The 144179-nt window shown below is 41.6% G+C and overlaps 1 non-coding gene across 1 annotated transcript; it reads right to left on the bottom strand.

Annotated features, from left to right (window-relative positions):
- Positions 1-95217: 95217 nt before the first annotated feature.
- TRNAW-CCA (transfer RNA tryptophan (anticodon CCA)) lies at positions 95218-95289 on the bottom strand. The gene has a single exon. It is a non-coding gene; the product is annotated as a tRNA-Trp (tRNA).
- Positions 95290-144179: the final 48890 nt, after the last annotated feature.

Raw genomic sequence — 144179 nt, 5'->3', positions numbered from 1 at the left:
TAGTCGCCTCCGGCACACTGAATGCTATACATGCGGATATTGGAGCAACAATGTTCGCACATCTTTGCCCAACCAAACTGGTTCAAAGAAGGATTTTCTTCTATTCTCACTCTTATATTGTGCCTACTTCTACACAAGAGTTTGGAATGATTGAACCCATCGAAGTAACTTCCTTATTAAGTATGGAGTGGCCAGTGCCAGATTTGTGGTCGGTAGCATCTTTCAAGAAAAAGATGATAATAGACGTCCAAAACTCTTTGAAATACTCTAAAGCTTCTAGGTTTGCGGGGTTGAGTTGGTGTTTTCCTATTCGCTATTTTGTGCACATTTTTAAAGAGTTTGGATTTGTGGAAACTACCACAATGCTTGCATGTAAAGATGTGCATTATGAGAAATTAGGAAGGCTTTTAGAAGAGGAATGGGGTTTTATGGAGGGCATGCACAATGGGGACCGGTACCATTGTAAGGTTGGAGCTTCAGGTATTGGAATGCACTATTTGAGATCGCGCACCTCCTTGTACATACAATTCCTGTATGATCGTTGAATGTGCAAGCTTGGAGTGTGTACTCCCTTGGAGAGTGTAGACGGTGCTATTGCAAGCTTTGACATTGCAGTGAAGATGCCCAACGATGCTTTGGAGGCGGTCCAAGTGAACAAGCATTGGACTCTCAGTAAAGTGAAAGAAAATTTGGTTATTATGGGTTTTGAGGCCCTTCAACAAGCACAATTTCATTTACAAGGTCACAAAGTGAGAATCCTTCCACCACATTTTCAATACATCATAGTTTGCCGATCATTGGATGCTTATTGTAATGAATGTGTGCAGATTGGGAAGAGAATGGAAGACAAATTGAAGGTCGAGGAGGACTCGGGGATGGATGGAACTATGCTATCGCTCTTATAACTTTGTAGATCTTGAAATCTTGAAAACAATCCCCGATGTAATCAACATGATTTGCTTCGGCAAATCATGTCTTTGAATATAATTTTTCACATTGAGATAAAAAATCATTTTTTGGTGAAAGTGCCTCTTTTTGTTATTTTAATGTCTTTAAAAAAGGGGGACCACATAACTCATTCACTTTTTTTACTTTTGCAACTCTTGAGCTCCTCCACTCTCTATCTACACCCCAGGCTAGACATGGACGCTTCCACAGCCTCTGCATCTACACCCACATCCACCCCTTTCTCATGCTTCATTCTCTTCCTTGAGGACACCAAATACAAAGGGAAGTTGGACCTCTACACCTTCTTTACTTGTCTCCCTCACCTTGATGCCACAATTGCCCTTCACATGGATGCATTTGCCAAGATTTTTGCATTCATGGATGAGCACATCATAAAATATTCTGTATCTATCTCCCCACATGCTGGGATCTGGGTGCCTTGCGATCTTTTGTGCTACATACACAAAGGTAATCATCCATTCTCCAAGAGGTTGCAAAGATTCAAAGACATCGCCACTGACGTAGGCCATTTCTTGGACGAGCAAACCCCAGGGGTTTCAAGCGCTCAAGAAGAGCAAGTTGGGGGTGGAATGCCTTTCTTGGCTAGAAGGAACGTGATTTGGAGGAGCTCTGCTTACCACACCTTCAAGTTGGGTCCTTTATCAAGGACACCAAGGAGAAGGAGGTTATCCCCATGAACCTTACAGCAGAAGGAAAGACACTTTGGCTCGAGTACCCCAGGGGGCTCGAGGAAGTGTTGAGAAATCTGTCGTTGTGGCTGGCCCTAGTGACACTCTAGTGCCACTACCATTGACGGATGTGGCTTTTCCAGACGTAGAAATCAGTCGCTTCTTGTCAGTGGTAGTGGATGTGGAGGAGTATGTGTTTATGCATGATTTGGAGAAAGAATTTTGCCTGCACATGGATGAATTCTTGAGCGTGCTATGCAACAACACCAAATGTCCCTTAGACAATATGCCAAATTCCCTATAAAGCAAGCTCTTGCCACTTGGGGACTCTATTGCTGACACTATTGCAGTTGTATGTGTGGAGGTCCTGGCAGTAGAGTAGTTGTATGTGACAGAGGAATAATTCCAAGCCACGCAAGCCAAGGCTGAGGCCACTAGGATGCCTATGCCACTACACAACCCCCCATCTAATGATCCAAAGCTCGTAGCTGTGGTGCATGGGAGCATTGACTTGGATGGAAAGGTCAACAGGGAGGAGGATGACATGGAGCAGGAGGTAGACTCTATCCCAGTTTTCATGTTATTTTTGTATCCTTCATTGTCTTTTTTCTCAACCTTCATTGGTTTATGACAGGACATTGTGGAGGTTGATTATTTTGCTACAAGGACGGGTGGCAAGCAGACAAGCTTTGGACCTCAGTCTTCCCTTGCACATTACCTAGGACAACTCCCCCCTGGTGATGTGGACATTGTCCATAATGAATTTACTCCCCAAGTCCATTTTATGACTTGGTCGTTGAAAGCTTTGAGCAAGGTTTTGTGTTTGAGCACCATTGCTCAAACTACGCATCTTGTGTTCCTAGTGCGTAGATCCCTTGTATGCACAACATTTGGCACTGGCTTCCGTGGTAAAGTGCTTGCCCAAATAGGGATACATGCTTCCATTGGCTCAACTGACCCAAAGGCCATAGCACAGTCCCTCTTGACTGGGGAGTTGCGTTACACGCAAGAGAGGCGCCAGGAAATGGTCAACAAAATTATGAACTCCTCAGATACATGATGTAAAATCAACTTTTTGGAAGTAATAAAAAATATTTTGAATTGTTTCTCTATCTTATACATTCTTCTAAATGTGATCTGTCAATATTGGAAATTGTTGTAATTGGTGATATGTTTCAATAAGCTGTCTTTTTTGCTTGAAGTAACAACATAGAGGAAGTTGGATGCACATGATACTTCTTTCAGCTTACCTTAATCCTGGGGAAAGTATAAAACACATCTGAGTGAAAAGAAAAAAGGGTGGCCACAAGGGCGCGCAAATGGCCCATCCATCAATTATGGATGGCCAATTTGTACGCCCTTGTGGCCACCCTTTTTTTGGCATATGGAGCATATGTTTGCACTCAAGGACACTAGAAAAGGTGAGATCAACTCTATATTTAGGTTTTCAAGCACACTATCACCTGCTTCAGCTCTACCTAATTCATCCCTGCACCAAAAGGCCCAATTACATTGGACATTTGAAAAATCTAATTTACTGTTGCATAGACACTTGGTTTCACAATATGTTACCTTTTTTGATATCCTATGGGGTAAACAAAGCTTGAAATTGAAAAAAAAAAGGGTGGCCACAAGGGCATGCAAATTGGCCATCCAAAATTGATGGATGGGCCATTTGTGCGCCCTTGTGGCCACCCTTTCTTTTGCACCTGCTAGGCTTCTCTACCACATAGGATACCCAGAAAGTTAATGTTTGATTTATATTTAATTGTTCATGTTCAAAAACAATAAATTCAAAACACATGGATAATAGACATAATAGACACAACTGTTAATCATATTGTCATTGCAAAGTCATCTCATTACAAAGATAAGGGTGTGCAATAAAAAAAGTGGGGTAACTTCGGCTAATGCTCAAAGTCTCATTGCAATCAACATGCAAGCTGCATATCTTTTGGCTATATTGTCACTCGCTTTGCATGAATGGCGCATAGGTTGGTATCTTCCAACACCAAAATGATGTGGCCCTTTGCAGCTTCTTGAATAGCCTCTAGCGCTATTGCTTGCTTTCTATACTAATTTCCATAGCTTTGAAGCACCTCCTTCACTGTGCGAGAAAAGGGGGCACGTCAAATTAAAAGATCTCTAGTCTTCTTGTAGTGGTCGATTTGTGTGAATGCCCTTGCTATTTTTCAACGCCGTTGCGGTTGTCTTGGGGGCACTTGCACATTTGCTGGCTAGCGGCATTTAGGCTTCTTGAAAAACTTTGACTTGCACCTATTTACATGCTTAGGGGCTGGATTTACAGTCTCTTCTGATTCATCCTATTCCCTTGGCTCCCCATCTTGTGTTGTGGGGAGAGCTCCATCGCCTCGAGGCAGTGTCTTCCCCCCAATGGGCACCCGGTGTGTGCACAGTATATCAGCTTGCAGCCATGGTGGCTTTGTCTTTGATTCAGTGTCTGTATGGACCACCCAAGTCTTTGATGGTCCTGCTTGTGATTCGTGGCTCGGCGACTCCTCCGTATTGGACTATGGTGTTTACTGGGCCTCTTCTTCTCTCCAACGTTGGGCGCGTTGCTTCATTCTTCTTCTAGGTGTTTGTTCTTGTGGACATGAAGATACTATAGCCCTCGATGACTCTGGTGCCCTAATACCATGCCCATTGCTAAAAGAGTTCCTGGAACGGCTAGGTGTTCGTGGCCGCTCTCTTGTGCCTTTAAGCCATGCAGGCTTCACATATCCTTGGAGGGTGTTTTTGTTGGTAGGTGGATGCACTTTTGTGGTTTGTTTGGTGCACGCCATTTTGTATAGTAAGAGCTCACATGTTCTTAAGAAATGAGTGGTTTATGAGAGCATGCAATATTTATAAGCACCCATTTAAAAAGGGCCTCGTTCACACTAATTTTGGAAAAAACTACTATTTTTTAAACGAACATGTCGGTAAGAGTTGGACCCTGCGTTCACATGTAGTGACTTGCATAGAATCCACTTTGACCCTTGTCGCACTCTGCATTGCCTCCATGCTTGGCAGGACCTTGCGACATTTTCCACTTGTTGCTATGCTCTTGACGACTCCATTTCCGCACTTCAATAGCAATCTTGGATTATCGTGCACGTTCCATTATGAGCTTATGAGCAAATGTTGAGCGAAAAAACCAGTTGAACATCTCCTCCACATAATTGGATTGCACCATTCCAACACCATGTCGAGTATTTTGTAAGTACACCCCCCTTGCTCGATAATAGGACTTCTCCATGCCTTGAGTGCTAAAAATTTCAAGCAATCCATACTTGTGCATAAAAAATTCAGCATGCGCAAACAAGATATGTTGTTCACATGAGTTAACAATCCACATTATTTAATGAAAACAATCCCTTGTAATAAATTCGCGACGTAACATGTCTTAGCATGTAGTGTGTGATGTTATTTTCATCCCAAGAAAGTGTGAAGACCTTGGTAAAATCCACCAAGGCTTCTTGAAATGATTGGCGTTGTTCTTATGTTGTGTTGTGGCCCATAAGCTTGACCATTTTATCAAAATGTGCATAAACTTGCTTGCGCTTGTTTGCAAGCTCACCATTTGAATCATTCTTAGTAGTAGCTTTGCATAACTCCTTCCAAAGCTCCCAAAGGTTACTTGCCTGCTGGTTGGAGCTGTTTTGAGCATCATATCGACCTTGCTTTCCTTGGAAAACTTTCTTCAAAAAGTGTCTGGCGTTTTGTCCACTCATTGACACTTGTTGAGCAATATAATGGGCCTTCCTTGTGTTCTTTGCAGCAACCATAGACACATTTCCACCGTGACAGCCAATGGAATTCAAGAGTACCTCCACTCTTTCGATCTCTTCCTAGGACTTTTCCAATGGTTTCATTGTGAAAGCATAGTCGATATGGAGCTCAATAGCCTATCAAAAATGCACATGAATGCGTGTAATGTACAAAAATATACATTCAATAGAGAAAATAAAAATATTGGATTCCAAGTATGGTCCTTTTGATCACAGTCTAGGGCATTGAGCATGGGACATCTCAGAATAGACGCTTCCCATTCTCTACCTTCATCTCCGACATCAAGACAATCCAACCCTTGTTCTCCATGCCCTTGCCATGGAAGCATGAAATTGATCTTTGCAGTGCTCTTGTGTAATTTTTTGTCCGTTATTGTTTGCAGCCAAGCAAACGATTTATGGTCTTCAAGTCCCCACCTAAGTGCCACTCCACATCATAGCTACCAGAACCCTCAACCTCCAACTTCTGACCTGCAATTTGGGAGTGTATTACTTATGTGATCCATGGAGTTCTCTCAAAAATCCATGAAAGTACTCCATTGGTCTCTTTGGGCACCTCAATAGCACCCAACCACAACATGTCTTTCTCTGATTTCACACTAAAATACGGGGTGGGAGATGGTCCCTTCGCTTGGTTTGAAAAAGGGCCTCATTCATTAGAGTGACACTTAGCCTCTCTAACATTCTACCTTTCACTGTTTGACACTTATCGAGTTTCAACACAAAAGAACCCTTTGTGCCAAGCACTACAAAATAAATAGTGCCAAGACCTTATACTTCAAATTCTATGAGAATAACAAAACCAAAAGAAAAAAGTATAGTGTGTCACCTTCTTCAGGTAGGTAACTCGTAAAATCTAAGCATGGCTTGTTGAAGTCTTCTAAGGTCCACAAAAATATTGTTCCACATTGTGTAAGGGAAGCCCTTCTTTGAAGGTCTTATGGATTTTTTCTTACCTTTTCCCCTTGTATTTGTTGTGCACGAAGCATAAAGGGAAGTTCGGATTGTGTCCTCAATGTGTAGGTATGTCCCAATGCGGGAGAACATATCTTCGTTTGTGGCCTTCTTTGTGAAGTTGACCTTGTGAGAAACAGGAAATAGGTTTTCCACAATGCCATGCTCTTTGACGACATCCTTTAGGAGTTGGAAAATCGCCTAATAGGCTTTGGTGCTGATTCCAACTTCATCACAAGCTTGTTGCATGTCATCATCACTAACCACATTTCTCCATTTACGCATAAGGTCCTTGGTGACTACATCCTTAATGTGCTTACCTCTAGGTGATTGTAAGAGAGAAATCACATCTTGGGTATTGAGACAACTAGTGAGAAGGTTGACTCAATCATCTTGGCTTGTTCCACCGCATGCCTCCTGTATGAAGTTTCTAGCAACCAATAAAAATAAATGTTAAAAAATAGTGTGAAGTAAGAATGCATCATGCAAGTAAAGACCAAATCACCTTGCGGCTACTGTCACTCATCCTTTGCGTGCTCCTCCTGAATGTGCAAGAGTTTCAATGGATGAATATTTACGTTTGCATTCTGTTGCACCAAGGGGTGTTTCTTTCAAGTATGTGATGGTGTTGGAAAGCTTCATAATGTGGGATTCCTTTTCTTGCATTTTTTGTTGAAGAGTTTCAACCACCTCTCTGAAGAGGCAACACTCTCTTGTAATGCCGCCATCTTGAGGTGAAGAGCTTGAAATTTGTGCATCCACATATGCAAATAAGCACCTGCACCCATACACAACCGCTTGCAATAGCCTAACAAGCCTGCTTCTCCCCTCCCAAGAAATTGAAGAAATGTCAAAAGGCTATTAAAGGATGGATGAAAGCGGGTTATAAGATTGTAAGGGTACAAATGGATGTCCACCCAAATGTCAACATTGGTCTCACGAGTGGCGTGATGTTCCTATGATGACCTTTGATCACCCTCACATGCGACCTTCGGTGCAAATGCCGTGGGTAAGCGAATATGTATGCTTTTGGTGTACGGAGTACGTGGTGGTGGAAGCAAACCATTTGTGATGTCCGTGAGTACCATGGAAGCTGTTGCGTGAGAAAGCAAAGAATGAAAAGATAGAGGGGGAGGGGTAGGGAGATTGAGAAAGATGGGAGGAGAAAAGGAGGGAGGGGGGGAAGGGAGAGATTGGGGAGGAGGAGGAAGGTAGGGGCAGGGAGGGAGAGGAGAGGGAGAGAGGAGGGAGGAGGGAGGAGGAGGAGAGAACAAAGTGTTTTTTACTTTTTGGGGGAAAATATTTTTGGAAAATAGACTTCGTAAGCTTCGTAAGCTCCTACATTTGTCTAAAAAAAGGCTAGAAAAGCCTACTCAAAACTACCTTCTTCAATGCCCTTGCCCCCTTAACCCCACACAACATTAGCCTTAATCCCTAAAAATTAGGATTTCTTACAAGGCCCATGAAAGGTCCATATTTCTCCTAATGTGAAATTGTTGCATGTAGCATTTTATGTGACATGTCATGGGTTGTATTAGCTCACTTTTTGTATGACAGGTGTGGGTAGAATTTTGCAAATGAAGTTGTAGATTCTAATGCCATTTTAGATGCAAAACTTTGGCATGCACATTTTGGAAATTTGAATTTTGTTAGTTTGCTGCATTTGCAAAAAACTGATATGGTTGCTTCTTTGCCGCCTCTTGAAGCACCCATCAAACATGTTTGTGAAGGTTTTATTTTGGGTAAGATGCAAAGCTCAAAGTTTTCAAAGGATGGTTCAGTTAGGGCCACATGCAGGTTGCAGCTTGTGCATAGTGATATTTGTGGGCCCTGGAAAATTCCATCCTTGGGAAATTACCTGTACTTCTTGACTTTCATTGATGGTTACTCCAGCCATGCATATGTATATCCGCTTAAGGCTAAGTCTAAAGTGTTTTGGTTCTTCAAGAAATTTTTGGCTATGGCTAAAAATGTCTCAAAATGTACTATGGGCAAACCATCCGCAAACAAAGCGTATCTTGGTCTCATGAGATGTTGTGTTTGCAGAAGATTCTGTTCAACCCTTGCTATCATGTACTAGAGACAATAATGTAAGTTCACAGGACATTTATGACACTTTCTTGTCTCTTTTCAGTGGTGGAAGTTTGAATGTAAATTCCAATGAGACAATGTACTGCCTATGGAGGTTTCTAAACATGTTACATATCACCCTATTATTAATGCAGTTGTACATGATTTACTTGATGAGGAAAGGGTTGAGAATGAGTAGGCTAGAGGTATTCCTACATGGCTGGTGCATACTTTTGTTGATAGTAAATTGGATGCACCTTTGTCTAGTCGTACTTGTTCAGGTTCTCAACATGCATCTTATGCATCAGATTGTTATGCTCTGACTGTGTCTAGCTTACATGATATTGAGGAACCTCTATCTTTTGATGAAGCACATAATTCAAAAAATTGGATGTCTGCCATGCAATCTGAATATGATGCACGTATAGAAAATGACACATGGAATTTATGTGATTTGCCTCCTGGCAAAAAGTCCATTGGTACAAAGTGGGTTTACAAGTTGAAACGCAAGTCGGATGGTGAGATTGATCACTATAAGGCTCAACTTGTTGCAAAAGGTTATGCACAACAAAAGCCATAGATTATGAAGATACTTTTTCTCCCACTTGTCATATAACTACTGTGCATTTTATATGTGCATTGATAGATCGATTTGGTTGGAATGTACATCGGTCAGACATTGTTATTACTTTCTTGACATTGTTATTACTTTCTTGAATGGTGACATATTTGAGAAAGTTTATGTAACTCAAGCTCTCAATTTTGTCAAGAAAGGACAAGAGAATAAAGTGTGCAAATGCATTAGGAGAAATATGGACTTTGCATGGGTCTTGTAAGGAATCTTAATTTCTAGGGATTAAGGCTAATGTTGTGTAGGGTTAAGGGGACAAGTCCATTGAAGAAGGTAGTTTTGAGTAGGCTTTTCTAGCCCTTTTTAAGACAAATGTAGGATGTGGACCTAAGAGGTTACTTTCTCTCTCTAGCTTTTTGAAAGTAAAGTTTTAGGGGTGTGGCCACAACAGCCAAAACGTGGGTCACTAAGAGCCAAAATTTGACTTTTCTCCAAAAAGATCATTTACTTATTTTTGACTTAAAATAACTCCCTCCCAACATATACACATATTCAAAAATCATTTTTTGACCCTTTTTTTTTACCTACAAGCTTTGAAAGTCCATTTTTTCAAAATCTTTTCCCCCAAAAAGTAAAAAACACTTTGTTATCTCCTCCTCCTCCCTCCTCTCTCCCTCTCCTTTCCCTCCTTGCCTCTACCTTCCTCCTCCTCCCCAATCTCTCTGTCTCCCCCCCCCCCCCTCTCCCTCTCTCTCCTCCAGTCTTCCTCCCTCTTCCTCCCCCTCCCCCTCTATCTTTTCATCCTTTGCTTCCTCACGCAACAGCTACCATGGTGCTTACAAACATCACAAATGGTTTTTTTCCACCACCATATACTTTGCACACCAAAAGCGTGCATATTCACTTGCCCACAACGTTTGCACCGAAGGCCGCATGTGAGGGTGATCAAAGGTTATCACAAGAACGTCGCGCCACCGGTGCGACAAATATTGACATTTGGGTGGACTGCCATTTGTACCCTTACGATCCTATAAGCCGCCTCCATCCATCCTTTAATAGCCTTTTGACATTTCTTCAATATCTTGGGAGGGGAGAAGCATGCTTGTTAGGCTATTGCAACTGGATGTGTATGGGTGCAGGTGCTTCTTTGCATATGTGGATACACGAATGTCAAGCTCTTCAGCTCAAGATGGAGCCATTACAAGATAGTATTGCCACTTCGGAGAGGGAGGTTGAAAATCTTCAACAACAACTGTAGGAAAAGGATTCCCACATTATCAAGCTTGCCAACACCATCACATATTTGAAAGAAACACCCCTTGGTGCATGGGAATACAAGCACACATATTCATCCATTGAAACCATTGCACATTCAGGTGGAGCACACAAACGATGAGTGATAGCCACAAGGTGATTTGGTCTTTACTTGAATGATACATTATTACTTCACACTATTTTCTAACATTTATCTGACTGGTTGCTAGAAAACTCATCCAGGAGGCATGCCGTGGAGCAAGCCAAGATGATCGACTCAACCTTCTCACTAGTTGTCTCAATATCCATGATGTGATTTCAATCTTACAATCACCTGGAGGTAAGCACATTAAGGATGCAGTCGCCAAGGACATTATGCACAAATTGAGAAATGTGGTTAGTGAAGATAACGTGAGCAACAAGCTTGTGAGGAGGAAGGGATCAGCACCAAAGCCTATCAGGCTATTTCTCAACTCCTGAAGGATGTTCTCAAAGAGCATGGCATTGTGAAAAACCTAATTTTTGTTCCGCACAAGGTCAACCTTGCAAAGAAGGCCACAAACGAAGATCTGTTCTCCTGCATTGGGGCATATCTACACATTGAGGACACAATGTCAACTTCGCTTTATGCTTTGTGCACAACAAAGGCAAGGGGAAAAGGTAAGAAACATGCCATAAAGCCTTTGGAGAGGGCTTCCCTTACACAATGTGGAATAATAGGACCTTAGAAGGCTTCAACAAGCCATGCTTAGATTTTATGAGTTACCTAAAGAAGGTGACAAACTAAACTTGTTTCTTTTGGTTGTGTTCTTATCATAGACTTTGAAGTATAAAGTCTTGCCACTATTTATTTTGTAGTGCTTGGCACAAAGGTCTCTTTTGTGCTAAAACTTGATGAGTGTCAAATAGAGAGGCTAAGTGTCACTCTAATGAATGAGACCCTTTTGCAAACCAAGCGAAGGGATTCAATCGACCGATCTCTCACCCTGTCTTTTAGTATGCAATCAAAGAAAGACACTTGGTGGCTGGGTGCTATCGAGGTGCCCAAAGAGACCAATGAAGTACTTTCATGGATTTTTGAGAGAACTCCATGGATCATAGAAGTAATATGTACACTCCCAAATTGCAAGTGATAAGTTGGAGGTTGAGGGTTTTGGTAGCTATGATGTGGAGTGGCACTCAGGTGGGGACTTCAAGACCATAAAGTGTTTGCTTGGCTGCAAACAAGAGGCTTCTTCTCTCATGCCTTGTCCATTTTGCACTCCAGGGTACAAATATAGCGGAAAAAAATCACACAAGAGCTCTGCAAAGTTCAGTTCAATGATTCCATGGCAAGGGGATGGAGAACAATGTTTGGATTGTCATGATGTCGTAGATGAGGATAGGGAATGGGAAGCATCTATTTTGAGATGTCCCATGCTCAATGCCCCAGACCGTGCACAAAAGGACGAGGCTTGGAATCCAATCTTTCCATTTTCTCTATTGAATGTACATTTTTGTACATTACACACATTCATGCGCATTTTTGATAGGCTATTGAAGCTCCACATTGACTATGATTTCACAATGAAGCCATTGAGAAAGGCCCAGGAAGCGATCAAAAGGGTGCAGATACTCTTGAATTCCATTAGCTGTCACGGTGGAAATGTGTCTATCGTTGTTGTAAAGAACACAGGGGGGGCCATGAAATTGCCCAACAAGTGTCAATGAGTGGACAAAAATCTAGACACTTTTTGAAGAAAGTAGCCCAAGGAAATCCAGGTCAATATGATGCTCAAAACAACTCCAACTAGCAGGCAAGTAACCTTTGGGAACTTTCGAAGGAGTTATACAAAGCTACTATTGACAATGATTCCAATGACGAGCTTGCAAACAAGCGCAAGAAAGTTTGGGCACATTTTGATAAAATGGTCAAGCTTATGGGCCTTAACAACACAACAAAAGAACAATGCCAATCATTTCAAGAAGCTTTGGTGGATTTTACCAAGGTCTTTACCCTTTCTTGGGGTGAAAATAACATCACACATTACATGGTAAGCCATGTTACGTTGTCGTGCTATGGCACGTATATAGTGGGAACGGGCATTAAACGATTTATCTTGTGACTTTTTGACGCATAAGTATACTTCATATAATACTCATATGCATAAATAAAATCTTTCTACCATACCTTAGTATTTACCTTTGAAGTAATATAAATGTACATTACTATTAGAAATTACTACAAGAGAAGTATCAATGATTGTGCCTCTTTTTGTATGGGGGAAAAGCATTTGTATATTTCTTCTAATATCTCAGCTATACCCTATCATATATAAATTATTTTCTTCTTTTCACATTTAATAATATAACCCTTCAATAATGCATACCTTCTGGGATACATACAAGAGGGAAGGGCCTACTAGAAGACTTTATGAAAAGGAAGATCCAAAGCTTCTTGGACCATCCCAATTTGAAAATCCCAACCTAAGGGCACAAAGGTTGCTTTTATGCACTAATAGTGAAAGGCTGCAGGTTAGAGAGGCCAAGTGTCACCACTTTTCCTCTAAAACAGTCTTCTTTGCTACATCTTGCAGGTAGGTGCTTCAAATCCATGCTTATTAGGGGTGGTAATCTCATCCTAATGTATATTTTTGTATTGTTTATTCCCAGTTAGATAGAAATACTTGCAAATTTGTACAACATATACTTAACAAGTGTCTTCATTATATAGCTTGCAAATGTTGAATTCATACATGTTTTTGTTACAAGGTGACCTCTTGCTATGCTAGTTGAGTGGTGTTGTTTGCAAGAATGGCTCAAGGAACTGGCATAACATGAAGCTTTTACGGTGGCACAAAGCTCTCCTCAGCGGCAATGTGGCTCCCACTACACCAAAAATCATTATGCTAACATGGAGAGATCCCTAGTAGGACAATGCAAAAACTTTTCATCAGCAATAACACACCCTTTCCTAACATCAGGGCACTCCTACCAAAGATATTTTTATGTGATAGGTCACCCCAGGAGCATACCATGTCTTGGAATGGATGTAAGAACTGTGACCGCAGTACTCCTTGGAAGTTGTTCACAGATGTATGTTTATCAAAGTTAATGAGAAGAAATTTGGACTTTTTTATTTGTTGATGTGTAAGAGCACTCTAGGTCTACCATATTTTAAATTTTTTGATAAGTTAAATAAAATTTGTAGTCATTTAAAGTGTAAGTTTGTTTTTGTTTGGTAAGATTGTACATGAGAAGACATAATAAAGTATAAGAGATCTTGACGGAATAAGCCTCGATTAGATTCCTACCATGCACTTGTGACACCAGACCTCTCCTTGAACCCTTTGATTTCTATCATTGAGGAAAGTCCAAGGGTGGTCTATTTTCAAATTTTTAGCAATAACTTTTTTTAAAAGGAAATTTTGGTTATTTTAAAGTTTGTACACAGTCTAGGAGCTCATTCTGATTGTTTTCCTTCGGTTTCAATTTTTGACCGAGGGCACTCCTTGGAAGCCACTTTTGAAGGTGTTAGGGTGAGATTTTGAGAAAGTTTTGTATGTAGGAAATGCAGTCCTTAACACAATAAAAAACATTGGTTCTCTGAGTATTTTCAGATTCCATGGTTTTAATGCCCGTTCGAGCCCGTAGGTTAAGGAAAAAGTAAGAAATGTCTGTTTTACGTCATTTTTTAAGAAATTGCCAACTTGCACGTTGATTTTTGGTAAATCCGAGTAGGATATGATTTTTTTGCATCACATGATGGTCAAAGAGCGTGACGAGATGAACAAATTTGTGTGAGACAAGCCCAGACAGATTCGGAGCCAATTGAACACTAGAAGCTCTTGAAAACAGCCTAAAAGTTCAAAAAAAAAAACACTGACCACTTGAATTATGGCCATGCATTAAAAAAAATCTTGTACTTGTCATTTTAGGGCCCAGGGACCCTCAACATGATGGGCCACAAGGGTGCGCAAATTGGCCATCCAAAAATGTTGGATGGCCAATTTGCGCGCCCTTGTGGCCCCTCTTGTTGAGGGTCCCTGGGGCCCTAAAATGACAAGTACAGGCTTTTTTTTATTTTCAATGGCCAGTTTGCGCGCCCTTGTGGCCCCTCTTGTTGAGGGTCCCTGGGGCCCTAAAATGACAAGTACAAGCTTTTTGTTAATGCATGGCCATGAGATAGAACTGGGCAGTTTAATGTGTTCATAGCAACCCCCACCCCCCCCAAATGGCACATACCTAAACCTTGTATCGTGCTTATCAACCATTTATTACTTCCTTGTGTCCATCCCCTGTTCTTGGAAATATCTTGGTCCCTATTTGTGCCTGGATGGGCATTCTATGCGTCGTTGTGGTCCCTCTTGTTGAGGGTCCTTGGGGCTTCAAAATGACAAATAGGGTCTTTGTTTTATTATATGGCCATGAGATAGAGTTGTAGTGTTTGATGTCCGGAGTATTCACTATGTGCGTTCACCACAATGGATTGAAAGTAGCCCTTATAGGCCTTACCTACACATGTTTCTGCAACTTTACAAGAATATAAATTCCCTTCTGTTGAACATATGTGCTATGTTACATATACTTTAGTGAACTCCCAAGGTCAAAGGCCTCAAAAATTTTGTGCACTCAGAACATTTAGCACTAGCAATCAACCAAACAAGGAGCCAATTTTAACTTCCTTGTGTTCACTGGTATTTAAAACCACATGTGACCCCTATTGTTATAGTATCCAACCAAAGGTTTCTTGATTAGCAGTTATATAGGTTCGAGTGGTACATATCTTCTATGTTAACAATGCATGTATCTATAATTTATATTTACACTTTCTCTATCCAAATGAGCTACATAGTAAAAATCAAATCCGCAATTCAACAATTAAGTTCACAAGGTGATAGCTATTGGTATGATCTTTAGCAATACCAAATAAATAGCTACCAATAGCGAATGAATAGGGATATTTAAGAAGGTTTGATACCAAAAACTTCTCAACACTACTCAAAAAGGTGGAAACTCAAAGGCTTTATAATATATATGATGAAACAAGAATCAATAATAAGTCACCCCTATATATCTACACCTCCATCTCAAGTTGTCATTTCTCTAAGTCAAGCTTCACATAGGCATAGTATGGAAGCAATAACATTTTGGAAAGCAAGAATTTATCTTTCTCAACTTTTGAAATGTTGCTATTGATATATATTCAACATCCCCAAATGAGGACATCTTGGCAACAAAGGTTATGATCCACTTAATAAGAAAAACCATTAGTGATTAAACTGAAATCAAAATATTGCATGAATTTCTTCATGATGGAATGATTAAGACTTGAAACTTCAAACATCTTACAGGAAAATCAGAATATCCATAAAAATCAACAATATTTCTCAAATCTGTATGAACCTCCAGTAGTCTAAATTAAATACTCTCACTCAGTGCGACACCATTTAACAAAAAGAAATATTTATATTGCATTCATAGAGGAATCCAGCCTCATAAAAATAATTACAAATGGAGACAATGTTGTTGCTGTTAGGCTTCTCTTATGAGTATTTGTCTTTCTCATCTAGAGATTCATATACACGAGTATTTGTGTGTCTATGACACTAGGGAAGATAGTAGTACTATAGGGATGGCTTTTCTAAGAGCTCCTAGAGAGTACCTATTGGTTCAAAATTCTACAAAAATCCTACTATTCTTATCAAAATCTTTTAACACGGTAGTGAAAGGTTCCTCACGGAACAAAAATAGGGTGATTTCCATCTCTGCACATGGTTGCTTGCTCATGTCCTCTCAAAACAAGTTGACTCTGTAAGTAAACAACAGATTATGTGAGCACAAAGTTATAAAGTACAAAATGATATCATTCTAATAATCTAATGACAACTATACAAAGAATAAATTATAAAAAAAATATTTGATGACTCTCTATAGATAACACAACTTACTTACATTGTGAAACTCAATCACATGCTACAAAACTATAGATGGCGCACCAAAGCCATCAACAAAATAGCACCACCCAATGTTATGAGGTGTGAAGCCTAAACATTGAAAGCCATAAAGAGGTTAATTCCCTCCAGCATGATAAACTTAAAGATGGAGATGATCTTACGCTCTGAATGTAAGCTACAAGGGTAGTTTTCTCACCATTCTATCTTTATGTTGGAGATGAATCCTTGCAATGCCCATGCACTATTCGCACCTCATGTTCTTGTGGTATGCAAGTCATGTGAGTTGATGCTTTTTCCACCTTCGGGAGTAGAGGTTTCCATGTAGTGCGAGTGAATGAAAGTAGAAGGAGGAGAATCTTGTTTCATGCTGTAATGGAGGTGAGAGAAGGGAGAAGAGCTAGCTTGGTGTGGAACTATGTGGTGGGCAAGGGGAAGAGATGGGGGAGAAGCTTGCTTGGTGATACAATGGAGATGGGAGAAAGCTAGTAGAGAGATAATGTTGGACTATAGGGGGTGCATGTGGTTGTTGCAGCCATGGAGAGCTTGGAAAAGGGTTTGTAGAGAGAGAAAATCACTTTTTAGCTATAGAATAGGTTTGGAAAGACTTTGGAGGGTGGAAAATGATGTTTTCAAGTTTTTTGAAAAATTTTAATTTTTTGGAATTTTTTAGTGCACGTTTTTGACTTTTGGAGGTCAAAAATACTTTTTTGACCATGAAATAGGTTAGGGGACCTTTTAAGGAGGGAAAACTTGAAATTTGAAATTTTTTGAAATTTTGAAATTTTTAGTGTATTTTTAAATCCGGGCCAAAAAGTGGGGGGAAAAAGGTCAAAGTGGTCCCCCCCCGCCCCCCCCCCCCCCTCCCTTTCCCCTAGCCACCTCCCTTACCTTCTCATTAGGTAAGAGGCCATTAAGAGGTGTAAGGCTACTTTGTCCCCCTACTTTTTTGAGGGTATAGAGTGTGTCCACCACCCTCTTCCTATTGGCTGACCTCTAATTAACCTTAATCCCAAAGGGTCCCTAGAGGGTTCATATTTTTTCTAATGCTTATCATCAAAGCCTTGGCCAAGGCTTGCGAAGGAAGAGTAGGTGAGTGGCCAAAACTGTTACCATATGCTTTATGGGTTGATCGTACAACACATAGCTCAGTAACTGGCTACATGCCTGCGGAGCTAATGTATTCTCAAAAGAAAGTAATGCCAATTGAAGATACAATTCCCACATGGCATGTACTACCTTGGCAAGAGGGGCTTAGCATGGAAGATCTCCTTGCACTTTATATAAGGCAACTAGAGAGAAGACCTCGAGACATTGAAGCTGCAAAAGAACGACTCAAAAATGCAAGGTTGAAAAACAAGGACTACTTTAATAAGCGACATCGACTCAGGAGAAAAGCAATTGACAAAGGTGACTGGGTTTTAGTGTATAATAGTAGTCTTGATAACCAGCACATAGTCATGCGTAAGTTCTCAAAAAGATGGTTTGGACCATATGTTGTAAAGCATGTGCATGAAAATGCTACTTATAGCTTGTCTGAACTAGATGGTACAGAAGTAAAGATTCCCATTGCGGAAAAAAGGATCAAAATGTATAAGAGAAGAGGAGACAATGATCTAGAAGATGTTGATGAGGAAGAAGAGAAAAACACAGGTGAAGATCAAAGTGAACATGAATCTCTGGAATCATCCACTGAAGAAGAAAGCAAGGAAGATGTACAAGAGGGCTGATCGTACAAAGAGACAATGTGGCACATATCAGAGGATGTGCAGGTTTAGAGGGGGTGGATATCGTGCTGTGGCATGTATATAGTGGGAATGGGCATTGAACGATTTATCTTATGACTTTTTGACGCATAAGTATACTTCATATAATACTCATATGCATAAATAAAAGCTTTCTACCGTAACTTAGTATTTACCTTTGAAGTAATATAAATGTACATTACTGTTAGAAAGTACTGCAAGAAAAGTATCAGTGATTATGCCTCTTTTTGTCTGGGGGAAAATCATTTGTATATTTCTTCTAGCATCTCAGCTATACCCTACCATATATAAATTATTTTCTTCTTTTCACGTTTATTTAATAATATAACCCTTCAATAATACATACCTTCTTGGATACATACAAGAGGGAAGGGCCCACTAGAAGACTTTATGAAAAGGAAGATCCAAAGCTTCTTGGACCATCCCAATTTGAAAATCCCAACCTAAGGGCATGGAGAAAAGGCCAAAACCAAGTCAATCTCTTTTAGTAGGCCAATTTTTCTTTTTGAAGCATGTCAATCCAAGTTACAAGTCAAAAGTTACAGGGAAAACAGTGAAAAATCCTCTCACAACTACACTGCAAGAAGAGATGGTAAACACGTGAATCAAGTGAAAACAGGTAACTTGGTCTTTTTCCATAAAATAAGATATTTGGAGAATAAAAGACATAAGCATGTGAATGTGACACCTCAAAGATGCCTTGAAGGACAAGACACACAAGTTGGGACCCCCTGCTGGAGCCACACAGAAGATGCCTAGGTGGGGCCCACATACATCATGCACCCACATGGAGCCTCAACGACCAAAAATGCTGAATTTCATGATATTTTGAGTCCTAATATTTCCCATTTTAAGAAATATCCAAAGAACATTTGATTTGGGCTAATTCTTTAGCCTAATCAAGTGATTATGTAAAACATGGCTCCCTCACCTATAAAAAGGGTAACCTTCTTCCATAAAATAGGATATTTGGAGGATAAAAGACACAAGCATGTGAATGTGACACCTCAAAGATGCCTTGAAGGACAAGACACACAAGTTGGGACCCCCTGCTAGAGCCACACAAAAGATGCCTAGGTGGGGTCCACATACATCATGCACCCACATGGAGCCTCAACGACCAAAAATGCTGAATTTCATGATATTTTGAGTCCTAATATTTCTCATTTTAAGAAATATCCAAAGAACATTTGATTTGGGCTAATTCTTTAGCCTAATCAAGTGATTATGTAAAACATGGCTCCCTCACCTATAAAAAGGGCAACCTTCTCTTCATTGGGGGCAATTTATGAGTGAGTGAGAATAGCTCAATTCGATAGTGACACACTTATCTTAGTGCCATACTTTCCCTTGAAGAAAGGTTGAAGTCTTGCCTCATCTTCTCTCTCCATTAAGGTGGTGACGATTGCTGATATATGTTGCTAGTTTTTCTTTCATTTGCATATCTAGTCCAATACTTGTCTCTAACTCTATCTCTATCTCTCATTAATACCACCACCACACTTAGATCTATCTCTAATTCTATCTTTACTCCTCCTTCGATCTCTCTTGTTGTGTCCTGATATTCAAGCCGCAATCTTGTCAATGTAACAGGCACAACCTTCTTGCGGGAAACAATTATGTGCACGAGGTTAGTAACCATATCTTCATCTTTCAGAAGCATATCTCTCTCTTAAGGTTCTCATTCTCTTCCACAAACTTTAGAATCTCCTTGCTACAGGTACTTCTCTCCCCGCAGTATCCTTATTGCCTAAAGGCGACAATAGGGCTTGGGAGAGAAACTCTCTTCTTCTTCTCCTTTCACTTGTTTCACACCTTTATCTTTGAACATAGTAAGTATATCATTGATGAATAACCATAATCCACATAGAGGCAATTTCTTTCATTTCCATTCTGTGCAATCTATTAGGGTCAACATTTGGATTAGTCAAAAGATTCACTTTCAGCAACGCATAGTGTTTCTATTTGGTCCTGAAAGGCTCAACGAAATACTTCTCTAACCAGATCCCATCATACTACCTATTATTGACTATAACTTCTCTTTTGATGTGAATGTGGTTTTATTATTATGAATTAAGAGGATTTGTACTCACAACTAATCCCAATCGCTAGACCAAACATATACATTATAGTAAGCACAAAGCTACAGTTCCAAAGAGCAATCCGTAGCTTATTTGGACAACAAAGATTAAATATCATTAACTCATTTATTAACCCTTTTATCCTACCCATGATACGATATGATTGTAATCTCGATGTTTTCATTTTTGTTTTGTTTTGACTATCTTTCATGAGTTCTCTCCATCACGTGTGTGTTTGTAAGGGAAAGTGAGCGGCTTCTTTGGCTACATTTCTTCTTTAGCTCTAGAGGCTATGTTATCTACATCTTAGCTCCTTCTCATAACCCTTGAGCTTCCTCACAAAATCTCACAACAAGAGGCCCGGTGTTTTCCCGGCAAGACCGCCAACTTCTTGACAATGTGGTGAACTTATTACAAGAGATTGTTTCCATTAAATAATGTGTATCGTTTACTCATGTGAAAGCATATCTTGTTTGAACATGGTGCATTTTTTATGCACAAATATGGTTCACTTGAGATTTTAGCACTCAAGGCATGGAGAAGTCTCATTATCAAGCAAGGGGGGTGTACTTAAAAAATACTCGACATGGTGGTGGAATGGTGTAATCCAATTATTTAGAGGAGATCTTCAACTGGTTTTTTTGCACAACATTTGCTCGTAAGCTCACAATGGAGCGTGTGCAACAATCCAAGATTGCTAGGGAAGTGCGAAAATGGAGTCATCAAGAGTATAGCAACAAGTGGCAAATGTTGCAAGGCCCCGCCAAGCATGTTGCATGGTGCCAATGCAGAGTATGACAAGGGTCTAAATAGATTCTAGGAAAGTGACTACACATGAACACAGGGTCCAACTCTTGACATCTTTTATAAAAACAATTTGGCAAATCCATTAAAAAAATAATAGTATTTTTTTAAAATTAGCGTGAACAGGGCCCTTCTATAATGGGCCCTTATAAATATTGCATGCTCTCATAAATCACTCATTTCCAGGCACTCTTATAGCAATGGGCATAGTAGTCGAGCCCAGGAGACATCGAGGGCAGAAGAGAATTCACCTGCTCAACAACAACAAACTCCTCAATGTAGAGTGAAGCAACACGCCAAACGTTGGCGAGAACAGCAGGCCCAACAAGCACCAGAGTCGGATGAGGATTCGTCATGCCACAATTTGCAAGCAGGACCATCCAGAGCTTGGGTGGTCCATACAGACACAGAATCAGAGATAGAGCCACCATGGCAGCGAGCTGATATACCGCGCACACACCGGGTGCCCGTTGGGGGGAAGACATCGCCTCGTGGGCCAAGGAGCTCTCCCTACAACACAAGATCGGGAGGCAAGGGAAGAGGATGAATCTAAAGAGGCTGCAAATCCAGCCCCAAAGCATGTAAACAGGCACAAATCAAATATTTTCAAGAAGCCTAAACACCGCCAACTAGCTAATGTGCAAGTGCCCCCAAGACAACCTCAGCGGCATCTGAAAATAGCAAGGGCATTTATAGAAATCCGGTGCTAGGAATTTTTGGAAGAAGTGATTATACATATGTACATACACATGCATGGTGCATCAAATAAAGAATTGCCCATTTTCTAGAGCCTGGTGGTTACGTGGGGCCCACATGTGTACATGTAGGACAACGTGTACATAGTACATTGGTTTTCATCGTCATTAGTATCAATGTGGTTTCTATAATAATGAGGAGTTGGTGAAGTGTAAAACTTCTCGAGGAAGCTATCAGTGGGCCGATGCCATGAGGTAAGCAACTGTGTCAGATGGCATCTAGTGGCGTCAAGAGGTCGAATGAGGTCAATACTTGCACGTGGTACGCGAGGACACAACGGAGTGTTTTCTTGTGATGAATTATGCAAAAAGGTCATCATGAGAACTATATTTGGGGGCCACTTCATATGATTGTGGGATGCATTATTGGGAAAAGTTGAAATCCAGGTCTGCGGATGGATGTAGAATGGTGACAAAAATGCACTGTGTGGCCATTTTTTGGCCTCCGTTTGAGTTCAATCAAAAGGCCAAAGGTGCCCAAGGGATAAAGTGAAGTGTGGACACTAAACAACCTAAGAAAAAAACCAGCAAAGTGAGGAGAGAAGAGGAGGAACAGCGGAAACTGAGTTTTTGCTGTTTTTGGAGCCTGTTTTGGCCATAAACTGCTCATTCGAGGCCGAATTTGAGCACTTTGATAATGTTTCGGGCCATTCCGGATGCAATTGTGTTGTCCATTTTGCCAAATACCTCACTATTTTTCTGCTATTTTGGTTGTGTAAGTTTCTCCTTTGAGCAAAGCCTCTACTCCAATTTGTGATTATATCTAGCATATTTCATCCATATTGTGTGAGCTATTTGCCGCATTGGTGTTGGCCCAAGCTCAATTATATCTAAACATCAGAAATCTTCCTCTTTTGAGCTAAGTTTTTTGGGTGTTTGTGTGTATGTATACGTGTCTCTATGTTGAGTGGGCAAATGGATAGTCTCTCTTCTCTCACTCCATCGGCGTGTTCTTTATCTCGACCATGTGAGTTTTGTAAGCCGAGTGGTGTCCCATAGTGTGTGTATGTGTCATCCCAAGAGTGTGTTGAGTGATTATAGAGGCGTTGTGTGTGTTTCCATCTCGCTCACGTTCTTTTGGTGCCCCCACTGAGGATCTTCTTTGAGTACCTTCAGCTTCAAGATTGCAGATTACAGATCACAGTCTACATGTTACAGGTTACAGATACAGGTACAGGTGATTCACACAAGTACAGGTAGCTGGAGTAGAGTGACGTAGTAGTAATGGAGACACTTGCAGTCGTCGTGGGTATGCATCATTTGGTGCCTGCTTAAGCGCATTGTCTTGTATTGTACGTTACTTGTGGATACTGCCATTGTACGCCTTTGTGGAGCAATACTTAGTTTTATTTGGCAGTCCCAGCCATTTCTGAGACTTGGTCTGGAAGATAGTCATTTCTGAGACTTGACTATACGAGATTTACATAAGATTTTGTGAGAGGGTCAATAATGTGAGGTTTTATTGAGCTAGGGGATTCTCAAGTGTGAGATCCTTTCGGTGATATAGGTGGCTGGAGCACCCTTTTAGTGACCTCTTCATAGGCTATGTACTAGTGATTCCTACTTGATGCTTGGGTTCCTATTGTTGGCAGGTTATGCATACATGTACAGTCTATATTTTGGGTTCTTACTGCTCTACTTTTAGGAAAACTCTGCCAAAATTTTTCCAAGTTGTGATGGCTAGTTTTTTGGTCTTTTGAGCCATTTATGTTGTTATGCTATTGAAATTCTGGCAAACCCAGAGGGTAATTAGTCAAGTGTGCTTTCTTGGGAGCTACATGGACGGATTTTAATGGATAATCACGACGGACCAGAGTTCACTCCTTTTCATTTCGCACAAAGAATCCAGATAGATGTTCACGTGGACAAGAAGATTTTTTACCAACATCACACAATCTTTATGTTTGGGCCAAGAAGATTAAGAGAGATACTCGAATCCCCTTTGCCTGTTGTAATTCCAATGATTAACTTTGAAAACTCATTTGATGTGCATGTGTTTGTCCTTATCTAAAGATGATCTCCATTGAAGTTTCTGGAGATTGAGCTAGTAAAAAGTTTTGGGTTCTTGCACCTGTGTTAGAAGGGGTTCTCAAAGCATCAAAACTTGGGTAGCCATGGATTTCTCTTATCCGGAATTTCATGGAAGAAGTGATGAAGATGTGAAAGACTTTTTGGAAAAGATGGAGGTTGCTTGCATTTGCAATCAAATTCATGATCCTACACATATGTTACATCTTCTCCATATTTGTTTGAAGAGTGATGCACGAGTTTGGTCCAAAGCATTTGAAGAGGAGTTGCATGCGGTTGATCCACCTGTGAGGTTAAGTTGAGACAATCTAAGGCATGGATCAGAAGTGGAGTTTGTGAGGTTAAGTTGAGACAATCTAAGGCATGGATCAGAAGTGGAGTTTGTGAAGACAGAAGATCTTGACAAAGTGTGGCAAGAAGTATAGGGTTTGGTGCAAAGGAAGGTGAGCTAGTAGATGCGTACATACGTAAGTTTTCAATGGCATGGGAGTGGATGTGTAAGGCCTTAGCACCACAAGTACCCCACTTTCCATGATGAAGAAGGACAGTTTCTTGGTTGGTATTTGGAAGAATATACGTTGGAGAGTGGAGCTAAAGAAGCCTAGGATATATGAAGATGCACTAGATGTAGCGAGGAACAAAGAGTGGAAGATGAGAAGAATGAGTCATCTATGAGTAAAGTCTTTTCCCAAGAGGTCTGAATTTCAGCCTATGGATTCTTTGCAAGGCTGCATGCCAGGGGTTCATCATGAACCAGTGGTTTCTATTACTCCTCAGGTTATGCCAGCAGTGGTCACTACAGTAGTGCAACATGATGGGCTAAGGCAAGACATGAGGAAAGTGGTAGATCTAATGAAGAATCTTGGCCTAAACATGCTAGGTAATGTGGGAAATAATCGATGTCGAAGGAGGTTTGCAAATCAGTCAAGAGGTGAAGAAAGACCCAGGAAAGGTGTTGGACAAAGCAATGGTAGAGTCTAGAGGTAGACGCCCACTTGTTATAATTGCAGAGAGTTGGGCCACATCAACCCGCAATGTGATAATCCACCAAGGATGGGGGATACATGTTTCCATTGCCAAGACAGGTGCTAACTAGGTCAAATGATTATGGCATTGAAATAAAGGGAGAAGAAGGAACCAATGGATTAATCCAAGAGGAAAAGGGAAAGACAAAAGTGATAAGTGTGGTCACCTTGGAGAAGGCGGCAAAGCTGGAGGATACATTAGTGATGCCTATTAGGAAGAGTACCACAGAGGATAAGGAAGGAAGAAGTGCCCCAGGCCCTAGCAAGAAGAAGGGAAAGAGCCATGAAGATGAGGATGTCAAGGCCAAGAGGAAAAGAAGGGCTCGTCGCAAGTTTCATGTTTCAGATTTTCCACTAGGGGATGGGCAATCAAGCTATAACTTGAAGGAGGATCTGACAAGCAGGAAAGCAGATGTTACTTTTGGGCAGCTTATAGAGATGGTGCCTAAGCTAAAGCGACATTGGAAGAGGATGGTTAACCCAATGGAGAAAGAACTAGAGAGAGGTTCAATGAAGGTATTGGTAATGGATGAGATACCAGAAATTTGTCCATTAGTAGATGTGTGGCACAAACGAAAAAATGTGGGACAAGGTTATGTTGATGGTGGAGCCCAATTATGTGTCATAACACACTCATGCATTGAGAAGATGGGTCTTACAGTGAGGCTTTCGGATCAGATTGGCAAACCATCAAAAAGTAAAATGTTTGGGTGTTGTAAAGAGCTTAGAAGTGGAGTCATATGATGCAAAGGTGGTGGTTTATTTTCATGTGGTACCAACGGGGCTGGTAGCATATCCTATCATACTGAGAAGACCATGGTTATGTGTAGTGGGAGCTGTTCAAGATTGGAGATGTGGTACGATTAGCCTCTATGGAAAGACAGGTGCCAAGAAGCTATATAATATGGACACAACAAAACAATTGGAGGAACTTTATGAAGCTGAGGATGAGTCTAGTGATGAAGACTATTCCACAGTGTCTGGCAATGACAGTGATAGTACTACTAGCAGTGAGGAGGATGTTGATGTTGCATTTTTTTTATGGACAAAGAAATCCATGAGTCTGGTTTAGTTGCATTTACAAATGGGATTGAAGATGAAAGTGAAGGGCCTTATGAAGTGATTGAAGGGCTGATGCAAACCAAGGTTTAATTTTCAAAGAAGCAGAAATTGATGACACAAATGATCAGTGGAGAAGGAGATATATTTGCACATGCTGGCTAGTTTTCTTGATTTGTTCATTACTTCATATGAAGAGATTAGAGGGTTCAAAGGAGAAGAGATTCATATAGAGCTGAAAAAAGGTGCTAAGCCAGTGTGAAAAAGTCTAAGAAGGATGGGTCAAGAGAAAATGGAAGCCTTGCAGGAAGAGGTGGACAAGTTATTGAAGGCAGGGTTCATAGTCCCAATGGTGGAGACCACAGAATGGGTGAGTCCAGGGTTCATAGTCCCAATGGTGGAGACCACAGAATGGGTGAGTCCAGTAGTAGGTAGCCCAAATAAGAATGGAAAATGGAGGATTTTTGTACATTTTAAACCCTTAAATGCAGCCACTAAGAAGAACCCATACCCTCTTCCATTCATCAATCAGATCTTGGATCCAATGTGGCAGGTTATGAGAGGTACAGTGTGTGTGATGGTTTTTCAGGCTCTTTTCAATTGAATTGCTCTTAAAGGCCGAACAAAGACAACTTTCATTATGCCATGGGTTGTTATTGCTACACGGTATTTCCATTTAAGTTGTCATATGGACCATCCTTCTATCAAGAGAGAGAAAATTGGGTATTGGCACCATTCATTGGTAGTTGTGTTAAAGCTTTTCTGGACGATTTCTATGTCTACAGCAGTAGGGTTGAACATGATGAGAAGCTGCAGATGGCATTGGCTCGATATGATGAATGTGGAGGACAATTAAATCCAAATAAATTTCATCTAGCACAGCCAAGGGTGAAGTTATTGGGCCACATGGTGTCAGAAAATGGCATTGAGGCTGATCCAGACAAGGTTAAGTCTATTAGTCTTCTTCCATCACCTATGAGTACAAAGCAATTGGCAACCTTTATACACAAAGTAAAGTACATGGCACACTTTATTCCATTGTCTTCACAACTCCTTTATCCATTACAACCAGTGGCAAAGCATGACCCATTGCAATGGGATGACAAGTGTTAAGAAGTGTTTCAATAGGTGAAAGAGGTGTTAGGGGGGCTATCAGCCATGCAGGCTCCTAACTGGGAGCAAGTGTTTTTTGTAAATCCATTAGTAGGGGATGATGCCATTGGAGCCATGCTATTGCAAAAGGGGAAGGGCAGCCATTATATGAGGCCAGTGTATTGTGCAAGCCGAGTGAAGTTGGTAGGCAGAAAAAAAATTCTCTAAAGTAGAGCTAGTGATGGCCAGTGTAATATTTGCTTGTCAACGATTTCTTCATTACTTGCTACCACGACCTTTTTTTCCTTGATGAGTTTTTTTCCACAGTTAATTATGGCACTAACATGTCAAATGTGGTCAAGAAATTGGTAATTGAGTTGCAAGAGTTTGAGTTCTCTTTTTTAGTGGAATACAGTACAAGAGCTACCCTAGCTGATTTGTTGACTTACAAGGAGAATCACCTTCTTGTTAAGGAAGAGGTGGTGAGAAGGGTAGTTGAAGAAGTGCCACAGATCAGCAATGCACATGTGTTGTTCTTTGATGGCTCATACAAGAAGATCCAGGATGCGGCTTCAGGGGGTATAGCACTTTATGATCCAGAGGGGAAGCTAGTATGCAAGAGAGGGTTCAAATTGGATGTGCATAGTAACAATGAGGCTGAATATACTACGTTGGAATCCGGATTACACATTTGTTTGAAGCATGGAATTAGAAGGTTGAGCATAAAAGGTGATGCCTTGTTAGTTTTGAAGCAAGTGTTGGGTGTGTAAAAGAGCAAGAACACCTCATTGAAGGAAATGTGTTTCAGAATTAAAGGCCTATTAAAAAAGTTTGAAGCATGGAGCATCAAACACATTGAACATCATCTAAATGGAGAAGCACATGAAGCAGATCAAAGCATGATTGGGGAGCTATTTGTGTTAAGGACCAATTTACCTCTTTATCATGGCTGGGAAGTTTTGCTCAAGAAGAGGAGTTTTTGCTAACAGGAATCATTCCGAAGGACATTCAGAAGTCTAAGAAGTATGGTTTTGTGCGTAGAGCATCCAAGTAAAAATTGATTGGTGATGTCTTGTACATGAAAGGGGATGATCTCGTGTTGAGACGTGTACCTTGGCAAGAGAATCTTTATAGAGTGTTGAAAGAGAATCATGAAGGTGCATGTGGCGGACATGTTGCTCTAAAGATCACCTTGCATAAGATCTTGCAAGAGGGGTATGTATGGCCTAGTTTGCACAAGGATGTTCACCATTGGTGTAGGTCTTGCAATAGGTGTCAAGCATTTGGGAAGAGAGTGTTGAAGCTAGAGCTACGAAAAACCATTATGGCGTTTGATGTGTTTGAAAAGTGGGGGATTGATGCAATAGGCACGTTTCCTATCACAAGCAGGGGCAAAATCTATATTTTGACTACAGTGGACTATCTTTCTAGATGGGCAGAGGCTATAGAAGTAAAACAAATCACTGCAAAGGATGTCGCAAAATTTGTGTACGATAAAATGTGTTGCAAGTTTGGGGTGCCACTGGAGCTACTTTCAGATAAGAGGCCAAGAATTACCCAGGGGGTTCACCTTACATAGTATCTAACCTATCACGTGAGTTCAACAGAAGGGTATTTAAATCCCTTAAACTTACATAAATAAATTTACATAAGGATATGTTTTTTACAAATCTCAAAAAAATTTACAGAATTTAAAAGAAAAGGGTTCATTATATTTTCTTCAAAATTCATAGAATAGGGATTTTAGAAAAAGAGCCTGAACGCACGTGATATAGTGGTCTTAAATATAGTGAACCCCCCGGGAGGAATTAGAGCTAGCCTATTAAACTTTTTATGCGCAAAGATGAAGATTAGGCACCAGCATACCACTCCTTATTATCCACAATGTAATGGCTTAAATGAAAGATTCAATGCTAAGTTGGTACAAATTCTCTCAAAAGTGACAGAGCACCAAGAAAAGAATTGGGATTTGGAATTGCCTAGTGCATTACGGGCTTACCGTACTTCGGTGAAGACAGGTACATGGTTTACTTCATTTCATTTTGTATATGGAAAGGAAGCACTATTGTCTTTGGAAGTAGAGTTGCCTGTGGTCAAGATGTTAGAGAAGTTGCTTGGGCAGTCCAGTGATGCACTCAAAGAGAGGCTCTTACAATTACAAGAGGTTCAACTGGATAGAATGAGCGCATTGGAACATTATGGAAAGATGCAAGATAAGGCTTTAACAAAGATAAATGAAACCGTCAAAAGAAAGGGTATCAAGAGACATGACTTGGTTTTTGTGCGCTCCTTGCCGCACTGTCGAAGCAAAGGACTTGTCGATACACCGTGTGCGAGCCACAAATGGCTCCTAGCACACAACAAGCCTAAACTAGCAAGCTCAAGAGAGCAAAGGGTGTGTCACTCACCGCTCTACGCTCGCCTTCGTGGTGGATTCCTCACCGCGATGAAGAAGAAGCTGCAGTCGTGCCGCGCTCAACCGCTTCGCCGCCGTCGTGCCTTCGTAATGCTCGATCGCACACACACTCTCCCTCTCTCTCTCTCTCTCTCTCTCTCTCTCTCTCTCTCTCTCTCTCTCACACACACACACACAAGGAGGTGAAGAAGAAGAAGATGGAGATGGAGATGGAGCAAGAGCACTCTTCTATTGCACAAATGAGAGAATGAGTAAAAATTAGGTTTAGTTGGCTTTTATATGAGCTCACCCCATTCACACTTGGGCACCCACGCTTAGCCAACTAATCCCTTGAATGTCCCAATTAGAGTGCGCCTCTCATCGGCGATCACTCTTACCCTTTTCCTATTGGTCCGACAAGCCCGGTACCTGACTCTACCAAATACATAATACACGTCCGTCGTAGGTGATGGGGTGTCCGTGAGCCATGAGGGTTAACATGCCCCCCTTCTTGATGTAGATTCCGTCCTCGGAAGCTATCCAGTTGAAGCTCGTTCGTCGAGATGGGAGAGCAGTGGACATGGATGTGCGTAGTCTTCTTCAATCACTGCAAAATCAAACAACATTGCCACAGTAATTGCATTCTCATATACAATTAAAAATCATATGCAATAGACAGACAAAGTGATTGGTAACAGAGTTTTAGACAATTTGTCAGCAATAAACATTGAATTGCAATATAATCAAATGCATAAACAGATGTAAAGGTAAAAAATTAAACAAGTTCGGGGTCGCTAATTTGACGGTCGAAAGGCACTAGAGATCCAATATTAATACCATGGATAAGCTTCTTAATTATCTGTGGTCAATTAAGTTGTTTAATCGCGAGAGCCAAGTATTCATGTTCGAGGGTTGACTAGAGGCTATACCTAGAAGACCTTGTAGTTAAGCTACCATAAAAGGAATTTCTCATGAAATCATCGCCTGACTGATTACCTTTTCGTTGACCCCCCAAAGTCTTTTCACATTGATTCAATTATGATGTGTGTGCTTATTTGGTATGCCTTGGGTTTTTTTCTTTTCAAGGAAAAGCGCCCACATTGGGAACCTCTAGGGCTCTAGTACCATAGGCGATACATGTGAGTGAAGTACCAATTTAAGCAGGGATTTCTCTTCCAACTTAAAATTTTACATTGTGGCACTTTGATTTTTTGTTTGTTCATTTTCAGCATTTGAATTTTGTAACTTTGGGGGGTCATATAACACTGTTACCCTCCCCAGGCTCATCACATTAGTAAACTCCCTTTATAATACTTAAGCTAAAGGTCAATAGGGTTAAGCCCACTAGAAAGCCCTAGTACATTTCATACAATGCTGCCTAAATCGGATTAAGAACCTAAGTAACCATTGCTTATTAGGAAGGCATTCCCCATGTTATTAAGAGAAGATTTCTAATACCTAGCTTGGTCAAACTAGCTTAGTCGGACTGCTTGAGTTTTAAACCTAGACAACTGATTATGAAAAAACATTACATTGAATTAAATGTTTGATACTAAGCAAATGCGCTGAATATTATGGTACCAATCACAATCAAGGCAGACAAACATGGATGCAAAAAGATAAGGGCAATGCTAATGGACAAGAAACACCTGTTTGTGTCGATGGTCGCGCTTAATTTGAAGTGTGAACGAGAGAAAGGTTCCATGAAGGTCCAAATCCTATCAATAGCAACACGCTCCTGTACACACTAGGAAACAAAAGGAATACCTCCAAGAGGCACATTAGTGGGAAAAGAGAGCTTCGCTAATCTCTCAACTCTAAAACAGAAACACTCCTATCGTACTAATCTTACCTACCCTCCATCACTCAAGTGATGAGGATCAAAGGTGTTTTATGGCATAGGTTTCTGTTTCACTGTACCAGATGTGACATGTGTAGGTCTGAGTCAATGTTTTGACTTTTAATGTGCATACTCGTTTGCTAATTTCTCTTGCTCTTTATTTATTTATTTTTATTTTTTGTTTGTGAGTATAAAGCTTTATATGTACATTCCCTAAGATTGGTGATTGAGAGGTCAGGGAAAAAGGTTGAGAGGGAAACAAGTGAATGATGGATGTCCACAAACACTCCCCCCTTTCTTGGGTAGATCATACCATTTGAAATGATCTTGTCACCCTTTGAAACCAATTGTTCCAGTTGGTAATAGGTGAGGATTTTTGCCAGTAGTTTTCTATTACCCTAGGTGCCTCGTCAAGTTGCAAGGGTGGTAAGGTACTCTCCCAGGATCGAACTTGAAGTGGTTCATCAGGTGATTCTTGAACACTGGGAGGTGTGGATTCTTTTGTAGCTTCATGGAGGTCCACTACTATAGATGGAGGCTGTGTAGAAGCTTTTACCTCTATGGATGTATTACATGAGGAGCTAGAAGCTTCATGGGACTCCACCCTTCCTGAGCTAGGTGGAACAAATCGTTCTTTCTTTGGTACCCAAACTAGCTCGGGAGCGGGTGTGTAGCATTCTGTGATTTTTTTCTTTCCACGATCATTGATTCGTTTTGGAGCTACGGGATTGGGCTCACTTGGGTCAGGTGATAGGTAAGAGCACAATCTACATTTTGGCACCCAGATTTGATCATTTCCTTGATAGTAGCCTTGGGCTTCCAATAGCCGTTTAGGGATCCATCGCAACATTTTCTTACTTTTCTTGGAGCGAGTGGTACGTTTCTTACAAGGCTTCTGTATTTTAGCACTAGCTATGGTCACTAAAGAAGCTTTAGGGACCCACTTGTATGTTTTCTTCGTTACAGTAGGATGAGTCTTGTCGAAAGCGATATGCATTGCTTGCAGCATATTTAAGGGTACAGGCATTTCATCCCCCTCAGGTGTTACCCAGGTCGTCCCCCTATTTCCCCAAGTGTCTATGGTTGTTGCTAGGTGGACCCAATCCACATTGTCCGACTCAGTCATCCCAGGTAGGATATCCATATAAGGAGAATCTTGGCGAATGTCTGTATCCTTATTACAAGTGTAACAATATTGTAGTGGGGCCGAGTGAACTGTGGTGTCACAGCGATGATCAATAATGGTTTTACTCCCTAAGGAGTGTACCTTACCAGTCACCAAATCCACTCTAAGGACAGAGTCTTGGAATTGCAAATAGACATGATTTTTAGACCAATCATGAACCATTTGTGCTTCCCTCATGAATGGTCGTCCTAAAATCATTTCATATGACATAAGGTGTTTAGAGAAATCCATTACAATGAACGTATGTCGTACCTTGTGTCCTAGAACTTTGATCTTAAGATCCTTGAGCATCCCCATAGGTTTGGCTATGGTACCATTTGCCATCTTTACCACAATGTTAGTAACACTGAGGCGGGGTTTTCCCATGGATTCCCAACAATCTTTTGTAACGATGCTAACTCCCGCACCACCATCAAGAATTCCCTTTATAGTTAATCCCTTGGTAGTGATGGGTAGGGTCGCATTAGACTCGTCGCCTTCAAAATACTGCCCTAATTCATTAATGGGTACCTCGATCACAGACTCGTGTCCATCTAAGTCAAGTGATTGCACATGATTTTCCTCATCAATCATAATCGAGTCAGGCCTATTTGGTTGCGCAAACTGCGGTAATCCCGTTCATAGCTCTCCGTTAAGGAATGCTCGAAGTGCAAGGAATAACTCAGGATCTCCATACAGCTTTGCTATGATCGTGGTTTGGACCTCAGAAGACATGAAGTCCACTAGTTTGGCAACATTCATTGGCATTTTGCAGGGTGTAGGTCCTTGACTAGGAACTGGTGAGGATGGAATCTCATATTCCTCAATGGGATCAGGTATTCCTTCGTTAAACATCCTTTCCAACAAGAAAGGTGTATGCTCACTTTCTGATGTCCCGTCCTCACTCCCTTCTTGGATGATACTAGATATGGCTAACGGTCTATGGTTCATGTGGGGTGGATGAACTTGCGTGGGAAACACTGTGTCATGAATTTTGACATGCATGGGTTTTGGTTCTAGTTCCCCTTGAGTCTCCTCCACTAAACCTCTTAGATGTTTCACCTGCTCAATCTCGTCTACTGGGTTTGGGTACGTCCCAATCTTCTTTTTACGATTCTTCCCTTTTTGCCCCTGCGGTTTATTTTGGGGGTCTTGGATTGGATTTGGAAACACTTGTGGTGTTTTCAGAGGCTCTTTATGGTTTTCTCTTATTCGGTTTTCATTTGGTTCCATGTTACGTTTTTCTTTGTCGGTCTTTCCCTTTGTGGTATTGGTTCTAGTCTCCATTGTCTCGATTGAATCTGAATCATCCTCGAGGTCATTCATATACACGGGGTCATCTCCTGTTCCTATGTTTGTTTTGGAACTTGGCTTTGAATTTCCCGTATTCTGCGACCTCTTCCTTCGTGTCTTCTTTTTCTTTGCTTGGATAACTGACGCAGTATCTCTCTCTTCGAGGATATGGCCTGGCCCTTGAAGCATGGACCGTGTAATCGCATAAGCAGGTGCGGCGGGTGGTATTGGCGATGCTACACTAGCAATTTCGACCAAATTTAGGGGTGTGATTTTAGGTGCATTTGGGTTATAAGGGCATTGGGCAATCAAGTGATCTATGCCACAACGATTACATGTGATTTTTGGCATTGCAGAAGTGCTCCCTTGATTCATTTGCATCTATGCAGCATTTTTTTGCAGCCTAATAGGGCACTCCGCTGCCCGATGTGGTCCACCACACTCGTAGCATTGAAGAGGTGGCCTCCTAGCCTGGGTGTTGATATTTTGACCTCTGGATGCGAGAGCAGCAGCTTGATAAACCGGCTTGACTTGCCCCCAGCAATCTTCCATGTAGTATATAGGACACTCTTCCAATGTATCAAGTCCGTAGGCAATACTAGTGTCTATTTCCTCCTCACAGCCATCTACATAAGCATTTGATGGCTCGCAACCCACTTGGTTCATAGGGGTGACTCTTGGATGCGGGGGCTGCGGTCCTAGCACAAGAGGTGGTAGCGGTGTAGCTTGTACAAGATTTTGAGATCTAGGGACCATGTGTTGTGGTAGTTGCTCAACAGGTGGAGCAGGCATCAATACAGGAGCTCGAGGCGCATCCGTCCAGGCTACAGGTGGTCTATTTGCCATCATACGTTTGATCATTAAACAATCCGTAGCTTGGTGACCATACCTACCACATGCGTTGCAAGTTCCATTAAATTTTACTCTAAACGTAGGGCACTCACTAGTGCTATGTGGACCTAAGCAAATGGAACACCATTGTTGCTCCCTTCTTGGATACATGTGACCATTTTGAGGGGGTTGATTATCCTTAAGAGACTCTTGGATTGCCTTGGTGAGGTCTGTCAAGAATGTCTCAAATACCTTTGGCTCATTGGCAATGGGCTTTGCAGTCATGGGTTCATACTCAATGGCTTGTGAGCTAGTGGATCTCGTGTCAGTAGACACCCTCATGCCTGCTATCATCAAGTTGTCCTCTAATTGGATTGCATTGATAGTGACATCTTCCCAGGTTGTGACACCTCTAATCACTAGTCCATTATAGATTCCTTCATTCCTCAATTCTCGAATGAATCGATCAAGCAGTTGGTTATTGTTGAAGCGCTCATTTACAGGGCAGCGAGAGTTTAAGTGCTTTAGACGACTAATGAAGTCCCTTACTGACTCTCCTTCCTTACGTTCGGCCTTCTGTAGCTGAGATGCTACACCCCAAAGCACACCTTCTCGTATGTACTCCTTTAGAAACAACCTTCGAAGGGTAGGGTAGATTGTTTTCTCGTCCACCCTTAGGGTTCTATACCAATCTCCAGCCTTCCCACTTAATGTCAAGCTTAAGGCATTGCACTTATGTAGTTCGTTGCGTTCCCCTAAGGAATCACATACTTGTTCAAACACTTCAATGTGTTTTCTAGCATCTTAGTCCCCATTGAATTTTTGCGTGAGTTTGGCAATTTGTACTGCCTTACTTCTAGGCTCTCTATCAGATGCATGACGCATATTTTCCGCGATAGATCGACCTATGGTTTGAGCAAAAACTGCCAAGTCACCTATGTGAGGAGGCAGGGCCGGTGGAGGTACTCTTGGAATCATATGTGGGAGAGGGACGGGTACCGGTCTTGGCATATGTGTGGATGATGCAGGATATGGAACATAACCGGGCATAGGTCCACTCGGATAAGGGCTAGGGAGCGGCACTCAAGGAGCATAAGCAAGTGGTACAATTGGAGGTGTGGGGTCCATGTGTGCATAAGGGGCTAGAGGCACATACGGTCGAGGCCCCATATTAGGTACTACGACACTAGGTAGTGGCACTGCGCTAACCGTAGATGTCATCGGTACATTCTCTGTCAGGCTTATCCCTGGAGTGAGCACTGTGTTTTCCTTAATAGAGGGTTGAGCCAAGTTAGGGAAGCTAAAGTTGTCGCTCGGAGGCTCAGATTGCATAGAGACCCCAGGTGAAATGACGTAAGATGGGTCCATGGGGCTCATTAGAGGAGTCTCCATTTGTGATAGAGTAGGCTGTTGAGCCTTTCTCGTATCCAGAAATCTCATGGGGCCAGTTGAGAGTATATTTACCCCTCGGTTTTGCCTTTCTGATTGAATAATGCCATGGATAACATTACAGATCATTTTCTGTTGATCGTCGATGCTCGTGGCACTAGAGGTGGATTGTACAATCTCTATCCATCCTACATGGTAGGTGTGGCCAGAGTGTAGATCCGTCAACACCTCAGTGTGGAGGTCGTATGTCCAATGATCATTAATGAACAATCCTTCTAGAGTCGACATGTTAACGGTTTCTTGTGAGGTAGAAGCAATGTTTCTCCCCGTGGTTTTACTTGTCACCAACAGTACTCTAGAGGGAACTTCTGAAGGAGGTAGCTCAACAGGGCCTTCTTGGTAAGAAGTTGGCAGGATATCCACATGGACACTCTTTGGGGGTGTGGGGTCCACGTGCGATGTGAAAGGAGAGTCCACTTCCCCACCCCCTTCGTGTGCTTCAATTGCATCAAGTTCCGAGCGAGTAGCTCTACCTAATGTTTCCATGAAACGGCTAAACATACTAGTACTAGGCTGTGGAGCTTCGGGAGGTGCATGGCCTTCTCTCTTAGTGTTTTGGGTAGGGTATGCTTCCATGATTTCTGAGTCGGAGGAGGAATCACTAGCGGCTATTTTAGGGTCTTGGGTGGTGCTACCTTGTGTCCCCGCTGAGGGTCTAGAGCCTATCGTGGATGGGTAATGGGTGTCCGTATGAATAGAGGCACCCTCAATATGCTCGTGTTCTAGCACCCGCCCAGAGCGTAAGTGCATGTGCTTTTGATACCCTCAGGTGTCAAAAAGCTGCTCTAGGAGGCCTTGTGACTAGTTTTTTGCGTGTTTTTTGTTTGTTTTTTTGCTAGATTTTTTAGAGCGTGTCGTGGAATGGGCCTTGTGATAGCTTGAAATGAGCGTATCGCTAGGGGGGACGCGTTGTGCTTTACAGCCCACCGTTTGGTTCTATTTTTTTCCAGAAAAGCCCGAAACAGTCTTTTCCTAGCTGGGGAACTAGGCTCCAAGTAGCAAGTCTAAGGGTGCAAGTGGGAAGAGAGTGGAGGACTTGTCCCACATGCTCTCATTCCCTCTTGAGGAGGTCGGGTATATATATAAGAGTGAGTCTAGTATATATCATAAGACTGACGACTGAGGCCTGGGCTTGGGCTTGGGCTTGGGCTTGGGCTTGGGCTTGGGGAAATGATCCCGGTGTATATTTTATACAAACCAACCCGTCCGTTTTAAAATTAACGTTTTTTATTTTCGAAAAATCTAACCTCCCCCTCACTCGCGTTTTTTTTTTTTTTTGGTACGCGTTGACCTCACCTACCTACTTGCTGTCTCGCCTAATTACTAGCCTACTTAATTAACTAACTGTGCACAAACCAGAAAACACAGAAAATGCAGAAAATTGAAACTTGACAGAACTGTGCAGTGCAAACCAGAAAATGCAGAAAACGCAGAAATGCAGAAAACGCAGAAAATGCAGAAAATTGAAACTTGACAGAATTGTGCAGTGCAAACCAGAAAACGCAGAAAACGCAAAAAACAGAAATCTCCGCACAACTACACACACTCATTCCCTGCCTTTCCTATGATAGAAATTGCACCACAAGAAAGCGTAAAGTGCTTAACTGAGCTTAGTGTAGGGCCTGGGCTTGGGCTTGGGCTTGGGCTTGGGGAAATGATCCCGATCCCGATCTATATTTTATACAAACCAACCCGTCCGTTTTAAAACTCACGTTTTTTATTTTCGAAAAATCTAACCTCCCCCTCACTCGCGTTTTTTTTTTTTTTTGGTACGCGTTGACCTCACCTACCTACTTTCTGTCTTGCCTAATTACTAGCCTACTTAATTAACTAACTGTGCGTCTAACTGTGCACAAACCAGAAAACACAGAAAATGCAGAAAATTGAAACTTGAAAGAACTGTGCAGTGCAAACCAGAAAATGCAGAAACGCAGAAAATGCAGAAAACGCAAAAAATGCAGAAAATTGAAACTTGACAGAACTGTGCAGTGCAAACCAGAAAACGCAGAAAACGCAAAAAACAGAAATCTCCGCACAACTACACACACTCATTCCTTGCCTTTCCTATGATAGAAATTGCACCACAAGAAAGCATAAAGTGCTTAACTGAGCTTAGTGTAGGGCATTTCCTCGGCAACGGCGCCAAAAATGTGCGCTCCTTGCCGCACTTTCGAAGCAACGGACTTGCCGATATACCGTGTGTGAGCCACAAATGGCTCCCAGCACACAACAAGCCTAAACTAGCAAGATCAAGAGAGCAAAGGGTGTGTCACTCACCGCTCTACGCTCGCCTTCGTGGTGGATTCCTCGCCGCGATGAAGAAGAAGCTGCAGTCGTGCCGCGCTCAACCGCTTCGCCGCCATCGTGCCTTCGTAATGCTCGATCGCACACACACTCTCCCTCTCTCTCTCTCTCTCTCTCTCTCTCTCTCTCTCTCTCACACACACACACACACACACACACACACACACACACACACACACACACACACACACACACAAGGAGGTGAAGAAGAAGAAGATGGAGATGGAGATGGAGCAAGAGCACTCTTCTATTGCACAAATGAGAGAATGAGTAAAAATTAGGTTTAGCTGGCTTTTATATGAGCTCACCCCATTCACACTTGGGCGCCCATGCTTAGCCAACTAATCCCTTGAATGTCCCAGTTAGAGTGCGCCTCTCATCGGCGATCACTCTTACCCTTTTCCTATTGGTCCGACAAGCCTGGTACCTGACTCTACCAAATACATAATACACGTCCGTCCTAGGTGATGGGGTGTCCGTGAGCCGTGAGGGTTAACAATTTTGTGCTATAAAAGTAAGCTAGACAAGACATTCCACCAAAAGAAGTTTCAAATAACGTGGGAAGGCCCTTTCAAGGCAATGGAGTGTTTTTTGAATGGTACATATCAGCTGGCTAACCTGGATGGGATTCTACAAAAGTCAAGGGTAAATGGATTGCGTCTTAAATTATATCATACTAGATTAATGATGGTGGAGCAAGATGAGTTGTCTGCAAAGAACAAGTAATGTTTGTGAGGGATGCGGAGACCTGTGACGCGGCGAGTCTCATATCTCTTTTGGTTGCTGCTAATCATGAATGATCTAGCAGGCTAGGGGATGGGCAAATTATGTTAGGAGTTTTTTGGAAGAAGTGATTGTGCATATGTACATACACATGCATGGTGCATCAAATAAAGAATTGCCGATTTTCCAGAGCCTGGTGGTTACATGGGGCCCACATGTGTACAGGTAGGAGAGCGTGTATATAGTACATCGATTTTCATCGTCATCAGTATCAGTGTGTTTTTCTATAATAATGAGGAGTTGGTGGAGCGTAAAACGTCTCAAGGAAGCTATCAACAGGCCATGGCATAAGGTAAGTTGGTGCATCAGATGGCATCCAATGGCCTCAAGAGGTCGAATGGGGTCAATACTTGCACGTGGTATGCGAGGTCACAACAAGAGTGTTTTCTTGTGATGAATTATGCAAAAAATGTCATCTTGAGAAATATATTTGGGTTCCACTTCACATGATTACGAGATGCATTATTGGGAAACCTTGAGTGCCAAGTGTGCGGATGGATGTAGAAGGGTGACAAAAATGCACTACGTGGCCATTTTTTGGCCTGTTCGGGGTCCGTTTGAGGTCAATCAAAAGGCCAAAGGTTCCCAAGAGATAAAGTGAAGTGTAGACACTGAAAAACCTGTGGAAAAAACCAGCAAAGTGTGGAGAGAAGAGGAGGAACAACCGCAGCTGAGTTTTTGCTGTTTTTGGAGCCTGTTTTGGCAATAAACTGCTCATCCAAGGTCGGATTTGAGCTATTTGATATTGTAGACTGGGGTTTTGGGCCGTTCCAAATACAATGGTGCTATCAATTTTGCCAAATTCCTTACTATTTTTCTCCTATTTTGGTTGTGCAAGTTTCTCCTTTGAGTGAAGCCTCTGCTCCAATTTTTGTGATTATATCTGGTATATTTCATCCATATTGTGTGAGCTATTTTCCCCATTGGTGTTGAACCAAGCTCAATTTTATCTAAACATCAAGAATATTTCTCTTTTGAGCTAAGTTTTTTGGAGGGGTGTGTGTGTATGTGTGTCTCTGTGTTGAGTGGGCAAATGGATAGTCTCTCTCCTCTCACTCCATCGGTGTGTTCATTGTCTCGTCCAGGTGGGTTGTGAAAGCCGAGTGGTGCCCCATAGTGTGTGTGTGTGTGTGTGTGTGTGTGTGTGTGTGTGTGTGTGTGTGTGTGTGTGTGTGTGTGTGTGTGTGGTGTTGGGTGATTATAGAGGCATTGTGTGTGTTTCCATCCCGCTCACACCGGCACTACCAGAAGACTACAAAGCTTTTAATTCGATGCACCCCCTTTGCTCGCACGTTCAAGGAGGTGCTTCAAAGCTATGGAGATTAGTATAGGATGCAAGAAATGGCAATAGAGGCTATTCAAGAAGCTAGAGAGTCCCACATCATATCGTGTTGTAAGATGCCAACCTATGTGCCATACATGCAAAGAGAGTGATAATACAACCAAAGTATATGCAGCTTTCACGCCGATTGCGACGAGACTTCGAGCATTAGCCAAAGTTACACGTCCTTATTTTTGTTGAGCAACCCTTCTCTTTGTAATTACTGATTTTGCAATGACAAAATGATTATGAGTTGTCTACTGCCTTTGTCCTACTGTCTCCATAGTCATTTGGCTTTTTGGACTATCCATCTATTTTAAGTTAAGTGTTTTAGGCCATGAAGAGGTAAATTTAAATCAAATGTCAACAGTTTTGGTAACCTAAGGGGAAAACAAGGCTAGAAAATGCATAAAAAAGGGTGGCCACAAGGGCGCGCAGGTGAGCGATCCAATAGTTTTGGATGGCTCACCTACACACCCTTGTGGCCACCCTTTCTTTTGCATTTCCTAGGTTTTTTTGCCACTTAGGTTACCAAGTATGTTGATATATAGTGAAACCAGTTGTTTATGCAACATTATGCTAGATTTCTATTATGTCCAATGTGATTTGGTCTTTTGGTGCAGGGAACTAGAAAGTTGAGTTGAAGGAAGGCATAATGTGCTTGAAAAATTCAATCTCATGTGTATCTCACCTTTTCCAGGTTCTTGGGGGCAGACAAGGCCAAAAAATGCAAAAAAAAAGGGTGGTCACCAGGACGCGCAAGACAGCCATCCAAAAATGTTGATTGAGCCATCTGCGTGCCCTTGTGGCCACCCTTTTTTTTTCATTTTTTGGCCTTGTCTACCCCCTAGGATACCAAAAAAATTTTAGATTAAGTGAAAGCAAACCTTAATGCAACATGACAGTACAAATTCCACGTACTTCTTTTGACTCAGATGTGTTTTGTATTGTCCCCAGAATTAAGGTAAGTTGAAAGTAGATACCATGTGCATCCCACTTCTGCTGTGTTTCTACTTTAAGCAAATAAGACACAACTTATTGAAACACATCACCAATTGCAGTAACTTACAATATTGAGAGATCACATTGAAAAGAATGTAGAAGGTAGAGAAACCGTTCAAAGTATATTTTATTAATTCTTGATTTTACATCATACATCTGAGGAGCTCATACTTTTCTTGACCATTTCTTGGCGCCTCTCTTGTGCGTTAGGCAATTCCCTATTCATGAGGGACTACACTATTTCCTTAGGGTCAGTTGAGCCAACAGAAGCGTGTATCCCTATCTTGGCAAGCACTTTACCATGGAAGCTAGTGCCAAATGTTGTGCATACAAGGGATCTACGCACTAGGAACACAAGATGGGAAGTCTGAGTAATGGTACACAAACACAAAACCTTGCTCAGAGCTTTCAATGGCCACGTCATAAAATGGCCTTGGGGAGTGAATTCCTTATGTACAATGGCAACATCCCCAGGGGGGAGTTGTCCTAGGTAATGCACAAGGGAAGACTGAGGTCCAAATCCCATCACCTGTCCTTTATGCAAATTCATCAACCTCGATGACGTCCTATTATAAACCAATCAAGGTTAAGAAAAAAGACAATGAAGGGTTATGCAGTGGAGTAGGCATCCTAGCGGCCTCAACCTTGGCTTTCGTGGCTTGGAATTCTTCCTCATCCACATGCAACTACTCTGCTTCCAGGAACTCCACACAAACAAGTGCAATAGTTTTGGTAACAAAGTCCGCAAGTGGCAAGAGCTTTCTTTCAAGGGCATCTGGCACATTGTCTAAGGGAATTAGGTTCCTCAGTTACAAAGAAGATGAATGTTGCTAGTGGAGAGAGGTATTCCACCCCCAACTTTCACTTCTTGAGCGCTAACACCCCTGGGGATTGCTTGTCCAAAGAAATGGCCTGCATCATCGATGGCACTTCCTTGGAACCATCTCAACCGCTTGGAGAATGGGTGATCACCTTTGCGTATGTAGCGCAAAAGATTGCAAGGCACCCAGATCCCTGCATGTGGGAGATAGATAATGAATTTTTATGATGTGCTCCTCCATGAACGCTAAAATCTCGGTGAATGCATCCATGTGAAGGGCAATTGTGGCATCAAGGTCGGAACTACCAAGCATGAAACAAAAACCACTTGTGTACAGTTGAGTGTCAAAACAACCAGCCCAACATGAGTATGAAAAAGCATGTAAGTCTAGCGGCAATGATCCCCCCTTGGGATAAAACAAGCCAAGATGCAAAGTGCCACTCAAGTAGCAAAAACTTGTCTTCATTGCCTGCCAATGCTTAGACCCTGGGCTATGCATAAATGTGCTGACCTGTGAGACCTCAAATTGAATATCCGGCCTTGTGTTTCCATGGGAGTAGCAATAGGTTTGCAATCCTCAAGTCCAAACTTACATAGCAATGTCTCTATGTAACTTTTTTGACACAAGGCAATACCACCATCACCCTGCTTAAACTGTATGCCCAAGTAATGATGCAACAACCCCAAATCATTCATCTTGAAAGTAGCATTCAAATCAGCCTTAAATTCATCAATATGTGGGACTAGTGATCAACAAATCATCCACATAAAGAACAACAATGAGAAGTACATCACCCTCATGCTTTACATACAATGTGCTTTTGGTTGGATTGTTACAAAATCCTCGTTTGACCAAATGAGTGTGAGCTTTCTCATACCAAGCACGAGGAGATTGCTTCAACCCATATAAAGCCTTCTTACATTTGCACACTTTGTCCTCTTGTCCTTTCTTGACAAAACTGCGAGGTTGCGTTACATAAACTTCCTCGAATATGTCACCATTCAAGAAAGCAGTAACAACGTCTGACTGATGTACATCCTAACCAAAATGAGCTGCAAATGCACATAGAAAATGAACTGTAGTCATATGACAAGTGGGAGCAAAAGTTTCTTTAATCTATGTCTTTTTGTTGTTCATAGCCTTTTGCAACAATTTGATCCTTATGGTGATCAACCTCACCATTCAACTTGCGTTTCAACTTGTAAACCCACTTTGTACCAATGGCCTTATTGCCAGGAGGCAAATCATATAAAGTCCATGTGTCATTTTCTATAAGTGCATCATATTCCGATTGCATGGTAGCCATCCAATTTTTTTTAGGGTAGGTGCATCAAAGATCCACCACTTGGCCATTCTAAGCAAGTCTTTGAAAGGTGGGTACAATTGTTGGTGTATCTTAGATCCATCAAATTGCATCTTCAAATAAAGTATGTAGGATAGGTAGATCCTAAATTCACTATCTGGCCATTCTAGCCAATTCTTGGAAGGTGGGTGCATCTAAGATCCACCACTTGGCCATTCTAATTAGGTCTTCTAAGGTAGATACAATGGCTGGTTTCTCTTTCATCCACCAACTTCTCATTTTAAACAAAGTGCGTGCAATATGTACACCTTAGATCCACCACCTGACCATTCTAACTAAGTCTTGAAGGTGGATGCAATACAGATCCACCACTTGTCCATTCTAAGCACGTTTGTGCACCCAGTTTGTGTCGACACAGGGAGTAGCCAGTAGCAGGTGCACGGAATTAGGCAGGATAGTGATATTGGACTTTGGCAGGACTTATATTCATATTGGAGCAGGTATGGTGGAGATATGTATATCAAATGCGGAAATTTTAGGTTGATGATGGGTTTTGGAGCTCTACTAGTCGAGATGCTTACAAATGCCTAAAGCTCGGTGATTGCTATCCTTTTTTGTAGCCTCCGCTGTGCTCTTCAGCTCTGGTTTTTTGGCTTGTCATTCAGAGTTATTGGGAGGAAGTTGTGCCAGGATGAAGGTCGAGCTCAATCTCTTGGAGTAGATTGAATGTCGCATTGAGCTCAAAGTCAAAAGCGATCATGGTGATCGTCACCTTGCCCGGCGAAGATCTCGGCATCAGAGGATCGACTTTGTGGAATGTTTTATGCGGCCATGATGGCCTTGGCACAAGAGCCTAGATCCCTATGCTAAGGTATGCGGAGCTTGCGACAGTCAAATTCTCTCGTGGGAAGGTGGCCCAACATGAGAGGAATTTAGAACAAAAAAAAAGACTTTTTTGGTAATCTGGTCGCCATGCAAAAAACGGGCATGAGAATGTAGCAACCAAGGAGGCCGAGCATGGAAAAGGCTGCCATCTGCCATGCATCCAAGAGGCAAGGTGCCATCTCTAGGAGCCGAGGGCTACGGGCTCTACGGCGGCTATAGAGCAGTTACAAGGTGGCGGGCTAGGGAACGTCAGAGAGGGGCAAGTGGAGGCCGCCATCTGTTGGTTAGTCAAGAACTGAGGTAGAGTAAGGAGGGGTCGAGTGTTGTCTGTGCAGTGCCGCCAGGGCATGAAAAGCAGGAGACTCCAGTGTTTGGAAAATCTTAACACGGGGAAGGTTGCCATCTACTGGGTGGTGAGAGCCATGAGCTGGGGAGCAAGTGAGCATGGCGGGCAGGAGTTGAAGGGTTGCGTCCTCTGCAGGTCCGAGGGGTGCACGTGAGCAGTGAAAGACATGAGCGAGTTAGAGCAAGAGGAGGATGGGCGCTATCTGCTGGGAGAGGAGGGCATAGGTTGCCAAGGGCCGCCTTCAACAAGATGGGCGAAAACTTTGAAGTAGCACAAGAGGGATTTTGTCGCCGCCAAGGGGTGACAATTGGAGAAGTAGCTGGGCAGCGAGATCCAAGGGCTGCCATATTGCATAAAAACTGGCCAAGGAGACCTTGAATTGGGGAACAGTCAAGGCTGAGAGGGAGGAGTTGGCTATCATGAGGGCCGTGAGCAAGAGAGGGCCGCCGTGAGAAGGAGGTGATTGAGGTGTGCAAAATCTTGAGGGATAAGACGAGCCTACAAGGTGTGGTTCCATTGATGTGCTGCAAATGCCAAAGGCGACATGGAAAGAGTTTTGTCCATGGTGTTTTTTCTGAGGATGATATTTGAAGAGGAAGTGTAGCCAAAACCACAGGAAAGAAGCCGATCAAAACCATCACTGTAAATTAATCTCATACTGTTGAATTGAGTTGAAGTGGGTCATAACTTGAAAGTTTTCATTTTTCATCATCTTCTCTATCTCGGCTCGATGGTATCTTGGTCCTTTTCTTGGCTATGTGCATGTGGTGTTGCCCCCAAGTCGTGTGTGTGCGTGTGCCAAGAAAGAGCGAGAGAGATTGTGTGAGAAGATAGGAGAGATATGGCAGGTATGAGCAAACATATGTATAGGCCAAATGTGTCTGTGGGTTCGAGTGTCAATGTTTAGGTGTACAAACGAAAAGTTGATCGATTGTGAGTGTGTGTAGCTGGTGGTTCGTGAAGGCAGGACGGTGCATTGGAGTTTGGCAAAAAGTGTGTGTGTGTGTGTGTGTGTGATTCTGTGTGGTTAGAGGTGTTGGATATTCATTCGGCTATATAGAGGCAATTATTTTGTGTGCTAGGTGTGTTCCCCCTTTTCAACGTCTTGCAAGGTGGATGAAATGGTTGGTTTCTCCTACATCCACCACACTAATTAAATCTTGAAGGTGGTTGCAATTCAGATCCATCACTTGGCCATTCTAAGCACGTCTTGCAAGGTGGATGCAGTAGTTGGTTTATCTTTCATCCACCAACTTCCTATTTTCAACAAAGTGTATGCAATATGTAGAACTTAGATCCACCACCTGGCCATTCTAACCAAGTTTTGAAGGTGGCTACAATTAAGATCTACCACTTGGCCATTCTAAACAAATCCTACAAGGTGGATGCAATTGTTGTTTTCTCTTACATCCACCAACATCCCATTTTAAACAAAGTGTGTGCAATATATAGACCTTAGATCCACCACTTGGCCATTATAATGAAGTATTGATAGGTGGGTACATCCATGATCAAAGTATTGGTAGGTGGGTGCATCCATGATCCACCACTTGGCCATTCTAACCATGCCTTAAAGTTAGGTGCATTCAGCACTTGGCCATCATAAGACTTGTAATTTTACATAAATTTTGTGGGATGAGTAGATCCTAAATCCACCACTTGGCCATTCAGATTAAGATTTGGAAAGTATGTTCATCAAAGATCCACCACTCGGTCATCCTAACCAAGGTTTGACATGTGGATCCAATTTTTGGTGTCTTCTAGATCCACCACCTTGCAATTTCAAATAAAGTTCATAAATTAGGTAGATCTTAAATTCTCTAGTGGGCCATTCTAACCAAGTCCTGGAGAGTGAGTGCATCCAAGATCCAACAATGTTTGGCGTCTCCTTAATCCTCCAATTTACAACTTTCAACAATGTGTGTCAGAAAGATACACCTTAGATCCAACACAACCATTCTAGCCAATTCTTGAAGGTGGGTGCATCCAAGATCCACCACTTGGCCTTTCGAACCAGGTCTTGTAAGGTGGATGCAATGATTGGTTTCTCCTACATCCACCAAATTCTCATTTTAAACAAATTTGTGCAATATGTAGATCTTAGATCCACCACCTAGCCATTCTAACCAAGTCTTGAAGGTAGCTGCAATTTAGATCCACCACTTGGCCATTCTAACCAAGTATTGGTAGGTGGGTGTAGATTGTAGATCCACCACTTGGCCATTCTAACTATGTCTTAAAGTTAGGTGCATTCAACACTTGGTCATCATAACACTTGTAATTTTACACAATGTTTGTGGGATGAGTAGATCCTAGATCCACCGTTTTACCATTTAAACTAAGAATTAGGAAGTAGGTGCATCAAAGATGCACCACTCGGCCATTATAACCAAGGCTTGAAATGTGGATCCAATTGTTGGTGTGTCCTAGATCCACCACCTTGCAATAGCAAATAAAGTGTGAAAAATAGGTAGACCTTACATTCCCAGTGGGCCATTCTAACCAACTCCTAGAGGGTGAGTGCATCCAAGATCCAACAGTTGACCATTTAAGCCAAGTTTTGTAAGGTGTGTGCAATGGTTGGTGTCTCCTAAATCCTCCAATTTACAACTTTCAAAAAAGTGTGTAAGAAAGGTAGACCTTAGATCCTTATCCATTCTAACCAATTCTTAAAGGTGGGTGCATCCAAGATCCACCACTTGGCTATTCTAAGCATATCTTTCAAAGTGGATGCAATGGTTGGTTTCTCCTACATCCACCAAACTTCCCATTTTAATCAAAGTGTGTGTAATATGGAGACCTTAGATCCACCACCTATCCATTCTAACAAAGTCTTTAAGGTATCTTCAATTAGATCCACCACTTGGCCATTCTAACCTATTCTTGAAAGGTGGATGCAATGGTTGGTCTCTCCTATGTCCACCATCTATCAATTTTAGATAGTTTTTTTAAGAAAGGTAGACCGTAGATTCACCGCTTAGCCATTTTAACCATGTCTTAAAGCTAGGTGCATTCAACACTTGGCCATCATAATACTTGTAATTTTACACAAATTTTATGGGATGAGTAGATCCTAGATCCACCACTTGGCCATTCAGACTAAGATCTAGAGAGTATGTGCATCAAAGATCCACACCACTTGGCCATTCGAGCCAAGGCTTGAAATGTGGATCCAATTGTTTATGTCTCCTAGATCCACCACCTTGCAGTTTCAAATAAAGTGTGTGAAATAGGTAGACATTACATTCCCCAGTGGACCAGTCTAACCAACTCATGGAGGGTGAGTGCATCTAAGATCCACCAGCTAGCCATTCAAGCCAAGTTTTGTAAGGTGTGTGCAATGGTTGGTGTCTCTTATATCCTCCAATTTACAACTTTCAACAAAGTGTGTAAGAAAGGTAGACCTTAGATCCTTATCCATTCTAACCAATTTCAAAAGGTGGGTGCATCCAAGATCCACCACTTGGCCATTCTAAGAATATTTTCAAGGTGGATGCAATGGTTTGTTTCTCCTACATCCACCAAACTTCCCATTTTAATCAAAGTGTGTGTAATATGGAGACCTTAGATCCACCACCTATCCATTTTAACAAATTCTTGAAGGTGTCTACAATTTAGATCCACCACTTGGCCATTCTAACCTAATCTTGAAAGGTGGATGCAATGGTTGGTCTCTCCTACTCCACCATCTATCAATTTTAAATAGTTTTTGTAGGAAAGGTAGACCGTAGATTCACCACTTAGCCATTTTAACCATGTCTTAAAGCTAGGTGCATTCAACACTTGGCCATCATAATACTTGTAATTTTACACAAATTTTGTGGGATGAGTAGATCCTAGATCCACCACTTGTCCATTCAGACTAAGATCTAGAGAGTATGTGCATCAAACATCCACACTATTTGGCCATTCGAACCAAGGCTTGAAATGTGGATCCAATTGTTTATGTCTCCTAGATCCAGCACCTTGCAGTTTCAAATAAAGTTCATGAAATAGGTCGGCCTTAAATTCTCTAGTGGGGCATTTTAACCAAGTCAAGTAGAGTGAGTGCATCCAAGATCCAACCCCTGGCCATTCTAGCCAAGTTTTGAAAGGTGGGTGTGATGGTTGGTTTTTCCTAAATCCTCCAATTTACAACTTTCAACAAAGTGTGTGAGAAAGATAGACCTTAGATCCACCTCTTAACCATTCTAGCTAGTTATTGAAGGTGGGTTCATCCAAGATCCACCACTTGACCAAGTCTTGTAGGTGGATGCAATGGTTGGTTTCTCCTACATCCACCAACTTATCATTTTAAACAAAGTGTGTGCAATATGTAGACCTTAGATCCACCACCTAGCCATTATAACCAAGTCTTGAAGGTTTTCGCAATTTGATCCGCCACTTGGCCATTCTAACCAAATTTTGCAAGGTGGATGCAATGGTTGGTTTCTCCTATGTCCACCATGTATCAATTTTAAATAGTGGTTATAGGAAAGATATACCATAGATCTACCACTTGGCCATTCCAACCATGTCTTAAAGTTAAGTGCATTCAACAACTGACCATCATAACACTTGTAAGTTTACACAATGTTTGTGGAATGAGTAGATCTTAGGTCCACCACTTAATCATTTAGACTAAGAATTGGGAAGTAGGTGCATCAAAGATTCACCACTCGGCCATTATAACCAAGGCTTGAAATGTGGATCCAATTGTTGGTGTCTCCTAGATCCACCACCTTGCAATCTCAAATAAACTATGTGAAATAGGTATACCTTAGATTCCCAGTGGGCCATTCTAACCAACTCCTAGAGGGTAAGTGCATCCAAGATCCAAAAATTGGCCATTCATGCCAAGTTTTGAAAGGTGGGTGCAATGGTTGGTGTCTCCTACATCCTCCAATTTACAACTTTCAACATAGTGTGTAAGAAAGGTAGACCTCAGATCCTTAGACATTCTAGTCAATTCGTGAAGGTGGGTGCATTGAAGATCCACCACTTGCCATTCTAACCAAATTTTTCAAGGTGGATGCAATGGTTGGTTTCTCCTACATCCACCAACTTCCTATATTTCAAGGTGGGTGCATCCAAGATACAGCACTTGGCCATTCTAACACGATTTTTCAAGGTGGATGCAATGGTTGGTTTCTCCTACATCCACCAACTTCCTATTTTAAACAAACTGTGTGCATCACCTAGCCATTCTAACCAAACCTTGCAAGGTGGATGCAATGGTTGGTTTCTCCTACATCCACCATCTACCAGTTTTAAATAGTGTTTATAGAAAAGATAGACCATAGATCCACCACTTAGCAATTCTAACTAAGTATTGGGAGGTGGGTGTAGATCGTAGATCCGCCACTTGAACATTCTAACCATGTCTTAAATTTAGGTGTATTCAACACTTGGCCATCATAACACTTGTAATTTTACACAATGTTTGTGGGATGAGTAGATCTTAGATTCACCACTTGACCATTTAGACTAATGATTGGGAAGTAGTTGCATCAAAAATCCACCACTTGGCCATTATAACCAAGGCTTGAAATGTGGATCCAATTGTTGGTGTCTCCTAGATCCACCACCTTTGCAATTTCAAATAAAGTGTGTGAAATAGGTAGACATTACATTCCCCGGTGGGCCATTCTAACCACAGACTCCTAGAGGGTGAGTGCATCCAAGATCGAACAATTGGCCATTCAAGCAAAGTTTTGGAAGGTGGGTGCAATGGTTGGTGTATAGTAAATCCTCAAATTCATAAATTTCAACAAAGTGTGTAAGAAAGATAGACCTTTAATCCTTAGCCATTCTAGCCAATTCCTAAGGATGGGTGCATCCAAGATACACCACTTGGCCATTACAACCAAATTTTTCAAGGTGGATACAAGGGTTGGTTTCTCCTACATCCACCAACTTCTTATTTTTCAAGGTGGGTGCATCCAAGATCCACCACTTGGCCATTCTAACCAGACTTTTCAAGGTGTATGAATTGTTGTTTTCTCCTACATCCACCAACTTCTTATTTTTAACAAAGTGTGTGCAATTTGCAGACTTTAGATCCACCACCTGGCCTTTCTAACCAAGGCTTGAAGGTGGCTGCAATTTCACCACTTGGTCATTCTAACCAAATCTTGCAAAGGGATGCAATGGTTGGTTTCTGCTACATCCACCATCTATCAATTTTAAATAGTGTTTGGAGGAAAGATAGACCATAGATTCAGCACTTTACCCATTCTAATCATGTCTTAAAATTAGGTGCATTCAACACTTGGACATCATAAGACTTGTAATTTTACACAAATTTTGTGGGATGAGTAGACCCTAGATCCATCACTTGGCCATTCAGACTAAGATTTAGAAAGTATGTGCATCAAAGATCCACAAACTTGGCCATTCTAGAAATGTGGATCCAATTGTTTGTGCCTCCTAGATCCACCACCTTGAAATTTGAAATAAAGTGCATGAAATAGGTAGACCTTGATTTCCCTAGTGGGCTAATCTAACCAAGTCCTGGAGGGTGAGCGCATCCAAGATCCAACGCTTGGTCATTCTAACCAAGTTTTGGAAGGTGGGTGCAATAATTGGTGTCTCTTAAATCCTTCAGTTTACAATTTTCAACGAAGTGTGTGAGAAAGGTAAACCTTATATCCACCACCTAGTCATTCTAGCCAATTTAAAGGTTACATACAAATTCCACCCCCGGCCATTCTAACGAGGTCTTTACAAGGTGAAATGTAATGGTTAGTTTCTCCTACATCCACCAACTCCCTATTCTAAACAAAGTGTGTGAACTATGTAGACCTTAGATCCACCACCTGGCCATTCTAACCACCTTTTGAAGGTGGAATATGTAGACCTTATATCCATGATCCACCACTTGGCCATTCTAACCATGTCTTAAAATTAGGTGCATTCAACAGTTGTCATAATACTTGTAATTTTACACAAAGTTTGTGGGATGAGTAGATCCTAGATCCACCACTTGTCCATTCAGACTAAGAGTTGGGAAGTAAATGTATCAAAGATCCACCACTCGGCCATTATAACCAAGGCTTGAAATGTGGATCCAATTGTTGGTGTTTCGTAGATCCACCACTTTGAAATTTCAAATAAAATGTGTGAAATAGGTAGACCTTAGATTCCCTGGTGTACCATTCTAACCAAGTCCTAGAATGTGAGTGCATCCAAGATCCAACACTTGGCCATTCTAGCCAAGTTTTAGAAGGTGGGTGCAATGGTTGGTGTCTCCTAAATCCTCGAATTTATAACTTTCAACAAAGTGTGTGAGAAAGGGAGTCTACCGTAGATCCACCACTTGGCCATTCTAGCTAGTTCTTGAAGGTGATTTCATCCAAAATCCACCACTTGGCCATTCTTACCAGGTCTTGCAAGGTTGTATCTAGCCATTCTAGACAAGTTTTAAAGGTGGCTGCAAGTAAGATCCACCACTTGGCCATTCTAACCAAATCTTGCAAGGTCGATGTGATGGTTGGTTTTTCCTACATCTATCAACTTTCCATTTTAAACAAAGTGTGTGCAATATATAGACCTTAGATCCACCACCTGGCCATTCTAGCCAAGTCTTAAACGTGGCTACAATTAAGATCCAACACTTGACCATTCTAACCAAATCTTGCAAGATGGATGTAATGGTTTGTTTCTTATATGTCCACCATCTATCAATTTTAAATAGTTTTTGTAGGAAACATAGATGGTACATCCACCACTTGGCCATTTTGACCAAGTATTGGTAGGTGGGTGATCCACCACGTGGTCATTTCAACCATGTCTTAAAGTTAAGTGCATTCAATACTTGGCCATCATAACACTTCTTATTTTACACAAAGTTTGTAGCATGAGTAGACTCTAGATCCACCACTTGACCATTATGAGCTTGAAATTTTAGATAAAGTGTGTGAAAACGTTAGGTCTTATATACACCACTTGGCCATTCTAAGAAAGTCCTAGAAGGTGAGTGCATGCAAGCTCCAACACTTGGCCATTCTAAGCAAGTTCTAGAAAGTCCTAGAAGGTGAGTGCATGCAAGCTCCAACACTTGGCCATTCTAAGCAAGTTCTAGAAAGTGAATGCAATGGTGTATGTCCCATAAATCTACAAGGTTCCACCTTTAAACCAAGTGTGTGGGATATGTAGCCCTTAGATACACCAAACTAGCAATTCTAACCAAGCTTGAATGTAGTTGCATCCAAGATCCAATTCTAACCAAGCTTGAATGTAGTTGCATCCAAGATTCACCACATAGCCATTGTAACCAAGTCTTGCAAGTTGGATGCAATGGTTGGTTTCTCCTAGATCCAACATCTTGAAATTTGAAACAAAATATGTGGGCTAGGTAAGCCCGAGATGCACCACTTGGCCATTCTCACCAAGTCTTGAAGGTGGATGCATCCAACATCCACCTACTCACCCACGCTAACCAAGCCTTGGGAGGTGGGTGCATGCAAGATCCACCACTTAGCTAGTCTAATGATTTCTTAGAAGTTTCTGAAAAAGGTACATTGTAGATCCACCACTTGGCCATTCTAGCCACGTCTTGAAAGGTGGATGCAGTCGTTGGTGTTTTCTATATCCACCACCTTCCAATTTTAAATAAAGTTTCTCGGATAACTAGACCCTAAATCCACCACTTGTCCATTCTTAGCACTCTTCCCTTGACCATGGATCCACCACTTGGTCATTCTAACCAAGTTTCGGAAGGTAGATGCAATGGTTGGTGTCTACTAGATCCACCTTATTGGAATTTTGAACAAAATGAATTCAAACTTCCCATTCAAATACAAAATTTTTCTCTCGAATTTAAATTTTCTCGCTTGAATTCAAATTTTCCTGCTTCAATTTCAATTTTCCTGTTTGAATTCAAATTACCAAGCTCTAGTTCATATTTTCCCGCTAGAATTTTCCTGCTTGAATTCAAACTTTCCCACCTAAATTTAAAGTTTCTTGTATAGTGAAACTCAAACCTGAGATCCACCACTTGGCCAACCTTAACATATAATCACTTGTGAAAAATAATAATTAAGATAGCATGCCTCATGGAGACGTTACAACATGAGAGCAAGGTCCACCACTTGTACAATCTCAATTTCAACTTGAACCTCAACCCTAAACCCTAAGGCCAGCTAGCTTAGGTGAAATTGATATGATAGATGGTCTTCTAGATCCACCTCATTGGAATTTTGAACAAAGTGATTTCAAACTTTCCCACGCAAATTTAACTTTTCCCGCTCGACATCAACTTTTCTCGCTTGAATTTAAATTTTCCCGCTTTGGTTTGAATTTTCCCGCCTAAATTCAAATCACCAAGCTCCAGTTCAAAACTTTCCGTTGGAATTTTTCCACTTTAAATTTAATTTTCCCGCCTAAACTTAGAGTTTCTTACAGAGTGAGACTCAAATCCCAGATCCACCACTTGGACAACCTTAATATGCAAGCCCTTGTGAAGAAAACATGTGAGACCATGCCTCATGGAGATGTTACAACAACACGAGAGAAAGTTCCACCACTTGTCCAATCTCAATTTCAACCCGAACCTCAACCCTAAACCCTAGGGCCAACTAGCAACTTAGGTGAAATTAATATGATAACTGTTCTTTCTTTATGTGTAGATATTTTCTCATTTTATCCCACTAGGTCTTTGTCACCAAGCTATGATAAATTTGTTGAGAAGGAAAAATGAAATTCAAAGTTTGAGACGTATTGGACAGAAAGAAGCCAAACAATACCAAAGCATACCTCAGTGCAAGAATCAGTCTCACCGAAACTCACAAGTAAGTCTACTCAAACTTACACTATCGTGTACATTATTATTGTCACCTATAAGTATGTACATAGAACCTTTACACATGACAAATAATCACACAGTCACTCATACGTCTATACATACAATGCATGAATATTATCAATACATATAACCTTTACACCTGACAAATAATCACACAGTCACTTATAAGTCTATACATACAATGCATGAATATTATCAATACAATGGATGCACCTGCACAAGAAGGATAGACAGAGTGATAATTGAAACATTTAATTTTGTCTAAATGTTTGTGTGAGAGAGAAAGAGTATGTATTTGATTATGTGTGTTTATGTGTCCGTGTGGGTGTGCATGTGAGTGAAGAGAATATTGAGAGGAAGAGAATATGTGTGGGTTGTGTGTGTGTGTGTGTGTGCACATAAAAGGAGGCACACATAAGAAAAGAACTATGTGGGTTTCTTGAAACCCTAAAATCAATGTAGATGAGGGTGAGAGAAAGAGAGAGAGAGAGAGACAAAGAAAGAGATTTGTAATACTTGCACCTTGCCAAACTCTTGATCTCTGCTGTGTGTTATTTGTGACGATGTGAAAAACCTATGTGCAACTCAGCTCTAATGTGATCTACATGTAGGAATATCTCGAAAGGTACAGGATACTAGTTTGCAAGAGCTAAAATATTCCCTTGTTTGCGAGTGCAATCTTCTTCTATTTTCCCTCTGTTCTACTGAATAATATTTTTTTTTGCTGAATCTTCTTTTTGCTACTGCCTCTATGTTTGCCGAATTGCCTTTGTACTGTTGAATCGCCTTTGTACTGCCGAATTGCCTCTGTGGTTGCTGAGTTGTGTCTGTTTTGTCAAATAGCCTTTGTCCTACTGCTTTGCCTGTGTTTTATGATTCGTCTCTATTCTATTGTTTTGATGAATTTTTTTGTTTCCTTATTTTTTACTATCTTCTTACACTAGGTTATCTAAAAAGCTATAAAGCGTGCTTTTTTAACTTAAAAAACAAGGTTAAAATTTGACAAATTCTCTTTCAAATTGGACATTTTGACTAGGTTTCTGCCAAACCCCCACCTGGGGGTGCAACCCCCCGGACCCCCCCACCGGGGGCGTTGCCCCTAGAACCCCACCAAGGGCGTTGCCCTCAAACCCCCACCAGGGGCACTGCCCCTGTACCCCATCGAGGACATTGTCTTAAGACCCCGATCGAGGATGTTATGCATGAATCCCCATTGGTCCATCATTGGGGGTGCTGAATATGGAGAGTTGAAGTGTTCGATTTATGATAAGTTGTAAGATTGGTGCTACTATGTTGAAGCTAAGTCACATTTAGGTTTCAAATGAACCACTTGGCCACATGCGCATTAAGAATTCAATTGAGTCCTAGAGATAAGAAATATCCTATGATAGGTTTCAATATGAAACATAGAAAGAGGTCCACCATTTGTGCAAGCTAGTCATAGGAAGTTGATGAAACAAGTTTATAAACACGTTATGTCCAAGCATAACTTAATTACAGAATAAAGAGACACAATGTCCATCATTTGTCTAAGTTAAGATCTTTTAAATCATAGAGGGTCATAAGGCCGACCATTAGAGAGCCATCAGGTCCACCACATGTCCAAGATATGTTTGCTTCAAAGATATAGGACCATAAGATCAACTAATCATCCAAGCTATACACCATGGAGGACCATATGGTCCACCACTTGTTCAAACTATGCTCTATTGAGACATAGGGATCCATAACGTCCACCAAGCTATGCTCCATTCAAGCATAGGGAGCCGAAAGTTCCACCACTTGTTGAATATTTTCTTTGTTGAAGCATGGAGATCTATAATTCCCATCGCTTTTGCATCTATGCTCCATTCAAGCATTGAAAACCATAAGGTCCACCGCTTGTCCAATCTATGTTCCATTCAAGCATAGAGAACCATTGTAATGTACCCAACATTTTTCAATAAAAGCATTTTATTCACTTTGCAAATATTTAAAGTTCGCATTTTGTTAAGTCAAAGAGCATTCTAATGAAACCATCGCATCAGAAATCCGACTTTAGAACTATTACTTATGATCTTTATCCACTTGAAAACTATAGGTTGATGAAAGTTCCACCACTTGTTGAATATTTTCTTTGTTGAAGCATAGAGATCTATAATTCCCATCGCTTTTGCATCTATGCTCCATTCAAACATAGAAAACCATAAGGTCCACCGCTTGTCCAATCTATGTTCCATTCAACCATAGAGAACCATTGTAATGTACCCAACATTTTTCAATTAAAGCATTTTATTCACTTTGCAAATATTTAAAGTTCGCATTTTGTTAAGTCAAAGAGCATTCTAATGAAACCATCGCATCATAAATCGGACTTTAGAACTATTACTTATGATCTTTATCCACTTGAAAACTATAGGTTGATGGGAAACTTAAGCCTCAAGATTGTATCTAGAGATAAGAGTTGACTCTTGGAAAAGAAGGACCAATTTTAGGAAAGGAGGAGTATTTCTAGGAAAGAAAGAAGAGAGAGTTAAGTTTAGAGTTCTTGTCTTGGATCCCAAGCTTCTTTAAAATTGGAGAACCAAGATCGTGCATCGAAATCCGTGTCCAAAAAAAAGAGCCACGAACTTACGCGAACTTATCTTTCCTTGCTTCTCTCTATTCTTAGCTGGCCTTGAGAGCCTATATAAAGATCCCTCCCCCCTCACGTTCAGAGACAGACACACACAGAAGCGGAAGCTCTCTTGCCTTGATGTCGGAGTTACCTTATCTGCCTCAACCTCTCTCCCTCGAGCTCTTACCTTCAAACCATCTCCATCTCCAAGTCTTTCTCTACTATCATCGTGTTGCCCTTGGAATTTTGGAGTTCTCTTTCTCTCTTCTCTACATCGATACAATGGCCCCGAAGCGAGTGACTCGAAGCTCAAAGAACACTCATGTCACTCCACCTCCAAGGAAGGTGCACAGGATGGCATCAACTACTCCAAATGTTGCTCAAGCAGAGGTATTGGCTGCGGAAGAAGTCAAAGTCGTCCAGCCTCAAACACAGGAGGTAATCGAACATGTCGCTTATCCGGTAAAACAAATTTATAATTGTGCATTGCTATTCATGTTGGCTTGGGAAGCTAAGCATAGGTATTCTCTTAAACCGTCCAAGAAACGTGATTCTATCACAAGAAACAAGTTTCATAGATTGGTGAAAGAATTGTTTGATAAATTTTCATTGTTTGTTGAATTGTTATTGCTTAATAAATTGTTATTGTTTGATAAGTGGATTTTCATTGATATGAATAATTGGTTGATCATGTTTGAAGAATCATTTAAAGAGAAGAATTGTTGAAAGAATATCTTTTGTTCCTCGCAGATAGCGAGATGATTCCGTGGTTAGCAGAGATTAAGCTGAGGTTGTTGGCTCTCTTTTGTTCCTCGTGGTTAGCGGGATGCCTCTCGGGTAGCGGGATGCCTGGCGGTTAGCAAGATGCCTCACGGTTAGCGAGATGCCTCGCGGGTAGCGCGATGCTTGGCGGTTAGCAAGATGCCTTGCGGGTAGTGGGATGCCTCACGGTTAGCGAGATGGAAAGGTTGCACAATTCACGGTTAGCGAATAAATCCTTTGCAAAGGCTCTATTGGTTAGATAGAGAAAGTCAGCGGGTAGCGACAACTCATGAGAAATTGGAAAAGTTAATTTTGTTGAGATATAGGGTTGTGTTCATTAGACCTTGTTTGAATTGTTTTGGTATTGTTTGAAGGGATGCATAAAAGATGTTTGGAATTAATTAAGAAACGCTGTTTGTATATGTAAAAAACTGTGGTAATAATTAAAAAATAAGTTAAAAAGTGTGAGTGTGGGGTGGAAAGTGGGGGTAGCTCAGGTTTCCACTCAAGGATGGGTGGTCTCAATTAGTCAAGAAAATCTCCACTCTCTCTTATCAAGAGAAGTGAAATTAGAGACTCATTGTGCCAAGAGTCGAGATGTCCCAAATCTACGTGCCCACAAGATTACTAGTTATTTTAGACTAAGTCTCATATCATATTTATGGTTTATGGATGGTGGTCGTGCCTCTTAAATGTGGGAAAAAAAGCGTTGTTTATGGATTCTAAATATGTCAATGGGATTTCATCTTTATGTTAGGAAACAACTTCATTAGAATCCAAGATTTATCACCTAGCTTGTGGCGTATGACCCTTATAACCACGTAAACGATGGATAGAGGACTTCCTCTCTTCTGTTGCTCGTATCTCTACTTTGTGGAAATAGAGTAGAGTGTCGTCAATGGAAAAGGAGAATAAAGGAAGGCCATCTATCAAGTCGTCCCAATCTTCTCGGGGTTGGGGACCTCACAATTGGTATCAGAGCCTTAGGTTTAAAGTTTGGTTTCTTAACCGTCTGTACTATTCTTGGGCTTGATTGCATGAATACTTACTTGACACTCTTATCCTATATGTTTTGTAGCACGAGTTTATGGACACTAACTGTTTAACTATCTTTCATTAGAAAATTTCGGAGGTCATTTGGAGGGCCTTGTAAGAAATTGTATTTCTCTCTCTAGAAACTTGTGAGTACGTCCAAAAGGACAACCAGACACTCTAAAAAAAAGATTTATATTCCCAATTGTCCTTGAAAACGGTCACTTTTTTATTTAATGCGAGCGTCTTTTTCAGGAGGCAAGTGCGGCGCATTCAATGCAGCTTACGTCATCACTGGAACTTGAAAAGTCACAAACTGTGAAATCGTGATAGATTTTGAGGGTTTTGACACCACCAATGCGTCCGGAATGCCAAAATACCCTAAAAATGAATGTCTACTTGTCTCATTCCGACATCCGGAGAGGCAAAAAATATCAAAAAACTCCAAAACTGGGCTTTTTACTTAAGGCGCGTGAGGAGGCATTCTAAAATTCTAGAATGCCCCCCTGTGCGCCGTTAGTACAAAGCTTCTTTTAGTGGTTTTTGGACACTAATCTTTCAAGAAAGCCCCTTTTGAGAGGTTTTTTGACATTTTCCTCTCAAAAAACTCTCTGAAAAGAGGAAAAAAGGGGCTTTTTACTAACGGCGCACGAGGAGGCATTCCAAAATTTTGGAATGCCCCCTCACGCGCCGTTAGTAAAATGTTCTTTTAGGGGGTTTTGACATTTTTTGCCTCTTTTGATGTCGGAGCGAGGCAATTGAACATTCATTTCTAGGATATTTGAGCATTCCGGACGCATTGATAGTATCAAAAGTTTCAAAATTTTCCACCACTTGATAGTTTTGTGACTTTTTGACTTCTAGTGATGACGTAAGCCGTATCAAATGCACCGCATCTCCCTTCTGAAAAAGGTGCTCGCATTAAATGAAAGAGAGTGATCGTCTTCAAGGACCACTAGATTATTAAATGAGGAGAGGGACACCTTTTATATTTTTGTTAATATCAATCTATTTTTCTACGTAACATAGGCTCTTCTCTCATTGGAGGAGCTTATTTTCCCCTCTCTTCCAAAAGGCCCTCCAAAAGACCTCCGAAATCTCCTAATGAAGGCAATATATCATACTACTTGCCAATCACCAATATTCAAATTTCACGAGAATGTGTTCAGCATCCTTGAAAAGGTTTTTGCACCTCACATCAATTTCGACCCACCGAATACATGGTTATATACAAGTCATTGGGTTCATGGAACAACCTTTGTTATCTGAGCACGTCACATTGAACACTTGTAGATTGACCTACACCGCATCAAGTGGACTGAAGAATTGAAGTCCGTTTCATACTTTCAATTTTACGAAGCACCACTAACTATCATGGCCCCATATGGAGTCACAATTCGTAATCGATAGGTTTATGAGACAAAGTGACATCGGTTATCTCTGCCATTCGAGTTGTTATTGACAATCACACTCAATCAACCTTTAAGGAAAAAGATTTCATTGGCTACCCCGAGCTTCCTCTTGTGTTTCGCTTCTTATATCCGCATCACCAACCACCAATCTTTTACGACATGTCAACTGATGTGTACTACAACTATGGTTGAAACCTCTATTATATATTCTCATGGAGATATCTCTTGTAGACCCCTATATGGCTTTTTGATGAGTTTATGAATAGTAATGTTTTTGCTCCAAAAGATTGTTGACTAGTTAAGTCATTTGATTGAGTTGTTTTTCTTCAAAGAAATTGTATGACTGGTTAAGTCGTGTGATTGACAAGAGTCAGTGACTGGTTAAGTCTTGTGACTGAGTTTTGATGGACTGAATAAGTCAGAATTGGTTGTCATATGGTTAAGTTTTAATAGACTGGGTAAGTCAAACTTGGTAAAGTTATGTGGTTGAACCTTTAGTGGAGTAGATAAGTCTAAGTCTAGAAAATACCCTAATGCTTGGGTTGTTATAGATATTAATGTTAATATATGCGTATACTCAGGAGAACCCTTGAATCACTCCTATAATGGAAAACCCTCAAAACGATGCTATCTATACGGAGATTCGGGAGAAGAAGTTATTGTTGAAACAAATGCAACCACCTTCTTTTAAAGGAGAGGGTGTTGATATTGAGAAGGATGCAGAAGTATGGATTGAAGCTATGGATGATTGCTTCTTGGCTGCAAACAATTGCACCTGCAAATCAAGCGATTCTAGAGATGTTTCTCCTCTCTAGTGAAGCAAAATTATGGTGGAAACAACATTGTCGTGACATGGGAGTATTGGAGAACTCCCAGAGTTGGAGGGAAATTAAACAGGCAGTGAAGGAAAGATACTTACCTCCTGCACACGAAGTGTTGAATATGAATGAGCTCTTTAGCTTGAAGCAATACAGTTTAACCTTGGAAGAGTACTACTCAAAGTTTGTAAGGCTTGGGTGTTATGCTCCGCCAATGAACATAGAGCAGTTGATAGCCCATTTTTGTCAAGGTTTAAGAGAACCAATCAGCTCGCGATTAGAAGCCATGAAACCTACCACTGTACAAGATGCTTTATTACGAGCCAAACCTTTAATGAAGGAACAAGGGATTACAAGAATAATTGAACAAAATCAAAGATTCAACGATAGACAACCACAAAGAGCTTATGATGCCAATGCGCAAAATCCCACACGCTTGAATGTTCGATGCTTTGAATGTGGAGAGTTGGGACATTATCGAAACTCTCGTCCATGATTGACCAATGAAGCAGCAGTAGCAAGTGAAGCAGACTAAAGACACCACTCTTTTGGATATAAGAGCTAGTAGTAAGAGTAGGATTACTCTCACTTTTCCTCAAGACGAGGACATCTCGAATCCCTAAGTTGGAGAGATTGTAATGTACCCAACATTTTTCAATAAAAGCATTTTGTTCACTTTGCAAACATTTAAAGTTCGCATTTTGTTAAGTCAAAGAGCAATAATGAAACAATCGAATAAAAAATTGGACTTTAGAACTATTAGTTATGATCTTTATCCACTTGAAAACAATAGGTTGATGGGAAACTTAAGCCTCAAGACTGTATCTAGAGATAAGAGTCGACTCTTGGGAAAGAAGGAGCAATTTTAAGAAAGGAGGAGTATTTCTAGGAAAGAGAAAAGAGGGAGTTAAGTTTAGAGTTCTTGTCTTGGAGCCCAAGCTTCTTCTACAATTGGAAAATTGAAATCGTGCATCAGAATCCGTGTCCAAAAGAAAATTATTAAAAAAAATAAAAATTTTAACCATAAGGTCCACCACTTTTCCATCTATGCTCCATTCAAGCGTAGAGAACCATAAGGTCCACGGCTTGTCCAATCTATGCTCCATTCAAGCATAGAGAACCATAAGGTCCACCACTTGTCCAATCTATGCTCCGTTCAAGCCCATAAGGTCCACCACTTGTTCAATCTATGATCTATTGAAGCATAGAGAGCCATAACGTTGCCCTTTTGCCTCCATTAAAGCATTGATAGCCACAAGGTCCACCACTTGTCCAATGTATGCTCATTTTAAGCATAGCAATCCATAAGGTCTACCAATTTTCCAAGCAATGTTCCATTCACGCATACAAGTCCACAAGGTCCACCACTTGTCTAGTCTATGCTCTATTGAAGCATAGAGGCCCATAAGTTCCACCACTTGTCCAAGCTATGCTCCATTCAAGCATAGATATCCATAAGGTCCACCGCTTGTTGAAGATGAGCTCCATTTAAGCGTAGACAACCACAAGTTCTACCACTTGTCCAAGTTAATTTCCATTGAAGCATAGAGGGACATAATGTTTGTTGCACATTACTTGTACAAGTTATTATCCATTGAAGCATAAAGAGCCATAAGTTCCACCACTTGTCCAAACTATGCTATATTCAAGCATAGAAATAGAGATAGATCCATTGTATGGCCATCATCTCTCCAATAGATCATCTTTATTATCAATCAATCATTACTCTCAAGCTTCATTATATGCCAAACCATAAGTATCATGGATTATTTTCCCAACCATTGCATGCCCAACCACACCTTTTCTCCAACATAAAGTATCATGGATTATTTGGTTGCAATCGCCACCACTTTTCTAACCTATAGTGCATCGTAATATGTAAATTGTGGTTTTCAATTTTGACTTTTTAAACATTGTGTTGTATGTAGTTTTGACATAATTTCTACTTGATTTTGAAATCAAGAATTGAATCTTTTTATTTGCAGGATGGACTTTCAATCTGGGGAGAAAGTGCACATGATTTTTGACAATGAAGTTGTTGGTGTTGGTTGGGTGTGTAGAATAGATGAAGATTCCACTGTGGTGGTATAAAGATAGGCCAAGGAAATTTATCCATATTAGTGGAGGAATGCTTCAAGGATGTGGTCCTTCCATTTCTTACAATGGATACTAATTCCCTCAAAGGCTCACTTTGGAGTGCCAATCGGTGGCCAAAGGTTCAAATACAGTATACCATAGTTAATGCCAACTTACTTGGACCAATGCAAAGCTACAATGATGTGAGGAAGAGGATCATGTTGATGCACAAGCTACAAATGCAATATCAATAACAAGCTACAATGGTGATGAGGAAGAGGAGAATGTGGATGCACAATCTACATATGCACTACCAATGACAAGCCCAGAATTTGAAACGTCGATAAGAGAATCTTGGAAAAATCTAAGGGTTCTTTTAAAGGATGAGACAATGATGCACATTGTCAATAAGGGAACCATTTTATATGTATTTTCACATGATTATATCAACTTCGAGGAACTTGGTCTTGATTGTGTGGGTGTGGCCATTGAAGATCAAAAGCAAGATATGAGAATGTGGTTAAAGTGGGTAGCATTACGTTAGTGAAATGGCCTATCAAACAGACAAAAATGTTGGATGGCAGCCCATTGCAACGATTTGTTCCCATTGATGGAATGCATACTTGTTGGAGGCTCGCCATAGAATAGGCAATCTCCCACAAAATCTATCAATCCGGAGAGAGAGAGAGCATGACCTGGCTCGCGCATGGAGGCATCACACAAAGAATGTGCGAGAGCGTCATCGGATGCAAAGATTGAGAGGATTCAAGAGCGTGCATCCTCCAATGCAAATAGAAATCATCCCAAATCAACTAATGCTAATCACACATCAAGAATCAATACAAGCAATCATCTACACACATCAAGCAATGAAGTGAAGCACACTAATCTTGGACTCTCTCAAGCACAAATCTAATTACATGCATTGACGATTAAGCACACAAGATCGCATTCAAGTCAGCCGCCCCAACCATGCCAATCATGGTGTCCAAATCAAATCACACATAATCAAATTAAGCTCAAGGCTTCTTAAACCTACACACACACAAGCACACCATTAGAGGACAACTCTAATCCCTCAATCACGAGTACGCCCACTCCACTTAATCGAGAGAGTTAGATAAGGACTTTACTAATCGGAGTAGCTTAGATAAGTAAGAGTTAGATTAGAAAAGATCAACACTTCAAAACAATGACGGAAAGTAGAGAAACATGACTGACAAAATAATGAAAACTAGATTAATTAAGAGAGGATTAAACTAATTACATGTGATTAGCACTAGCCTTCTAAGCATGGGCATTAAGCTCAAAGGCTAGGCCATCAAGACCTACTCTATGGAGAGAGTTCTCAAAAGGACCACTCTAAAATGACCGCTTTGCATAAAAGGGTTCCTTATAAAGGCATGCACCACAAACCCTCCTCCTATGGGATTAAGTTGAGCTTTCTGGCTAGCATATACAACTTTGGAACTCCCAAATGAGCCCAAGACCTTATACAATGTGAATAGAAAATATTGTGTACGTCCATAGCATATCCCCTGCTTGGTGCATGCTTGGTGCAACTATTAGCCGCTGCTAACACTCCCCCCTTCCTAATTTGGCACACGTCCTCGTATGCCAGTGTGAAGCAAGACACGGTGACATGGTAGAAAGCAAGTCCATGGAAGAAATGTTGAGCTGCAAGTCATAAGAACAAGTAATGAGCATTAAAGGCCACCAGGAATGAATAAAACATGAAGCATAAATGAACAATCATGCAAAGTGAATGTTTGCTTCTAAAAGATGGGTTAACACTAGTCAAAAACTAGACAACATAAAGCAAAAAAATATTCAAACTATTGTAAAGATTAAACCACTTGAAATTTCAGTTTTATGCATGAAACACAAGCAATCAATTATGACCCTAGGCTAATGAAAGTTAATAAACCTACTAGCCTAAAAACTATGTGAACAATCTTAATAAATCATTCAAGTCTATCATGTCTATGGGCTATAAAAAAGCTCCTGATCTATTAGTACATTGTCAAAGTTTTTTGAAGCTCATGGAAGTTTTGATTTAGTCATTCATTGAAAAATTAAAGCACAATCACAAGGCTACCACCCCAAGGCGACTCTCAGCTCCTTGAATCCTCAAGAAGGTGTTCCAAAAGCCTATTAGCTTACCAAGGCGACGGCTAACCCCTATCAACCCAGGGCATCGATTTAGGGCCTTGACCAAGCGAGCCAAGGTGATTCCCCTCGCCTGCCAAGTGACAATAAGGCGCTAGGCCTCTCATAGACACAACATAACATAGAATTTTTATTTTCATGTGCCTTAGTAGCATTTTTGCTACTTTTTTGGGCACTTCTTTGCTTCATGGTTCGTTTTTTAGCACATTTTCATTGCTTCCTTTATGAGATACTAATGGCAATTGGACTAAAAAAGACTAAAGCCTAATCATAGCCCTAGGTCATGACAAAAATGAGTGGACTATTAAGACTATCACTAAAAATCTAGGACTAGCAAGAAATGAACCTACATTAACCTAAGGTCAAGGCCAATTACCTATGATTAGCACACATAAAACCTAAATTTTTTTTATGAGTTAATTTTCACAAAGCAAAGTGTTGAAACTTTAAAATGCCTAGTTTCTAACATGAAAAAACCATAGCTTAGAAGCAAAATTTCACTTAAACCAAGCAAGAGATTGAAGAGATAAAAAGAGCAAAATCATGGAAGGATTATACCTATTCATTCTCTTTGAGCATCCTTGAGCAAGCATCCTTTGTGTAGAGAAGTCTCTTGATCCTTTTTATTTGCAAAAAGAAGCCTTTTGAAGCTAAGTGTAAACACAAGCTACAAAAGCCAATTATTGAAATCCAAAAGCACACAAAAAACATTAATAAATACCTAAAGCTAGGGTCTTGCATACCCAAATTTGCCAAAGAGAAAAAACCCAAGGGAAAAAAGTGCCTTTGGTTATGCACATGATGCTCTAATGTAGAAAATTTATGCATACATAACAACCATGAGAGATAAAATATGCTTCTGCATAAGCACATTTGACAATTTTTACCAACTCTCATGCATGATTCAAAAGTCGGTTAATTTCTAGCTCAATGAAATATGGAGTTTTAAACAAGCCAAGAGCTGAAAATAATGCAACTTTGAATGAAATTAAGTGGTTCTTGAAAGCCAAATTTTACAATTTAAAGCTTTCCAAAAAGTTGGCTAACACTAGCTCATATGAAATTTTACATTGTTTAGAGCAATCTATGAGCTAGAGATGACTGCAACTTGATGAAATGAATATGAATGGCTCTCAATAGCCAAATTTGTACTTGAAAGCTCAAAAAGTTGGTTAAACACTAGCTCAATTGAAAAAATTTAACTTTGGACCAAGCTATGAGCTAGTATATATACAACTTTTAATCCAAACATTTGGAATGGCTTTAAGTAGCCAAATTTTGCAATATATTGCAATGATGACCCCTTCTTGGATCATTTGGAATCACACACCTACCACATCTCTTCACAAAAGACTCAAATCATTAGTGCTCTTTAGCTTTTGAACATCCAATACAAGCACTAAAAAATGCACAAAGCCAAGTTCAAATTTTTACGCACACTCTTGTCCACATCAAAACCAGCGCAATTTTAATGCTTTCAAATAATTTCTCATTCAATTCAAGCATTAAAAATGCACAAGCAATGTTAAGTTTAAGCACAAAGTACGACCAAGCAAGCACAACTCTTCATCCAATCTAACTCACAAACCCTTATGTATGTCACAAGAAATTATTCATTTAGTGCAATGAGAATTTCAATCAAACCAGACACTAAAATCTATCGTATTCACCACAAATTTGGCATATTTTATGTAACTCCTTGAAACTGGGCGCCCATCGCACAAAGATTGAATGTATGTGCATCACACACTGTCATGCATCATATTTTGACATACAAAGCAATATAGAATCAAGGCACCCATGCACAACGACTCTCTGATTGCTAAAAATATGTTGCCATGCGGAACCCTCTTTGGATATTATTGTCATCACCTCAAACGACTCAATCGTCAATGCCAAAAATCAATCACAGAACTGAAGGTATTGTCTTGAACATTTTAAGTTTTTGACTTTGAAATATACATCATCTTTGGGCATCGTGAAGTGATTAGAGAGATGCGAACTCTTTTTATGAGTCTTCAAAAAATTTTAATGATTTTGTTCTCTTTGTATAATCTCATGTCTCTTGAGGTGACAAAACCAAAAAACGAGTTCGAGGGGTAGGGTACGTGGGTGAGGCTCATGAGCGTGTGTGTGAGTGCAAGATATGGTGAAAAAGGAGGTAGGAACAAGCCTCATTAAATTATTTTATTTATTCATTTTTGTTGTTATTACTTTTTTTTTTTCAATGCCATGGCACGTCGGCAACCTGCGCGTGAGAGAGAGAGAGTGACTTAGGTGAGATGCAAGGATTGATGAGGCAAGTAGCACCGTGAAGCCAATGTCGCAAGTTGATGACAGTTGTTGTGTAGCAGCAAGAGAAAATCTGGCATGCCAAATCAATGGATTACAAAAGACTGCCTATCGTTGGGCTCGGGACTCGAGAGGGTGATGAGCCTCAGGCAAGAGACAGCTAGGATTCCGAAGCAAAGGGATCATGGGAGACAAAGCCGGAGCATGGGAAATTCAGCGGGTGGGGTCAACAAGCAAGAGATGTGGGCTCAGCGAGTTTGCAGTTGATGGACCTGTATGGAGATGCGCTGATAGCAGTCACCATGATGTGTGTGGGAGTTTGGGAGAGAATTTTGACACAGCCAGATTGTTGAGGCAAATCACGACTTGCAAGTAGCATTGAGGCCTGGTTTGGGCTTTGGTGTTACTGCAAGTCGGCAACAATTAGTAAAGCATTTAAGATACGCCAAAATTAGCAGGTGTGTGTGTGTGTGTGTGAGGTGAAGGGAGCCGAGGTGGCGAGCACTACTGGACAAGTACGACGCGATGGGCTGGGGTCCAATTAGCAGGTGTGTGTGTGTGTGTGTTTTTTGAATTCGCAAAGACTGGCCAGTGATCACGTGTGTGTGTGTGTGTGTGTGTGTGTGTGTGTGTGTGTGTGTGTGTGTGTGTGTTGCAAAACGCCAAGGTGAGTGGGCCAGCTTTTATGCGCCATAATCGACAGCCAACGCGTGCCTATGTGTCGTGGCGGGTCCAAAGACCAGGGTGCGACCGTTTCCAGCTGGAAAGTGTGTGTGTGTGAGGGTGCTTTGAATAAGGCCAACCCATATCTGGCAGCCAAAAATGGATGTATGTGTGTAACTTTTTTATTTTCAAAAACCTCCTCTTGGAGGGTGTTTCCATGCCATGGTTGTGGCAATGGATACGATCGGAGTCAAACAATGAGAGTGAGAGAGGTGATGAATACATAAAAAGAATTCATAACTTGTGTAAAATTTGTTTCAATTCTTTTTTCAATTTCCACATTTGATTGCACGCATCTCTTGTGAGGGAAACATTCAAAATTTAGATCAATTTCTTATTAAGTTGATGACTTGTCAATTTCCATCACTTCCTCAAGCTTTTTTTGTTCAACCATTGAACTTGGCATACACTCTTGAATCAAAAAAATGCTTCCACATATGCAACTTATTATGAAAAATTCATCAAGTAGACAAAATCTCATGGATACTCATGTAATGGCTCAATTTAGCATTGTATCTCGGATTCACACTCTTTGATCGGACAAGGCATGTATGCACAATTAATGACCATATTTTCTCATTGGAGACTACCCAACTCATTAGGTAACAATCATTGCAAAATATTGCTCATATCCAATATCAAAACCATCGATCAAACCTAATTAGGTGTTTCATTGCATCACTACACACTTTTGATTATGGCACTTACAAATGCAACATGTAATGAAATTTTTTGCAATATCCAATCGAATTGGCATTCACATCACAATAGTGATGTAGATTAATCATTTTCAATTGGGTATCAATTGAATCATCCAAAGTCAATCAATCAAATACACACTGATCTTTTAGGTCAAATTAATCATCATAATTGGTAAAATATCAATTAATCATTCACAATTTAGGCATAATTGGCCCCCATTAATTAGGCACACACACCTAAATTTAGGCCGTCGATTTGTGCAAAAATTTCATTAAACAATCATTGCATTTCATCAATTGCACACTTGATCACACATACATGAGTATATACATGCTAAATTAACTCAATTTTAATCAAAAATTGATCCAATTTTAACTCAATTTAGCATTGCACACACACAAAAATTAGGTGCACAAATCCAATTTTTTGCTCAATTAGCAACGAAATTAGGCCAATTTCTAATGTTTGCACACACATTTCTTGCAAAATCATCAATCTACAAGCATTTAGGTGTCCTATTTTATTACAATTTCATTCCAATTTCATCAAATTAGGCATAAACTCCATCAATTAGGCACACACACCTAATTTTAGCAATGATTTAGCAACTCAATGGTATCAACTTAATCAATCAAAAATTGAACGGAGTAGGTCAATCCACTTACAATTGATTGCTTGCTCGCTTAGTCCTTGCTCCTCGCGTAGACACTCCATTGCACACACATGTGTGCAACTCCGATTCGGTCCAAAATTGATCAAAAAATTGACCAAAATCAACACTCAATCACATGATTAGGCATAGATTAGAGCAATTAAGAGTGATGATCCTCCTCAATTAAGTGGATTTAGCATACATTCCAAATCAAAATTAGTGGTTAGGTTAGCACAATTAGCATGAAATTAGTACAATTAGTACGAAATTAGCATGAATAGGATGCAAAATTAGTGAAGGTTAGTGAAAATTTTGCAAAATCAAAAGAGAATTTAGGGGGTTTTGGGGTGAAATGCCTCTATACACATGTAATTGAACCTAATTACACTACACACAAATCAAATCCTACCTAATTACAAGAAATCGGTAATCAAATTACTCTTATCTTTTGTAACCTCAACTCCACTAGCGTAGGTACCCCGTTCCTCAGCAACGGCGCCAATTTTAGAGGCTCGCCATAGCATAGAAAATCTCCCACAAAATCTATCAATCCGGAGAGAGAAAGAGAGCATGACCCGGCTAGGGCTTGGAGGCATCACATAAAGAATGTGCGAGAGAGTCATTGGATGCAAAGATTGAGAGGATTCAAGAGCGTGCATCCTCCAATGCAAATAGAAATCATCCCAAATCAACTAACGCTAATCGCACATCAAGCATCAATACAAGCAATCATCTTCACACATCAAGCAACGAAGTGAAACACACTAATCTTGGAGTCTCTCAAACACAACTCTAATTACATACATTGACGATTAAGCACACAAGATCGCATTCAAGTCGGCCACCCCAACCATGCCAATCATGGTGTCCAAATCAAATCACACATAATCAAATTAAGCTCAAGGCTTCTTAAACCTACACACACACAAGCACACCATTAGAGGACAACTCTAATCCCTCAATCATCAGTATGCCCACTCCACTTAATCGAGAGAGTTAGATAAGGACTCCACTAATCGGAGTAGCTTAGCATAAGTAAGAGTTAGATTAGAAAAGATCAACACTTCAAAACAACGACGGAAAGTAGAGAAACATGATTGACAACTGATAGCGGGAAAAAGAGCAGTGCAATCGGGTGGCCTCTGTACTCGTGCACACTCCACAAACCACGCCTCATGCAAACAAGCAAAGAACAAAACAAAGGGGGCACCACCCTAAATTAAGAGGTTTAGGGACCTCACACATAGTGCACATAGGCAAGTGAGACTTCTGGCATTATGATGGCATCAAAACATATGGCAAAACACATAGAAACGAAGCTTAGGGACCTTATGTAGCATATATATACACAAGACATCAGCTTAACAATACAACGGCATCTGATCATACATAACAAGGATATAGAGAAGCAAGCCAAGGATGGCATAATCCCTTGTCAAAAATAATCAACCCAGCAAGTAGGTATGATCCTACTAGCAACACATCAATACCTTAGAGAATGATGGCGAGGATGGTGGCCATGGAGCATGAGGAAAGACTCCTTATTTAGGTTTTAGGGCTAGTAATGTAGCATACTAGAGGGAGAGAGAGAGAGGGAGAGAGAGAGAGGGAGAGAGAGTAGAGCTCCATCCATAGCTCCTCGTTGTGAGCAATGTCGTCATAGCTTCGTTGCTTGGTGAAGTGGGTGAAGTGTTGTTTTTGAGTGAGAGAAGGCCTCCTCATATAGATTTCTGAGAGGGTTTAGGATTAGGGATAAACATGCTTAAATCCGCTGATTGGGGTTACTTTTTGCTTAGGGTGGTCAACAGATTGAGGTCATCTGATATGTCACCATCAAGATATTCTCTAGAGTGATGTGAGAGGGGAGGGTAAATGCTGATTTTTCTGATTGTGACACATGGGGATAAGGCCTTGACCAGCATTTAAGAGCAGGTAGGTGGCTGTTGAAACTGGAGGTTCTGCACATGTCACGGGGGTCCTTCTAAATATCAAATTCTCAAAAAATCCTCAACCATGGCTTCTTTTGACATGTGTTCTTTGAAAAAATCAGCATGTCTCTTTTCAACTCAAAAGTCTTTATCCCTGTTGACTCACCTTTACCATAAGATTTTCCCTTTTTCTCCTCTTGTAACTGCATTGTTGATGCCCAATCACTGCTTCTAGTAACAGTGAACTGTTACCTACCAAATACTTATGGTGCAGTAAAAAATATTTACCATGGATAAAAAAAGTTACTGTAGGTAAAAAGTGATTTGTATTTACCATGTAGGTGAAAAATATTTACTGTGGTAAAAAATATTTACTGTCGGTAAAAAAGTGAAAACGGAGTATGCTGTGCTGTGAGTCCACACGAACATCCTCGTGTAAATTTCACTAGAAATTCACACCTAGAATGGGCTATTCTGTAAGATATAGGTTGTAAGCATGCATAAGAGCTCGTTCCCACGTATCTTCTGTCCATGGCACTTTTTACTCTTTGGTGCTTGTGAAGTAGATTTTTCTTCTCTTTCGAGATCCCTTGGACTAGAGTATCCTCATCTCCCCAACAACTGACTGTGCCTTTATTGCATCTTCAGAAGGGGTCCTAAAAACCATGCATCATATAGCCCTCCCCCTTAAGCTAGAGGTATTTGATGCCTCTAGTTGTAGGTTGTGCTACAATAGGGTTCTCTTGAATACTTACCCACCTGGTACCAATTGAATTTGACATGTTACTGCTTTCTTGGCTGATGCACCCTGTTTAGTCCTTTCTGATGAATAATTGTATCCATCAATGACTAACAACTGGTCTCTTAGACCCTTGAAAGCCATACCCCATCCATTGTCAATATCCGCTTTCACTGGTAGCATTCTCTTTTTTTTCTTTTTTTTTCCTTTTTTTTTTTGCCCAACTTCTCGTTGAGCATTCATGCTCAACCATAGTATTATTTAGGTAAAAGATGACTGTATAGAGAGAATTATATAACATAGAGCTATAGACTGTATAAGAAAAATGATAGTATAGTGGCTATATAGATAGGATAGAGATAGAGAAAAAAGCATCTGCTACTGCATCACCCTCCAGGGTCAAATGGAAAGCTCAAAGCTCCCCCACGCATGGTGTAGAATCCACCTGGATCAAAAGTAAAGCATTGCTCATTGCCATCAACCTGTAAAACATGTATATCCAAGCCTTCCTTTGCACTTGTAGGCCAATAGACAGGCCACCCCTCCAGCTCTTTATAGCACGGAGCTTCGTCACCCTGCATCCATAATCCTTCCTGTCCATTATAAGCATACTTGCCATCACTTGAGAAACCTGAATCATAAGCAGCTATCCTACCATCTGCTACAGAACCCTCCATGGTATAGTCCACTTCAAAAAAACCTCGCCATTGACACAAAAATATATGTAAAGCAACCTCCAATAACACATGTATCCATAGCATCACATAACATAGCAAGACCCTGCCATTTGCCTCCACTTGCTGCATAGCCAAGCTAACCTGATCACTTTTCAAACCTGTATCCAAACCCTCTGTAAACGTCTCCACAACCATCTCTTTATACTCAGAAACATGACCTACTAGAGCTTCAACATGTGCAAATACCTCATCACCAACAAGGTTGACGGCACCTTCCTTTAATTGGATATGGTGTTGGGTTACCGTCACTCCTTTAATGTGCTCGTAATCAGTTATAAAGAGGCCAGCATGCTTCTTTAGTACCTGCAAATAGGGTTCTCTCTCTTCTTCTAGTAGGTCCTTAGCTAGCATCTCCTCTAAGCCTGTGGCTTCTTCCTTGTTTAGAGAGTCTTGACCACCTTCTCCTTCTGGGTTTCGCAGTATTATACCCATGACTTCCAAAGAGCTAGCATCCTCCTCAGATGACTCATCCTCAGATGAAGAGCAGCTACTTGTGCTCCATTCATCCATAGAAGTCTCCATCTCTAGGTCTTGTTGTCTACCCTGCTTCATGTCATACACAATTTTTTGTTGCTTGCCACCTACCTTATGATTTGGTCGCAACTCAAGGGAACCTGTCTCCCAATCTTGCCTAGATTTCATAGCCATAAGCTAAGGTCTTCCAAGGATTAGCGGATAGCCCTCCCCCTTAGCTGGGATCACATAAGCATCAATTGAGATTGCCACACCAAAAGCTGAAACCTTCACTCCATTAACCTTTCCCACACAAGCCACCCTTACATTATTTGCCATCTTAGCTTGTAAGGAAGTTTGCTCGTTTACTTCCAAACCCAACCTGTGCATTAATTTCTCTGTCATAACACAAATCTCGGCTCCACCATCTACGTACACATTGGAGACTCGCTGACTCTTAATCTCTGCATCAATGACTGGCACGATATCCTTCATGCCTCTTGCACTAATAGACCCAACTGACTTTGCCTTAGCCCTCCTGGTGCTGACCATCTTAGACCAGGTTCTACGCATCTTTGGGGAAAGGTGGAGGAGTTGCTGCCATGAAATCTTTGGTCCTTGCTTACTCACATCTGCTACCAGGTCGTAAGGTATGGATCCTACCCCAAGTGGAAAGTCTTCTACTCCTATGTGCCTCCTTGACCTAATCTTCCTTTTCTTGTCTCCTATCACTTGGGAGGAACCCTCATTCCCTTTATCCGGCTCTAAAGCTTCCATTTCATCAGTTCTTTGTCTCCTAACTCTCTTTATTGGCATGGCAACAGCTTCCTCCATTTTTTCTTTCCCTTTATCCTTACCATTGTCAAGACTTATGACAGAGAGAGCCCTGTCCTCCCCTCCCGATGGTAGTGGAGGGATCTCTGCTGGTGCTTGTGGTGGTGGAGGAGGGGGTCTCAATATTTGGATTGGTGGAGCCACGTGTGCATTTTGTCCATTTAGTGGCCTAGCTCGAGGAGGAGTGACTTGCTGGCGAGGAAGCTGTCTTTGATAACCATTTTCTTGATAGCGTCGTGGATGGGGGCAATAATACATGCCGTGACCTACCTCTCCACATTTGTAGCAAATGTACTCACGTGCTTGCCTTTGTCCTTCTTGTCTATTTCGTTCATTTCCTGGCTGGGGAGCCCTTACACCTTGAACCAGATTGATGGACAGGCTCTCTAGTTGATTGGTGATTTGTTGAAGTAATTCTTGTTGAGAGGACTCTTGGTCTGTTGTTCCTGTCCCTGCTACTACCCTTGCCGTAGGTTGAGCTAGCGGTGGAGGCTCCATTCCCCCTTGTAGTTGAGCTTGGAATTTTAACTTCCTATCCTTCTCCCTTGCATAAGTCATAGCTTTATCAAAGGTATCTGGGAACTTACCTTTTACCTTTTCTCGAAGGATGGGGTAAAGCCCTGCCAGGAAACAGTCCTTATTTAGGCATTCTGGCGCCCTTTCTCCTTCACCTAGTGATGCACACCATTTCTCCCACAGGTTGGAAAACTTTCCTTCATAGCTTCTATAGTCATTGGGTGATGTTTGGCGTAGCTCTAAGAGCTGTCTCCATATCTCCTCTAGAGGCTCATGGCGGCGAAATTCTTCGATGAAGGCCATCTTTAAGGACTCCGTGTCTCTTCTTTCTTCAGGTGCCAAAGTTTGATACCATAATTTTGCACCTTCCCTCAATACCAAAGGAAAGGCCCTTAACTTAGTAGCTTCGTCATCCCTTCCCGATACCAGAAAGGCCATTTCCAAATTATCCAAAAAGTCTGGAGCAACCTCCCCAGGCTTACCATAAAAATTAGGGAAGGCCATAAGTGAGAGAGTAAACAATTACACAAACAGCTCCAATAGAGTATGGTAATTACAATTTGGAGCTTTAGCACAACTTAGCTCAAAATAGGATGAAGATCGACACATCAAAGGAATGGTAATAGTCTAGTAAGGGTAGAATGACAGGATGAGGAGAGCGCAAGATTTCCCCAAGTCTCTCGGCTCCAAACAACAGGGCTATTCTTTGCTGATAAAAGATTTTTCTATCAATACAAATATTCACACGGATATGACGCACAAAATAGAAAGGAAACATGCGGGGATCATCATTCTCATTATTGGCATCCATACTTACACACAAGAGCCTAGCTTAGTTGCACCACCTTGGGACCAATGAGCCTGATCAGCCACAGAAGGTCAGCACCTCGGATCACTTTGACTCTTCCTGATGCATCTGTGAAGACGTAAGGCGTGATGGCAACACTTTGTACAATGCTGAGCCTTTTAGCAAGCAACAATTGGATGCTATTACCATAATCAGCATGACGAATGAAAGTGACACCATTAATGTGCAACACATCATCAACTAAGATAGTTTCCTTAGATTGAGATAACTTCTTGAAAATTAGCAGCAAAGGTAGGGCAGGGAGGCTTTTCACCCAGTCTCCAAAGCACTTTGGACAATATCCAAAGTGATCTTCACGCGGACAGGAGGTTGGCTTGGGATTGGTGGTGTCTGGATTCACAAAGTGCACTGGGAGCACTCGCAGACGGGCGGCAATCTTGTAGGCAAGCCTTCGCCTCTTTGCTTCAGGAGGATTTAGGGGTGAGAGTCGTGGTTGCAAGTTGGAGGTTGAAGTTGGTTGCTCACTAGCCTTTTTCTTGCCTGTAGTGGTCATGTAATCCCTTATTAATGAGATTAAGCCAAATGTTACCTTACGCTTGAGCACGCACTGCGGCCTTGGGCCACTTAGGTGTAGAGGTGATCTTCCTCCTCTTAGTCGGCTCCTCAGGAAAGAGAGGTCTGGTGATGCTTTCTCTTCCCTTAATGTGTCTCACAGTACCTTCGTGTATGTTGATGTAGAATATTTCAAGCTCGTGTGCGTTGGAGGTTTCTAGAGCACTCATAGGTTGAGAGGAGAGGTATATCAAGCTCTTCTTCTTACTCTCCTTCGTTGGCGACGATCACGAACAAGGCATGTAGAAGAACTTACTTCTTGAATTTCAATGACACTGCAACCTGGTAACAAGACCTTGATGAAAGCTTTTAAGGCCTCTACAGCCTCCTCCTCTTCTGTTCTCCAATTTGCAAACTCCTCACGCCATTCGTCCATGTTGTAGATTGCACATCTTCATTGCTTGTAAATTGAAGGTCTGTGTAGCCCTCCTCCGTGGGGGCACCAGAATGATGGCGGGAAAAAGAGCAGTGCAATCGGGTGGCCTCTGTACTCGTGCACACTCCACAAACCACGCCTCATGCAAACAAGCAAAGAACAAAACAAAGGGGGCACCACCCTAAATTAAGAGGTTTAGGGACCTCACACATAGTGCACATAGGCAAGTGAGACTTCTGGCATTATGATGGCATCAAAACATATGGCAAAACACATAGAAACGAAGCTTAGGGACCTTATGTAGCATATATATACACAAGACATCAGCTTAACAATACAACGGCATCTGATCATACATAACAAGGATATAGAGAAGCAAGCCAAGGATGGCATAATCCCTTGTCAAAAACAATCAACCCAGCAAGTAGGTATGATCCTACTAGCAACACATCAATACCTTAGAGAATGATGGCGAGGATGGTGGCCATGGAGCATGAGGGAAAACTCCTTATTTAGGTTTTAGGGCTAGTAATGTAGCATACTAGAGGGAGAGAGAGAGAGGGAGAGAGAGTAGAGCTCCATCCATAGCTCCTCATTGTGAGCAATGTCGTCATAGCTTCGTTGCTTGGTGAAGTGGGTGAAGTGTTCGTTTTGAGTGAGAGAAGGCCTCCTTATATAGGTTTCTGAGAGGGTTTAGGATTAGGGATAAACATGCTTAAATCCGCTGATTGGGGTTACTTTTTGCTTAGGGTGGTCAACAGATTGAGGTCACCTGATATGTCACCATCAAGATATTCTCTAGAGTGATGTGAGAGGGGAGGGTAAATGCTGATTTTTCTGATTGTGACACATGGGGATAAGGCCTTGACCAGCATTTAAGAGGAGGTAGGTGGCTGTTGAAACTGGAGGTTCTGCACATGTCAGGGGGGTCCTTCTGAATATCAAATTCTCAAAAAATCCTCAACCATGGATTCTTTTGACATGTGTTCTTTGAAAAAATCAGCATGTATCTTTTCAACTCAAAAGTCTTTATCCCTGTTGACTCACCTTTACCATAAGATTTTCCCTTTTTCTCCTCCTGTAACTGCATTGTTGATGCCCAATCACTGCTTCTAGTAACAGTGAACTGTTACCTACCAAATACTTATGGTGCAGTAAAAAATATTTACCATGGATAAAAGAAGTTACTGTAGGTAAAAAGTGATTTGTATTTACCATGTATGTGAAAAATATTTACTGTAGGTAAAAAATATTTACTTTCGGTAAAAAAGTGAAAACTGAGTATGCTGTGTTGTGAGTCCACACAAACATCCTCGTGTAAATTTCACTAGAAATTCACACCTAGAATGGGCTATTCTGTAAGATATAGGTTGTAGGCATGCATAAGAGCTCGTTCCCACGTATCTTCTATCCATGGTGCTTGTGAAGTAGATTTTTCTTCTCTTTCGAGATCCCTTGGAGTAGAGTATCCTCATCTCCCCAACAACTGACTGTGCCTTTATTGCATCTTCAAAAGGGGTCCTAAAAACCATGCATCAACAACATAATGAAAACTAGATTAATTAAGAGAGGATTACACTAATTACATGTGATTAGCATTAGACTTCTAAGCATGGGCATTAAGCTCAAAGGCTAGGCCATCAAGACCTACTCTAGGGAGAGAGTTCTCAAAAGGACCACTCTAGAATGACCTCTTTGCATAAAAGGGTTCCTTATAAGGGCATGCACCACAAATCCTCCTACTATGGGATTAAGTTGAGCTTTCTGGCTAGCATATACAACTTTGGAACTCCCAAATGAGCCCAAGACCTTATACAATGTGAATAGAAAATATTGTGTACGTCCATAGCATATCCCCTGCGTGGTGCAACTGTTAGCCGCTGCTAACAATACTCGAAGTGAATATGTAGACGCCAATGACGGCAATGCTCAAATAAGTCATAAGGGTAATATTGTTCAATGTTCAAGGAAGAGATGATACACTTTCATTAATAGGATGCAAAAAGAAAAATCACAACCAGCTTCTAGGTTCTATCTATCGATCTGCTCAAAGGGTTTCATGTAATGATTGTTGCGCAAAAAAATGTAGCCAGTATGAAAATCATGATATGGTGTTGAGGTTAGGAAAAGAATCTTGGGGAGAATCTCAAAAGACACAAACAAACTATGTTTATGATGCTCTTTCCATATGCTACCGAGAACTTTGAGAGCGGTGTGCGTCGATATGTGCATGGAAACACGTGTACATTGAGAAGAGGACTTCAACATACTAGCTTAGCAAGAGCACTTCTTAATGAATTTGTGGATAACAACTCTGAGAAGATACCACATAGAAGTAGAAAAATGTTGGATGGTTCAAGGGAGACTCAATTGGTAATTCCATCAACATACAAACAAGTGGATATTTTAAGTGAAATCAACACGACACTTGAACAAATGGGGTATGAGAAGAAGCTTTTCCAGTCTTCTTTTGGTAGAATTTGGAACACAGAGTACCCAAATTTCACCTTAACAAAAACAAGTGAGTTCTCTAAGTGCAATATTTGTAGTTCAATCAAAGCAAGATTGGAAGTCAAACCTAACCCTGAAGAAAGAGCTCTCCTCTTGAGGGTGAGAGAAGTTCACATGGCACAACAAAAGAGTTGCAGAAGCCTATATTATGCAAGGCGCACATTTTTAGAGACTCAATCAAACAAATATGTATGGATAATTTATGATAAGATGGATCAAAAGAAGACAAAAATCCCAAGAATATGTGTTGTTCCCAAGGGTGTGGATTCAGGTTACAATTTGCAGGTGGCACTAATTGGCATGATCACTCATGGACATGGAGAAGGTCATTATGGACACTTTGTTTTGAATGGTCTATGGCCAGATGATCCAAAACTTATAGGTGGCTCAATTGCTAATTATTTATACAGCTTAGAAAGAATGGATAAGCGTCCACTTGGTGATCTGGTAACAAATGGGCTTCCAAGGAGCAATGTTTCACCACTAGATGCTTTAGACTACCACAACAATGGTCTATGGCCAGATGATCCAAAACTTATAGGTGGCTCAATCGCTAATTGTTTACACAGCTTAGAAAGAATGGATAAGTGTCCACTTGGTGATCTGGTAACAAATGGGCTTCCAAGGAGCAACGTTTCACTACTAGATTCTTTGAACACAAGAGATGCTTTAGACTATGCGTTGTTCCCAAGGGTTTGGATTCAAGTTACAATTTGCAGGTGTCACTAATTGGCATGATCACTCATGGACATGGAGAAGGTCATTATGGACACTTTGTTTTGAATGGTCTATGGCCAGATGATCCAAAACTTGCAGGTGGCTCAATTGCTAATTGTTTACACAGCTTAGAAAGAATGGATAAGCATCCACTTGGTGATTTGGTAACAAATGGGCTTCCAAGGAGCAATGTTTCACTACTAGATGCTTTAAACACAAGAGATGCTTTAGACTACCACAACATGAGTGACGGCAAAGAGCCTATTGTTCAATCACCTGAAATTGCAGAAGAGGCCCGATAATATGCGGTCAACATTTTGCAAGTTGCCAGAGAACTTATTGCTACAACTGGATAATTGTGCTAGGGAGAATAAAAACCGATATTTATTTTCTTACTTGTCATTGCAAGGGTGTTTTCAAAACCATCCAGCTAGGATTTGTAATGGTTGGACATACACATGAGGACATTGATGCTATTTTTAGTAGGTTTTTAGAGAAGTTGAGAGTTACACAAACTTATACTTTGCCACATTTGATGGATACACTAAGAACTAGCTCATCTTCATCTCTAGTTCCATTCTTGCTCACTAAGGTTCTTGATTTCAAGAAATACTATGATGGCTATCTTTGTGATGGACAGGAGATACTTGTTGGTCACTCCAAACCACTTCAATTTAGGTTCTTTATGCAAGAGAAAACACTAGTGATGCAATATAAGGCACATGTAGGTGTTTCAAATTGGAGTGGAAGTATTCATCTTTGGAAAACAGAGAGTGAAGGGAATCCAATGTTACTGCAAGGAAATCACCAATGGCGCAATATGTTAAGGCCCATGAGGAAGTGATTCTAGGACTAAAGAATCACATGAGGTTTTGACAGAATTTAGGAGGTGTTATAAGTGTGCCAAGGTACTATAGACCCGTGATAGATTATTGGAGTAAGTTGGTTGATGAGATTGGAAAAGAAATCAGATAGGAAGCATTGTTGTATGAACATTTTTGGCCAAAAACTCGGGAACATCATCAATTACAAAGTAATGTGATGAATTTTCAACAAGGTATAGAGAGGTTCTTAGGCTTGGAAGATTTGAATGATCATTTTTGTGGACCTCAACGAGATAGACCAAGGGAAGTATTTGACCCCATGATTGATGTGCAACAGGGTGACTTTGTAATGCTATTCCAAGTGACACTGAAATATATCCTATTTGGCTTTGCCATGGCTTTGCCAGGCATTGACAAAGAGCCTACTATAGAAATCTTTTGATCCAATATTGGGCACCTTGTGCTAGAAAGAGTGGTATGATTGATGCTCAAGCTTACACCAATTGTTGGAAGGGTTTTTGGGCTATAAACTACAAGGACCCACAAGTGTGGAAAAATGTTGATGCAATTTTTTGGTCTTGGAGACCAAACAAACAAGGGACATTTTCTAGAATAAAAATTCCTAAAAGGAATGCGCTTAAATCCAGAGAAGTGCTGACCCATGCACATCAACCATATTTGAATCAAAGGCTTGATATGGCATCAAATGAGGAATAAATATATGGGAGTTTATATTGTCATTGTACTACTCAATTTTATAAACAAGATCAATAAATTTATATTTTTTTCTATTAATTCATGGTTTTATTCTAGTTCCTTCCTATCTATTCTCTTAAGTTTTGGCGTTTATCAACACCACAATTTACAAGATTATCATCTATAGCTACCAACTATAGATGAATATAGTTACCTCATTTTTTCCCACTTTAAGTGAGAAATCCCCAAATTACATGAATATGCTTGATTTGAAGATTACCATAATGCAAGATTTTTGCCATGATACCTAATATGGTCTTTAATGACTTCTTGCTTTTATCTTAACTCTCTTCTTCCATAAGTATTACCATTAGTTGATGACTTCTCTAATTGTTGACCGCTGGGTCAACAACACAACATAACTCAAGTTTCGTCCCAAAGTCTTATCTTTTGCGAGTTATGAAATGCTGCAGATTATGGCTATAAACGTCATTTGTAATGAGTAGTTATTTTAGTTTCAGAAGCCGGGGTGCAATGGCACTTACAGATTGTAAATACAAAGCCATTTGACCCTTTCAACCCCATTTTTTGGTTAAACCTAAGGTAGCCTTAGTATATAAGGTACCTAGGTCATTTTGTAAAAAGACTTTTAATCATAATCAAAAACTTGAGCGCTGTTGTCTACTATGTGAGAGAGAGAAAGACAGTGAGCGTGAGCTTCATCCTCTTGCTACGCCCGGCTCGCTCAACACATTGGAGATCGGACTGCACCATTGCTGTAGGCTCGAGGAGAGCTACGCGACAACGCCAAGCATTCCACGCGAGACGAAGCGCACACGCTGACGCATCTACAAGCTATTTGTGGTCGTAAGTGTATCAAACGATGTCTGTTTTCTGTGTGCTAGTAGTCTATAGAATCGTGGCGACTTAAGCTACACATAGGTACTCATAAATTTCAGTTTCCGGCACTTTCAAAATTCTGTTATGTCATCCTACGCGTTTTCCGCAGATGGGTTTAGAGTGAGGGTTTTGAGTGTAGAAGCTTAGGGACAGGTGTATCCTAGTGAGGGGATGGTGTTCCTTAAGTTTCGTACGAATCTGGCATGATTAGGTGAGTTACCTTCCGTATGTGTGTATGTGGCTAGGTGGTGTAGTTGAGAGAAGTGAGGTTCTTGATTATGGTTTAGTTGGCCTTCCGGAGTGTTGTATGTGTAGGATGGTCTCAGCCTCACAAGCTTAAGAGATTTCCTCCGTGCGCCTATCGTGTCATCTGTGTCCTCGATTGACATTATGTTGATCTAGGTAGTGTTTGCATGCACTTCATGGGTGTGTGAGTCGATTGCGTGGAAGCAAGCATAAGGTGTCAACCTACACTCGACCGACTCCTAACCAATTCCTACAGAGGTCTCTACCAATTGTCTAAGTCACAGCCTTCAAGAGTGCAAGAGAGGAAACTTCCTACAATGCTTTCTAGAGCAAAACACCCATAGTAATTGGTGCAAAATCTAGTTTCGCACGGCAGTTTTAACATAGTAGACATCCTCTGACGGTACATGTCAAGAACCCTCTGACGCTTCAAAACAAACTTGACTATTAAGCGAGCATTGTCTACTATCCATTTGAACCACTCTGTGTCCTCCCTCTTGTACCAATCTTGGAATACCAAGTTCAAGCTGTGTGTACTGCAACCAGCACTATATAGGTGAGAGAAGCGACTTTCAAGTATTCTACCTGCAGCCCTGCAATTTTTGGCATTGTCCATGATTACTTGGACAACATTTTCTTTTCCAAGTTCCTCAACTGCGTCGCCAATGATGTCAGCTATAAAACTGCCAGAATTTATTTGACCAGAGCTATCCACAGCTTTGATAAAACATTCACCACGAGGACATACAAGCATGATGTTGATCAATGGCCGCCTTTGAACGTTGGACCAACCATCACTAACTATGGTGTATCCAGATTGTTCTGTTGCATTTAATATTACCCTTTGAATATCCTGTTGTGTGCTTGTGTAACATTTATCCAACAGTTGGTTTCTCATATGGTGATATGTTGGAGGGGTAAATCCAGCACCATACTCCCCAATGTGTTTCCAAGCTGACTTCCATGCATCACGGGTGACAATGGCCAATGATCCCCCAGTGAAATAGACGGCTTTAGCTAGTGCAAGTTGTGCTTCTTCTAAGGCAAGTGTTTTGAAGCTCGTCTGTAAGCTAACCTGTCTACTTTTTGACGAACCTACCTGAAAGTCAGGAGATCCATGGTTTGGAGGAGTACTTCCATCGATATGAGAAGTTGGTTCCCTACTTTGAGTGCTTCCATTGGTGGGCGTTACACCCAATGATCCCTCATACTGGTTTGATCTTATCGATACGGGGGTGTGATGGTCGAAAGTAGAGAGTTTTGATCTTTTGCTCGTGGAAATTAGCTTACCAATTAAAGCTTTTAAGCGCATAGCTGCTTCTTCTGCACCTAAGCCCTTGCACTTTCCTCCTTGAATTTTGGTATTGCCACCTAGCAAATGATCCCTTATTCTTGGTGCTCCTCCAGATTTCTCTTCGCCACAAAAGTTACATTTCCAATCTTGATATTTATTTAAATTTGTGGCAAAATTCCACTCGGGTCCTGGACTTTTTCCACCTGCCTTTCGCTTGCCCTGCGAAGTGGTGCCCTGCGAAGCAGGACCTGGCATCGAGGTAGGAGGTCTCCTCAAGGAAGCCAGGCTTGGGACACCAACACCACCGCTGACATTCCCGGTGGAAGACATACTTATTGGATGCCTGCAATACCAATAAACATAGCTCAGTATGCTATCTCTTCTTTCAAGTATTATTCAAACCAAACATTAGTGTTATAATCAATATCACACACAAGCGTAGTAGTGAAGCCTGAAGGGAATAACCTCAATCTACTCAAACATGAGCAAGAAAATACAACGGTGAATCAAATATGTGATCAGTCCATCCCAAAAGTAGAGATATCGACCTAAATATTCACCTTCCTACCCCTTTCATGAATCAGTCCAGTCCAAAAAAGAACTAATGACCCATGATTGGAGCTCTAATTGAAATAGCAAGCAAATACAACGGTGAATCAAACATGTGATCAGTCCATCCCAAAAGTAGAGATATCGACCCAAAGATTCACCTTCCTATCTCCTTTCATGAATCAGTCCAGTCCAAAAAAGAACTAATGACCCATGATTGGAGCTCTAATCGGAATAGCAAGCAAATACAACGGTGAATCAAACATATCATCAGTCCATCCCAAAAGTAGAGATATCGACCCAAAGATTCACCTTTCTATCTCTTTTCAAGAATCAGTTCAGTCCAAAAAAGAACTAATGACCCATGATAGAAGTTCTAATCAATATAGCAATCAATTTAGCAAATATAACGGTGAACCAAACATGAGATTAGTCCATCCCAAATGTAGAGATACCGACCCAAAGATTCACCTTTCTACCTCCTTTCAAGAATCAGTTCAGTCCAAAAAAGAACTAATGATCCATGATCAGAGTTTCATTACGTTTTTATTTTTTTTAAAGACTATTCATTCTTTTACCTTTAGTTTTTCTTCTAAATTTTAAAGGATGACCAAATTTAGAGGAAGCGGTGATGTGATGTGATGTCTACTACAAGGTTATATAGAGCCGCCAAATATGGAGGGGGTACATGACGGGGCCGGCGGGATTCTTGCTTTGCCCGTCGGGATTCATAATATGCCCGCCGGGCCTGCCGGGGTTTGTGGTTGCCCCGCCGGTTCTACGTTTTCTACCGGTTTTCGTAAGTCATGACATTAGATATGTTATTAACATGAAAAAAATAGTGATAATAACAACAATAATTAACATTTAACAAAATGCGTCATCGCGTAATTAAAATCCCTGCTTCCAGCTCTATAGCTTTTTCCCGTGCTCTTGTGATGTTCTCAGGGAACGTCCTGGTGGTTAAGAAGTCAATGATATATTGACTCCATGCAGGTGTTATGTTTACCTGAAACAAAGTTGCGTGATCCACTGGTCGTTTGGCACTACATATCGTACAATTGGTAACATAAGAATGTGTATCCGCATACATAGTTGGCCAGTAAACCCCTAACTATTTCAGTCTCTGGTGTGTCTTCACTGTTGAACAATGAAATGCACAACCCTGGACATGTGCCTCTTCCAGGTAGCACTCGAATTCTTCCGGATTTATACATAATCGTAGGATTAGGTCAGATCCAAGATGATACAGCCGTCCTGCTATCAACTGGAATTTTTTTGTTTGTCGAATTGTTTGTTGTTTGAATCCGCATTCCGTATTATCAAACTCACTTCCAAAGGAAAGAATACTAATAATTTCTTGAGACCATTTGGGTACCATTTCAATGTTGAAAAGATAAGCATATGGTATGTCATCATCTACTCCTTCAGGAGATTCCCCATTGTGTATCCTTGAAAGATGATCCGCTCGTAGATGGGATTTACCCTTTTTGACCACCACTGTGAAGTCAAATTCTAGTAATATAATAAACCAGCGTACGATTCTCCTTGTATTGCAAGGTTTATTTACTAGGTACAAAAGAGCTTGATGATCTGTGAAGAACACAAATTTGTTTGCAAGCAAATAATGCCGAAATTTCTTTACAGCATAAATCATTCCTAACCCTTCCCTCTCGGTGGTTGTGTAGTTCTTTTCTCACTGTTTAAATGTCGGCTCGCATAGCAAACCGGAAAATCCATTGTTCCGTCTCCAGGTTGAGCTAGAATACTTCCAATGGCATATGTTGAAGCATCAATGTGCACATGGAATATCTTTTTCCAATCTGGTGCCTTTAGTACAGGTGCTGATATAAGGTTTTCCTTCAACTTTTGGAATGAAGTTTCACACTCCTCGGTCCACTCGAAATTGACTAGCAAATGATACAGAGGTTGTGCGATAACCGCATACATGTATATGAATCTTCGATAATATCCGCAGTGTCCCATGAAGGATTGCACTTGTTTCGCATTAGTAGGCCTGGGAAGGTCTACAATGACTTTGACTTTGTCTAGGTCTGTGGTTATGCCGGCCAAAGAAACCAGGTCTCAGAAAGCGGCAAGACTCGAGAGGCTGATGGAGAGTTTTCGAGCAGAAAGAGCCCTCAAGGGTGATTTAAACGAACTCTGGAAGCCATCTCTAGAGTCTATGTCCGGAATTTCCAGAAGAGTGCAAAGGGACCGCTTTGAAGATTATATCAAGAATTTCGAGATTCTTGATGCTGCAGTGGAAAACATTCTCCATGTCCCTTTCACCGAGGAGGAAGTGGAGCAGATAAGGCAGACACTGCTAGATAAACAAGAAAGCCAAGAAAGAGAAAGAAAAGCAAAAGTAGACAGGGACTTAAAGGGCAAACCGGTAGCTTTATCAGATAGCCCTAAACCCAGCCCACAACCATCTCCACCGCCCTCACCACCTCCCAGCAGCCCTCCACCAGAAGATAAGGAGGCTGAGGACAAACAAGAGGAAAGGCAAGATGAGGAGCAAGAGCAAAGGCAAGAACCTGAGACAAAGGAAGAGGCCAAGCCTGAGTCTGAGCAAAAAGGATTAGATGAGGCCTACTACGCATTTTTGGACCTGCTAACTGCAGTCTATACAAAGGAAGAAGCCGCCACAGTTGCATTCGACTTGGCGAGGATAGGGCATAAAGAACACATGCAAGGCATACGGCTAGTGGAGCTAAAAGAAATTGCTACCGACACGGTAGACCTGCACCCGCCCTCCAATGACTGTTGGGATGTGGTGATGACAAAGCTAGCTGGATTGCGAGCACAATCCATGGCTTCAGAGAAAGAAATGACAACTCTCAAGGCCACTGAAGAACAGAGAAAAAAGGAGGTAGATTCTTTGCAAACACAAAGCCAAAGGCAAAAAGAGAGAGAAGATGACCTGCAGGCCAGCTTGGCAACGGCTCTACAAAACTTCCAAGTAATGGAAGAAGCAAATGAGACAGCAACAAAAAGAATACAAGCAGCTGAAGAAGAGTGTCTGCAGCTCAGCAAGTCATTGCGGGATGCCGAAAGAGAAAGGGATAATCTTACACTACAACTGGCCGAAGAATCGAAAGAAGTAGAGGCCATGAGAAATGCCAAAGAAAAACAAGAGATAGAACAAGAAGCAAGCCTGGATGAGGTCCTTGATCTCAAGGACCTCATCCAAAAGTCAAAGATCAAACCATCCAGAGGCTGCGAGCATCACCTGCTAGAGTCAGAGCTACGAGCTCGACTCAAAGAAATGTGGAGAATCAAAAGATGAAGAAGACGATGAGTTCTATGACTCTGTAGAACACTTCGAGCTTCCAAAAGATCAACGACCCGGGAATCAATGTCATTGCTACACGAATAAAGTGCATCAAAAGTGGATTCCAAAGTCCTCGGTGAAGACACAGCCACCACAAGCATCCTCATACAGGGATCCTAATAAGGATGCAAAGACTCAGCTAGGAGGAATACGACCAGAGCAACGAGCTAACAATGCTCTAATCAATGGGCTAGAAAAGTCCTCCAAGAAACTACCAGCCCGCGAGCAAACAGACAGTAACTTTCCACTACCATCCAAAAAAACAAGGGAACTACAGGAAGTCAACCTTGCTGAGGATAGTAGCGATAGTGACGAATCTTACGACATCCCTTTTCATCAACTCAGACCATCACTATCACCAACCCCTTCAGCAACAACCATGACAGGTCAAATGAACAGGACAACAAGTCAAAGCCAAAAAGCTCGACAAATCTGGATACCAAAAAGCAAGATCGGCCAAAAACAGATATGGATCAAGAAGACAAAGATCTCTAATGACAAATCACAAGATCCAACACCAAAACAAAAACAAGGAAAGCGTGCACGAACGGGTAAGAATATCACAAAGTCGCAAGCTTTCACAACTCAGGTTTGGGCTCGAAAGAAGTTGATTCAAGCACAAAAAAGTCAGGAATTCATTTGGATTCCAAAACAACCACAGTATCAACTTTCAAAGCCTAAATCCCGTCCCCAACCAAGCGTACAAGGGCTGAATCAAAGACCATTGTTGACTCACACAACAAAAAGGTGGATCCCAAAGAAGTCTCTTCAAACACAAACAAAGCACGGGCAAGTATGGGTTCCCAAATGAGAGCCAGCAACAAAACAGCCAATAATCGCAAAGAAATGGGTCCCAAAGAATAACAACAAAACTGTTGTTAGTGCATCGCCGCTTGAATTCTTGCAATCCTTCCTACGATTACAGTACAGTTAGAAGAGAGCAAGTCGCTTCAATCAAGCAACGATACACGAGCTTCAAAGACCATTACATTGCTTAGAATAGGAAGCCTCGCCAACAAATGCCAATAAGCAAATTGCTTATACCAACATCTTGCACAACATAAATCTTTTCCATGCATTGACTGTGTATGCATAATAGGGCTACATTACAAGGCCTGCATAGGCACAACTTTTAATTGCCCAAGCACAACACATACCCTTTGCGATACCTTGTCGTAAAGGATGACTCCAAATAGGAAGGGGGGAGGCATTCTGAATGCGGACCTAACATTATGACTATTAAAGGGCAATGTTTTGTGAGATGCATTGAATTTTTGCGTTTTATTGTGATAATTTTTTTTGACAAAATTTAGAGTATATGCCCTCATAGTAGTGTTACAGAGGAGTATGGAGACAAAATCCATATATGAGCCCCTAGGGACATGTGTATAGTGTACATAGCATTTAGATTTCTATTTGAATGATTTTTCTTTTGTTGAGTTGTTTTAAGATTTTTTTTCTTTATTATTAAGAAAAAAAATAAAAAAATCCATAATCCACATGAAGAAAAGACTGACGAGAGGCCTAAGCACTACAAGGAGAAGAAGGTACAGGAAAACGATGAAACTTCACGAAGTATGTCTCAGCAGCCACTACAATAGCCGAAGAACTTGTCACAAAGCAGTTTCAACATGCAACCGACAAGTCATAAAAGTCAGAGTCGAGTAGCTCAGCCACAAAATGAGTGAGGTGTTAGTCCCAAAGCTTCAAGTAATATTCTCTGTGGTTTAAGCGTCTTAGCTATTCTAGGTACTACTCAAGCTGGAAGAGTTGAACATATTTACGTTGTGTCAATCATGCTGGTATAGGTGAGCAAAAGAGTCGAAGTCTAAGTACTTAAGTCTGGTGAAGTGAAGGAGAAGGTCCAAAAGACACTCACGTACTGAGCACTGTGAGATACGAGCGGAGTAACTTCTACATCGAAAACCCTTCTTGGAAATGTGGAAGCTATTGAGACATCTTTTGATGTCACATGTGCTACATTTATTCCTCGAAACTCCCATCATCTCCTTCTTTCACATTGCATGCTTTTGTTGACAAATTTCTCATATGCATATAGAGTGTCCCATAATTGGCACTTGTATCAGGCACTCTTTCCGTGTTTCACCCAAGCACTCACCTTTCATGAACATGTACTTCATGTTCAACTGCTCAACTCTAATAAGAGCGTATACAAAAGGCATTTTTTTCCCCCCGGGTTTTTTCCCTTTGGTCATCCAAGTTTTAGACCCTAATCTAAAGACACCTATCACCATCCTCTTGTACATATTCCTTCTACATCAACAATAAGGAAATGCTACTCAAATCAATTGATGGATGAATTGGAGCACCAATTTCAGATCATAGCATACTTCTCCTCAATGGCGAGTCGAAGAATGGCCTACAATGACAAAGCTGCAGACAACACTAACAGCATGATTACACAGGAACAAAGAAGTCCCCAATGAAGAAAAGCAGACATAAAAGTAATCAGAGGATCTCAAAAGATGAATGGTTACGATGATAGACGTCCGCTCTAATGTATCATAGTTATTGTTGTGGTTCGACAAAGATACAAGCAGTGCAACAGATGAAGCCAAAACAACAGCAAAGTGTTGACCGCTGGGTCAACAACACAACATAACTCAAGAACAAAGAAGTCCTCAATGACAAAGAGAAGACATAAGGCTAATCAGAGGATCTCAAAAGCTTATCCTTGATAATGCGCATTGAATGCTCGGTAGGGTTTTGAACCTCAAATTAGAATAATTAAATCTTGGATTCGGCCTGACAGTCAGACTTTGCATTGGAGTGCAACTTGGCCTAAAGAAGTTAAGGGTTAATCCATACAATTTCTACAAAATCCTTACAAAGTTGTCATTGGCTCACAAGATCAGAAAGCCAATCACTCAATTCTACAGATTGTAGAAGTGTTTCTGAGAATCACAAATACTTCGAATTGACAGATGTGCTGGAGCAAGTGATGGATGGAGCTTTCTCTATCCATGATAGTAAGAGTCAAGTTAAACGACATTGGGTTCTTTTTTAATTTAGATATGGCAGTAGACCTATAACGACAAAAACAGATGCTGCAGCCCTGAGCGTGGATGTGAAAGACATAAAGTTCGTCATCAATTATGGTTTTCCTGAATCATGTGAAGACTATGTATATCGGATTGGATGAACAAGACAAGCTACTGCAAAGTCTATAGTCTATACTTTCTTTACAACAACAAAATGACAGCAAAGACCACATCGCCATCGACAATCAGGTCATGTCGGGGACGACATGAACGCGGAAGGGGGGAATGTTGACCGCTGGGTCAACAAGACAACATAACTCAAGTTTCGTACCAAAGTCTTTATCTTTTGCGAGTTATGAAATGCTGCGGATTATGGCTATAAACGTCATTTGTAATGAGTAGTTATTCTAGTTTCAGAAGCCCGGGTGCAATGGCACTTCCAGATTGTAAATACAAAGCCATTTGACCCTTTCAACCCCATTTTTTGGTTAAACCTAAGGTAGCCTTAGTATATAAGGTACCTAGGTCATTTTGTAAAAAGACTTTTAATCATAATCAAACTTGAGCACTGCCGTCTACTGTGTGTGAGAGAGAAAGAGAGTGAGCGTGAGCTTCATCCTCTCGCTCGACACAATGGAGATCCGACTGCACCATTGCTGTAGGAGAGCTACGCGACAACGCGAAGCATTTCACGCGAGACGAAGCGCACACGCCGACGCATCTACGAGCTATTTGTGGCCGTAAGTGTATCAAACGATGTCTGTTTTCTGCGTGCTAGTAGTCCATAGAATTGTGGAGACATAAGCTACCCATAGGTACTCATAAATTTCAGTTTTGGACACTTTCAAAATTCTGCTCTATCATCCTACGCGTTTTCCGCGGACGGGTTTAGAGTGAGGGTTTTGAGTGTAGAAGCTTAGGGACAGGTGTATCCTAGTGAGGGGATGGTGTTTCTTAAGTTTCGTATGAATCTGGCATGATTAGGTGAGTTACCTTCCGTATGTGTGTATGTGGCTAGGTGGTGTAGTTGAGGGCAGTGAGGTTCTTGATTATGGTATAGTTGGCCTTCCAAAGTGTTGTATGTGTAGGATGGTCTCAGCCTGACAAGCTTAAGAGATTTCCTCCATGTGCCTATCGTGTCATCTGTGTCCTCGATTGACATTAGGTTGATGTAGGTAGTGTTGCATGCACTTCATGGGTGTGTGAGTCGCTCCCGTCCAACACTAATTCTCTTGATTAGTGTAGTGTGTGTACACTCTTGGTCATGTGATTAGATTTTGTGCCTAATTGTGAGCTTATGTGTGTGAAGATTTAAGATCCTTGACCTCAATGCCACTTGTGTGTGATATTATTAGAGAACCTTGGTTGGCATGTGATGATTGGGGGAGGCCAATTTCAATGCAATTAGTGTGTGCTTTAATCATGGATGCTTCTATGATGTGCTCTTGTGACTTGAATAAGATTGGCAAGTCGGACTTTGGTGGGCTTGATGCGTGTAGGAGTTTCTTGGTTAGTGGTTAGAGTATGATTAGAGTTAGGCTTGCCATGGCTAATCTCTACTTACATTGGAGAGGCATTCTCTTGAATCCTCTTATTCATGGTGTCAATGATGCTCTCACATTTAGTTGTGCGATGTTTGCCCTAGCCGGGTGATGCTCTCTCTGGATTGACGATTTTGTCGGAGTTGACCTATGCTATGACTACCTCTTATAGACCCTTTAATGTATTTTTTATGTGTTGTTGAGAACCCTATGCAAAGGATATGCCAGGATAGTTTGTAGCTTTCTATGATTAATACAATTCAAGCTAAACTGAGCATTTTTTAAAAAAAAGATTGTTAAACCTATGCATTGCCAAAAATAAACTCCTTTTGTAGGAGCGAGGCCTCCATTTTTACAGAATTGAAACAAGTAAAGGCAATCCCGTTGGATTGGTTTTTACATAAGTGGTGCTTTTGGCGTAGACAGATTATGCCATGGTTTTGAGTGAGGTCCTCCAAGCCCTTCATCACATGCTCTCTATGCATAGATGATTGTACATAATTGGTCATGCATTCCAAATACTATCGCAAATATGGAGCACAAGGATTGGTAACTAGCGACTCACCTCACTGATAGAGAGTGAGTGAACCATCTCATCCTGGGAGATTTGTATTGCCCTATGGATCATTAGAATGACTTCATGGATGCACACAAGTAGAAATCACTATATATTTCTACCTTGTGTATCACAAAGGTAACACTTTTACCACACGTGAGGATAGTAATCAAAATTGGTGCTAGCACATTGGTAGCATCCTGCATGCATTTGGGTAGCAAGCGTTGCCTGTACTGTTGTAGTATACATCACATATGTAGAATCTTCCTTAGTCTTGCAAATTAATCTATAAAATCTGAGTTTGAATTGTTCCATCTCACCGTTAGAGATTGGTGAGGATTCAAATGCTTCCACTCAATGTCGGGGAGGTTACATTGGCATCTACTTCTTATTCAAAGACTCTGTAACACCTCAAAGGTACACTACCTCATCCTTGGGGGTTTTTATTGCCTTCATAGTATGCCACACATGTTAAGTAGATCCAATTGTACTTGCAATCCATTGCTCTTAGATTGAAGTGTGGGATGTGAAGTAAGGAGGCATAATGTTGGAGAAAGGTGGAGAACCAGAACACGAAGGGAACTCTTTGCCCTTTCATCAGCCTCATTTCCATGTTTGCCATGAATTAGATGGTCTTCTCCATTGGAACTTGTTGCATGCATCTCCTACTCCAAAAGGAGCTTCAAGTGTCTTCTTAATGGCTTCCCCAAGACTGCCGCCCTTCATGGCCTTTGGACACTCTTGCCCCTTATAGTGCTACATAGTCTTGATCAACCTTAGGGGTCTAAGGTTGCTAATAAACAATAAAAATATCATCTCTACAAAAGTGTGCATGGGTGCTTCGACATAAAACGATGGCAAGAGAGAGAACAAGAAAGAAAGAGACTTTTGTTCACACACGAATAGAGAGATCATCTTTGCAACATGGAATGTATTTTTGGACGCTCTTGTCTTTCAAAGCGAGATGCGCTTTTTTCAGGTTTTTGGGCTTGAACAAGCAAGTGGTTTGGCCTTTTCTCTTGTTGTTGGTGCACAATTTTCAGCTTTATAACACTAAATTGTACTCGCTAGAAAGGAAATTTACAACAACTACATCCATAACCATATCCACCACTGAACAACTATCTCAACAAGAAGCTTCTAGGAAATAAGGCTTTGATTGCAGCAAAAAACAATACTAAAACAGTGCACTAATAATTACCCCTTGGGGCACTTCCTTAGCTTTCTCTCCTCATTGCTACATAAACGACCTGAACAACTATCTCAACAAGAAGCTTCTAGGAAATAAGGCTTTGATTGCAGCAAAAAACAATACTAAAACAGTGCACTAATAATTACCCCTTGGGGCACTTCCTTAGCTTTCTCTCCTCATTGCTACATAAACGACCTATGATTAGCCCGATCGCCTACAAAAACACACACAGAGACCAGACATGTATTTCAACATCACCGCCCAGAAAAAAAATCTTGCATGCAATCTAGGCATACTAGCACCACCCCACAATCAAAGAAAAATTCACCAAGAATGCTTGAAGATCCATAAATCTTTTCACATGAAAGCTCCTTAATTTCTTGCTACATGCAAAGGCTATCATCACATCATACAACCAAAATTTCCAAACAAACAAAAACGATTAATGCTACAATTTGATTTTTTACAACAAACTAATGGGAATCTAGGGAAGATCATTGGCAATGGATTCAAGCATCCCTTGTAGACAAGTGGATACAAGCTCCACTTCAAGACCATATTGTTGTGATTGTTTCGAAAACTAGATTCTTGTGTGATCGATCCACAAGGAGCTCCTCCGACTCCATCACCACTTCTGAAACCAACATGAGACCATCGGCTATGCATCTCCACGGTTGTGGCCTCCAAGTGGCTCCCTTAAGCCCTCGATCCTAAACCTAAAAGGCTATCAACTCCCCTTGGCCTCCACATTTGCAAGTTCATGCCTAAACTTGGGATGAGAAAAGGCCCTAATATTAGCACTTCCATAGGGTGTGCCAAGGTTGGACACTACTTCATAAAGAGAGAGAGAGAGAGAGAGAGAGAGAGAGAGAGAGAGAGAGATTGTGCCAAAATGACACTGCCAAGGCATATTTCCAAAGATATTAGAGCACCCGTCTTGCCATGCACTAATGAAACAAGCTTTATGACAACGGATGTTTCAATCTTATAGTGTTTTAGACAAAACTATTCACCAAATAGCTTACAAATAGAGGCATCTAATCTGTGTCTAAAAATGATGAACGATTTCATCTTATGTGCCCACAATACCTACCATCTTCTATTGAGCAACACGGAAATTTTGAAATTTGAGTGGCACAAACTACTTCTAAGGCACATATCTTTTCATTGCACACACACATTATTAGCTCAGAGCCACGTGCAAAAATAAAAGATTCGGGGATAGCCACGTGCAAAAAATAAAAGATAAATTAACCAGGACCGATTTCGAGATTGAACCCGACGTGAATCGAACACGCAACCTTCTGATCTGGAGTCAGACGCGCTACCATTGCGCCACGGATCCCTTGTGGCTTACATGCGTTCAAAAGTATAGATATACTCTAAATTGTTTTTCGGCTGCCGTTTCTTTCCTGCTCGGCCCATCGTACTACAAGCTCTGCCCAGCTTGCGTCAAAAGCTTGTCAAGCCACGAAGGGGGATGCCGACGCTGCCCCCCTATGATATGGTCACTGGTGTTGCTATTTTCAAAAGTAGTCGTCGTAGAAAGGCGACAGCAGAGAGAGAGAGAGAGAGAGAGAGAGAGAGAGTATAAATAAAATATCCTCAAAAGAGGCTGCCTGCCGTTTTCATTTTGACTCTCTCATCAAGGTTGAAAGGCACCATGAATAAGACATCCAGATATTTGCAGCCTCAATAACAAAATCTCTTGGTTATTGAAGATTGCACTTGCTTCAATGGGGCCTGGCTGCAATTCAATTACAGTTACAACGGACCCTTGAGGGATTTGCCGTTGTTTTAGCTTTTCCACTCAACTGTGTTGCATGTTCAAGCGCTCGGCATCGATAAGGTGGACAGCCTCTTGTATGTCCGGGGGTAATCAGCCGCCCCAACTACCTTTCGCCACACAGAACTGACTCTGAGAGTTTGTGACCTTGGGCAAGCTGTCTCAACCCAGCCTTAGATAAACACACACACTAATTGATTCTATTTTTGTAAGTCAATTAGATACAAGAATAATTAGCTGCGGGGGTTTCCATGTACCTGTTGTAATCGAGACCCACACGATGCGAGAGATTGAGCTGAGCTTTGTACGGGTTTTGCTACCGAGGCATGCAAAGTTACCTCTCCTCGCCCCTTTCCCCTTTCTCGCCTCTTCTGGTTTTTCTCTCTGTTTGGTGTTGAGTCCGACTGACTCCTTTCCCCCCTGGTTTTTCTCTATATTTGGTGTTGAGTCCCAAGGGGGAGGGGGGGGGGGGGGGGGGGGGTGCTTTACATGACGCACATGTCAATGGTCTTGTCCGTAGCGAGGGACATAGGTACCTAATCCACACAATGTTCTTTTCTCGTTTGCGACGTCACCAAAGGGGGAAGCCTCCTGCCCCGCTCGTAACTTGATACTAAGAGGGTCTATCCCTTCATTCAGGCTTGAAGCTCAAGGGCCCCTGTCATATGCTCATGCATTTCAAACTAAACCCATTTCAAACCCTTCTCATGCTATGCAACATCACTTTTAACATGATCTGTTTAACTCTCTGTCGCCCCGCCCAACTGGTCAACGATATAATGCAATAGTTCACCCATTTTCGCTGCAAAGACCTAGCCATGTAAATCATAATCCCTCTCTGCTTAACGGACAATTTTCTTTGATTTCAAATGTTTGTCATAACATTTATAACCCTCCTCAAGCTCCTTATGTTAATCAAGGGAACCCCCAAGTTCAAATTGTAAGTGATAATGTCCAGGGTAATCATAAATCTTCATCAATTGAAGCAGACAATAAAGTTGACAATATTCATAACTCTGATGACTGTCATGATGACGTTAGAAATGAAAAATCTCAGAATCAGGGCTCTAGTGAAGGGGAAATCATAATTGGGATTGCTGAACTGAATAACTGGTTCAAGCATTTGTAGGAAAGAGTAGTCATTGGGCTCTATCATGGAATCATGCATCCTCTTAAAGTTCTAAAGCAATGGATCTCTCAAGCGTGGGTGTCCAGAAATCTTTTCCCAACTCAAGTGCAATATTTTCTTAACAACTAGTACGAGTTTTTTCTATGATGACTAGGGCAGTTACTGACCACTAATAGGTAGAGGTCAATGGCTTATTAGGAACACTCCCATGTCTGTGTTTAAATGGCATAAGGGCTTTGATCCAAAGGGAAAAAAACCTTCCAAGGTTCCTATGTGGGTAGACTTTCTAGACTACCCAATTGAGTACTTTCCTTCTCTTAAGCAGATTGGTGTCCAGATAGGAAAAGCGTTGGGCCAGAAACCCACTAATGGTATCAACCCTAAGTGGGAGTTAGGTTTTCGAGTGAGTTCAACGGAGAGAGCTCTTTTATTTTTTTGAGGACCGCCCTCCCTACCTCCTCTCGCTGCCCTTGTGCGTCTTCCTCTTCCCTTGCTCTTCCTCCTCTGCCTCCTCCTTCAACATCCTCCCTCTCCTCCACCTCCTCTCTCCATCTAATCCTCTAACTGCCCTCCATATCCTCCTTTAGCAAACACCCTCCCTTCCTCAAGGTCCTCCTCTTCTCCCACTCCCTTCTTCCTCTCTCTTTCCTTATCACTCTATAACACCTATTCCTCTCTCTCTCTCTCTCTCTCTCTCTCTCTCTCTCTCTCTCTCTCTCTCATTTTAAAAAAACTCGAAGTCACTAGCGAAATTGCTAATGCCTTGTTTTTTTTTAGAGAGAGAGAGAGAGAGACAAGAAGAAGACAGTTTTAACATCGTAATGAACTATTGAGAGAGAGAGAGAGAGAGAGAGAGAGAGAGAGAGAGAGAGAGAGAGAGAGAGAGAGAGAGAGAGAGAGAAAGATATATAGAGAGGGAGAGTCAAGAAGATAAAGAGATAGTGTATGTGAGAGAGAGGAGGTCCTTGGCTACTCCACTGGAGGGAGGGGCGGCAATGGGCAGCGGTGGTAGGAGTAGGGGCAACACATGGTGGTAGTGATCTAGCACCACTAACCACCAGTGGCGGGCTAGGATGGTGGTGGTGATGGGTGCTAAGGGGCAGCAATGGGAGGTAGTGATGGGGGGATGGAAAAAAAAAAATCTCGCTCTAAAGCTCGCTCCGTTGAGCTTGCTCCATAACCGTCCCCCCTAAGTGGGATCCTAAATTGCTTATAAAAGTTGATATTGATGCTCCTCTCAAGGAAACCATACAACTCAAAGACTAGTTGGGACAAGTTTTGCATGTACAAAAATTTGTTTACAAAAACCTGCCTAATGCTTGTTTTCATTATCTCAGACAATGTCACTTGATTAAGGATTGCCTTGAGCTATCCATCAAGGTGTAGAAGGATGCAGAGAAGGCTAACAAGGTAAAAGAGAGCAATCAAGGCTTCCAAAAAGTTTATAGGAGGGGTAGCTATAGAAATAGAGCCCCATCGAGGAACAATGCCAATAAGTATGTCAATAGGTTAGGGGCACTTTTGGATGATGTTTTTGACCCTTCACATGCTGATGGGGAGGCTGACCCTAAGCATAAGGCTTCCACTTCTCAAACACCCATTGTAGATTTAAAAGATGTGGTTGCACCTCAACATGGCACAATTAAGCGCCCTCTTCAGAATGCTGACACTCTGAGCCCTCCTGATAGACCTATAGACAAGGCTAGGGGCATGTTTCCGACTTGACAGTTCAGATGATGGTAAGCCTAATATATCAGCTACGCAAAACTTCTCTACAACTCCTAAGAGTGCCATTAATAGAGATTCGGGAAAATGCATTACCAAGTAGAATGTGAATAAATTTGATTAAAAACTTGCCCAACCCCATGTCGTATAAATTTTACAAAATAAATTCCTATTCTATCTTGTCAAAGCCTTGTCAAAATCGATTTTGAAGAAGATAAAATCCTGCTCAATTTCCTCTGCATATTATATTCCTTCCCATATTGAGATTATTGCATCAAGAATAAAATTTCCCTTTATAAAGCCCTTTTATTCTTTCAAGATAAATTGATCCATAAGGGGGCAGTGAAGGGGATCGGAGAGCACCATAGATGGAGAGTGAGAGAGAGAAGGAGACACACGACACACAGATATGGGTGGGAGACTCAAAGAGTGAGCAGCCCCCTATACACTTATGCTATGTATAAGGTATACAAGTCAGTGGGCGCCCAGACTCTGGGCGGCCGGGCAAGGCACAGGCGCCGATACCCCAACAACCTCCCACTTAAAGGCGATTGTGCCTTTAAGCAAGGGAACCTAGTCTAAAGACTACAAAAGGCGAGAGAAAATCGCTCTCAACTGATGCCCACTGGCTGGCTGTGATCGTGTGCATCCGGCTATCCTGCTCCCGTGTAAGTCCATACACCACTAGATATACCGCACACGCACTGCAAGTATGTACGCAATACCTGCATATCTCCCTTGTGCACTATGCCATCATCAGTCAACAAACGAGTGACAACCCCAACTGCAAATGCTCCCACTGTAGCTGCGATATCCGGTCTCAAGATTAGCATCTCATACATGAGACCACCGAATGCTGATGCAATGCTAGCGGGCCCTGCTAGCTCTACGGAGCATGCATCAACATATATATCCCTGGCAATAGGCATCTCTGACTGACAAGGCATGTCAACCACATGCATCTCCTGACTGTCTGTAAAAGACGCATCAACCTGTTGTGCAACCTCAGAGAAAACCAGCTGCTCTAGGTGTCTGCTGGAAGACATATCCTGCACAACTATATCCCCATGCTCACTGTCGAGCATAGAAAGGAATGACTGCATAATCGCTGACATCTCAGCCTCCTCTGCAATCATCCACTGCAAACATGACCACTCAATCTGCTGTGACTCACTAGAGCTCTCATGTTATGACTCCTTATGCATAAACTCTTGCACAACTTCCTCCTGTTGTGACTCACTAGAGCAAGACCGCTCTACCTGTCTATCCTGCATAGAAGTATCTCGCACAGCTGACTCTCTGCTTTGCTCAGTCACTAGCAAAGCATGCATGTCTGACTCTATCACCTCTCTGTGTGACTACTCAAGTCGTGCCCCAACTGTGTGCACAATGAGATCACTACTCTGCACTCCATGCAAAGCACCCTGCAACCCATGAGCAAAAGATACTGTCCGGGTCTCTCGCTCTCTGTATGGCTGTAACAAGATTGAGACTCAACCATCTCGCACCAGTACTACGTGCAATGGGTACCATGTGCCAACTCTAGCACCTCTCGCAATCACTAGCGAACCCAAATGCAACGATCGCTGAAGCAGCGATACCCGACATCCACTATCCTTAATCTGACCAACGGAGATCAAACTCATCGTCAAATCTGGCACATGACACACATCTCTAAGCACGTACGATGCACCGCTCGGTAATGACAGTCTCACATCTCCTGAACCAGCAATCTCATGCAGTGACCCATCTGCCAATCTCACACTACCATGCACTCTGCTAGAATAGCTACTGAACCAGTCACAATACGAAGTGACATGAAAAGTAGCGTCCCTGTCTAGCACCCACTGCAAAAGAAGTGCACTATCCTCAGACGTCAAAAAATCAGGAGTAATACAGGAAGCAAATGTGACCTCACTGTCACTAGGGTACTCATACTCTGTATCTGATCCTGCAACTATCAAGTGAACGGAGCCTATAGCATCTACTGCATCCTGAGACTAGCCTGTCTCTTGTGCTGTCTCATACAACGAAAGCATCGTCGTCTAATGTGCCCTGTGTGACCACAATGCCAACATCTCAAGTGTCGACACGAACGAGAACGCCGTCTCTCATGAGTCATTGTCCTAGACTCGAAAGTCTCACACATATTGACTACTATAAGTGAATGTCAAAAATAACCAAGAGCTGTAACTCTACTCTAGGTACGGTAGAAATGAAATGCACTCAAGTGATCCAAAAGAAGCAACTTGCAACGAGAAAATGCTCTCAAAAAAAAGAGCTCACCAACACCTACAATGCTCATGCGAATCCACGCATAAAATCTCTCGCAGTAGTGTAACCACAGTGTGCTCCACAAATGGCAATGATGCAAATCCCAAATGCCAAGTATACGAGGCTCCTATAGAGTAAACCAAGCTCCTGTATGGCTGTAAAATATGGCTGCAAATCAGCCCCAAAACATCCCGAAAATTCAGTTCTTAAACAGCTACATAAACAAGTCACAAACGTGTCCTAGATCCTACAACTGAGCCATACATGGACACCTACAAAGAGGAAACAATGGCTGAAAATTCAGCGCCCAAATAAGCCCTCAAGCCTGCCTGTAAACTTGTAAACTTGTAGCTGAAACCTGCTGAAAAACCTCAAGCCATTAGTGCTCGAATCCGGCTACCTAGCTCGTAGCCACACAAGCATACATCACAATATTCACTCCTGTGAGTGTGCCAAGATAACTGTACGCATGTCAAACCGTGAGCTAATCACAAGCCCACACTGTGCGGTATTGATGCATACACACGCACAAATCTCCCGCCTGCAGAGAACACCGTACGCAAATGCTGAGTGCAACCCGCAATCTCTACCTAGATTTCATAAATGATGCGCATAAAACTACTGGGAAAATTTCCCCAGAGTTTCAACGCACAATGGCTAGCAACACAAAATAACCATTGTCCTGCAAGCTCAATACAAATGAGCAATCAATGCGCATCAGACTACACTCAACATACATGCATAAGCTTTGCAAACCTGTGTCCAACAAATGCTCACAAAGAGTACCACAAGTGACCATACATGTCATCCACAGCCAACCTCTGCACTTGCTCACAAGATCTATTGCTCACCACATATGCATACATAGAGCATTACCCGCTCAATGACCATGTATGCAAGCCACAACACTGCAGAAGAACCACTCAACTGCAACTGGCAACACATGTGGGAGTACTAGACTCAACCTGTACCTGGGAGTAAAATCCGATCTTGTAACACCTCATATGTGTCTACTACCTGTAGTGTGCACGTGTAAGCTGCCTGCAGCAAAGAAACCAACAGAGCCCAAAACTATCCTGAAAAACAGTCTCTGTGTTTTTAATTTCAGACCCACCTGCACTCCGAATCAGAAAATGATTCCTTCTACAAAGTCGTAGAGCTTGAAGCCAGCTCTGTTTTGAACCATAAAGTTTTGGAATCGGAGCTTTGTAGCTCAAGTTATGAGCAAAACAGTAGACTGTTGTCAAACAACAAAAAACTGAACGACTTTCTTCTGTGGTTCTTTGAGCTCATAGAAAGGCTCAAACTCACTTCCCACCTCGATGTGTGAGCTGAATGTATCAATCTCACAATGATTCCATGTCTATGGAAGCTCCAAGCTCCAACCTGTCGGCCGATGTAGCCGTTGCAAAGCTTGCCGAGAAGAGGAAAGATGTTGTACACATTAGGCTGATCTGTAGAGGAACTGTGGACTGGTCTGTGAGCACTAGGAAGCTCCTGAGAGATCTCCTGCAAGCCTCTGTATGGATGTCCACAAGCTCCTCTATTTCTTTGCTCAGATCTGTGACCTCTCCACCATAGCCGACGAGTTCATCGCGAAGCCGTCCATCTACGCTCTCACACTTGTCGCTCTAATACCAATTGAAGGGGATTGGAGAGCACCATAGACGGAGAGTGAGAGAGAGAAGGAGACACACGACACACATATATGGGTGGGGAGACTCAAAGAGTGAGCAGCCCCCTATACACTTATGCTATGTATAAGGTATACATGTCACTGGGCGCCCAGACTCTGGGCGGTCGGGCAAGGCACAGGCGCCTATACCCCAACAGGCAGAGTCTTCTATTTAAGGATAGGGAGAACATCTTGTAAATAGAAGTCCAACATGTGATCGGCATCAAATTCGATAGAGCATAATTTGAGACTTTCTTATGTATTAACTTAACTACTCCATCATTTATAGAAGGGGAAAGGACGCCAATAGCCAGGGATTCTTGCCAGACTAGGATTAAGTAAGGTGTCAAAAAACCTTGATATAAACAGTAAAATTCATCCATTGATCCTAGGACTTTACCAAGTTTCAAATTTCCAATAGTTTCTCTTAATTCCTCTTCTAAGATGGGTAAGTCCAACACTTTAGACACATGATTTGGCACTATCCTTTTCCTTACTTGAGCAATCTTATCTTTAACGGTAGTGATGTCTTTATTTCTCATGGGGGAGAGGAGAGAAAATATTGGAAAAGTAAGACCTGGTTTCAATATTTTGCTTATGGGAAGTGTCACGACACCGGCAAGGCCGGACTAGAGAAGGGCAAGGCCGGGCTAGGCAGTGTGGAAAGGGAGTCCAACTAGGGGAAAGGGCCAGGAGCCATGCTATATAGTGGGTGGTTGGGTGGTGGACTCCTAGGTTCTAGTTCCCCTTGTCTAACATTGGTATCAAGAGCTTGGTTCTTTTTTGGAAAAGGCACAACCATGGAGAAGGGGAGCCACACAAACTTGCATGAGCAAGTTGCATGTCGGGGTCAAGGAACAGTGGAGCACCTCTCTTGTGAGGAGGACGACAAGATGAAAATCTGTGGGCAGCCCCCCTTGCAAGGAGGATCCGCTGAGCCGGGACCTGCACCAAACCCAACCCTTGCGGGCTCTACGGCATCGCGTCGGGCGGGGGAGTGTTTCTCGACCCAGGGCCGAAGTCCCTTGCGTAACACAGTAACCGCCATGGCCTCATCTCCTCCCTCGGACACTACTGTAAGCGGCCATAGCCGCTGAGCTTTTGCCTTTACACATTGCAAGGCCACCCAATCCCTTGGGGGTTAGTGGCAAAACCTTTTTTTCCAAGAACAAGGGACGGTACCACAGCGGGGTACCCCCTCTCCCTCGTGTGCAGATTCGGCAAGGCTCGGCAAGGCACGGCATCTCGACACGGCCGGCAAAAACTTCGACACACCAATTCTCTGCGTATTACCGGCATAAATTTGAAAATTTAATCAAAGCATTTCGACGGGAGTTCAAAGTACCATTATACTCCAAAATCAATCAACGGTTGCAAGCATAATTGACTTGGCTACCAAGGAATTAAGGAATTCCTTATACGGCGGATATTTTCGGATCGATTTCCACTGGGACACTATCAATTTTGACGGAATTAGCAAGGCTAATTACAATTTGCAAGTGCTCTCAATCTTAGGTATTTTCTGACTATTCCTTGCACCGCACTATGTCTCCATGGATTCAGATATCAATATGACCTTTGATTTTGAGCAAAGTACACCTGATCCTGCCCATGATGGCTCGCAGTCGGATCCTCTCAAGGAGAGTACCCGCAATGCTACGGCAGGTGATGACACTTATGAATTGTTGATATTCAAGAATTTTGTGCACTTCATACCCGCATGTCAGTCATGGATGAAAATTTTAAAGCTTTAAATGCAAATGTTACTCAACTTGCTACAGTCGGAGACGTGGAGTTCCCTGCAAAATATCCAAAATAGCATACTACAAGCCATAAAAAAGACTAATGAACATACCTGGCAACCACATAGATGCATAATCGCGAGATACACGAACAGAAGGAGACACAGTGTGAGAGAGAGCAATAGGGCGCGTGCAGACGCACCTCCTAGAATGGAGTGCTGCGCCGGCACGCGAGAGAGAAGAGAGGAGAGGAGAGAAGAATAGACACGAGCATTGGGTGCAATCTCCCCCCGTGCAAGAGTGACCATTTCCCTCTTGCATGTATTTGTTATATAGATTTCTTGAATGGTCAAATTGGTTACAAACTGGCCGGCCGGTCATAAATGGCCAAAGCTCATAAAAGAGCACTTGAATAAATATTTATAAAATGTAATATCCTCTTGCAATAGCCTATCTTGGTCAAGCCTTTTCCACCTGTCAGCTGCAATAAATAATAACATATCAATTCCATAACATCAGCTGCTACAGACGGAGGCGCGATGGCCCTGCCAAAATACTCAAAATAGCACAATACAAACCATAAACGATAAATCGGCATACCTGAATCGTCGTACACGTACATAATCAAGCCCAACACGAACAGAGAGAGATAGAGTGCGAGATAGAGCGAGAGAGCACGTGTACGTAGGCGCACCTCCTAGAACAAAGTGCTACGCCAGCCCGACGAGAGAGAAGAGAGAAGAGGGGAGAGGAGAGAAGAAGTACACAGACACTGGGTGCAATCTCCCCCCGTGCAAGAGTGACCATTTCCCTCTTGCACGTATTTCATTTATAGATTTCTTAAATGGTCAAATTGAGTACAAACTGGCCGGCCGGACATAAATGGCCGAAGCTCATAATGAGAACTTGAATAATAAAATGTACATGAAATAGATTTTCAAATGCGTAGGCCTAGCTTGCCCAAGCCTTTTCCACCTGTCAGCTGCAATAAATCATAAAATATCAATTCCATAACATACCTCTCCGTTGAAAAGAAACTGTCCTCAGTTGCGAAGATAAAAATCTGCAAACAATACTTGTCAAAAACAGTGATTAGTATGTTGTGTTGAAAACATCACATAATATATGAAACTAAACAGCATTAGTTTATGCCTGCCGTCATCCACATACTACCTATTCTAGTGTCCCATACCACTAGAATAAGCAGTATATGTCATACCCTGATGAATCAGGATATCATTGTTCACACTCATCATCAATCTCATAATGTCAAGTCTCATCACATAAACACTGCCGTTATAAAAGAATCATCTGGTATCAAATTCCACTCCAATTCCAATTCCACAATATAAGACTAAATCCAAATCACTTTCATGATGTACCCGGGTAACAAAATCATACCGGTTACAGTGGTGGCCAGCCACTGCAGCATGATTTTGTGATCGGTGTTGCCTCAACCGGCGAGTCTACACCAATAAGGCGTGTTGCCTAAATTGGCGAATCTGCACTAATGTTGCCTATATCGGCGGATCTGCATTTACCATTGTGAATAGATCTATAATTTGTCAGTGTGCTACCTAAATCGGCGGATCTGCACAGATAACTGGTGTTGCCTAAATCGGTGAATCTACACCAAGATGAGCATTTACACACTGCCTAAATTGGTGGATCTGTGTGCATGTGACCAATGGACTAGATAGGGCATAAAAACATAAAAAATGTACTACTTGTTTCACACCACATTGGAGTAAGGTTGAGTAACAAAGTACCGAAAAATTGGTATTTAACGGAAAGCACCTCGGCTCATGTGATTAGCTGCATATCTCAATGTGTAATGATCACAATAGCAATTCATTTAATACAAGTATTGGCACAATGTTAAAGAATGCAGGTAATTAAAAGAGTTATGACTTCTTTCAAAAATAAATGGTAATCAAGCTGATAAGCAAGCCAGATGTGTTGAATTTATGTAACGTTGTTGTTCTTTGTGGAATTGTATTAGTAGATATGGGTATCATAGAATTTGAGAGAGTGCTAGCAGTGTATAAGTACTTGTGTTTTTGAGAAGATTTTTCAAAACCAAAAATTGAAAAACGCGGAGAGAACTCACCTGTATGCTTTCTGTAAATCATTAGACTCTGGATGATGTACTGCATCTGAAAATATGTACTAGTGTGTGCGTGGGGAGAGAGGTACAAGTAGGAGATAGCTGTAACTAGCAAACCGACACCAAAGTATAGTTAACAAATTCAAAATGTGTTAATTTTGTGTGAATAATTGGCCATAAAATAAAAGCATATTCCACCTTATTAGTTTATAGACTGGATATGGAGAGGATGACAACTGAGTAGGAAGAAAACCTCTACAGTATTACTTTTAATAGCTTAGATCCACTAGAGTCACAAAAATATAGGAACCATTTCCGATTTGATTGTATAATGCAATTTTAGAGACAAAATTACACTGATGACTTACAATCACTTATTATGATTAGCCTTGAATCGATTAGAAAGTTAGATGAAAGTAATAAATTGTTGATTTTTATTTTTGTTTGAATAAATGAAGAAGTCCTCTTCATATTGTAAATTGTGGTAAAGGGCATGGACTAGTGTAAAGTCATGATATCACAAGCATACATCTTGTATATCATGTAAAAGGGAGGCTACAAATAGGAGATTGATCGAACAAATTTTTAAAAAAAAATAAAAAAAATTTGGTTTGAGCTAGAGAGTGTCCACACGGAGTGTGGTGGATTTGTTGGTGGATGGGCGATCGAGGAGGTTTTCGGTGAGGTCGGTTAAAATGGCTTGGAGTGTGCGAACAGAATTTTGCACGTCCAGAAGTCGAAGACATAGCCGGCGAAAGCGGTGTTCCAAGCGGTCGTAGTCGCATCGCAGTAGAGTGAGTTGTTCCTGTAGAGACAGAGTAGTGTCGGTGATGAGAGGGTCATGGTGAGATGAAGCAAGGTTGGAGGGGGTGGCGGAAGGTTGAGAATCCATGGGTTGCCACCGACTAAAGGGTCGTGTCACAAGGTCGGCGGATACCCGGTCCGCAGAGTGTGGTACCAAAGAGCTTCGTCAATGACAGTCGTTGCAAGAGCGTTGTGAATGGTTGGCATGGAAGAGCTTTGGCAATGGTTACTACTGTAGGCGTGTGCAATAGGTGGAAGTTCACTTGAGTGTTCGGAATCACGAGGACAAGGTTGACAAAGAACCACCGCCATTTGTCCGAGCGTCGCCGAAGATTGGTTGCTGGTGAGCGTTGGGGCATGTAATCGTTGCAGAGCGTGAGAGAGAGATATAGTATAGTTGACAGTTAATTTACATCGCATGTGTACGAGTGCTAGCTGTAGGCCAAGGAGATAGAGCACGAGAGGCTACTGGATTGAGACTTGTAGGGGATGGAATCGAATCAAACGCATCAGGAAAGTGCACCCACGGGGTGAGAAGTGGGGTGGTGTTGTTGAAGACGAGAGGTGGATGGCTGCATGTGAACGCATGTGTGTGTGTGAGGTGGCTTCTACGTGAGCCTTCGAGCTAGGACTTGATCGAAGGCTGAGGGCGGCACATGCAGCAAGGGAAAGGGAAGGTGAAGGTGTAGAAAAGAGCACGGGATTAGGTGGGGAGTCTCTTCAGTTAAGAAAATATCACGACGATAAAAGAACGGCGCAGTTGCCGCCATGTTGATTGGTGTGGGCGCTTTCCTTGGTGCAGCTCTCAAAAGGGCCATGCAAGACCAGTAAATTTGCGGCTATGATAGGCGCCATCGGGTGATAGTTGGTAGCTGGTATATTCGACGAGGGAGAGATAGTGAGAGGGGTAGGGTTGGTTGGCGGCCGACGTAAGAGAGGGATAAATTCTGGCCGCTACTGGTTGGTTTTTGGACATGGTAAGAGAGAGAGAGAGAGAGTAGAGCTGCAGAGAGTAACGGCGACCTCTGTGTGTGTATGGTGGCAGCGCAAGACTACTACTACAGTCGCATAAGCAACTGGAGGGGGGGGGGGGGGGGGGTATCGACAACGATAATTGGAAGACTGTAGTTGGTGGATTGCATGTTGCTGAGAGAGCGAGAGAAGAGAGTATGATTGGTCTACAGTTCAGAGCTTGTGGCATAGGATTCTGGCGATGTTGCTGCACGGGGTGGGGTGGTTGAGCTGAATGAGAGAGAGAGTGCATCATGTGGCCGGCACTGGACCAAAGAAAGAGAGGGAGATCGGGGTTTTAATGGCTGCATCGCCTCAAGAGGGGGGGGGGGGGGGGCTGGGAACTGAGAGAGAGAGAGAATCAAAAAGGTAGTCATGAGTAGCGCATGCGCAGGTAGCCACAGATGAGGGAGAGAGAAAGGTTTGCTACAGTAGAGAGAATCATATGACTGCTATTGTTGGAACGAGAGAGAGAGAGGGATAGAGATTGGACGGTGCGTGCTAGAGAGAGAGATAGAGTCAAAAAAATAAAAAAATAGCGCTAGCTCGCCTGTCCGGCATACTTTAGCATAATTTATTGCTGGGTTCACTACGACTGCGACATGGAGCGTGATCTTCCTCTACTAGGGCCTGCACACCATCTCGCTCGTGGGCTTGTGCCAATGCACGCCCACATGCAGTGGCCTCGTTTTCTCTCTTCTTCTTCTTTTTTTTTTTCTTCCACTCTCATATTGCTATTTTGCAAGAAATTAAGCTTTCTCGGCATCTTCGTTCCAAGTATCAACAATAACTCTTCCATGAAACCCTAATATTAGGCTAAGCCTCATAAACTCGCTTAAGATTGATCTCCTCTCTATAGTACTCTAATTACCAATATCTCATCCTACGACAATAAATAATTCCTCGGAGTCTCTATTAATTTGATAACATCTGACTACTCCGCTCTATTTCTTTATTCTTTTGTAATATCCTATCTAAGGTCGTATGCTAGTCTCTTCTTATTTTGAGTAGTTTCATTAAGTTTAATCTCTTTAATTACGATGTTTAATTATCATAATTTCACTAGTAATTACTACATCATAACAATAAAGAGGAAATTCTCTTTAATCTCAAAGGTGACTAACTGTTATACAATCAACACAAATTACTGCAAGCTGAATCAACTAACAACATTAACAAGCATGAGAGAACAAAATACTTAGCTGATGCTTGTCGAAATCCTTAATCTTGGAGCGTAGCACAAGCTCTGATACCACTGCTACAGCCGGAGACCTGGAGTTCCCTGCAAAATATCCAAAATAGCATACTACAAACCATAAAACAGACTAATGGACATACCTGGCAACCACATAGATGCATAATCGCGAGATACACGAACAGAAGGAGACACAGTGCGAGAGAGAGCAATAGGGCGCGTGCAAACGCACCTCCTAGAATGGAGTGTGCCGGCACGCGAGAGAGAAGAGAGGAGAGGAGAGAAGAATAGACACGAGCACTGGGTGCAATCTCCCCCTGTGCAAGAGTGACCATTTCCCTCTTGCACGTATTTGTTATATAGATTTCTTGAATGGTCAAATTGGTTACAAACTGGCCGGCCGGTCATAAATGGCCAAAGCTCATAAAAGAGCACTTGAATAAATATTTATAAAATGTAATATCCTCTTGCAATAGCCTATCTTGGTCAAGCCTTTTCCACTTGTCAGCTGCAATAAATAATAACATATCAATTCCATAACATCAGCTGCTACAGACGGAGGCGTGATGGCCCTGCCAAAATAATCAAAATAGCACAATACAAACCATAAACGATAAATCGGCATACTTGAATCGTCGCACACGCACATAATCAAGCCCAACACGAATAGAGAGAGATAGAGCACGAGATAGAGCGAGAGAGCACGTGTAGGCGCACTGTTAAGTCGGTTACGCCGCTAGCGGAAGCTAAATAGCGAGAACTCAACCAACAACAGAATTTGTCAGACGAGGACGGAGCTTGACCCGCAGGCGCATGGAAACAACTAGGTGGGTGTCAAATCACCTACTCGACCTTCTAATGACAATCACTACTAAGGAAATCAAATCTAAGTTCTAAAATACGCAAGTGACTGAAATCCGTACTACGAACGAATGCTGTACGAAACAGGATCTAGAATCATTGAATCGATCTCAAACTCAAGGGGAAGTCTATACACTAGGTAAGAACAACACCCTAAAGACTTGAACTGCAAAATCAACCTATAACCACTCCGTGCGGTAAACGCGTATGATAACAGGCCGAAAAATACAGGTGACCGAAACTTGACCCCGATGGTACTAATGTGTAGCTCTACTCGTTGTGGTTCTATAGATATGCTGCACGCTCTATTCCGACACACGAGTTGGAAGAAAACTCACACCGAAGCTCGTACGAACTTACCACACGTAGAAGCCGATAGCGCGCACTCTTGGTATCTGTGCGTAGCTCTCACCGTTGCTAACACAATGGCGGTGTCGCTTCTCCAATGGCGGTCGCGTAGCTCGCGTAACAAGAAGATAAGACTCTCTCTCTCTCTCTCTCTCTCTCTCTCTCTCTCTCTCTCTCTCTCTCTCTCTCTCTCTCTCTCTCTCTCTCTCTCTCTCTCTCTCTCTCTCTCAGACACAGTCACGGCGCTCAAAAAACTCACTTTGATTAATTGAATCCTCCTTTAGGTTACAAAAATTTGGCTTATATACCTCAGCCTTGGAGGTGAGAACATCTCTAATTATTTACATCAACAGGTGAAATTACTTCGGGATGACAAGCTGGAAACTCAATTGAGTCCCGTTACTTAATGAATGGCTCAAATCAAAATTAATGTCGGAAAGACATTTATTACAATCAATGGTTACAAAATGATGGGTGTGAGCAAAAATGTGGGTGTGATCCTCTGCTGGCTCAACACTTCCTCTGCTGGCTCAACACTCCCCCCCTCCGCGTTCATGTCGTCCCTGACATGACTTTTAGGCTTGGTCACTAGAGTCCTGTCGTCTTGAGCATCTGCAAATGTGATTCGTAGCGTAGGTTGCCGATGGTCAAGGTTGGGCCGAATATTTTGCTTTCGTGAGTGAAAAAGCCGGTGTAGAAAGCTTCTTCGAATGTTTGCATGTGGAAGCTAGGCAAAAACATAATTCTTTGGTATAAGAGATGTAACACCTTTGGTGATGGCTGCAATGAAAGATCATACATCATATCCGTCACTGTGTCGGCCATCGATAGTAGACTCGAGGTCGTGGCTTTATCTGGCGCGAACACTTCAATGCATGCTAAGAGAGTCCTGTAGATTTTCTTTAGCATCTGACACGAAAGGTCAAGAGAGCCAGTAAAGAGTTTGATGGTGCCCGTTAGGGTTTTCACCATGTAGGCTTTACCTATTCTCTCTCCTACCTTTGGTCCTGGCATCCTTGGGTAATTAAGCCAATTTGGCTTCTTTTCTGCAATCCTGCCATGCTCTTTCCAGCTTTTGACTCTTGGCACCGGGCAGAAGGTTGCATCCTCCCGAATCTCCTTTGGAGCCTCTACCAAGTGGATGAGGTAGGCTGGGTATTTGTTCAGCCAACCTTTCCTCCATCTAGGTTGAGAATCTACAATCTTCTTTGATTGTTCATCCTTTGTGATGTCGCCTTCGTAAAGAGCGACATACTGCTCCTCCTCTATTCTCTTTTTCGTCTTTATCACTTCAAATTTCATCAGAGGGAAAGGCAGGCTGGGTTGCATCCACTCTTCATGGATCACTTTTGTGTCTAAACCTTGAAGTCTAATGGAGATGAGGAGTCTCCTTTCCCATTCCATTTCCGCCTTGGCACTTTCCTCTGTTGACTTTTCTATTTGGTCTTGGAGCCTTTGTTCTTCTTCTTCAGAGATTCCTGAAGTCAAGGCCACTTATTGAACTGGGGCTGGATCTTCAATTGTGGTTGCCTCTCCAGTTTCTGGTAGCTCTATGGCTGCTCCCCCTGCTTCTTCTTGTGGTGTCTCTGTTTCTCTTCTTTGTTGCTCTTGGAGGTCTTGGAGCTGTTTGCGGAGGGCCTCATTTTCTGTCCTTAGTGCTTGGTTTTCTGATGTGAGCCTCTCCTCTGCAGCCAATGATCCCTCCGCCATGTGCAATCTTTGCACTTGCTCTAACCTTAGCTCTCTTTGCAAACTTCTGACCTGATCTTCCAGAGCTGGTACGAGGGCTCTCTCTTGTTCTGTTCCTGCTCTGCTAGCTCTAGGGGTGGTCCTGAGTCTCGTGATTGTCCTTTCTTGAAGTTCGACTCTTTCCCTTAGCTCAATGAGCTCATCCTTGGCTGCCTCCAGCTCATCTTCTATTCGCTCCTTTGCTTCCTGTGAACTTGTTACCTCTCTTGAAGCTTCGACTAGTTGGAGTATCAAGCCGTCTCTCTCGTTTTCTGCGTCGTAGAGTGATGATTTATGACTTTCAGATTCAGTCATAGCATTCTCTAACTTCTTCTGCAGCTCTGCTTCCTTTTGTTTTGCTGTCTCAATTGCTACTTCCTTTGCTCTGGATCTTTCTTTAATCTTGCTGAGCAGTTCATGCACCATGTGCATGTCTTTTTCATCTTCATCTGTCAACTTGACAGCTCTTTCTGCCACCACCTCCAATGGCTTCGGCTCTTCTAGTATGTTCTGTTCGTCCATTTTCTCTTCACTCTCCATTGTACCCTTTGTCTTTTCCTTCGTCCCTTCCCGATCATCTTGTTTTCGTAGGGATATCCCATAAACTGCCTCCAGGGCCTCTTCTTTACTGTATCCGATCGCTACCAGATCCTCATAATCATCTTTCTTTTGCTGAACTGGATCTATCTCCTTTTCCTTGGTCCCGGCCTCCGGCTTTTCCATAACTTCTGTTTCTATTTCTATTGTGGTCTCCTCCACAATAATTTCCGTCTTCTTCGGGCTTGGTACATCAGTAAAGGAGGGCTGATTGTCCTCAGTCATCTTGGCTTTCCCTTTGTTTGCTTGCCCGTCTTTCTCTCGAAGTTCAGTAGACTCATCTACTTCCTTCTTCTCCTTGTCGTCCTTTTTCAGCTCAGATTTTAAAAGCTGTACTTCCTCTTCAGTATAAGGCTCGACAGGTTGCTGCTCCAGTATGGCCTCCGACTCCTCGTAAGCTCTAATATATTGATCATATTGATCAACATGTGGCCTGGCTGAGCTGGTTCCGACTTTAGTGGGGTCTGGCACCCACATTTCTTCAAAGTCCCCCTTTAGAGCTCTTTCCGCTCTAAACTGCTCCACCAGCCTTTCCATTCTTGCGGCTTTTTGACTTTTGGTTTGCTTGGGATCAGCCTTCTTCTTCGCTTTCTTCTTGAGCGGCTCGTCCACAGCTTCTTCAGGTTCTGAAACTATTTCTAGTTTTCGGCGTGCTCTTGTGGACGCCCTCTTGGATACTTCTTGCTGTTTTTTCTCTTCATCGGCTTCTCTAAGCCACTCATTCTGGGAGGGAACCCGTGGTCCTTGATCCCTCGCTCCAATAGCTTCATAAGCTATTCTTGTTAGGATTTCTCCTCCTCCTATGTACTTTGGCTTCTGGTTGTGCATGGCGATTACTTGCTCGTGGATGTATTGAGCATAATTCACCTCTTTTGGCATGTTGCTCTTCAGTGCCCATGTGATGGTTGTCGCAATGGCATGGGGTGGTGTAGTATACTTCTGCGGTCTTTTACTGCACACATGGAGAAACTGGTTGTATAATCGGCAAAGGGTTGCCGCTCGTTGATCTGCCATATCTCCATAGGTTGTATTTTGTTTCTTTGATCCATAGACCTCTATGGCCTCCCTTCTTTCTCTGACAGAACTCCCTTTGTTGTGCAGCTTCAATGCATCTGCAATGAGCTGTGGAGTGATCTGTACTTCGACTGTTTCTCCATCCATGGCTATCAACGTGGCTTTCCCATCCTTCTGAATGGATGTTGCCAACTCATACACTCTTCTTGTGTCTACACCTGATGGTCTCGAGGTGAAGAACCTGTGTAAGTCAGCCTTTTCCAGGTATCTGCTGATGTTCTCTGATCTGCTATAATCCACTAATTCTCGTGGGATCATAGGTACATCGACCGATTGCCCTTGAGGATCTCTGAAAGTCCCCTGGTAGATCTTTATTCCCTCTTTTTCTAGTACTGCTTCCTCCACCCAAGTCTTGGTTGGCTTGAGGGTTTCTGTTGGAATATCAAAAGGTTCTGCTTTTGCAAGAGCATCCTTGATGGTTGGTCTTTTTCTCTTAGTTGCCGATGACTTAGCGGAATCCATGGATCCTGTAACTCCAATTACAAAAGTTAGCGTCTTTTTAGTACTGAAAGCCGAAATGAAGCTTTTAACTATTCAAATGACTTGAAAATTGAAACATGAGCTATTCAGGGCCTAAGGATGCAATGTAGGTGAAAAAATATGCAAACTGGGCTCAAAAACATGCTTGAGACATCATACGCGTATGATGTCTTTTGTGTCAGAATGACTTCATATTGGTTGTGCTTGTAGCTGATAGTGTATACATGAGTATCATATGCTTGGATTTGAGTTTGGATCCCATTTGGTCAAGTTTTGGCCAGTTCAGTCCAGTTCAGGCTCTTGGCAAAATTTTGAAAGGGAAATGGATTTTATGATCCAAATTGGATAAAACTTGGTGGTTCACCTTCAAATGGCATGTAGATCACTTCTGTTTGGTGGTTGAAGCCCTGAGGTGCCAAAATCACATAGTGAGACATCATACGCGTATGATGTCTTTTAGTGCATTTTTGGACCAATTTTCTCTATAAGCTTGGTTTTGGCTTTAGATAGGCTTATTCAGTGGATTTATCAAGTTTGGATAGAATTTGGACTAAAAATGGCTCTGGAGACATCATACGCGTATGATGTCTTTTTCATCAATTTTTCATGGGATTGGTTCTGTGGACTCTCCATGTGCTAGTGAAGGACTGTTTATACTCAAATCTTGGTTTGGACTTGAATATGTTGGATTTGGGACAAAAATAGGCTTTGTATGAAGGATTTTCTCTTAATTGGGCTAATGGGGTGATCCACCTGACCAAATGGTTCCAAACTTCATATGTAGCATGTATTAGATATATATAATGGATGTATGATGACAAATGAGCATTTTTTGCTCTGTAAGTGCAAATAGACATCATACGCGTATGATGTCTTTGTGTCAAAATGGTGCTTTTTGGTTCCAGATAGCTTGTAGATGTGTTAATCAACAATCCTACAAAGTTTCAATGAGTTTGGAGTTATTTTGACAAAATTAGGACCAAAAATCAATTTTATGGCCTACTTTGCGTCTTTTTGGTTTTCCTTGGGTTTTCTAACTCCAATTCTCATGATACTTGGTTCATAGGATGTGATTAACATGTGGAATGAGGCTATGCACTCAAATGTTGAAATGGATGTGAAAATCATGCTGTGAGACATCATACGCGTATGATGTCTTTTCTTGAAATGTTGGTTTTTTTGTGCAAAGAATGCTTTGTGCTAGTGCCCTAAGCCCTGCTAACTAGTTTTCAACTTAAAAAGTCATCAGTTTAGCTAAAAAGCCCCCTTATAGGCATTTCAGTCTCCGAAGTCGTCTTTTTGCCTTGGAGTTGAATTTCTTCAACTTTTCTTCTCGAGAGTTGCATTTCCAGCTCATTGGATATGTTGTGAAGCCACCTATTTGGTTGAACTTGACTTTGGCTCCCCGTTCTCCATCTTTCTCCATTTGGTTGCCCGAAAGCGTCTTTTTCACCATCGGTAAGTGAATCAGCTTTCTTTTGGGTTTTGCTTGCAAACATAAGTCATCCATGTATATTTGAAGCTGCTTGTGAAGTTTCATGTCATTTGGTCGTCAATTTTAGCCGTTATGCCAAAATGACGCTTTGTGTGTCCGCAGCCGAATCGGTTGTTCCGACCTACTTTTGGTGATCCAAACCCGGAGATACTCCATGGTTGCATTGCCCTCGATGTTGTTAAGCTTCCTGAGAAGTTTTGTGTCGTTCCGACAACTTTTTTCTGTTTGCCTCTTGCAGGCTCTGTTGACCTAGGGTTTTTTCAGTCGTTCTTTCTCGAGCTTTGAGTGTTAGAAACTCATCTCCTATACTAGGGTAACCCACCTCTAAGTTCTTGCAAGGTTTGGTTAGGCGGTTGTGCCCCTACCTAGCGTTCTTCCCCATTCCCCGTCTGCTCTTGTTTCTTGGTTTTGGTGAGTTTTCGCGACAAAAGTTAACGATAAGCATCAAAAGCTTATGGCAACGAGTCTACCTCTCATGTCTGGTGTCCTCTGAGCTCTCGTAGCAGTCGTAGAAGGCGGTAGAAGGTCGGATGCTCCTGTGTGCTCTTTGCTCTCTCCAAGAAGGTAATAGTGGAAATGAGCTTGATAGTGAAGTGAAAAATACTTAACTTCGGGCTTCCCGGATCACTTGTTACCAAATTTGACATGTGCTCCTATCTCGTCGTGAAATGCACTTTAGGATTTGAAATTTCTCAATTTGGACTCCGTTTGACCTGTTTCTGAGAAATCTGTCCACTTTGCCAAAATTCTGTCATTTCGGGCTTTCCGCAACTTTTTCAGAATTGTACCCCATTTTTACCATGGGTTGCCCTTGTCATTAGGATCATCACCGTCTATTCTTTTCTTTTTTCCGATCTCATTTCACCTGCTTTTTTATTTTTCTTTTACTTTTATTAAGAAAATCATAAAAAATAAAGGAAAATAGAAAATTGAAGCCAAAAAATTCCAAACATACACGATAAATAGCTGGTAACCCTGTGTATATGAATATACACTTCTTTGTGATTTCTGAACTTGGATTACCACTTTTTTTCACTTTTTAGCTCCAAAAACACTTTTATTTAGTGATATTTACACATCTAGAGACCCAAATTCATCATTTGATCTCTTCTTGTTGCAAAACAAGGTATATAAGGGCATAAATATTATCAATATCCGCAATCAAACATAAAAAATTGCAAAATCATGTAAGACACTGCCCTTGTAATATAATTTTTGTTTTTCTTTGTTTTTTCCGCTTGTAGCTGCTTTGTAGCTCCTGTATACCTCCCCCCCTCATAGTCTGAGTCCTCCCGGATGACTATGAAGTGTCTGTGGGTGAAGCATTGTAGTTGTTTTGGTCATAAGTTCCCAATGCAATTGTAGAGCGATGATACAACAGTCTTTCCAATAAAGCTGCTCTTTGTTTGATTGATTGATTGGTGGTCGGGTTTTGGGTTGGTTTTGGAAATTTGGTAGTAGAATCAGTAGATGGATTCTTCGTTACCTTGTTGTCTTTTTTCACAATCCAAATCTGCTTCCGCTTTGCTTGTGCTTGCCACAAACTCTTTGCGACCCAAACCTGCTTTGTTCTGTGTGTTGATTTCCTCGCCTTGAAATACCTAGGAGTTTCCGTGGCTTGTACTGAAGGGAATTCCTGTTTACAAATCTTTGGGATCCAAATTTGCTTGCTATAGCTTTGTGCCGTCATGAACTTCTTTGGAATCCAGCTCTGTTTCACTGTCCTTGATTGTCTGGAATCACTCTGTTGTCTGGTATTGAAGACTCTGTTTTCCACCTTTGTGTTCTCTGGCACAGCCTTTTTTGGTCTCCATACCAACTTTGACTCCGTTTTTTTCCAAGGTTGAGCTGTTATATTATTGCTTGTCTTCCTTATCCACTGTTGAGAATTCCTCGTCGAAGAGTAATCCGGTCGTATAGAAACTTTTGGTTGCCATTGCTTCTTCTTTTTCTCTGGTTGTTGTTTATCTTTGTCTTTGGATTCGTCCTTTGGAGTTGGCTCTTCTCCTTTGGTGAACTTAACTGATTGACTTTCACCTTCGTATTTGATAAGCACTGAATTAGAACTCCAGTCAATCATTGCATTATATTGCTTCTGCCATGGTTGTCCTAGCAATAATGGATGTTGTGTAGCTTGGTCTTCAACCACGTAAAACATATGAGGATACACATACTGGTTAATCTGTATATGTAAAACTGTGCATCCGACAGTTTTGATTGAGTTCTCAGAGTAACTTTTTAACTCTTGCTTGGCAGTTTGTAATTTCGTGTCATTTGTCAATTGTCTATACAAACTGAGTGAAAGTAGGTTAGCTTGAGCTCCTGAATCCAATAGTGCTCTGGCTTTGATTTGGTTGGTTCCTACTTTGCATTCAATGATGGGTTCTTCTTTGTCCTTATCCATTTCTGTTATACTGACTGCGTTTATTCGTATTGCTCCTTCATGGCGCTGTTTCTGACGCAGTAGTCTTCTTTTCTCCATTCTTTCCTTCGCCTCGGCTTGTGCTTCCTCCACAATCATTTTCTTTTTCTGGACACGCAGCTTTTCTTGATGTATTTTGAGAAGCATGTCTTGTGTTAGCGGCAACAGATACTTTTTCACTCTGCATCCACTAATCCAATTGGGCATTTCTTCTCCGTCTAATGTAGCAAGCTTGACGGCTCCACTTGGTGATAGATCTTTAATAACCAGAGGACCCATCCCTCGCTTTTTAAGCTTCTTAGCATGCTGTTTCAGAGTGTAAACTAGGACATAGTCCCCAACTTTAAACTCTTTAGTCCGCACATGCTTATCAAAAAATTCCTTTTGTCGTCTTTTTTGAGCGTAGATAGAAGCTACTGCTTTTAGGCGAAGCTCGTCTAGCTTTTCCAGGTCATCTATTCTATCAGAAAGCTCGTGCCCTGTCCACTCTAGGTCCTTAGCCACCCTTAAGGTTGAAATCAAGAATTCTATTGGCAAGATAGCATTTAGCCCAAAAACCATGTTATATGGGGTCGTTCCTATGGATGTTTTATACGCCACCCTATATGCCCATAATGTTGAATGTAACTTTTGGTCCCAGTCAGTTCTCGACTCAGATACAATCTTCGTGAGGACCGTACATATGGTTTTGTTTGTTGCTTCAGCTTGTCCGTTTGCTTGTGGATGATACGGGGCTGATTTCCTATGGATTACCATGAATTCATCTAGAAGGATCTTTATCACTTCATTTATAAAATGTGTGCCTCGATCACTCACAATTTCTATTGGCAATCCATATCGTACAAAGACGTATTCATACAAAAATTGTGCCGTGGTCCTGGCATCTGCTTTTTGAGTTGCCTTTGCTTCGACCCACTTTGTTAGATAGTCTGTAGCCACAATGATGTATTGTGCATGAGTCTTATATGCAGGAGGTGAAATGGGTCCGACATAATCAATCCCCCATTTTGCAAAAGCTCTTGCCCCCATCATTGGTCTAAGCGGCATATCATCTCTTTTGAGTGGTACTTTGGTCCGCTGACAGTCATCACACCGTTTAACGTATTCCTCAGCGTCCATATGTAATGTTGGCCACCATATTCCTGTGGCTAAGACAAGTTTTGTTGTCTTATCACCTGAGAAATGGCCTCTACCTACTCCTCCATGAGCTTGCTCCAGGATTATCACATACTCAGACTCTGATGCGCAAATCCTAAGCTGGTTGTCTTTACCTCTCTTATAGAGTTGATCTCCTATTAAAGCGTAATCTCTAGCTTCTGTCTCTACAGATTTCTGACGAGCTTTTGACGTTCCTTCTGGGAAAGTTCTATTTGTGAGATATTCAACAATATACTGACTCCATTCTGGAGCGATCATTATCTGATATAATGTCGAATACTCGGCTGGCGGTTTTGATGAACATACAATACATACAGTGACATATTCATGTACGCTTTCTTTCATTCCTGGCCAATAGACTCCCAATTGTAACAAATTCCTATATGTGTTCCTTCTTGAACAATGAAATGCACATTCCTGAACATGTGCTTCGCGCAGATATATATTATATTCCTCAGGATTGATGCATAGTCGTAAAACATGATCATTTCCCAATTGATACAACCTTCCTGCAATCAATTGAAGATTCTTGGATTACTGAATAGCAATATGTTTCAGGTTGTATTCTCTTCTATCGAACTCTCCTCCATAGGTAAATAGGTTAACGACATTTTGTGACCACTTAGGTATCATTTCTATGTTGAACAAGTACGCGTCTGGCATGTCGTCATCTACTCCTATAGGGTCTTCTCCATTCGCCAATCGCGAAAGATGATCAGCTCTAAGATGTCGTCATCTACTCCTATAGGGTCTTCTCCATTCGTCAATCGTGAAAGATGATCAGCTCTAAGATGTGTTTTTCCTTTCTTTACTACTACCGTGAAGTCGAATTCCAGTAAGATAATGAACCATCTCACTATTCTCCCAGTATTGCATGGTTTATTCACTAGGTAGAGCAAGGCTTGGTGATCTGTAAAAAACACAAACTTGTTGGCTAGAAGATAATGCCAAAATTTTTTCACAGCATAGATCATTCCTAATCCTTCTTGCTCTGTTGTGGTGTAATTCTTCTCTGCATGGTTGAGCTGTCGACTGGCGTAACAGATAGGAAAATCCATGTTTCCTTCTTCTGGCTGAGCCAGAATACATCCTATTGCATATGCCGAAGCATCTATATGCACATGGAATATCTTCTCCCAATCTGGTGATTTCAAGACTGGAGCAGTAATGAGTGCCTCTTTCAATTTCTTGAACGATTCCTCACACTCCTCTGTCCATTCAAAGTTCACTATTAGCCTGTAAAGTGGTTGGCCTATTATAGCGTACATGTAAATGAATCGTCTATAATATCCACAATGTCCCATAAAGCTCTGTACTTGTTTCGCATTGGTTGGTCTAGGCATATCCACTATAACTTTTATCTTCTCTAAATCCGTGGATATTCCGTTTTGTGAGACAATATGTCCCAGAATTCTGCCCTGTCGGACCATAAACACACATTTCTCAGGATTGAGACAAATGCGATATGTCCTACATTTCTCAAATACTTTTCTTAGGTGTTCTAGATGCTCATCTCTCAGTAGAGAATGTACACATAAGTCATCCATGTATATTTCGAGAAACAACCTTAAGTATTCTTTGAAAGCATGCGTCATCAGCCTCTGGAAGGTTGCGGGAGCATTGGTTAGACCAAAAGGCATACCCCGATAAGCATAAATTCCCCACTCCGTTGCAAAAGCTGTTTTATGTTGATCTTCCAGTGCTATGGCTAGCTGGTTATATCCTGAAAAACCATCAAGAAAGGAGTATGCTGTTTTCCCTGATACACGCTCTAGAACATGATCAGTTATCGGCAGGGGATAATTGTCCCTGATTGTTGCAGCATTCACTTTCTTTAAGTTGACACACACTCGAAGTTTTCCGTTCTTCTTAGGTACTACCACAATCGGAGATACCCAATCGGTGTGTTCAATCTCGTATATGAATTCAGCTTCCATTAGCTTATCTATCTCTTCCTTGATTCGCTTAGCAAACGTATCATTATACGTGTATGGTCTCTGTCTGCTAGGCTTTGTGTCTTGTTTTAGTGGGATTGTGTGTTGACATATCGATGGGTCAACTCCCTTTAAGTCCTTATAAGACCATGCAAACACATCCCTGTACTTTCTGAGAAGACTCAAAAGTCTCTCTTCCTCGCTTGGAGACAAATCTGTGGCTATGTACACCGGTCTAGGCGTCTCACCTGGAGCTGCTAAATCAACTTTTTTTGCATCCTCCGGTCCATCATAAGATTCGTTCTCCTTTCTCTCTCGAATAGGTGCGGTTAATATCACCTTCCTATCCTCTATTGTGAATTTCCTATAGTGAGAGGGAACATCCATGTTTTCCTTGATTTTGACGTTTTCGTCCTCTCCACTCTCAATTTCTGTCGTCCAAACTTCCTTCAGAGTTTTCTTGAGCTCTCTGTACTTGTTTCTACGTTCTAACTTGGACTCCGTGTATTCTCTGTTGCGCTTGTTCTTTTCTGATTTTTCTGTTTCAGTTTTCGTTCCATTCTTTTGAACTTGATTTCTTGAGCCTCTTTTGTCTTTTCGTAAGCTCTTTTGATCACTGCCTCTCATTCTTCGAGAAATCTTATCCTTAACACAATCTTCAGCCTTTACTAACATTAGGAATTGATTTTTTCCTCTTATTCTAGTCATCGGATTGGTTCTAACCCCTTTTGTTTTTTTCTTTGCTCTATAGTGTTTCTGGCGTTGTTTAGTTTGGTTCGGAAAATCATAAAATCGGACATCCATTATAGTTTCTTCGTTTCCGCTTGAATTGTCTGTTGACTCGTTGTCTGCTTCATTTCCCCACTCTGGATGATTGGGAATGTCGTGAAACACCTCTTCTTCATCTTCCTTTTTCAGTGTATCGTTCTTTTCAGTTTCTTTTTCGAGCACAGTTCTCAACATGAAATACGGAACCACATCGTACCCGTCCTTATCGCAAAATTGCGTTGTGGGACCATCCGGAATTGCACAAACATCTAGGGTTGCTAGAATGTGTGTCCATTCTAATGGTTCAAACGTGTCCTCTGGAAAGGGTTCTCCTATATAAGTTTCGTCTTCGATAGCCCTTTCTAAAACACATTCTTCTCGTTTTAGACTTCCACATTTCGAAGCTCCACACATCCATAACTCCTTGGGTTTACCTAACCAAGCTGGAAATTCGGATCCCACCAAAGTAGCTGAATCAAACTCCTCTACCGGTGTTCGGTTCACATCTTTGTAGCTATGGTCTTTCAGGTTCACACGTGTAGTGGTTTCCATATTTCTCAAGTATATGTGATCGTAGCCCCAATCTTGGACCATTTTCAACTGTCTCATGAATGGTCTTCCCAATATGATATCATAGTTATTCTCCTTGGCAAAATCGACAATAGCAAAAGTATGTTCGTATTCAATGCCGCAAGAAGTCACTACAACTTTCTCTAATAACCCCATAGGTTTCTCCATGTGTCCATCTGCTAATTGGAGTTTCAACCTAGTCTTCCTTATTGCTGGTTTCCCCCATTTTTTCCAGATTTCTTTTGTAGCAATGGCTACCCCAGCTCCGCTGTCTAGTATTGCCATCGTGTTTACTCCTTGGAATTCAACTGGTAAGGTTGTATTCCCCTCTTCACCTTCGCAATACTCTCCGACCTTGTTTAAGGGTACAGGCTTAGCGTTCTTTTGTGGTTTACTCAGATCTTGTATACCCTCTTTCAGTCTCGATGTTGGGTCTGTTATCCCGAATTTCTCCAAGCATTTTCCTACAGTTGTCCACATATGTGGTCTTAGCCTCAAAAGCTCAGCTAGAGTGATAGTGCATGTCACTGGTGTTGACAAGATCTCTATCAATCCTTGCGAGTCCATGAATTTTTCTGATGAGATTTTTCGTGAGGGAAGTGCTCTAATCTCGGATTTTGCTTCATACTCTCCTAAGTATGAAGGTAAGGTTTTCAGTGAATGAGGTTTGCTCTCCATTGTTCTAACAGAGCCCCCATCTCCCCAGTAAGATTGCAGATCCAAGTCCACTTGAGATCCTGCCTCAAATTCCACTATGGGAGGATTCCTGATGTCCTTTTCCCAATTTGTCTGATTAGCTTGGCAACTTAGCTCGTTTGCAAAGTTTGCCTCTCTCACTTGTTTCCAAAATTCATTGTAATCCTCATCTTTTCCGTAAATCCTCTATATGAATGGATGAAAACTCTCTATCTCCTGATCGGTTGTGTTCAACACTATGCGGTCATCCTTGTGTGTATTTTCAGGCTTTTGTGCACTGGGAGTCTTTTCAGCTACCCGTGAAACGATAGTCTCTTGCTGAATTGGGTTTTCCGTTCCACAATTCATTGTTTCTCTTGGTGGTTCTAATAAGGCGTGTGCAGTCTCGATCATTCTCTGGCACATTTCAAGTCTCTGCTTTTCCAATTCCGCGTTTGGGTATGTCATCCACCTCTGTTCTTGTGTTTGGTTGTTCTTTAACCTAGCTTCGTAAGCTCTCATCAGTGCGTCCAATGGTTCGTGTACTTTGTCGACTAGCACTGATCCCCCTGAGCTTAAGCTCGTTGTTTCTTTGATACTCTTTTGTTTCGTTCTTTCTGGGCTCATCTCTCGTTTCCCATTTTGACTCTCAAGTTTTTCTAATCTATCTTTAGTTCGCTTTAGTTCCTCAGCTAGAATACCGTCTTCACGTTCTTTTCTCAACTTCATGCGTGCTTTTCTAGCTTTCCATGTGTTTTTCTGACTCCGTGGTCCTTGACTAACCACTTCAGTCGCTAACTTTCCATTCTCAGGTTCTCTAGTGGTTTTCTTAGCTTGAGCTCTAGTAACAACTTGCGTTGGTATCAGAGTTTCATTTTCAGACCCCCTGCTGGTAGGAATAGTTTCTAGCATATTCAATGTCGTCTTTTGCACTTTGTTTGGATTCTTTGAACAATCCTCAATGAAGTGAGTAACCCCACACTCAGTGCAATAAGCGTTTATTCTAATGATTTCCGTATGTGGACAAACATTCATCAGATGGTCACCTCCACACTTGTAACAGGGTCCTAGTGCTGGTCTTGGTCCCATTTGATTCGTCCTTTGTGGATAGGATGGTCTTTGTCCTGTTAACCCTCCATGAGCTATGAACATCAATGTTCTTGCGTCCAAATTGTATCTCTCTTCATCAGAAGCACTTGTAACTGTTGGTGTTCCAACATTCCCAATCATGCCCCATGGTTCTGGTTGTTTGGGTTCTTCTGGTGGGTAATACACAGTTGGAGACATGTGTGCACCAGATTCTTCATAATAGGCTTGAACAGGCACTAAGGCTTGTTCTTCCTGATTCTCTAAGGTTGATGCATATCTAATGCCCACTGGTCTTGCTCCTGGTAAAGGTGGTTGTTGTCCCAATACCGGTTGCGGTCTTTCTATCCCCATAGGTCCTGGTACATTTCCCGTTGGGTATCGAGGTACTGGATGTATCTGAGGTGGTGCTAATTGAGCAGGAGGTGCATACTGGCGCTCCCTTACATACCCTTTGTTGTAATAACACTCCTCTGTTGGATGATTTGTCCATTTTTGTTCAAAGCATCTTCTATCATTTGCTCTACATTTGGCATGGTTGTTGTTTGAACATTCTTTTTAGTGGTAGTCTCGCTCGCTACGGAGGAGGAGCTACTGGATGCAAAATCTGTATCCGCTGACACCTCTCCATAAACCGTACAGTTATCCACTAAGTACAATGCCTCTCTCGTTACTTGCTCGAAACTTGTACAAGCTTTCAAGTGCAAGTCCTTCTTGAGAGTGTCGTTCCTCAGTCCCTCAATAAAGAGAACAGATAGTCTGTCGTCTTGTGGTCGTTCACGTACTGGACATCTCTCAATGTATTGTTTGAAGCGAAGTGAAGCTTCCTTCACTTTTTCGTGTTCTCTCTGTTTAAAAGCATATATTTGTGAGACCGTATTATGCTTAATCCCTCGTTTTGAGAATTCCTCAGCAAACTCTCTTAGCAAATGGTCAATGTCATGGAATCCCCCTATGTTCATTGGTTGAAACCATGTCAATGCAGTACCTTCTAGAGTAAGACCAAATCCCTCGTATTGTGTATGAAAATCTGTTATCTGCTCAGCTCTTAAGACTTGCTTAAAGAGTGACAGATGTGCATACGGATCTCCTGAACCACCATACTTCTTTGGCATACACTTGGCTACTTGAGATGGTCTCATACGTCTATGATCTGCTACCAATCTCATTGCTCCTGTGTCTCGGCTAAAGCTTTCTCTAGCATCATGGACTTCATGGGTTACCCTTGTCGGTTCCTATGCCCTGAATCTACTACTGGGAGGTAAATGTGATGGTTCCGCTTCAAACCTTGGACCTGGAGTGGTATAGGTGGGGATTGGAACTGCACTACCTCGATTCGTCTCCATTGACTCTCTGGAATGTAATGATCCCATTGGTCCGAGCTTCGAGTCCCAAGGTTGACTGAAAGAGTCAGCAATCTGAGTTCTTTGTCCTCCTGTTGTCATTGAGTTTTGCACTCCAGTTGTTGGTGCTGGTCTATGTGAGCTAGAAGTAACATAATACTGATGTAGTGGTCCCCCAAAGTATGTATATCCTTCTAATTCTTTCTTGCCCATTGTTGAGTATTGCCTGCCATACTTATCGTAAGCGGCAATTTTCACTTCCGATCCCTCTGTGTAGGTGAAGACATGGAGTCTTTTTTTGTCTGTCAACTCTCCGGTGTAGGGTTCTTCACATCTATAATAGAGATCTTGTTCCCCATTATTATATTTGTATAGCCCCACATAGATGTTATCATTGTTCATCCTTGTAGTTTCATTCTCTCTTCTTAACCTCGCATTAGGGAAGTTCATTATTGGTGCTTTCTCCTCGAGTTCTTCATCTATTTTGGCTTTGGTGCCCATCAATCCCCACTTGTCCACAATGTTAGGGTTTAGGACTACCAAGTACATGGTACCCTCGTCATCTAGATATCTATCTCCGCTATAGCTCACAGGCACTAAGTCCTTGAACTCACTAGGTCTATCTTCTATCTTTACACAATAGCGGTCCATTCCATCTTTGTAGATCTTGGCACCTTGCTCATTGTCGTATTGGTATTTTATGAACAATAGCTTCATGGTGGCGGAAGGGTTTGATGATCCTGCTGCCATATTTTCTCTGTTGTTCCTGTTCGAGTGTTCGGTGAAAATCTCGTAAGACCTCTCCGAAGAAGTATCAGAAACACTTCCTTCAAAGATCGGCTCTAATGGTTGCACCCAACTTTGGTTTACACTTCCCTCGGTTGATATGACACTTGCTGGTTCCCCTTGTTTTGGTTGATTATTCCGGAGATTCCTGCCCGATATCAAATTCATCAATTCCCCTAAAGGACTGTAACTTTTCCGTCTCGGCAATTTGTTTTCCCCAAGTTTTTGTGGTCAGAATTGATCCAAACTGACTGATACTTGGTCAATTGTTTAATCTTGTCAGTTGGACAACTTCTGTTTCATCAAGTGAGAATTTTGTCGCAGTTATGCTGAAAAAGACATTATACGCGTATGATGTCTTTTTTCACAGATTTTGACTATTTTGGTTATGCTCACTCTCAGTGGCCCCTTTATGCTCTGTTCACTCACAAAATTCAGTTTGAACTCTGTTTGAGCAAGTTATGGCTAGTTCAGGCTTTTCTTGGCAATTTTCTACTTTTGACTTGCTTTTGGGTCAATTGTTATCCAAATGGGATGAAACTTGAAATATAACCTCTAGGCAGCTACTACAATGAATCTGTGTTAGCAAAGTATCAAAAATGTCCAAAATTAGGTCAAAGACATCATACGCGTATGATGTCTTTTTCATCAATTTGGGTCCAAACTTGATATTTATGCTTCCTACAGTGCCTGTAACAATCTTGTCAGGTCAGATATCAAAAATAAGCAGTGGATGTGCCAAAAGACATTATACGCGTATGATGTCTTTTGTCCCAGATTTTGACTATTTTTGGTTTTAAGCCTTCTCCAATGTTTATAATTGAGTTTCAAGTGTTTTTGTCAGGTTTGAATGTAAAAACAAGATTTGAATCCAAAATTTCCTATTCTTTGCGTTTCTTGGACTCCGACTTGTCTTTTCGGGTTTCTTTGAGTGTTAATGCTCTTGTTTTAAGTTGAAATTAGGGTATAACCCCCATTTTGAACACTCTGGTAAAGTCAAAATTTCTGTTTTGGTCTCTGTTTGGTCATTTAGACATCATACGCGTATGATGTCTAAAGTTGTAGATTTCCAGTTTTTTGGCACAGAATCCTTCCTAAAGCTTTCTCAAGTGCTCAGCAACTCCCGGATCAAATGAAGTCCTACCTAAGCTATTCCTAATCATAAAATGGATTTTTTTGCAATTGAAAATATAAAGAGATTTACTACCACACAAGGAGTAGCAAATGCTTTTTATGTCAACAACCACTTAAACACCATCAAAAACAATCTAATCTAAGCTAAACTAAAAATACTGTCAACACGGAAGACCCAGGAATACCCCACTTCCTAGTATCTCTCGAGATCTTCGGAGTCCACCACTCCTAGATCTTTTCTAACTAAAGTATACAAAGTAGTTTATACGACTCACCTCGTAGGATTAGTCTAAGGTCACCTACTTAGGGCTCTCGTCCCCGGCAGTGGCGCCAAATGTTAAGGCGGTTACGCCGCTAGCGGAAGCTAAATAGCGAGAACTCAACCAACAACAGAATTTGTCAGACGAGGACGGAGCTTGACCCGCAGGCGCATGGAAACAACTAGGTGGGTGTCAAATCACCTACTCGACCTTCTAATGACAATCACTACTAAGGAAATCAAATCTAAGTTCTAAAATACGCAAGTGACTGAAATCCGTACTACGAACGAATGCTGTGCGAAACAGGATCTAGAATCATTGAATCGATCTCAAACTCAAGGGGAAGTCTATACACTAGGTAAGAACAACACCCTAAAGACTTGAACTGCAAAATCAACCTATAACCACTCCGTGCGGTAAACGCGTATGAAGACAGGCCGAAAAATACAGGTGACCGAAACTTGACCCCGATGGTACTAATGTGTAGCTCTACTCGTTGTGGTTCTATAGATATGCTGCACGCTCTATTCCGACACACGAGTTGGAAGAAAACTCACACCGAAGCTCGTAGGAACTTACCACACGTAGAAGCCGATAGCGCGCACTCTTGGTATCTGTGCGTAGCTCTCACCGTTGCTAACACAATGGCGGTGTCGCTTCTCCAATGGCGGTCCCGTAGCTCGCGTAACAAGAAGATAAGACTCTCTCTCTCTCTCTCTCTCTCTCCTCTCTCTCTCTCTCTCTCTCTCTCTCAGACACAGTCACGGCGCTCAAAAAACTCACTTTGATTAATTGAATCCTCCTTTAGGTTACAAAACTTTGGCTTATATACCTCAGCCTTGGAGGTGAGAACATCTCTAATTATTTACATCAACAGGTGAAATTACTTCGGGATGACAAGCTGGAAACTCAATTGAGTCCCGTTACTTAATGAATGGCTCAAATCAAAATTAATGTCGGAAAGACATTTATTACAATCAATGGTTACAAAATGATGGGTGTGAGCAAAAATGTGGGTGTGATCCTCTGCTGTCTCAACACTTCCTCTGCTGGCTCAACACGCACCTCCTAGAACAAAGTGTTACGCCAGCCCGACGAGAGAGAAGAGAGAAGAGGGGAGAGGAGAGAAGAAGTACACAGACACTGGGTGCAATCTCCCTCCGTGCAAGAGTGACCATTTCCCTCTTGCATGTATTTCATTTATAGATTTCTTAAATGGTCAAATTGAGTACAAACTGGCCGGCCGGACATAAATGGCTGAAGCTCATAATGAGAACTTGAATAATAAAATGTACATGAAATATATTTTCAAATGTGTAGGCCTAGCTTTCCCAAGCCTTTTCCACCTGTCAGCTGCAATAAATCATAAAATATCAATTCCATAACAAAACTATCCACATTAGTGATTCAATTAATGCAACATCAGTCCAAGGGTCTTGCTGACACTCACATGCATGAGCACGTTGCTACACAAGGGCAAGGTCCTTCTATTCTAGGGCAAGGCCCAACTGCTGATACTTTGCACACTCTCACTGCAAAAGAGGTGGATGAGTTGTTGAAAAACACCAAACCACCTATTTTTAAGGGAGAAGACTGAGACCGCAATAAGGATGCAGTGAATATCTTTCTCAGCAAGTAGGATGGAATCCACGCCTTACGGCGTACTCCGGACGCAGTCAGAGCTCTGCAAACGAGCTTAACTTTGGAAGGCAAGGCCTACAAATGGTGGATGTCTCTCAAGGAGAAGAATATCATACCACAGAGTTGGGCAGCTTTTGAAGCTGTTTAGCAAACAATTTTTTCCTACAAATGAGGCAGATCGGAATTGGACGGCTTGGGACACATGTTCCATGCGCCAATACCTATCATCGCTTGAATATATATCTCACTATCGAGATGTTATCCTCAAGTTGGAAGGCTTAGATAACTTTCAACAAGTACGGGGGTTTATACGAGGTTTGACACCAGAGATTAAGAAGTACGTTAAGACCCAAGACCCTAAAACACTTGAGGAAGCCATAGTGAAAGCACATATTCATGATGATCCAAATGAAAAGAAAGAACATAATATTCACGTGCCTACTAATACACATGGTAAAACATGCACTCAGTATGGGCACAATTAAAGGAAATTTATAGTTGCCAATTCAGATGCATCTAAAAAACCCAAGGGGTCCAGGGGTCCTCTCTCTCCTGAGGACTTTGATAAATCTAAGAAAGAGAAATTATGTTTTCAATGTTTAGGAAGTGGTAATGGCAAAAAGGATTGTCCCAAGGGAAAATCTGATGCTCATGGCAAGGAGTTGAACATTCCTCAACACCGAATGCTTCTCTCTCATCTCTTCCACCAATGGCTAATTCTCAACAAGAAAACGTTGCTAGTGAGTTACAAAAATTATTAAAGGAATTTCAAGATGTTTTTCCTAATGATTTGCCACCAGGATTACCGCCGACACGATCGGTGCAACATAGCATCGAGGTGGCTGCAGGCTATAAACCTGTCAGTAAAACGCCCTACCGTATGAGTTATTTTGAAGCTGCTGAGGTGGAATGTTAGCTTGTTGAGTACCTTAGTAGAGGGCATATACAACCCAGTTCTTCACCATGGGGATGTCCTATCCTATTAGTGAAGAAAAAAACGGCAGTATGCGCATGTGTGTAGACTACGGTGGCTTAAATGCGGTTACGGTTAAGAACAAATACCCATTGCCCTGAGTAGATGAGTTGTTCAATAAACTCACTCATGCTCGCATTTTACGAAAATAGAGTTGTGGTCATGATATCACCAAGTCCGTATTCGACTTGCTGATATACCCAAAACTGCATTTTGAACACGGTTTGGACACTAGGAGTTCTTGGTGATGCCCTTTGGGTTAACCAATGCGCCCGCAACATTCATGACACTTATGGATAGTGTCTTGAATCCGTACTTGGGAAAATTTGTAATCGTTTTCCTCGATGACATTCTAGTCTATAGTGCTTCTGAAGAAGAACACTTACAACATCTCAGGCACGTGTTCGAGTTGTTACTAACAAACAAATTATATGCCAAGGAATCTAAGTGTGGTTTTTTGAAAGAAGAAATTCACTATCTAGGGCATGTTATTTCAGCTAATGGGTTATATATGGATCAATCCAAAGTGGATACCATCCGAAAATGGCCTTCTCCTAAAAATCTGGAAGAGTTACAGATTTTTTGGGATTTGCAGGTTTTTACCAAAGGTTCGTTAAAAACTATGCTAATATTGTTGTTCCCATGACAGATCAACTAAAAGGCAAAGGCAAAGGCAAAGCTTTTTAATGGGGATCCGCTCAATAGCACAATTTCGATACGCTCAAGGATGCATTAGCTACAACTCCCATACTAGCTATTGTAGATCCTTTGAAACCATTCGTTTTGGAAACGGATGCCAGTGATTGTGCTATTGGAGCAATCTCTGTTACAAGATGGACGGCCAATTGCATTTGAAAGCAAGAATCTTGATGCAGATCAACAGAACTACTCTGCTTATGAGCGCGAACTCTATGCAATAGTGTCTGCCTTAAAAACATGGCGGCATTATCTATATGATGCTCAGTTTGAAATTGTGTTTGACCATGAAAGCATCAAATGGTTACACAACAAACAGATTTGAAGGTTCGGAAAGCCAGGTGGGCCGAGATTCTTTAGGAATATGACGCCAAGCTCAGGTATCGTAAAGTCGATACAATGTGGTGGCTGACGCTCTAAGTCGTATGCCAGAGATCAATTCTCTTTTGTTCACGGAACTTCGTAGTGAATTTTTGGATTCTCTCAAAGGCAAATATGAGCATAATGACACATATTCCAGAGTGTGGAGCCATGTTCAAATGAGGGATCCTTCTCACTTCAATGATGGTAGTGTAACGTTAACCTCCACACCTACTTCTCCTCTATCGAGTGATGAACTACATCGATGGAAGCATTTCACCATCGACAATGGGTACCTACTCCATAATGGGAGAGTTTGTGTACCAACAGACACAGACATTCGGCGCCAAATTCTTTATGAATGTCATGATAGTCCAAGTGCAGGGCACCCGGGTATTAGAAAAACTTATGCTCTCGTACGACGACAGTTTTACTGGCCAGGTATACATGGCTTTGTTCAAGCTTATGTCTTGCATTGCCAAAAATGTCAAGTTAACAAAGCAGAGCGCCTAAAAGCAAGAGGACTCTTACATCCTTTGGAGATTCCCAATGGAAAAGGGGAAAGCATCTCTATGGACTTTATTGTGGGTTTACCAACCACTGTACGAGGTCATGACTCGGTATGGGTGGTTGTAGACCGGTTGACTAAACTATGTAAGTTTATTCCAACCAAATCAACGGTTAAGACACCAGAACTAGCCAAGTTATTTGTGGACAATCTATACAAATTGTATGGTTTGCCAAGTAACATTGTCAGTGACCGTGATCCCAAGTTTAATAGTCACTTCTGGAGGGCTCTGTTTAAACGATTGGGTACACAACTGAACCTTAGTACAGCCGATCATCCAGAAACAGATGGTCAGACTGAACGAGTTAACCAAGTGCTAGAAGATATGCTAAGAGCATACGTCAGCAAAAAACAGTCAGACTGGGAAGAATACTTACCTATTCTTGAGTTTTCCTACAAAAGTGCTAAGCATGTCACAACTGGATTTAGTCCTTCCATGCTCATGTATGGGTTTCAACCTAGGTCACCTGTTACGGTGGGGTTGGCAACCGAAAAGCTCCAACAGGTTAAGGATTTTCTCCAAGACCACATGGATATGCTGAAACTCACCCGTCAGAATGTCCGACAAGCACAATATCGGTATAAGAAGTATGCTGATGAGAAACGTCGGCAAGCTACCTTCGAGGAAGGGGAGGAAGTACTTTTACGTGTGCTAGAAGATTCAGAAAGTCTGAAAATTGGGCCAACACCTAAATTATCTCCTCGATATTGTGGGCCTTTCAAAATACTCAAGCAAGTAGGTGATCGTGCCTACAAATTATTGCTACCTGCACATTCTCGTATTCATCTGGTGTTTCATGTAAGCCGTTTACGTAAGCGGTTACATGGGGACGACAATGTCATTGACGAACAGATTTTGGTTGATTTCATTGAACCTCCTACCTTACCGCATGAACTTGAGCGTGTTCTCGATTATCATGAGTTGCATACACATCATCATGTACGTCAACAAGCCTTAATCAAGTGGAAAGACCGACCTGAGGAAGGTGCCACTTGGGAAAACATTAGTGTTCTTAAGAAGAAGTTTCCCACTTTTGTTTTCGAGGACAAAAACTCTTCTTAAGGGGGGAGTAATGTCAGGACGCCGGCAAGGCTGGACTAGAGAAGGGCAAGGCCAGGCTAGGCAGTGTGGAAAGGGAGTTCAAGTAGGCCGAAGGTCCAGGGGCCATGCTATATAGTGGGTGGTTGGGTGGTGGACTCCTAGGTTCTAGTTCCCCTTGTCTAACATGAAGAACTTGGTTGCCATCTTTATTGATCAAATAGGGGATGAAATTCTTGCATTTCTTTTTCTTTAATAATGAAAACATGTGATTATTGGGCTTGTCTATTTTGCTTGCCCAAAATTTCCTTGTCGAAGCAAGGGCACCCTGGGCCTCAAGGAGCTCTTGATTCCTAAGTTGATCCTTCAAATTACTAAGCACAAGGGAAAACTGATCAACTAGGGAGTTTGCTTCAAGAAATTATATTTGCTTGCTCATCATCATTCTTTTGTTAGATCTTATTTCTTTATAGATCCTTTTGTATAGATTTAAATCCTTTTGAGTGTGCCTTATGGCTACATCCCAAGCAGTAAATGCATTGTTATGCATAGTAGAAGCATTTTAAAAAATTTCTTTAACTTTAGCTTTGACTAATGCAAGTTTAAACAAGGAGCTGTCTAGATGATGCCAGCTACTTTTGAAGGAATGTTCTCCTTTATGCAACTCAAAAATCAAAATTTTGTGATCAAAAAGTAAAAGAGATGAGTCAGATTTGCAACTCACCAGCCATTGGGCTTGAGTAGAATAAACTGCCCAAGTGCTTTACTCGTGTCATTTAAAGAAATAATATGTTGAAGTCACCTATGATTTAAGTATAAGACTAGCAACAATGTAGTTGCAAGGTTCCTTGAGATTCACAGCAACCAAGTGACCCTTTTGACCAAAATGTACTTGAATAGTCAACTACTCATGCTTGAGATCAACACCAATCACAACCCCTCCTTTTCTTGCAATATGATTAGTGTAAAACCACTTATGATTTTTGATACTTTTTTTCAGAGTAGAATCCAAAAGGAATCCCTTGACTTTAACCTCCTGTAGACGGATAAAGTCAACCTACGGGTATAAGTCAAGCATCCACTTTTTTATACCGACAACTCTGACAGGGTCTATCAACCCTTCACAATTCAAAGAAGTACTAGAAGTAGGTTGACTCTTTTTTAAGGGGTTTTAGAAGGCTTTACTAAAGAGACCGAGGGCTTGTTGGGATCAACACTTTTTTCTTTCTTTTAAGTTTGCTACCTTGCAAGGATAGAGTTTGGCGATCCTGCTGGTTCAGTTCTCGTGGTTGAGGACGTATGCAGTTATCAGTTATTATTCTTCGGTTCATGAATCTCATTTTGGTGATAATGCATGTCCGAGCGAGGTAGAAGACACTCTCGTATATATTACACACGGGCTCAGGTCAGAGCAGGCAATATAGATCCATTCCACTATGAGGATGTGATTGTAGATGAAGAAACTAATCCACAACCCAAGAACGGCTGGTAAATTTTGGTGAGGAGGGTTCTGGAGTAGCAAAGGACAGGGCAGTGAGGCAACTTGTGGGGGCACTACTCTTGACAGGAGGACTTGCACGAAGTAGAAGGCGACTCCAATTTGACCCATTAAGAGGTTCTAGCAGGCAAAGACCTGTAAGACTCCCAAAGCCCATCCCCATGGCTCAACCACCTCCTAACCCGCAGATCAAATCAGCCAAGTTCAGAGGGAAGCCCAAAGAGGATGCAGATTGTCATGTAGCACAATTTGAAACCCGGTGGCAAGCAAGTGGATACCAGGTGATGTTTCTAGATCCTATAAAATTACAGCAATTTGCAGCTACCTTGGAAGGAAAGGCCATGACCTGGTTCAACCAATATGGTATGGCTCACTTTCCTACTTATGCTGCACTTAGTTTTGCTTTTCTACAAAGATTCCGAAAGGAGAAAACTCCTACAGATATTTTAAGGAAGTTACGACGCATCAAACAGGGGACAATGTTGGTAGAAGTTTTGGCTCAGAGATTTAGAATATTTGTTGAGAGATTGCAAGGAAATGAAAGGCCAACTAATGAAATGTCGGCTGGCTACTTTCTCAAAGGATTGAGGAGTGGTATTAAAAATGCAGTGGACCAGCATTGACATTGGAGGAGGTTTTGATAATTTGGTACAGGCTGCTTCTAGAGTTGAGAAGAGGCTTGGAATGACATAGTCTAGTAAGAGAGGAGACAAGGAATCTGAAACAGGTTCAGAGTCAGAGACATCTTCTTCTGAAGAATCGGATACTGGCAGTTCATCTGATGAGGAGGAAACGAAGAAAAAGAAGAGTCCTAAGAAGAAGAAGAAGGACAAAACAGGGGGTAAAGTTGATTTAGTTCAGCCAATTAAAGAATATTGGCTATTCAGTCATAGCACCTAAAGAAAAAAGGTACTATGAGATTTGTGAAAGAGATGGACACACCACTGCTCAATGCTGGTACAACCCTAAGCAAAGAGGTAAAACAGGTACAGGTGCTGGACGGGGTACTGCTTCAGCAGAGGCAAATCAGGTGGCTCCATTCAGAGGAAGACCTCTTGGACAGGGATTTCAGAGGGGACTTGGAAGAAACCAGGATAATAACCAAAGAAGGCCCCAAGGAGTTATGCCTTGTGTATATTGTGGTGACCCTACACATTGGGTTGGCCTTCGTTGTGCCTTATGGGTAAAACATCGTGAGGAGAGAGGTGTTCATGTTGTTCCATTCAATTAGGAGAACTAGTAAGCAGGTCCTCCACAACCACCTCCAAATCAACCACAGGCACAAGCAAATGTGATCATTATCGACATTTCGATTTATCAGGATACCCCTAATGAAACAGCAACAGTACTTCCGACTGAAGAGTATGAAAATGTGGAGAATGATTGTCAATATCCAGATAATATAGAAGATGAAATTGATGTGCTGGTTGTGACAAGATCCAAGGCTAAAGGTCCTATTGATTGGGAACAGCAGAAAGGGGTTAGAGATCAAGTGCAGAAGTAGGTTCAGAAGGAGCAGCAAGGTCAACACTTGGAGGATCATGCAGAATCTTCTGATACACCAGTACAACAGAAAAAGAAGGCTGAAGTACCTGAACCAGATTGGTTTGAGGTACTAATTAACTCTCCTTTACACTTGTCTTTAGACCAAATGCTTTCTATAGTACCAACATTTAAAGAGAGATTGCTACATATGTTAATGGGAAAGCACTATGAAAGTTCGATGCAGCAGAAAGAGGAGCCTGGGGTGAATAGCATTCATCCTTCTGATGTGGATTTCATGGTTCCAGTTATCAAGGTGACTTTACAGGACATGATATTTGAAGAGGTATTGCTGGATGGAGGATTTGGTGTCAATATCTTACCTGAGTCAATTTATCTCACAATGGGCTTAGGGAGATTGGAACCAGCACCTTTCCAAGTTAAAATGGCTAATCAAAGGAGGGTTCAGCCAATAGGCATTTTAAGGAACTCTTTTATTCAGATTGCAGGGATGCAATTTCAAGTTAATTTTGTTGTTCTCAGAATGAAGGAAGGTGATGCTTCCTATGAGATATTGTTGGGAAGACCTTGGTTTAGGTTAGCCAAGGTGAAACAGGATTGGGATGAGAATCAGGTGGTGCTTACCAAAGGGAAACAGATAATCAACATACCTATGTTGGAAAGAAAGCACATTCTTGGAAAAGAAAGACCCTTGTTTGCTCAATCAATCAGTCTTGCTAAGGAAGTAGAGGATGAGGAGGAGGAAGCCTTTTTGCAGGCTAATCCGACTGTCATACCCGTTTTTGAAGTTGATATTGAGGGAATTTTGCAGAAAGATCAGGAAACAGAGGAGCTTTTTGATGAACCTGTCATGGGACAGGAAATTCAGGGTTCTGACATACTAAAGTTGATGTATCAGAGTGTATCAACTAGTGTCAAAGAGGAAGTTCAACAGGAGGAGAGGGATGCCAGAGATATGGTGGAAAAGCTTTACAAAAAAAGATTTGGAGGATCTAAAAGGGTTCAGCAGGATGAACTGAAAGAATTGAATTTAGGGACTGAGGAAGAACCAAGGATGGTCAAGGTTAGCATTTATGTGGATGGGGAATTCCTACAAGAGTTATGGTAGTTATTGTTGGAATATAAAGATGTTTTTGCATGGGATTATGCAGATGTAAAAGGAATTGATCCATTACTGCATTAGCATCACATTAATCTAAGAGAAGATGCTATTCCGATTGTCCAGCAGAGATATAGGATGAATCCCAACTTTGCACAACAGGTTAAGCAGGAAATCGATAAATTACTGGCAGTTGGGTTCATCAAGCCTATTCATGAAGTTACTTGGTTATCTCCAATCATTGTGGTACCAAAGAAGAATGGGAATATTAGGGTTTGTGTTGATTACAGGAAGCTAAATGCAGCCACTATTACAGATCCTTTTCCAATGCCCTTTTGTGATGCTATCTTAGATGTAGTAGGGAAAGAGATGTATAGTTTCCTTGATGGTTTCTCAGGGTATAATCAGATTACGGTTGCAGAGGAGGACCAACATAAAACAGCCTTTATTACAGATTGGGGAGCCTTTGCATCTACTATCATGAACTTTGGCCTTAAGAATGGACCACCGTCCTTTAATTTTACAGCTTATAAGACATTTGAACCTTATTTGCAGGATTTCATGAGAGTGTTTGTAGATGACTTTTCAGTTTTTGGTCAAAGAGATTTACACCTTGACCATCTAAAATTATGTTTTTGAAAGGTGTAGGAAGTTCAGATTGTCCCTTAATCCCTACAAAAGTGTGATGGCTGTCAGGAGTGGTGTGCTATTGGGTCATGTGGTTTCTCAGGATGGGATGTCAATAGATGTGAAGAAGATTGAGGTAATACAATCAGCACAAGCACCTGGCAATATCAAGGAATTGAGCAGGTTTGTGGGACAAGTTAAGTGGCACAGCAGGTACATCAGATATCTCGCTAATGTATGTATGCCTCTTACCCATTTAACCAAGAAGCATGTAGAGTTTGTTTGGTCTGAACCACAGGAAAAAGCATTTCAGATTCTCAAGAAAATGCTCTCAATTGCTCCCATATTACAACCTCCTGATTGGGTATTGCCATTTCATGTGTTTGTTGATGCCTCGGATATAGCCATTGGAGCTGTTTTAATGCAGGAGAAGACCCAAGGGTGGTTTAGACCTGTGTACTATGCTAGTAGGGTGCTTACATCTGCTGAGAAGAACTATGCAGTGACTGAGAGGGAGGCATTAGGGATGGTTTATGCTTTAAACAAATTCAGACATTACCTCCTGTGCAATAGGGTCATATTCCATGTGGATCATCAAGCATTGCTTTATCTTATTAAAAAGACTTTACTTACAGGTAGATTGGCAAGTGGATGCTATTGTTGCAGAAGTTTGAATTCCTTATTGTCCATACACCTGGCAAGGAACATGCAATAGCTGATTACCTAAGTCGGATTGAGACAGGGGAACAACCGACAGGGATTCCATATCAGTTGCCAGATGCAGATTTATTTGAAGTTCAGAGTTCCATTTCTGATTCATGGTATGACCAAATGCTGGTGTTCCTGACTCATAGTGTTATGCCAACAGGGTTTACAACAGACCAAAGGAGGAAATTTGCCCTAACAAGCAGACCCTTTTTAGTGATTGCTGGAGCATTATACAGAAAAGGGATTGACCAGGTCATTAGAAGGTGTGTACTAGATTTTGAACAATCAGCTGTGTTGCAAGAAGCCCATTATGGAGCAGCAGGATGACATTTCTCAGGGGACATTACAGGAAAAAAGATACTCCAAGCTGGTTTGTGGTGGCCAACTATGTTGAAGGATGCTCATTCCTATGCAAAAAGCTGTGTGGTGTGTCAACAGTTTGGTCAACCTGATTCTAGAGACAGAATTACAGATCATCCTATACTGCCATTAGAGCCATTTCAAAAATGGGGTATGGATTTTGCAGGACCAGTCAAGCCTACAACAAGTAAGGGATGCAAGTACATTCTAGTAGCTACTGACTACTGTACCAAGTGGGTGGAAGTTGTGGCATTGAAAGATAACAAAGCTCAGAGTGTGGCAAAGTTCTTGTGTCACAACATCATGACCAGGTTTGGATGTCTAGTAGAGTTGGTCAGTGATAGAGGTACACATTTTTTGAATGAAGTGATTTCTGAGTTAACAAAAACCCACATGATAATGCACAAGAAATCTACTGCTTACCATCCCCAAGCTAATGGACAGGATGAGAGTACTGATAAGACTCTTATAAAGATATTGAAAAAGATTGTATAGGAGAATAAGAGGGATTGGGATGCAAAGCTGGATTCTGCTCTGTGGTCATTCAGAACAGCTTTCAAGGTGACAACAGGTATGACCCCATTCCGATTGGTGTATGGCTTGGAAGCTGTAGTACCAATGGAGTTTGTGGTACCTAGTCTGAGGATTCCTGCTGAGAAGATGACTCCAAAGCTGTCAGTTCAGCATAGAAGCAAGTATTTAATGCAGCTGGAAGAAGACAGGTTGATCAGCTCCTATATAACAGAAGTCATTCAGAGAAGAAGGAAAGCCTGGGTCAGCATGAATGTCAAGTTTAAGGTTTTCTAGGTAGGTGACTCAGTAATGCTTTACAACTCCAGGTTAGGTCCACATCCTGGGAAGCTCAATTTAAGGTACAAGGGGCCATATCAGATTATGACAGACCTAGGTCAAGAAACTTTTATTGTAGCAGATGTTTTTGGCACAAGGGTAGAGAAACCTGTTAATGGATTCAGGTTAAAATTTTTTTAGGGCAAGCCACCCCATTTGGATTGGCTCAAACCTGCTATACCAGAGGTTGCATTTTGTGAAATGGTGGAGTTGTCTTCAGGTACTATGGACCAGGTCACTGTTGATCTATCATCAGAGCGCATAGGCTTTGCATTCAGGTCAGGGATCGGATTGTACTACGTCGGAGTTTGTTGGCTCGGAGTCTACTGGGTCGGAGTTCACCTAATCCGATTACTTAAACAATGTTTAAATTTAAAAAATTGTGTCGAAAAGGGTGCAAAGTCCCTTCCACTTAACTCCATCATACGAGTTAGGGACGACATCATTACCTCACACACTTTTAGAGGCATTCGCGCTTGTGCGATTCACGTAAGTAGCGCGCGCATGCATACTCCACAACTTGCTAAGCTTTCTACTACTTCTGCTTCTGCCATGCCTAAGCCTAAACCTGTTTCTGTCATGAGACCATCGCCAGAAGATGAGCAAGGGGAGGTTGGTAAGCTACGCCCTCGCAGAAAAGGAGTAGTGCTCAGAGTTGATGTGTCTGACCCAGAAGACGAGGTCGAAGTGCTGCCTGAGGAAGAATCAACACCAATGTCATCAAGCAAGATGATGCAAAGTTTAATGGAGCCTTTCACTAATTTCAGGGTGGAAATTGACTGTTAGGTAGAACGAAATGAGAAGTGGTTGAAGGCAACAGGTTTATATGATTTTCCTACTCTACCTTGGGGCCAGTGGAAAGGGAACATTTATGCAAAAACTCAAATGGAGCTGTTACGAAAATCCAAAGGTGCCATTTCTGAGAAGGTACATCTTAGCCCTGGTGTGGTAGCTCAAGTATTTCAGCTTCCCTTTACCTCTGTTACTGCAGTACCAAAATGTTCAGATGAAGATCTGAAAAAAGAGTTTGGACCAAGAGTAGGAGGTAGGCAGTACTTTATGTTTAAGAATGTTGAGTATTGGAGGAGAGAACAACTGAAATGGTTTTTGGAAAGAGTTTGTTTTCTAGCTAAATATGACTACATGTCTAAGGAAAACTGGGCACCACTGTATTTTGCTGAAAATGGGGGGAAGGTAAGTTGGGCACATTGGGTGTATGATAGGATTCATGCAGAAATCTTTACCTCGGATAAAAGAAAGACCCAGTTGAGTAGCAGGTTAGCATCATTTCTGTCTGCTTTGTTTGCTTTTGCCCAGAAAGTTGATGTAGGGGAGGTCATAGTTTCTCTCATTACTCCTATCAATGAGGTTAGTCCTGGGCCGGAACAGGGGAGAATATCTGACAAAGCAGAGATTAGTAAAAGCATGGATGAAAAGCTGAGGACCATACAGGATTTTATTGAAGCAGGATACACTGAGGATGAGGCCAAGATGGGGTTGGCTAGTCATGAGCATAAACTGCTTATGGGGAATTTGCTCAAGAGTTTGTATGTTGAGGCACAAACTCCTAGTAGGATTATAGGCAAAACTTTTAACATGCCCAAAAAGAGGAAGCTAGATAGTGCTTTGCATGAGGTGGCCAAATCATTAGATTTCTCTCCAGCTGGTCCTAGCACTTCTGCTAAATCTGATTTGCTTATTACTGATGTACCAACAGCTCTGAAGATGTTGCAGGAATCACAGGGATTTATAAGGTATCAGAAGCACAATATGGAGGAACAATTACAAAATATAAGTGAATCTGGTCTATCTAAAGCAATGCTGCACCAGCAGTCGGAGTTGGTGGAATCTTTAAAGCAGGGATTGGTAGAGAAGAAGGAGAAGCATCAACAAGAGATGCAGGTTCAACTGCAACTACATCAACAAGAGGTAGCAAAGGTTAAGCTCTCCTTGGGAATGTTTCAAGAATGGACTAAGGACTTGGAAGGCAGAGTCAATTCTGAGTTGGATAACATGTCAGACAGAAATACAGAGTTGCAGGTGGAGAATGAAATGTTACAAAGCTTTGGAAAAGCAAGTATTAGCCCAAGAAGATATCAATGTTTCTCGAGTGCTCATGAATGAAGGGGATTTGAATCTGGTAAGGCAACAGTTGGTTGAGGGGATGCAGGATGTTTGGAAAGCAATGAGAGAAAGGCCTGGCCCTCAAGGAGCTCTTGATTCCTAAGTTGATCCTTCAAATTACTAAGCGCAAGGGAAAACTGATCAACTAGGGAGTTTGCTTCAAGAAATTATATTTGCTTGCTCATCATCATTCTTTTGTTAGATCTAATTTCTTTATAGTTCCTTTTGTATAGATTTAAATCCTTTTGAGTGTGCCTTATGGCTACATCCCAAGCAGTAAATGCATTGTTATGCATAGTAGAAGCATTTTAAAAAATTTCTTTAACTTTAGCTTTGACTAATGCAAGTTTAAACAAGGAGCTGTCTAGATGATGCCAGCTACTTTTGAAGGAATGTTCTCCTTTATGCAACTCAAAAATCAAAATTTTGTGATCAAAAAGTAAAAGAGATGAGTCAGATTTGCAACTCGCCAGCCATTGGGCCTGAGTAGAATAAACTGTCCAAGTGCTTTACTCGTGTCATTTAAAGAAATAATAATGTTAAAGTCACCTATGATTTAAGTATAAGACTAGCAACAATGTACTTGTAAAGTTCCTTGAGATTCACAGCAACCAAGTGACCCTTTTGACCAAAATGTACTTGAATAGTCAACTACTCATGCTTGAGATCAACACCAATCACAACCCCTCCTTTTCTTGCAATATGATTAGTGTAAAACCACTTATGATTGTTGATACTTTTTTTCAGAGTAGAATCCAAAATGAATCCCTTGACTTTAAACTCATGTAGACGGATAAAGTCAACCTACGGGTATAAGTCAAGCATCCACTTTTTTATACCGACAACTCTGACAGGGTCTATCAACCCTTTACAATTCAAAGAAATACTAGAAGTAGGTTGACTCTTTTTTAAGGGGTTTTAGAAGGCTTTACTAAAGAGACGAAGGGCTTGTTGGGATCAACACTTTTTTCTTTCTTTTAGGTTTTCTACCTTGCAAGGATAGTGTTTCTTCTTCTACCTGGGTATAGAGTTCAAGGGAGACTGGGTGAAATTGTTAAGCTCTACATTTTCATGTTCATAAAGCTCATTGCAAAATTTCTCTTCTTTAGGAGTGTTGTTGGATTGAACTCCCCCCATCCTAGGAGTTGTAGAGAAGTTCATGATAGCTGAGATATTAGGCTTACCATCATCTGAACAATCAAAGTCAGAAACATGACCCTAGCCTTGTCCATAGGGCTCTCAGGAGGACTCAGAGTGTCAGTCTGAAGAGGGCGCTTAATTGTTCCATGTTGAGGTGCAACCATATTTTTTAAATCTACAATGCGTGTTTGAGAAGTGGAAGCATTATCCTTAGGGTCAGCCTCACCATCAGCATGTGAAGGGTTGAAAACATCATCCAAAAGTGCCCCAAACCTATTGACATACTTATTGGCATTGTTCTTTGATGGGGCTCTATTTATATAGCTACCCCTCCTATTAGCTTTTTGGAAGCCTTGATTGCTCTCTTTTACCTCGTTAGCCTTCTCTGCATCCTTCTACACCTTGATGGCTAGCTCAAGGCAATCCTTAATCAAGTGACCTTGTCTGAGATAATGAAAACAAGCATTAGGCAGGTTTTTGTATACAAATTTTTGTATGTGCAAAACTTGTCCCAACTGGTCTTTGGGTTGTATGGTTTCTGTGAGAGGAGCATCAATATCAACTTTTATAGGCTGAGGATCCCACTTAGGGTTGACACCATTAGAGGGTTTCTAGCCCAACACTTTTCCTAGTTGGACACCAATCTGCTTAAGCAAAGGAAAGTAATCAATTGGGTAGTCTAGAAAGTCTACCCCACACAGGAACCTTGGAAGGTTTTTTTCCCTTTGGATCAAAGCCCTTATGCCATTTAAACACAGACATGGGAGTGTTCCTAATAAGCCATTGACCTCTATTTATTAGTGGTAAGAAACTACCCTAGTCATCATAGAAAAATCTGGTACTAGTTGTTAGGAAAATATTGCACCTGAGTTGGGAATCTTGA

The sequence above is a fragment of the Adiantum capillus-veneris genome, chromosome 28, assembly GCF_014529385.1.
Source record: "Adiantum capillus-veneris isolate H3 chromosome 28, ASM1452938v2, whole genome shotgun sequence".
Classification (NCBI taxonomy): domain Eukaryota; kingdom Viridiplantae; phylum Streptophyta; class Polypodiopsida; order Polypodiales; family Pteridaceae; genus Adiantum; species Adiantum capillus-veneris.
The sequence above is the reverse complement of the archived record's forward strand: the minus strand, read 5'-3'. Positions and strand labels throughout refer to the sequence as shown.